Genomic DNA, 144,179 nt, shown 5'->3' on the forward strand with positions numbered 1-144,179 from the left:
CCAGCTGCTCTGCGGCATGTGGGATCTTCCTGGACCGGGGCACAAACCCGTGTCCCCTGCATCGGCAGGCGGACTCTCAACCACTGTGCCACCAGGGAAGCCCGGACGAACACTCTTTGACATAAATCACAGCAAGATCTTTTTTGATCCACTTCCTGGAGTAATGGAAATAAAAACAAAAATAAACAAATGGGACCTTATGAAACTTCAAAGCTTTTGCACAGCAAAGGAAACCATAAACAAGACGAAAAGACAGCCCTCAGAATGGGAGAAACTATTTGCAAACGAATCAATGGACAAAGGATTAATCTCCAAAATATATAAACAGCTCATGCAGCTCAATATTAAAGAAACAAACAACCCAATCCAAAAACGGGCAGAAGACCTAAGTAGACATTTCTGCAAAGAGGACATACAGATGGCCAAGAAGCACATGAAAAGCTGCTCAACATCACTTATTATTAGAGAAATGCAAATCAAAACTACAATGAGGTATCACCTCACACCAGTTAGAATGGGCATCATCAGAAAATCTACAAACAACAAATGCTGGAGAGTGTGTGGAGAAAAGGGAACCCTCTCGCACTGTTGGTGGGAATGTAAATTGATACAGCCACTATGGAGAACAGTACGGAGGTTCCTTAAAAAACTAAAAATAGAATTACCATACGACCCAGCAATCCCACTACTGGGCATATACCCAGAGAAAACCATAATTCCAAAAGACACATGCACCCCAATGTTCATTGCAGCACTATTTACAATAGCCAGGTCATGGAAGCAACCTGAATGCCCATCGACTGATGAATGGATAAAGAAGTGGTGGTACATATATATGATGGAATATTACTCAGCCATGAAAAGGAACGAAATTGAGTCATTTGTTGAGACGTGGATGGATCTAGAGACTGTCATACAGAGTGAAGTAAGTCAGAAAGAGAAAAACAAATGTTGTATATTAACGCATGTATGTGGAACCTAGAAAAATGGTACAGATGAACTGGTTTGCAGGGCAGAATTTGAGATACAGATGTAGAGAAGAAACGTATGGACACCAAGGGGGGAAAACCATGGTGGGGTAGGGATGGTGGTATGCCGAATTGGGCGATTGGGACTGACATGTATACACTGATGTGTATAAAATTGATGACTAATAAGAACCTGCAGTATAAAAAAGCATACAAACAAACCAAAAAAACAACTAATACTAAATTTTTTGGGTTATTTGTATGGAAATATGTTAATATAAATTTTTCAGACATTACATGAAATTTCTAAAAATCTTATATGATCTGGTATAATGTTAGAAGTCATAATTCTAGTTATTACTTTAAAATGTATATCTCAGAAATAACTAAATTTCCTTGTCAATTGCATTATTATGAACTTTCATGAAATCGTTAACAGTGGTCATTTTTAAGTTTTTTGTCATTTTCAGACAGTTCTGGGTGTACTCTGATGCTTTTGCAAAAATGTTCCTATAAAAGGGTTTCATCTTCAAGGAATTCATGGAAAAGACTCTGACAAGTACAGGTTTCTGGTAACTGACTATACTGCTGAACTGAATGAATAAGCATTTTCAGAACTCTAATGGAAAACTGATGAATTCATAGAAGTGCTAACAAAAGATCAAGACGAAAAAAAATTAATTCGATGGGACTGAGTGAACTGATGAGGATGACTATAATTTTGGTGACTTTCTGTTTGAATAAAAAGAAAAATCTCACAAGGACTCAGAGGCAAAAAATATACAAATCAATTTTCACTGCAAAGTAAAGGAACTGTTACAGTGGAGGATTACTGCACTGAATGTCACTATTATGACATCGTATGAGTGTGTTTCGTGTTTGGTAATTGCAATCATTGTTGCTTTTGTTGTGGTCATCCATTTACAATGCTTGCTGTCAGTTTATTTATCTCTTGTGAAAATAAAATACAGTGTGTGTGTGTGAAAAAAATAAAAAATAATAAAAATGGGGAAAAAAGAAGGGAGGAATGATTTAGAAAATATTAGAACAACATAAGAAGTTTATAGAAATTTTTGTATCTGAAATGTACTGTCACCTTATTATCATAATCATTGATTAAAGGAATAAAGACGAAAAATGTGAATTAAAAAATAAATAAATAAAATAATAACAGTGGTTAAGGTGTAGTTTGCAGATTCTGTGTAAGATCCCACCATCTCCCCAAAATGGCTCAGAGAATGAACTAGAGTTATAAACAGCTTATTCAGTAAGCTATTTCCAACATAGGTTAAAAGTATGTTCTTTAAGATAACGTTGTCTTACTTGCCTAAATGCCTGCCACCTTCTGGAAGCTAGGAGCACTTCATTAAAAGACTCCTAATAGTAGCACTTCGTAATAGGGTTGAAACTGGAATTGTTTATGGAAAAAAAATTTTTTAATTTGACATTTAATCTTGAGCCTTGTGAATCACAATTAAGTTTGTTAGACCAGAAGAGGGGCTAATTCAATATAATTGGAGATGGCAGGTTATAGGCTTGTCCTCAATAAATTGGCCACAGAAAAAACTATTTTTAAAGTAGTGAAAGGCCATCCAAAAGTAGGCCTTAAGAAAATGGAAAAAACAAACAAAAATAAATAAATACAGCAACTTCAAATGCTCAAAAATGATGAAAATTTTCACTCTTGTTTGCTTTCCCTCTAAAGCAGAGTTAAAATGAAACGTTGAAATGATGTGTTTATTTTCAAGCAACGTCTATATCTAGAAACAGGAACTCAACTGGATCTTTGAATCGATATTGATATGCCTAAAAAAGTACCCAAGAAAAAGAATAAAATAATGTTGCAGACTTACATTTATAGTGTGATAATGTACCCATGTACACACAGACATAAAGTAACAGGGTGCCTAGAAATATGTACATAAAAATATAAAAAGCTCTGCAAGAGTGGCTAGATGGATTACTCTTGGGGAAGCAGAAGAAAAGACCGAAGTTGGACAGCAATCAAGGGAACTTCATCTGTAGTCTGTTTTTTAAAAAATAGAATGAGCTTCTAACTTGTGTAATTTATCACTAATTAGAAATCCAAGTAAACAAATCCCTGTTATATATATCAGTATTTTATGATATAGCAAATGCAATATATATTTCATCGAAATAAATAAATAACAGCAGCAATGTACCATATAGTCTTTCTGCATTGCAATCTTGTGTGTGTGTGTGTGTGTGTGTGTGTGTGTGTGTGTTGCCAAACAAAGAGTAAAACATCCAGGAAATGCACAACTCTACTTTGTAAAGTGCTTTCAAACAGACTTTCCTCATGCATCGCTTTTAATAATTTAAAAATACTAATGCTTGTGACCTCCAGGAAGGAGGTCCCATGGTAAGTGCAAAGATTCTTTTTAGAGAAGCTAATTTGGAATGATCCAGCCAAAGGTCTATCTCAAGGGACCTTTTGAGAGCTTTACTATTTCCAAGTTTGTATCAATTTATTTTCATTATTGAGTGCCTATTATTTATAAGGCCCAATATGTTCTAAAGCAGCGAGACTTGTGCTTACAATGGGAAAAAAGTTGGGTATGTGGTAATATTAAAGGGAGTCAGCTCTATAGTATTTTAGAGCTTGGGCTCAGTAATCAGACTCACTTGGGTTTCAATTTCCATTGCACCACTCACTAGCTGTGTAATCCTGTGCAAACCATGGGGATATATAAAGCCTAGTTCACGGAGCTGTCAGAATGGGGAAATGAGATCATTATAAAGGATACTGTGCAGTGCTGGCACACAGTGAGTATTCAGTCAATTCAATTAATTCCTCTGCCACCCAAGGAATGGATGAATGGTAAAGAGTGCTCTTTAAACTGTTTTACACGTAACCTCTTTGTCTTTATCAAAACTCCTAGATTTAAGCTGAATGATTTTTATTTTGAATTTTTTATTTTATTTACTCCTGTTAATATGCTTTAATGAGTCTTAATTAATTTTCAAGACTCATAAAAAATTGGAGGTTGAAAAGGCTTTTGAGGTTATCTGGTCCACTGTCCCCAGAGATGACTTTCACCCATCTTCCACTGATATTTAAACCCAGGAAATAAAAACATTTCCTGGACTATTCTAGTTACTGGTGGAATAACAGGAAATAAAATGAGAGGGAAGGAAGGCCAAGGGAATATGCACGGGAGGAGGGAGACTAGTGAGAGAGGCATTGGGAGAGTATGACCAGCATAGAGTAAAAAGGGGAAATACAAGGAAGAGAAGGAAAAAAGACAGAAAAGAGGACCTCGATTGAGTGTAAGGAGAAAAGTGAGAAAATGAAAGAGGGGAAAGTACAGAGGCATTGCAATTCGTCAATTGCAGGCACTAACAGTGTTTAAGAGTCAGACATTCTGGGTTTTGGTAATTGTAAAATGCATGATCATAAGACATATTGCTTAATCTCTGTGAGTCGTGTTCTTCGGAGTTCGTGGTGTAGATTAAACGAGCTAAGTGGGATGGACGCTCTCTAAACAAGAAAATTCTGTTTAAATAGGAGCTAGGAAGAGGAGAGAAAGTGGCAGAAAAAGATACAGGGAGAGGGACGTGTAGGGCGAGAAGGAGGAGATAGAAATCGGTAGAGACAGAGGGAGAGGGAGAGGGAGAAAGGGGAATTGTTGACAAAGCAGGTGAGAACTAAGGAAAACCACAGTAACGATGCTTCTGTGGCTACTGCGGTGACGGCTCCAACACACCGAACACTGACAACTGGCCAGGTATGTTGTTAGAGCTTTACATGCATAATTCCATGCTGTACTCACATCATCTCTACGAGTCTATGTTCCAGCCTCATTTTATAGAAGAGATATCTGAAGTACAGAGAGGTTTTGTAACTTCTCCAAGGTCTTACAGCTGCGAATTGGAGAGAAGGGATTCAAACGCGGGTCTCTCTGCCTGCAAAGCCAATGTTCAAATCATCTCTAAGAACCTCCAAAGAGGCTTGGTGGGTCCAAGGCGGACTCTAGCCCAGGTTCTTCCAAGTTATGCCCTGGGTTCAATTTCTGCGCCCAAAGGCTCATTCACCACGTTCCTTCTCCACCTCCCCACGAACAGCGTCCCGTCTCCACGGAGATCGCCGTGGGGCGGGACTTCCTTTCTCACGCACGAGCACTTCCGCCTCGAGCCGGAAGCGCCGTGTCTAACAGAAGGGGCACCGGAGCGTGGGGACTTCTTGCAGAGTTTGAGCGGCAGGACTGCGACTGCTGCGAGAGTGACCGACTTGGGCCCCAGAGTCCGGCGTGGTGATGCTGACCCCGGCGTTCGACCTTAGCCAGGACCCCGACTTCCTGACTGTCGCTATCCGCGTGCCCTACGCCCGGGTCTCCGAGTTCGACGTCTACTTCGAGGGGGTCGACTTCAGGTTCTACGCCAAGCCGTACTTTCTCAGGCGAGTTCCGGGTGCCTGGCTCCGGGAAAAGCGTGTTTTGGGGATTCATTTATACATTTATTCACTCATTAAATAACTGCTTATCGAGGGAGGATGAAAGAACAAGAGAGCACTTCTCAGCATCACGACTACGTTTTCCCGAGGTCCCTGCAGCACGTGCTGAGGAAGCGAACTCTTCCAGGCGTGCGTTCTGGATGTTGCAGAAGCTCATCCTTTCTTTTTTTTTTTACATCTTTATTGGAGTATAATTGCTTTACAATGGTGTGTTAGTTTCTGCTTTATAACAAAGTGAATCAGTTATACATATACATATGTTCCCATATCTCTTCTCTCTTGAATCTCCCTCCCTCCCTCCCACCCTCCCTATCCCACCCCTCTAGGTGGTCACAAAGCACCGAGCTGATCTCCCTGTGCTCTGCGGCTGCTTCCCACTAGCTATTTGGTTTACGTTTGGTAGTGTATATATGTCCATGCCACTCTCTTGCTTTGTCACAGCTTACCCTTCCCTCTCCCCATATCCTCAAGTCCATTCTCTAGTAGGTCTGTGTCTTTATTCCTGTTTTACCCCTAGGTTCTTCATGACATTTTTTTTCTTAAATTCCATAAATATGTGTTAGCATACGGTATTTCTCTTTCTCTTTCTGACTTACTTCACTCTGTATGACAGACTCTGGGTCCATCCACCTCATTACAAATAGCTCAATTTCGTTTCTTTTTATGGCTGAGTAATATTCCATTGTATATGTGCCACATCTTCTTTATCCATTCATCCAATGATGGACACTTAAGTTGTTTCCATCTCCGGGCTATTGTAAATAGAGCTGCAGTGAACATTTTGGTACATGACTCTTTTTGAATTATGGTTTTCTCAGGGTATATGCCCAGTAGTGGGATTGCTGGGTCATATGGTAGTTCTATTTTTAGTTTTTTAAGGAAACTCCATACTGTTCTCCATAGTGGCTGTATCAATCCACATTCCCACCAGCAGTGCAAGAGTGTTCCCTTTTCACCACACCCTCTCCAGCATTTATTGTTTCTAGATTTTTTGATGATGGCCATTCTGACTGGTGTGAGATGATATCTCATTGTAGTTTTGATTTGCATTTCTCTAATGATTAATGATGTTGAGCATTCTTTCATGTGTTTGTTGGCAGTCTGTATATCTTGTTTGGAGAAATGTCTGTTTAGGTCTTCTGCCCATTTTTGGATTGGGTTGTTTGTTTTTTTGTTATTGAGCTGCATGAGCTGCTTATAAATTTTGGAGATTAATCCTTTGTCAGTTGCTTCATTTGCAAATATTTTCTCCCATTCTGAGGTCATCCTTTCTTAAACCTTCTTACATCCCCGCCTGGAAGAGATTCCGGAGCCACTGTAAAACATGGAGTTTGGGACCATATCGCCTTTCCATTTTCTGTCCTGTTGCCCTAGTTCTTGTCCCTTTTTCTGTTTCCTTTTCGCTCTGCGTTAGTCATCCTTGCCCTGGGACAGCGCGCGCTGACTTCCCAGCTGACCCGTCCATTTGACTTTTCTCAGTCCACGTTCTGTTCCCCGACCTCTTGGCTGACTGCTCCCTATTCCCTAAAATTTTCGCCTTCTTTGGCCCCGCCGACGCCAAAATCCTCTCGTTCTCCTACCTCCTCGTTGTCTGCTTCTCTGTTTGGTTTTTGCCCCCTCGTTGTGGTTGTCGCCCCCCAAGCCTCAGGGAGGGACCTTCAGCACTTGTCTGTTTGCATTTTTCTCCTTGAAGAACCGTAACAGCAGTGGTAACAGCTAACCCCTTCTCCTCCCCTTTCGTGTGGCGGGCAAGCAGCGCGTGTAAGTGGCGGGTTAAGTACTTGTGTGCATTGTCTTATTTTACCTGGACAGCGATCCTTAGAGATAGGCATTATTATTAGCCCCATTTTAGAGAGGACACAGCCAGATTATTCTTACTTAACGTTGTCAATACCTTGTTCTCTCCTTTCCGCCAAGGGAAAATCCATTCTCCTCATCTTTCTCATTCCAGCGTACCTTTCCTGCCCAACTAAGTACTTTCCCAGCACAGACATTGCTCTTGAGTTGAGCTGGTTCCTTCACTGGGCCTGAACCAGTTTTGCTCAGGTATCTATTAGGCCTTAACTTAATCCATCTATCTGAATATATTGCATTTCCGTACTTCTTCACTCTTTCGTTCTTTCGCTTGATTTATCGAGCTCATGGTATATTCCAGACTCTGTTTTTGGTATTGGGGATGTGGTGGTGTCTTACGTAGTTTTCATTCTAGTGGGGAGAGAAAAACAATAAACAAGTAAACATATAACTACAAATTGTGGTAATTTCTCTGAAGGAAAGTAAAGTGCACTGATAGAGAATAAAAAGGAGCCTGGGTTTATTCAAAGTGGCCAGGGAAAGCCTTTCTGAAGAGGTGACATTTAAGCCAGAACATGAAGAATGGGTAGAAGACGATGATGGTGTTAAGAAACATTTATTGACTTTTTACTTCAGGTTACTGCTTTATGTAAATTATCTCACTTGATTTTAGGACAGTCCTACAAAGTAGGTTCTGTTATTTACCCATGTTACAGATGAGAGCGCAGAGGCTCAGAGAAAAGATATTAAATGAGAGAGGATTGTAAAATAAATGCAATACAATAAAAATTTCAAAATAAAAGCCACTTGCTTAAGTTTGGGAGTTTTGATGAAGACCAAGTAAGAGGACGTGTGAAGCAATTTAAAGAGTAGTTTTAATACAAATTCATCCATTCCTTGGGTAGCAGAGGCTCGGGAGTTGTGGGTCTGAGCACACTTAAAGTTCTGTGACTTTTGGCAAGTTATTTAGTCTCAGTTTCCTAATCTGTAAAATGGAACTAATATTAGTAATCTTAAAGAGTTGATGTGAGGATTGAGATAATACATGCATGATGCTTATTACTGTGCCTGGTAATTATGTGTTCAGTAAATGGTGGGTATTATTATTTATTAAGAGCATCTTACTGTTGCAGTTATCTGCTGCTAAATAACCAGTCAAGCCTAATGGTGTAAAACAACAATCATTTAACTCCCTCTCTTGGTTTTTGTGCCTTAGGGATTTGGTAAGGTGTTGGCTGAGCTGTTCTGGCTTGAGGTCTTTAATTTAGTTGTAGTCACACGGTGACTAGACCTGGGACAGGAAGGGCTGAAGCAACTGGGGGCTGATAGGGTGGGTGGAGGAGGGAATCTCTTCTCGAGTGGTCTCAGGACCTCCCTGTGTGGTCTGTTTTCATGGTCTAGTTTGTTATTCCTTCAGGGAGTTGGACCACTTCCATGATACCTGAAGGTTTTAAGGGCAGATATTCCAGGGAGCAAGGCAGAATCCATGTCATCTTTTATAACCTAACCTCAGAAATCACAATGTCACTTCTGCTATATTACATGGGTTAAAACAGTTCCAGAAGCCCACTCACTTTTAAGGGGAGGGGACATAGATTGCACTGTTGGGAGGAGTGATGTGAGATGGACCATCTTTGGAAATACAGTTTGCTACAGTATACCAGAGATGGATAAAACCTCACCCCTGTCCTTGAGGAATTGAGAGTCTAGTGGGGAAGGCAGATCTGTGAGCAAATATGATTTCACCATCATGCATTACGAATTTAACTCTATAGTTACAAAGGGTTTAGGAGAAGGGAGATGATAATAATAGTTTACAGTTTCTGAATGCTTGCCTACTGTACTAGCCACTAAGCTTTTTACATTATCCTTTCTTCCTCAGAGTAACCCTAGGATAGATTCTGTTATTTTTCCCTTTTTATAAATGATGAATATGAGCCTTGAAGTTAATGAACTTGTACCAAGAAAGTTACAGAGCTAGTAAATGGCACAACTTAGACTTAAGTCCACAAATGGACTCCATTCAGATTCTGAGAGTAAAGTTAGTGTTTGTGTGCATGATAACAAACTAATTTATTCGTAACTGAATCTTTAGGCTGAGTTTAGAAGAGATTTTTGTTTGGAAAATGTGTTGTAGCTTCAGGAAACATTGGGATCAAAGGTAGGTAGGTTGGAAAGCCCCGGACCTCTTGGGGTCTGCCAAGTTTGATGATGATGATGATGATGATGATGGTGATGATGTTAGAATAGGTAGCATGGAGGAGGGGGGTGTGGGAGGAAAGGAGGTTCATATTTTAAGTTTGGAGTGGAATGGAGCTGGCCTCATGTAGTACTGGTGAGTTTAAATTATCTAGTCAGTATCAAGGCAGCGATAGAAGCTTTTTTAATAGAAAAGTGACAATCAAATTTCTGTTTTAGAAGAATTCTTCTGGGGCCTAAGTGGAAGACTGACTGACCCAGAGTGAAACTGCAAACAGGGAAATCAGTTCATGTCCTTTAGTAGGAAAGAGGGGGAAATCCCCATGTAGTATTAATGAGATATGAGAAAAACACTTTTGCTTTCTGCCTTTTTTTGTACTACTTAAAAGCAGTAATTTTCCCAATATAAACAGTTGGTTTTGTTGGTTCTTTATTCTTTCTCATTTCTTGATTCTTTTTTTTTTAGAAGCTAATTAGTACACTTTTATTGAGCCCATGCTGTATCAGGCACCAGGTATATAAATAACTCTCACTAGTAAGGGAAAAAACTGTAACAGTAATGATATCTAATATTTATTGTGGCTTTTCTTTTTAAGTGTTTTATCAGTGACAGCGCCTATTCAAACAGAAAGATGAGTCACCTCTGATTTCTTTCTTCTTAGCTAGAAAAGAAATGTAAGTTATTTAGTTTGTAAAATTTAAATGCTAGGATTATCCTTCTAAAATTGTTGATGTTTAATATCACGGATGGTCCCTTATGATGCTTTGTAATTTAAGGACTTCATGAGACCTTTTATTACATCTGCAGATTAACCCTTCCTGGAAGAATTGTAGAAAATGGAAGCGAGCAGGGATCCTATGCTGCAGATAAAGGTATTGCCTTTGGATATTTTGTTAGTTTTTTTCCTTTGGATTCTTCCTGTTGGAGTAGTTAAATAATAATCTCATGTACTATGGGGACCTTTAGGTGTATGGCAAGTGCAATCTGCCCCTGTCACTCTGTATCGTTTCTTAATGTCCAGTGCCTGTTATTCATGGATTTTTAACAATTACATTTCCTCAGTCCTTTAAAGTACTTCACAATATTCTTTAAAGTAAAGTTCAATTAGTCATATACTCTGGCTTTGCTGTCTAGAAGTTTTATTTCCTACTTCTCCCTCCATTTAGTAAGTTAGATTGTTGGAGGTGACTGATTAGAAAAGATGTCGATGATTTTTGTAAGTTGTGAGTCGAATGTTTCTTTTTCTTTTTAAAAATTTTTTTAATTTATTAATTAAAAAATTACAGTTTTCTTTTTAAAATTTTATTTTTTAATTGAAGTATAATTGATTTATAATATTGTGTTAGTTTCAGGTGTACAGCAAAGTGATTCAGTATATATATATATTCATGTTTATATATATATATGTATTTGTATATATATTCTTTTTTCTTGTGCAATTTTCAGTCTTAAAATTTAATTACATGTAGGTGAGAGAGAAACTGTCCATAGGGGGCATTTAAAGGCTGATTGAATTTTCTACTTCTAATTGATAAGCCCTTCATTTCAACTCGTCTTGAAACCCTTTATTTTCCTTCTGTAGAAACCACTGGATTTTCCTTTGTCACTGGATGTGGAGTAAGAATAAACTTGTGTACTGTTGTGTGATTTATTCAGTGACTATTTATTGACCTCAGTGAACTAGGGTAAGGGAGGAAAGATGGGATGAAAGAGTTAAATGACAAAGTTCTAACCCATAGCACAATATAACTAATGTGGTAATAAAGTATAATGAAACTGCCTTTCTAGGTAGTAAATCTGCTTTTAATTGCAGTAAGTTGCATACAGGAGTAAAGTTATTAAATCTTGAAAGTACATGGGGGTTTAAGAAGGTTGTATATGTGGAAATATTTGGGTTTAGTTGTAGCTGATACATTAGAATATGGGTTAAGTGCACTGAAAGAGGTAAACTGTTTTAAAATGTAAGAGTAGTGAATAATGTAATCCATTCATAGGCAAGCCTAGATGAAGCTGATAAACCCAGTCAAGGAAAGAAAAGGAGTACACAGATGGAATCTGTGTCTGCGTTAGACAGACTTTAGGGATATATTTCTTGAGATATCAAGAACTTTATCAAGCCGTCATTGCCTTATTTAAGATTTCATGTGTATTTGAAACTGCTGCTCTTCTTCATTGGATTAAATATCCTGATTTCCCCCCCCAGTCCAGAAATAAATTTTATGAGTAGCTACGGGTAACCCTAAGCTATTGCCTTCTCAGGCCATTGCATTTTTGACTTGAACCTTTAATATTATAAATAGGTGAAGGTGATATTGGGTAGGATTTAAGTATTCTGTGGCTTTAACAGATTAATTTCTCATAGAGGTGACAGCTGAAACAGTGGTTCTGAAAAGTCTTGTTTGAGCCTTTTTCACTAACTATGTAATAAGGGTGTAATTTTGGAGCTCTATGTAATAGAATTACAGTTTACCAAGATACCTGTTTCTTAACTGTATTTGTGAAGTCTTTGTAGTTTTAAATCTAGCTAAGCATAAAACAAATTTATCTTTAAGGAATTTTTACCATTCGATTGCCCAAAGAAACTCCTGGCCAGCATTTTGAAGGGCTGAACATGTTAACTGCTCTACTGGCACCAAGAAAATCCAGGACTGCAAAACCACTTGTGGAAGAAATAGGTATGTTTATTGCCTTTGGGAGGAAATACAGGTAAACGAATATTTGGAATGCTGTGTGTTTCTAGGGGAAAAGGGATATAGCAAATAGGAAATTGGAGAAAATACTTCAGGTGACAAGATAAGGAAGTCATGTGACACCATGTGAAAATAGTTCATTTGCTGACACATAAGTTAAAGACAGAAACAACTCTGTTGAACCTGTAGGTCAGTCATGTTTTGGGACGAATTGAAATAGCATCTCTGTGTTTGGCGAAATATTGGCCTCTTGAGCTAAAATCAGAAGGTTACAATTCAGTGTAGTAAATATAAAGTGGACGCTGCCTAGGTCAAGAAATGGAACGTTTCCCACATCCTGGAATCCTACCCTGGTTATTTCACCCTCCTTACTCTCCAAGGTAACCACTGCCCTCAGTGTAGCCTGGTTTTGAATTGTATATATAATTCATACAGCAGGCGTTGTTTGCTATCTGGCTTCTTTCACGTAACATTTTTGTGAGATTTATCCACATATAGCTGAGATATGTTTTGCTTTCATTGCATTTATTATTTATGCATCCTGCTACTGATGGAACTTTGGGTTGGCTCTATTTTTTTTTTTTTTCCGCTAATAAGATTAGTGAGACTAGGGGTGGGCGAAATAGGTAAAGGGGATTAAGACGTACAAACCGCCAGTGACATAATAAGCAAGCCACAGTGATGTAATATACAGTGTAAGGAATATGGTCAATAGTAGTGTAATAACTTTGTAAGGAGACAGATGGTGATCATTTCATAACGTTTGCCAATGTCAAATCATTATGTAGTACACCTGTAATGAACCTAGTATGGTACATTAACTGTATTTCAATTAAAGAAAGAAAAAGAATAGCGGGGCTATTCATATCCGTATACATGTCTTTTGGGGTACATGGGCAGGCATTTTTTTCCTATACTTTTTCTTCCCCAGATTGTACCTAGGAAATCCAATGCTTTAACAAATTAGTATTTCACACATTTAGGTGCTTCTGAGGTTTCTGAGGAAGGAGTAGAAGATGACGATGAAGAGTTTGATTGGGAAATTGAACAGTCTCCCTATGAAGAGGTACCAGAAAGTACTTTGAATCCGGAGTGCCGCTATGGGTTTGGAAACTTACGCTCAGGGGTGTTTCAGCGGTTACAGGTATGTCTTTCTAAAAGACTTTGGTATATACCAAGGGTTTTACTATTTGCGTATTTTAATTTCAGTTCTGCTTATACCTGGAGGTTTTTTATGAAGATTGTAGGAGGTGACGTATTTAGAGCACAAACCACAGCTCCTTGTACGTAGTCGTTTACTCGGACGTTCACTCCCTTCCGTTGCACTGGCTGTGCTGCCCAGTCTCACTGCGCTTACACATGGAAGGTGCCCTGGTCTCCTTTTTTTTCCACTTCATTTGCTATTGTGGACATGAAGTTTCCAAAATACAGAACAGAACCCCTCTCTCATCATACTTCCTGAAAAGCTTTATGTTTTATACCTCTAAAAAATGAAAATCGTATACTTGTGGCTTGATGTCTCTTCTGTTTTATATGTAAATGAGACAGAATATTCCTGGTGAGAATGGGTTTGTGGCTTTTGTGAAATTGTTTAGTTCTTGATATACAAGTAGGCACTTTTGTTTATTTACTCTTGATGGGGGTTGAATGTAATCTCTTGTTAAAATCTGATCGTTTGTCAGTTAGGCTGAAAAGGAATGACATTACTCTTTCTGTTCCTCAAACATTGTAGTAAATTCTACTTCATGAATGAAATGGAGATTCTGGATTATTTTCTATTTGTACTACAGAAAACAACATAATGGGGTCTGAATTTTTTTAAATGAAAGAAATGGTGGCGAACAGTTTTTTACTTTAACTTCATCCCTGTCTGGGTAGAGGATGTTAAACCTGCTTAGCATGTGGTTTATTATAGTAAGACATATTTGAGTCTGCTAAGGAAAGTTAAAGGACCTATGTTTTAGTCCCACTTGTACCTCTGTTTAGATTTCGGATGCAGGCCGGTTATTTGACCACAAATAAGTTTTGTCTGCTTTTAGTAAAATAGGGATAACTTTGCTCACCTACTTTATAAGGCCATTTGGAAAATTTAAGGAGATGCTACATTGTGAATACCCTTTGACAAAAAGAATAGGATGCTAGAAAGACCTCTGCCCTTGAGAAATATAAAATGCTCTCAAGACTCCTTAAAGGGAACAAAATTGGGAGTTACTTAAGAGCAAATATTGCTGATGAGATACTTCGTTCAGAACCTTATGTTTTTCTGCTGAGTTATCGTTTCTCTGTATTCTCTCTCCCTAATCACATTCCCAGGTCATCTCTGAGGTGGTAAGAGTAGAGTCAGTTTTTTCTACAGCAGAAACTACAGCAAATGGATCTTAATTGTTTGGCTGAGAGTAGTATTAGTCTATTTGGGGATTACCCATCTACAGCTATAAAGGAATGAGAGAGAGAGAAAAAAAAAATATATATATATATATATTCTTTTTCAGTTTCTTTTCCCTTATAGGTTATTACAAAATATTGAGTATAGTTCCCTGTGCTATACAGTAGGTCCTTGTAGGTTATCTATTATATATAGTAGTGTATATATGTTAATCCCAAACTCCTAGTTTATTCCCCCACCCAAGACCTTTCTCTGTTAGTAAACCACCTAGAGGAAACTGAGACCACTATTGCATAAATAAGAGCTTTGAGAACATCTATTTTAAAATGATGTGTTTAAGAAACCACTGTTTTCTCAACTAGTGAGAAAATGTTTTCTCCCAAGTTTATAGTTTCTCTGGTGCTGCCTTTGGATGAGAAAATATCCATAGAGTTTTGCTGACTACTCATACTTTACTAGTATTTTTAGTCTCTTGCCACCACCACCCCTTTAAATGAAATATAGCTTCATTTTTCTCTGATGATAAAAGTGATACGTATTCATTTTGAAAGTACAGTATAACAAAGTAAAACATCCTCCATATTCCAATACCCGGGTGTCTTCTCTGAATTCAATAATTTAACCCTTTATTGGGGGAGAGGGTATAGTCCTTCATATTTTTTTTCCCACCAGCCATTTACACAGGGTTGGCTTGTGAGCATCGGTATTTTATGCTGATACTGAGATGGAAATAAAAATGTGTGTGCTGAAACAAAATCTGTCACCCCCCTCCCCATACAGACACGTGCGCGTGCGTGCTCTCTCTCTCTCTCTCTCTCTCTCTCTCTCTCTCTCTCTCTCTCTCTCTCTCTCTCTCTCTCTCTCTCTCTCTCGCCCCCTGTCTGTCTGTCTCCTTTTTGAAGTTGCTGCCAGCCACAGGGAGCCTTTGGAAAGCTGCTCTGGCTGCTCCAAGTCAGGGCTTCACAGCAGGCTCCTGGTGACAGTGGCCGCCAGCAGCAACAATCCTAGAGTCTCTGGTCTTTAAATAGCTCTCCTAGCAGTGACCTTAGCAATGCTTTCAAAACAGAAAGAGAATCACTTTCACCCTGCTGTAGTGTGTCATTTCTCATCCTCTTTTCTTCCTTCCCTTTGGTTGACAGATGCCTTAGACTGATTTCACTACCCCCAGCTAACTTCACTTTTTAGTTCCAGTTTCTCTTGAGGGTCCAGTGGGCACAGGGCCGCTGCGGATGATCGTGCGAAGGACAGGCCTGGGCGGGGCTTGCACTGCTGTGGACGTTCACGTTCTGCGGGGCACGAGCTGCGCAGCTGTGTGGACGCCCTGAGTCTGGAGGCTGGGGGAGGAGGGGGAGAATTCTCTTCTGGCTGTTGAATTCTCACTCCCACGGGAGCAGGGGCCTTGTCTGTATGTTTATTTCCAGGTCTCCAGCGCCCAGAGCAGCGTCTAGCTCAGAGCAGACCCTCACACGCTGTTTGCTGAATGAGCAATTTGAAAGTGAACACCAGGCAGGGTGCTGAGGGTACAGTAAGCAAGAAGACAGACCAGATCTCTGCCCTCATGGAAGATTCTAGTGGAGAGACAGATAGTAATCGTCTAAAGGGCAAATCAACAAGATAATTTCAGATACAAGTGAAGGAGAAGGGGGTGATGTGAGAGCCAGGGCGGGTGGTGCTGTTTTGCCCAGGAGGCCCCGAGAAGGCCTCTTGGAGGAGGTGACATTTGCTGAGTCCTGAATGACGAGAAGGGTGCTGTAAGCGCAGAGACTCAGTGTTCCAGAGATGGCAAGAAGTCTGGTGTGTGGCTCCTGTGTATTTGAGCCAGAAGGGGAAGGTAGGAGATGAGGTTGAAGTACAAGACGCAGCTAGATTCTGCAGCGCTTTCAGCCATGGTAAGAGTCTGGGTTTATTCTTGGTGCAGTTAAGGTTTTGAAATGCCTGGGGTTACTTCGGTCCAGTTATCCTCTGAAATGTGAGTCTGAAAGATTATACCCCGTTGTTGACCTTGTATCTGGTCCAGATGAAATAATGAAGCAGGACATTATAATCCTCCCTGGCTCCCCAATTTTTTTTTTTTTTCTCACTACTTGCAAGTGAGGCAGCTGAAGAGGAGGGAGGGTATATGCTCTCAATAGGAAGTCAGCGCCTGAGCCACAGGGAACAGCAGTGGAGCCGGGAGTCAGAGAGAAAGAAACTGACGTTCTTGAATGATCACACCCTGTACTTAGGCCTTGCTCATATTAGTTCATTTAACCCTTCTTACAGCCTATGGGAGACAGAATGCTGTCCCTCACCCCTGCCCCTGATGTCCCCGTACTGACCCCACATACTAAGTACATGGCGAAAGGGACCGCGCACATGTGAAGAGGCTGAGGATCTTGCGATGGGACGATTATCCTGGATTATCCAGGTGGGCCCTGTCTAAGCACAGGGTCTTTACGAGAGGGAGGTCAGAGAGTCAAAGTGAAAACAGAGAAGCAAGCGCATGATGACGGAAGCTGAGGGAGAAGGAGCCTTGTGGTGAGGGGCTCCTAGGCCAGGAGTGAGGACAGCCAGCCTCTAAGCTGGAAAGGGCAGAAAAGCACACGGTCCCGCGGAACGTCCGAAAGGGAACCAACCCTGCCTTCGCCTTCGTTTTAGCCCAGTGAGACTGACCTTGGACCTGTGACCTCTAGACCTCTACGTTTGTGTTGTGTTAAGCCACATTTGTGGCATTTCGTTACAGCAGCAAGAGGAAAGTAGTCCCAGCCTTGTGACGGAGGCGTGTCTAGTTTGTTCACAGTGAGGGTGCTGAGGCCAGAGAGGTTGCACAGTTAGACTGGACCTGGCTTCTAAATTCAGAGTTTGTCTAACTCCAGAGTCACGGTTCTTCTACCTCAAAAGGCTGTTTTCAGAAATGTGTGTGTGTCGTGGTGGGCAGGAGGCAGGGAACTCCTTGGGGCTCGAAGGAGGAAACAAATCCGGGGACTGGAGGCTGCTGGGGAGAGGGACTTGGGGTCCCCGGGCAGGAAGCGGCTCTGAGTACTCATCCAGCGGAGGGGAGTCCTGCGGACACAGCACCGTCCTTGTCTCCCGCAGGGCCCGCTTCACCGCCCCTCCTGGCTCTGTGGCTGAGGAGCTGATGCCAGGCAGGTAAGGAGGCAGAGAAGCGAGGAAGAGTCCAGGCTGTCCTGCTCAGGGGAGAGGTGCTTCTGATGGGTGAAACTAGAGCTCTGAAAGCGTTTTCCCATGGAAGCATTGCTGCACACTTGTGAACTTTGTATTGTGAGTGCTCTATTTACAGTTTATTTTGACTTGAATAAACTTGCGGGCTGCCCCGAGATTCTCTGTTATTTATCATAGTATGTCTATAGGAAAATACATTCTGAGTCTTCCAAAAGTAAATTGTAAAAGAACTTTTGGAATGCAAATTTTCCTAAGCTTGGGGACAGCCAGTGATCTGATTTTTGCCCAGAATGTTTGTACTTAAAAGTATTAAGATGTTCTGGATGTGACTTCCAGAAAGTTCCCCGGGCCCCTTCACTGTACTAGAATGTGCTTATATTAAATGTTGTTGATGTTACTTGAGCTCAGTGGATTGTGATAGGGATGAGAGACTTTTTTTTTTAAGGGCAGAAATTATGATTGTGTGGGGAGTTCTGTATCCTAGTCTTTCCCTGGCGGATTCTGTGTAGCTGGTTTCATTGTAGTGATTTTGCTGTGCTATAGCTGTCGACTTTAAGCTTGGGTATTAGGCATTAACCTACCACTCAATTTACGAGTCTGTTCTAATGGTTTGCGTCCACGACTGTCTACCAACTTATTTCCCTTGACTTCTTTTCAGCTAATAGTGTTCAAGCTGCTTCCCGTTTGCCTACTATCCCTTGCGGTTGGTAGTATGAAAGGGCAGACTGAAGAAAGAAAAAAAAAGAGCTTTAGGAGTATTTTGCATTGTACAAAGTTTCTTTCCTTCATAATTCTGATCACAAGAAAGAAGACCATGTGGCATTGTAGGTGGTTTTAGTAATACACCTGTTTTCTGTAGGGTTGGGCTTAGGAAACAAGCCATACAGCAGTATGTACTCATCCAGGTGAAGATGATTACAGTAAGGTTGAATATTACTTGGGATTGGATTTGTAAATTTTCAAGTGGAAAGTCATATCTATCAAAATTGCCCTTAACAATTCTCGTTAGGGGTGAGAAGGGACAAGGAAATAAGGACAGAGCCCAGAGTTGGCTTGGCCTTGGCGGGGGGGGGGGGTGGTCGACTGGATAGCCTGCATTTCTGTTCAAGGCGAGTATTTACAGGGACACGGAAGTTACCAAGGTTTGGTTTGCTGACGTGGCACCCCTGGCAGCAGCAGCTCTGTCTTGGGTCTAGAAATTCATTTCAACTTGCCTTTCCTAACTTTCAAATCTCTGGGAGTAAATGGGGGAATGAGTGCAGAATTAAATGTTCCTGTTTGCTTGCAGAGGATTACTCTGTTTTTCATGTTAAACTTTTATAGCCTTAATCTATGTTAATCAGTTTGTTTATTTTAAGGATTAGATGACATAATTGATGTGAAAGCTTCTAACAGGGCCTGGCAGGTAGTAGGTGTCTAACAAACATTTGCTGGATTTGAATCTAAATGTCACACGTGGTATCACGGCTTACCGATCAATTAGATTCTTCCTGTGTTTGGGCATTTTGTACAAAATGAGATTTTTCATTGCTAAAATAGGAGATAGCAATTACTCTTTCTTTCCTGGGTGTTCTTAGGATGAATTGAGTGATGTTATCGATCTTAAGGATCCAGATTCCACCCCTGCAGCCGAACGAAGGCAGAAACGCCTGGCTGCTGAGCTGGCGAAGTTTGATCCTGATCATTACCTGTGAGTATTGAGGGGTTTTTTTTTGTTTTGCTTTTTGGTTTTTTTGAGAATTGAATAATTTACTTGACATTGAGTATTTAAAATTTTTTTGAGTATCTTTTTAACTGTTAGGTATGTGCTTTTTTGGACTCTAGAATTTAGTGATGGCTCACAACCTTAGTTGACATTTGAATTAGCCTACAACTGTTATATCTCTGTGATCTTTGTAAGATACTGTTTTTCGTTACCTCATTGCAGCACCAGAGAAGTCTTTTAGTGTACTTTGAGTTTTTTCCTCGCCAAACTTAAAAATAGAACATTGCATTCGTGAGAATAGTAGGCACCATTCTTTTCAGGAGACGCTTTGTTGTGATTAATGGTGTATATAATTGAAAACATGTTTCAATTTCTTTTAAGAATTTGAATCTACATGTCCCACGTTTCTTGGCTGATCCAGGGTTTTCCCAACACTTTCATCCACTGGCACCTGTAATCGAGGATCTGTTTCAAATGAACAAATAACTGTTCATTGGGGTAGGGTATAAACAAAATCTACTTTTAAGTTTTGCGGTATTTCCCACCTGCATTAATTGTGTCTTGAGCCATCATGTGTCTCTGTCAGGCTTATATTTGTCTAAGGAACAGATCTAATTAATGGGTAGGTAAATAATCACTTGCCTCGGAAAGATTGTGATGTTTCTCATTGGCCTCGATAGCAGCACTTCTTTCAAAGAAGTGGTTGTCCCCGGGCCTCTGTGGGTACTCGGTGGCTTTCCTAGGATGTGAGTCGTGTTTTGATGTAGACCTCAATTATTATTCTTCCCAAGTTCCGGGCCCACGATTTTTAAACTGTTACATATGCAGCTATCATCGTCATATTCCCTTATACTTGTATAGTGCTCTCAGCTTGTCAAGTGCTCTCATGTGATTATTTAATTCAGTTTTCACAACAGCTGAGGAAAGGAGGTTAAGGGACTCATCCAAGGTCACACCACTACTAAGTGGCTCGGCCAGGACTTGAAAAGAGTCTTTCCATTTGTCATTTTGTGTTTCCTTTTCATGTACACTCTCAGTTTAACTGCTGTTGCTCTTGTGATTAGCATTCTATCTCCTGTGACACAGTGGGTGACTAATTGGAATGGCAGAAATATATCCTGTGATGTGCAAATGGGCTGAGTGATGTGTAGTGATGAATGGGGGAACTCTTGGACATCCTGAGGGAAGCTGAGTAAGAGCAAGCTGGGTTATATTTTGGAGGACGTCTGGGAGAGTCAGCTCCATTTACATTGCCATTTCTAATTACCTTTATGTCTCCAATTGTGATTTGAAAGGTCCACTGAAGAATAATTTGAAGAAACGCATTTAAAATCATGCTGAATATTTAAAGCAGAAAGATTTCATTGTCACCAAATTTCCCAGGCAAGCGTGAGAACAGATTGAGCCTTACAAGACAGAAATTTCGAGTGGGAGGGAGCTTAATTAGCAGAACTGCCTATCTCTTCTCTTCTAAAACTCGAAGTATAGCGATATGGCCTGAGAAAATCAAGAAACTGGAATTTATACTTAGCAGTGTGATATTAGAGGCAGCCCTTATTTTTCTCCATCTTCTGGTTCTTTATCCAGAAAACCACATTTTCTTTAATAGTATGCATGAAATGTTCTTTGCATTTCTCCAGGAAGAGTTTTTTTTACACGAGTGGCTTAAGTTTAGTCACAGGCAAGTTGGAGAGTGGGTGTCAGGAGATAAAGGTTCTTTGTGACTTTTCTGGTAGGAATAAGACTTCGGCAAATTGTCATTTTTGCGTTACTCGTTATTTATATTAGGTGACTGACTCACCCAAATGTATTATATTAAATGAAGTGCAAGCAAAATTCTTTTAAATTTTCAGTTAAATTTTTTTAGCTCAGTGCTTTTTTTTGTTGTTCTTAATGGTTAGTACAGTGGAAGAAAAAGTTTATTGTAAATTCTTATCTACCATGCAGACAGTACATTGCACGCATTGTATTAGACATTTATATCAATATACGTAAATGGGTAATACGTAATACATATATATGCCAGTGTAATACATAATATAAAATATATTACATTAGCATAATATATGACATTTTCAAGTTGTTTGACTTGTCCTTGCAAGTCATGATGTCTCTTCATGTTGTCGGAGTTTTTAGGAGCTTAAGGAAAACTAATTTTAATTTCATCCTAAAGAGGAAAGGTAAATTGACTATATACAAAAATGTACACGTTTCAAAGGCACATATAAATGACTTCAGATTATTATTGTTTTTAAAATCCTCTCTTGTAAAGTATGGGTACCAGTGTGTGATTTTTTTTTTTGCCCCCTATGTTTTGCAGCCCAGCAGAATGCTGGGCCTATAGATGATCCATAAACAATTATTTTTTTTTTACTATCCATTTCTTGCCATTTATAATTCCTTTTGAGTAGTATTTTTACCGTAAAATATGTTGAAGGCATCTTGAAACATTCCTTCATAGTCCTTTCCCTTTTGCTTATTATAGCTAAGTTTTCATATTTCTCTTGCTGAGAGTGGTGTTTTCTTTTCCTTCCCAGGCAAAGTGTTTTTTAATTGTTGGCATATTTTTTACTTCAACCAGTTCATAAAATCTCATTTATTTCCTTCTTTGGGAGAAAGTAAAAGAATTTAGTCAACATTCAAAATATCTATGAGATAAGAAAAGGGACAAAAATGATCGTATAGCATTTGGGGTGCCTTTTTTTGGAACAAGAGAAGGCCCTCTTTATTGTTTGTTTATTTTTTATTGAGATATATTTGATTTACAATATTATATTTGTTTCAGGTGTACAACATAGTGATTCAAAATTGTTATAGATTATACTCCATTTAAAGTTATTAAAAAATATTGGTTATATTCCCTGTGCTGTACAGTATATCTTTGTAGCCTGTTTATTTTATACATAGTAGTTTGTACCTCCTAATCCGGGGTGTTAAGTAAAATTGTAATGTACGGTGCTACACATTTGTTAAAGAAGATGACAGACTGATCAGGGTTCTGGATTTACTGAGGAAATCTCAAAATGACAAGTAGTAATTAGAAGGCTGAGAAGAGGATCATCTGCTTCCAAGGTGGCTCTTTATTCAAAACAGCAACCTTAGGAAAAAGCACTGGGATAAACATGTCACTTATTCATCCTTTCACGTACGCACTTATTTGTTCAACAAATATTTGTTTGAATGACTTCCATGCCAGGCAGTGTTGTAGGCAGCAGGGAGAGTGTGGTGAATACAAGGTAGCTGCCCTCATGCGGCTTACACTCTAGTGGGGAAGTGGATAGTATTTGGACTGTGATAAGTGCTATGAAGAAAAGCCAGGTTAAGGGTTTATAGAGCCACTGGGCATCTCACTGACTCCTTTGTTTCAACATATTCAAAATAGAACTCATCATGTTACCTGTAAAGTCTTCCTGAATTTTCTGCTTGGTGGAATGCCCTTTTTTTCATCCCAGTCACCCAGGTTAGATACCTGGGGTTCATCTTTGACTTCATTCTTATCCCACCCTTTCAATCAATCCTGAAATTGTACCGTTTATCTCCTTGCTCTGTCCTTCACTCCGTCTCTTCCTGGCCCTCGTCTGTGGTCTGTGTCTGGCTTGTTGCAGCTGTCCCCTAACACCCAGTTGGCATCTCTCATTCCAGCCTGCACTTCTGCAGATCCATCAACCATAAGACTACCAGCAAGATGTCTTAGGTACTGAGAGTAAAAATCTGCTTAAACCCTTACTGGGTTCTCCTTTGCCTACAGCATAAGCTCCTAACTCCTTAGCATGTATAGAAAGTTCTCTGTGATCTGGACGCCACCTGCCTCTGTAGCATCTCTCTTGCCACCCCCTGCCCACATTTCATACTGTGGCGGTGACGAATGTTTGCATCTCCCCGCCTGTACTATACCGCTTCTCACACACTTTCTACTCCTGGTTTCTCTTTGCTGACTATTTCCCCACCCCATCCCGCTTTCCCTGAAAAACTTTGACTTGCCCTTTAAGGCTGGGCTCAGTTGTCACCCCCTGGCACCCTCCCTTCCAAGTTGGCATAGGAGCTGCTCGTGTGTTATAGCTCATCTTGTTTTTACTGCATGGTTTTGTAACATTCTGGGTTTGTGTCTGTGGTTCCTGTTAAACTGTGGTGCCCTGAAGGACAGGGACTGAGTCTTACTGATCTTCATCTGCCCGACCCCGCATATAGAGGGCCCTCAGTGAATGCTCGTTGAATTAATGGCATTTAAAAAGTTGAAAATAATTTATTCGGGAAAGTAGAACATCAGTTGACCTCAGATCTTGGGCATCATAAAGAATAAGCCATCCCAATTTAGATGAGGGACTGTATTAGTGAGATTTTACTCAAAACACTTTGAAAGTTTTTTGGGGGCAGGGCATGAAGATGGCAGAGATACTGTTCTACAGAAGCAATTTTCCCCAGTATTTTTCTCCTGGGGAGAAAACAGCGTCTTTTCAGATGGGCTCTTCTTCTACCCTTGACTTAAATGTCCTTGGTACCCCAGCTTTCGACACCCTTTCCTCACAATGTGCCACTTCTTTCTCCCTGGGCATTCTGTCCTCTTCTCTGGCCTCAGTAACTGAATGCTCAGGACTCCTAGGTGTCTCTCTTGAGCATCAGATTTGCATGTCTGACCGCCTGTTGGACAGGTCTTTGTTTGTATGTCCTGCAAGGACACCTCAAGCAGCCCATCCCAAAGCAGAAGCCATTCCCTCTCCAGTCGTGTCTGCTAACATCCCAAGTTAGCAAAGGGCACTGCAGTCCACCGAACTGTCAAGGCCAGTGTCCTGGACAGCAGCCTGATCCTGCCAGGAATTGATATTGAGAATTACTATTTCAAGATAATTGCTGTTCAGTTTTGTCCAATATGTGCCTTATGTCCTCAGTCATAAAAATGGAATGTTTGTATTGGTTAATAGCTTGGGTTTCAGACTGAGACTTCAGTGGATCCAAATTGTGGCCACACTTCTTACTGGTTCTTTGACCTTAACCATGATACACAATTTTTCCAACCCTCAGTTTCTACTCATGTAAAAGGGGAGTATTAATAGCACCCCTTGCCTGTGGGGGTGGTGTGAGGATTCAAGGAAATAATTGATGAAGAGTACTTAGTGCAGTGCTTGGCACATCCAAAGAACTCAGTGAGTTATCTGTGATCCTTTTAATTTTAAAAATATTTCAGGGACTTCCCTGGTGGCACAGTGGTTAAGAATCCACCTGCCAACGCAGGGGACATGGGTTCGAGCCCTGGTCCGGGAAGATCCCACATGCTGCGGAGCAGCTAAGCCTGTGCGCCACAACTGCTGAGCCTGCGCTCTAGAGCTCACGAGCCACAACTACTGAGCCTGTGTGCCACAACTAGTGAAGCCCGCGTGCCTAAAGCCTGTGCTCCACAGCAAGAGAAACCACTGCAATGAGAAGCCCGCGCACCACAATGAAGATTAGCCCCCGCTCGCCACAGCTAGAGAAAGCCTGTGCGCAGCAACGAAGACCCAACGCAGCTAAAAATAAATAAATGAAAAAAATTTTGCAGTATCTCAGTTGAAAGAAAAAATATTTAAGGTCACAAAACTGTGAGCTAGGAAATCCAGTTTACCAAAACAGCCAGTGTCTTGAGGTTCTAATTACCTGAAATATAAATGAATTTTCCACCATGAGTTATATACTTTTTGTCATTCTTTTCCCAAGAATATCAGTTTCCCACTTTGAGTGCAAGACCGTATAGTTTCTGAATAAGTGACCTCCAAGAGTATATTTTGAATGTAGCAGTTATTTTCCTAGTTAAAACTGAGAAAGTAAAGTGTGGGAAAATTAATTTTCTGTTCTCTACAAAGGTTGCTTTTATCTTTTGCAGTAGTTTTAAATTAAGGAACTATTAAGATTAGCATAGCTAAATAAAATAGATTGCATCATGGAAGGAACCATGAGTGCACGTGCTAAAAAATAAGGGGTGTGTGTGTGTGTGTGTGTGTGTGACACATCTGTGGATATGTAGTATCCTAAATCTTCTCATGTGTTTATTTATTTTTTGTTGGTGGAGTTAAAAGATGCTTTCCTTTAACTATATAACCTTACAAAAATCTGTGATATTTGCAAACCTCGCACAAGCCCTAGGCTTCAGTCCATTGTGTGTTCAGATTCACTTCATCCCACATGGCTGTGGTACAGGGCATGGGACTTCAGAAGGGGACTGGTCTTCTCTGTACTTTCTGTCTAAAGAGATCACAGATGTCAAATATCCCTTTAGTCCAGTGTTTACTTTTTACTTATGACTATTAGTAACCACAACAAAAGTAATAGCAGTGCTCAGTCTTTCCTTGAAATGTACTTTTAGTCTGTATTTCTAGTGCAGATGTGATGAGTTAAGGTAAAATTTTAAAAAGTGAAAACCAGCCTAACTCTGTGTAACAAGCCCCTTCATATTTTTTTTTTCCCCAGAGCTGACTTTTTTGAAGATGAGGCAGTTAAACAGGTTTTGGAATATAATCCGTGGTGGATTGATCTGTATTCAAAAATGATGGCTTCTTTGGGAAAGAGTCAGGAACAAGAAGATCTTGATGCGTTAGGTAAGAAACTCAAAATGAGGTCATTTGTTTACTGCCTTTCCTAAGCACACAATTATAATTGCCTCATAGAGTGAAGATGTTATTTTGATTTGTTAATTTTGGAAATGGGTCTTCATCCCAGACTGGGAAATGCCACTCAATAATTACACTTACTTGTCTTGGAAAATTCTTTTGGAATATGTTTTACTTTTGAATCATTGGGGTCTTTTACATTTTTAAAAAATTTTTTATATTTTTATCAAATTTAGGGACACTAACAGAATATTTGTAGCTGTTGAATAATCTGCTTGAGAGATCTGACCATTCCTCTGTGGCAAGGGCATTTGAGTATTAGAAATGGTGAGAAGAGACCCAGTTTTCAATCCCTTTGCTGAATGAATTTGTTAAGTTCTTCCTAGTTTTTTCACATGTGGTTTCATGTGGAAGCAGAACTAATTATCTTCCCTTCTGTACCTTACAGAGAGCAGGTGAGCCAGTTTTTACCAGCGAAGGCTGAGCTGGGGGGTTTTATGAGCCACAAGAGACTGCTGTGCCATATTTAATATTAAGCTAAATGTTATGCACAGAGTCATTTCTTAGATGGGCCTTGTATTAACACCTTCTCTGAGTGGGAGGTTGGTGTGTTAAGTCCGTAAATTAGAATTAAAACAGTTTCTAGTAGGTCAGTGTTTTCTGTTATACTGATTTAGTTACACTGTTACACTGATTAAAAATACTACACCTAGACTTGTGGTGTGGTAGTATATACAAATGCTGAATTTGTATATACAAATCAGTATTTGTATATACAAATCACTTTGTAGTATATACAAATGCTGAATTTTAATGCTGTATACTTGAAAATTATATAATAAAAAGTATATGTATTAAAATTTTAAAAGTCTGTTCTATGCAGTATTTGAGAATGAACAATTTTACTACCCCCCCGCAAAATTTAGTGTTTAAATGAAAGGAATACACACACACACAAACACACACACACACGCAAATACGTTAAATGGAATATAGAATTTCCCCACTCCAAATTCCTCTTCTTGAAAGTAATCACTACAAACAATTTGGGTTTTTTTTTTTTTTTTTTTGCGGTACGCGGGCCTCTCACTGTTGTGGCCTCTCCCGTTGCGGAGCACAGGCTCCGGATGCGCAGGCTCAGCGGCCATGGCTCACGGGCCCAGCCGCTCTGCGGCATGTGGGATCCTCCCGGACCGGGTCACGAACCCGCATCCCCTGCATCGGCAGGCGGACGCTCAACCACTGCGCCACCAGGGAAGCCCAATTTGGGGTATTTTTAATGCATATCCTGACATCTAAATATTTGCTTTAAGAAATGTATACACATAGATTCATATACACTCTCTTCTCACTGCTTTCTCCAGTTTGCAGTGTATGTTGTACCTCTTTCTTCAGCACTTACAGTCCTACCTGAGGCTTTTAATGCCTGCCTAGTGTTCTGTTGTGTATTTGTGTCATGATTAGTGGCCACGTGGTCTGTTTACCACTGGTGGGCATTCGGGTTGTTTACAGGGTTCTGCAGTGGCCTTTTTTGACCATCATTCTGAAGTAGCTGTTGCAGCACAATGTTTTGATCCTCCGCATAGCAATGCAATATCCTGCTATTTGCTCTATTTCTAGAGCCTAGAAAGAACCTGTTATGTAATAGGTACTCAATAAATATTTGTAGAATAAATAAATATTGCAGTGAATATTTTTGTAGTTAGGTTTCATTAGAGTTTAGGTGATCTCTACCAGGTTGAAAAATTGCCACTGTAATTTTCTGGAATGGACTCTATATTGCACAACGGAAACTCTTTTATAAATAATCACTCTTGTTTACATTGTTTTCAACAAATCCTTGGTTTTATATTTGATTTGAGTTTAAGAATCTTTCAGAGACCTCCCATATCATGTAGGCGAATTTTCAGGTACAAGATTGCTAACACAATTTAGATAGTTAACTGTATATGCCATGTGGATCTGCTCAGAAAGTTTGCTCAAACTTAAATCATCAGTGCTCTCTAGTGAATCATTTGGGTTCAGTATTTTACTGAAGTGGTCTGGGGAGGAATTGGTGGTTGTGTAGTTAAGTTTTCTGTCCACAAGGGTGCGCTAGTTGCCCTAAAAATCGAGAGACGGCATTACCTTTGATTTGAATTTTCACTTGCTCTGCTTTGATCAGTTGCAGCTTGTTCTAGGTCCTGCTTTCTGTGTCAGCCGTGCTTTGAGTTAGTTCTCTATGTGTAATTTTAACAGAAGGTTAAGCCAGTCGGTGCCTTTAACCATTGGCCTTCCTGACCCTTTATCTCTGTCTGACCCGTGGCACGCATCCAGACTGGTGCTTCAGGCACACTCATATTCTGCTCGCTGTTACGGTGGTTCATCCTAAGAATCACCTTTAAAAGCGGCAAGGGCATGTGATAAAGGTAGAACAACTTGAATTCTGTGTTGTACAGAAAGTACCTCTTGTAAATGTGCCAAGTATCAGGTTATGCATAGAAGGTAAATGTGGGTTTCTGGGTTTAATGCCTTGCTCCTCCACAGGCTGGCTGTGTGACTTTGCAACTTCTCTGGGTTGCTGTGGAAATCCTGAACCTACCTCATAGACTTGTCATGAGGATTGAACTAGACAATGTACTTAAAATCCTTAGCATACTGTAAGTGTTGGAAATTGTCATCACAGAGTAAATCAGTGGCAGGAGAGCCAGGAATTACCTGGCCTCCTTTTGAAATCATAATTTTTATACATTTACACAGCTTTAAGGGGAACTTCTTTAACATGATTCCTCTTTCAGTTTCTTTTTCTTGTTCAAATATTTGAGACACCCAGAATTGGAGGCGTGAATTGAAGTGTGTCGAGCCAGGCTCAAATAGGAGAAAAAAGAAATAAACCAAAAAATAAACCTTAAAGTTCTCAGCTCACTCAAGCAGCGTGATGCTGCTGTAGTTTTCCCCTGCCTCCTCTTCCTCTTTTTTCTTCTTTGCCTCCCAGGCCTTCCTTTCTGTCCCTGCAGTGGCACGTTGCCAGGCATATATAATGGTGCAGGTGAGGGGTGCACCTTTGATTCCTCCTCATAAACTATTAAGCTGGATTGTCTCGATTTGCAGATAAGCCTTAGGTGGTGAACTTTGCCCCCCGCCTTTGCCTTGCCAAAGACGAGGTTATGGCTCTTGTCATTTTCATCGTCGCCCTGAGTTACAACATGGAGACTTTCATTGCCATCTTCAGTTTTGTAATGATCCGGATCTTCCTCCCCAAAGGCTTGTAAATGGAAGTGTTAAATGCTGTACTCGCACTGAGCTCTGGTTTCACGAGGATGGACTTCCCGCATTTCCCATGTTGTCTCTCAGTGGTTAATCTCAGCCCAGGAATCTTGGCACACGATTGCTTGTTATGACACCACATAACATTTATAGTCAATGAACTTCCTACCAGGGACATCCTGTTTGGCACCAGTGTTTGCAGAGCTGTCAGCATCAGCCCTGAAAGCTGCAGCACTGTGGAGCTGCCCATGTGGGCCAAGGGTTTGAATGAGCACATTTTCTTCTGATTCCCTTGATCTGTTTCCAGAAAGTGGACAATGTGATGCATTTGCATTCCTCTGAGAGGAGCCAGATCATGGTTGATTTAATTGTTGACCCATGGAAGACAGGGATGTTTGGGAGGGGAATTAGGCAGAGGAGAAGATTTAAAAGTAACAAAACGAGGTGATGTTCGAAGTGAAGTGACAAGGTCACTTTCCACTTTGATGGGAGCCCCTGGGTAGTCCTCAAATGTTTTGATGGGGTTTTTCATGTTGGGAGTTGGTCCTGGGCCCTTTGCTTCAGTGTTAGGGCGCCAGTTTCTTCCCCAAATGAACTGAGCTTTAAGCTGGCTTTTGTTTGACTGTAGATTATGTGTAGAAGTATAATTGACCGAAATGTTGTGAACTGTCAATATATAGCAAAGTTGCTCTGTCGTGTAGCTAAGTCATACGAACGCTTGACAAATGTTACTTGTGGTGGCAAATCATCCAGGTATTGCTGGCACCGTGTCTGTACTTATTTCTAGCGTTGCTGCTTGGTTAGACCTGATTGTGTGCAAACCTCCCCAAGATCCCCTTTGGGTGATATTATTTACAGCTCTAAAAAAAAGGCCTGGGGGAGCTCAGACTTTTGGTTTCTCTAGTGATTTCCCAGGCTGTTGTTATTTATGATCTCTGGTTTCTTTGAATTTCAGAATTTAAATACTTCTGTGTATTATTAATGAAGTACTTAGGCCAAAATGGAACTCAAAACCACTCAGAAAAAGATGGTGGTGTTTCATTTTTAAAAATTTAAATATTTTACTTTACATATATATTTTTTTATTTTATTTATTTTTTTTGGCTGCGTTGAGTCTTCGTTGCTGCACGCGGGCTTTCTCTAGCTGCGGCGAGCGGGGGCTACTCTTCGTTGTGGTGCACGGGCTTCTTATTGCGGTGGTTTCTCTTGTTGTGGAGCCCAGGCCCTAGGCGTGTGGGCTTAGTTGCTCCGTGGCATGTGGGACCTTCCCAGACCAGGGATCGAACCCATGTCCCCTACGTTGGCAGGCGGATTCTCAACCACTGAATCACCAGGGAAGTCCCAGTGGTGGTGTTTTGAAGGAAAGTTAGGGGCACCCAGCATTCAGGAATTCAGAAGAGTACATTCAAGTCGGCCTTCCTTGTGTGTACGGTTGTGGGAAGTGACCCGTGATATGTGGAAGCACTTAACTTGTGGGTCATGTAACATCAGAACACGCAGTTCCCAGGTCATCCTTTACAGATCACTGAGCACATACAGGTGTGATGACCAAAGAGTAAGGAGTAAACATGTGGATGAGTTGATGTGTCGTTCAGCGGTTCTGGGCACGCTTACCTATGGATTCAGACTTCCATGGAAGCAGAAGTCTTTATTAACCAACTAGGATCTAAAGGCTTTCCCTCTAGTGAGATACTGTGGTCACGGACACCTGGCACTTTGCTATTAGCTAAACTAATGAACGTCTCCAAAACTGTACCTAAGGGAGGGAATACTGTCTCAGCCCTTCTAGGGGTCTTCAAATACTTTGTGAGATAATACGTTCTTCATGTAGTGAAAAAATGTTCCTCCTTACAGGTTCCTTACATCAGACCACTTTAAGTGAACCGAGAGATTCTCTTTAAATTGAGAAATCTTCATACGAGCCCCATAATGGAACACTCAACACCCAGTTGATCTGTCACATGAATTTCTTTTTTGAATGTCAGTCTTTAAAGAATGCTTCATTTGACACTCGCCTGCATTAAGTTTAAAAATATACACATTTCTTTATATTGCTGGCCAGCAAATTAAATAAATACATTCGCATAGTTATTTGTTGTTTATGTAAGCAGTGCTTGTACAAATACATTTAAAACTTCTTTTTAATCATAGGGTTTTTAACATGGTTGGAAAAAATACATATTTTATGTCAAAACCTTGTTGTTGTTGTTGTTTTTTTGGCACTAAATATATTTTAGTGAGTAAAGGAATATTGCTTCTCGTAATATCAAGTAAGTGTATTTAAGATTTTTTTCCCCCAGAGGACAGGCTGCTAAAAAGTGCTGGAAGGAAGCCTTACAGCAAAAAGAAACCATGTTAAACTTAAGGCTCCTAAGAGAGTACAGAAGTGAGTTTGGAAAACGATAGGTGAAAAGGGACCATTATGTGGGAGTAATCAGTCATATTCTTTTCCTTCTGGCTTTTGCCCAGTTGTGATGAACAGAAGGGCAGTCTTTTGTTGAGCAGAGACAGAAAGGGACTGGGACTTGACTAGGTATCAAGAGAGTGCTCTGGGAATATTAAAAAAGGCAGTTTAATAATTTTTGGTCTCTGAGAAGGTGTCAGAGACACGTGTCTTTTATTAACCCTTCTAAAAAGAGGCTTCTTGAGTTAGAGCTGGGCTCACGCCCACTTGGCTAGCAACCGAGTTTCTTTCCTTCCTTGCCCCTGGGTGTGGTCATGAGACTAAGTCTTCGATGATGGGAAGTGAGTGGCAGTGCTGTGTGCACTTTCTGGATCAAGTCTTTAGAAAGGAGGTGTTTGTCCTCCTCTTCTGCTTTCCCATTGGTTGGAAAATTTTAGCACCTGGAACAGCATCTTGGACCATAAATGGAAGTCATACGGTGGAGGCTCTGATGCCCACCCATCCTGGATCGTTCACTCCGATTAGCAGCATGAGAGAAAAACTTCTGTCTTACTGAAACCACCGTATTTTGGGTCTGTTTGATACAGCCGTTTAGCCTGTCCTGACCTGCATATAATGGACAGTTCTAAAACCTGGAGAAAAAGGCTTCAAAGTTATTTTAGCATTACTTTGATATGCACTGGCACTAGAAGCTGAATGCCCCTCTTGACTGGGTTGGACAGCTTTTAAAGTGAATTTGAAAGTGGTTGTCTGATAGGACATGGAAGGAAAATTAAGGATTACTTTGCAAGGGAAGAGATCGATAACGCTCTGATTTAGAGGTAGCAATATATCTAGATGCTTAAGTTTCTTTAAAAATTGTTCTAAGGAACTAGTAGGCTGTGTTTTATTCTTTACTTTAACTAGGAACTCAGCACATCTATGTGATTAGCTGTTACTCTCTCTGTAAATCTTGCTCTAAGACAAGACGTATTTTACTTTCTATGTATAGTAATGAGGAACTGATAATGCTCATGTTTTCTTAACTTGAGAAGATATATATTTTATGATAGCTTACCTAAATTGTAGACATTAAAGGCAACTTGGAAGGAACTACAGTCTTAGACTTGCTTGCCTTCCCAATGTAGACATAAAGGTGTTTTTTTAAATCATTAGCTTTTATTAAATATCTTAGTTTTTTGGTTCGGGTAGCCAACATTTGGTAAGGTGACTGATACATAAAAAGAAATAGCTTCTCACTCTTCTGTCAGGAATTTATTGGGAATGGGGAAAAATATTATATTTGCAGGTGACAAAACCTGAAAGTGCTTGGAAGTAGCTTTTAGCAAGAAAAGCAGCAGATTTATTTGCTAAAATCGGTGGCTCAATACAGTGGAGAGATGGATTAGTGAACAGACTGCTGGCACGGCTCACTCTTCATCTGGAATTAACGAAAATCCTAAAACTTGAAAAAATAACTTTCAGATGGATTAAAGACTTAAATTTTTTCAATTTTATTGATGTATTTTTAATAGATCTTTATTGGAGTATAATTGCTCCACAATACTCTGTTAGTTTCTGTTGTACACCAAAGTGAATCAGCCCTATGCATATTCATGTCCCGATATCCCCTCCCTCTTGAGCCTCCCTATCCCACCCCTCTAGATCATCCAAAGCACCGAGCTGATCTCCCTGGGCTATGCTGCTGCTTCCCACTAGCTTTCTGTTTTACATTCGGTAGTGTACATATGTCGATGCTACTCTCACTTCGCCCAGCTTCCCCCTCCCACCCTTTGTCCTCAGGTCCATTCTGTATGTCTACGTCTTTATTCCTGCCCTGCAACTAGGTTCATCAGTACCATTTTTTTTTTTTTTTAGATTCCATATATATGCGTTAGCATACAGTATTTGTTTTTCTCTTTCTGACTTACTTCAGTCTGTATGACAGACTCTAGGTCCATCCACCTCCCTACAAATAACTCAATTTCATTTTAAAGACTTAAATTTAAAAGAGAAAACAAGTAAATCTTAAAGAAAAGCTGAGAGACTCCATGTACAATTTCAGGGATTGGGGAAACCTTATCAAAGGCTATAAATTCATAGTCTGGTGAAGAAAAAAAGATAGATATACTGGACTACACACAAACATAAATAATTCAATGGCAGAAGATCCCTTAAGCAAAGTCAGTAGAGATGCCGTAGATTTGGAGAGATGACTGGGGTTGATGTCCATAATAGCCGAGTTCTTAAATATTTGACAAGCCATCCAGAAAAAACCGGGCAAGACATAGTCTCATGGGTAATTTACAAGAGAGCAAATCCAAATTGCCAACAAACCTGTGAAATAATGTTCAAAGTTTAGCAGTTAGAGAAATACTAACTGAAGTAACAATGATATGTCACTGTATTAGTTTCCTCCTGCTGCATGACACGTTACCACGAAACAGAAACACAGTTCTAATCTGAGTCAGTTTCCACGTGTCAGGAGTAAGGCATGGCTTAGCTGGGTCCTCTGCTCAGGGTCTTGGAAGGATATAAACAACTGTGGCCATCTTTTCTTTTTCTTTTTTTTAAAAATAGGTGTTGGCAACCATGATCCTTTCTGGAGTTCAGGGTCCTTTTCCAGGCTCACATGATGGTGGGCAGAATTTGATTCCTGCGGCTGTAGAACTGAGGCCCTCCATGTTCTTGCTGGCTTTCAGCCGGGGTCGCTCTCAGATCTTAGAGGAACCCACAGCTCCAGGCCACGTGGCCCCCTCACGACATGGCATCTTAGTCCTTTAAAATCAGCACGCGAGTCTGGCTCCAGTCTGCTGATAATGGAACATAATCATCATAATTATAACACCGTTGGCATATTTTTTGAAATAGAAGCAAGTTGCAGGTCCTGCCCACACTCAAATGATGTGACTCATTGGGGGTCATTTTAGAATTTTTCTTGCCACAATCACTTCGCATCCATTAAACTGGAAATGATTTTGATTTTTTAAATTTCTTTTGATTTTTATTTATTTGGCTGTGTCAGGTCTTAGTTGCGGCATGCAGGATCTTCATTGAGGCATGTGGGATCTTTTGTTGCGGCGTGTGGTCTCTTTGTTGCAGCACATGGGCTTCTCTCTAGCTGTGGCGCGCGGGCTCCAGAGCACATGGGCTCGGTAGTTTGCAGCACGCAGGCTCTCTGGTTGAGGCGCGTGAGCTCAGTAGTTGTGGCCCACGAGCTTAGTTGCCACGTGACATGTGGGATCTTAGTTCCCCGACCAGGATCGAACCCGCGTCCCCTGCATTGGAAGGCGGATTCTTAACCACCGGACCACCAGGGAAGTCCCCTGGAAATGATTTTTAAAAAAGCATTTATTGCTGGGAGTGGGCAAGAGATATGTGTAGGAAAGGGAACTTCTATCCATGACCATTAGAAAGGAGAGTTGTAGCCCTTAAATAAAGTATCTCTTAAAAACAGATAAACTTTTTGACCCAGTAAATCTAAAGCCTCCAGTATCCAGTGACATATGATATAACATTTATTGCAGCATTATTAGCAGTGACATAAAGCTGGAAGCAGAGTGAATGCCCATCAGTAGGGGGAGTGGTTGGATAGAGCATGCTACACCATGGAGTATTCTACTCCTTTACAAAATTAGCTAAGTACCAAGTGGCTTGGGGGGATTTCCTAGAGGTATTGTTGAGTGAGATAGGCTAGATGGAAAAAAAAAAATCTAATTCTCTGGGTGGGGGGGGACAGTATCAACTCGCTTGTATACACATTTTTGTGTCTGGTTGTAAAGAAAAATATGAAGTGATATATACTAGATATTTTTAACATGGGGGAGGCAGTTGTTAAGGATGGAAACAGGGTGCCAAGCAAAAGGAGAAAAGGAAACTTCCTCTTCCCACAAGTCTGATATGTGTGGTCACATTTGCATATTTATGTAAAACTTTGTTTCTCTGTGTAACTGATATTTAAAAAATACGATGCCCTTAAAATTGACTAATACATGGGAATATTTCCGTTTCTTTGTATAGAACTTTCACAGTAGATAATGAATATTTACAGAGTGTTTCATTTAGCTTTTATATGTTTTCCGTTGTCAAAATGTAATTATCTTAAAGTCAATAACTGTCATTTAGCTGCCTTGAGTACAGAACAGTGTAGCGGGAAAAGATCAGGGGCTGGGGGGGTCTGGAAATAAGGAATAGATATTGTTTAGACATTTTTTTCTGTTTTTTTTAGCTCTACTAGGATTTAAGCAAATACATAGCTCTTAATAAAACTGTGACGTCTAGTTAAAAAGTTGTTTCTATGTCCAGAGTTAAATAACTTTTTATTTCAGCTTCTGTAATCCAAGTTATAATTTTGACGAATCTTCTGCAATGGGGGTTTTACAGCACGTAATGGAACTAATTTTTAAATGCATTTTATTCTAGTGTGTTTTTCTGAAGAAGAGAAATATCAGCTGCGGAAATTTGTCAATAAATCTTACCTGCTGGACAAGAGAGCCTGTCGTCAAGTGTACTACAGTTTGATTGATATCCTTCTGGCATATTGCTATGAAACTCGTGTCACCGAAGGAGAGAAGAATGTAAGTGCATGTGTGTCTGTGCAGGTTGGTATAGACTGTTCTATGGAGTAAACTGCATTAATGTCATGAGTGAGACCAGTCGTGATTAGTTACTTAGTGATGCTCTGGGCGGAGGTGCACAGGTGTGTTGGTGATGGGTACCAATAATGTTTTTATTTGGTCTTTTTTTCCTTCTCTCTTGGCTTTAGTCTCTGCCAAATAGCAGAGTATGGAAGTAAAGCTGAGGGTAGAGAAAAAGGATATCCTGAGCCCTCATCTCTTTTAGGAGATGAACTGACCAAATGAGAGGGCTGTTGCTACATGACACTTGACATTGGCAAGGGGTAAACTTTACTATAACCATTTCTAGTCTTTCTCCAACCTGTCCGTTAACAGACGTAAGGTATAGTATTTTATAAAGAAAGGAATGTGAAGCGTTTATCTGCAGGTGTTCCTCAATTGTTTTTTTTTTTTTGCGGTACGTGGGCCTCTCACTATTGTGGCCTCTCCCGTTGCGGAGCACAGGCTCCGGACACACAGGCTCAGTGGCCATGGCTCACGGGCCCAGCCGCTCTGCGGCATGTGGGATCTTCCCGGACCGGGGCACAAACCCGCGTCCCCTGCATCGACAGGCGGACTCTCAACCTACTGCGCCACCAAGGAAGCCCTCAATTTAAATAGTGTGTGTACTTCTGAAAAATTGTATATAAATCAGATTTTAAAAACGTGGATTGTATCTTTTTGGTATTCGGTGAAATCCTATTGTAAAAGTAAATCCTTTTGTAAAGTATGTTGTTTCTTAAATGATCTTTTTTTAAAAATATAGACTATACTGTATCTCTTCTTAAACCACACTTGATTTTGTAAATGAAGAGCTAAACTTTCTCACCTGTGTCACTGATGGCATATATTTAAAACAAGGCTGGAAAACAAAACAAAAAAACTTTGCAGTTAATGTGTCCCTGCATCTGTGTATAGTAGTCTTTGCTCAAGGGATTATTTTTGAGCTGTGCATATGCTTCCCTGTTTTTCATTTATTTATTTTATTAAAAAATTTTTTCAGTTGGAGTAAAAGTTGATTTACAGTGTTTCAGGTTTACAACATACTGATTCAGTATTTTTATACATTTTAGTCCATTTAAAGTTATAAAATATTGGCCATATTTCCCTGTGCTGTACACTATCTTTTTGTATTTATTTTATACATTGTAGTTTGTACCTGTTAATCTCCTACCCCATCATGCCCCTCCCCCTCCCTCTTTTTAAATTACACAAATAATTCATATCATTGTAAAGAAAAATACACATAGGAAGAAAGTAATTAAGATTTCCTGTCATCTCAGCCATCGGAGGTAGCCACACTTACAAGGTGATGTTTCTCTCCTAGGCTTCTTTCGTTGTGTATGTGTATTTACATTGGGTTATAACGTATATACTATTATTTAACCTGCTTTTCTCACTCACCATCATAGCATGAGCATAGTGTTAGGATAAGGATTTGATATGGGCCAAACGTTTTGCTGCTGGGATTCTGAAAATTTCAAAGGTGACTTTTGAGATTTGGATTTGTCTCCAAAATGAATATTAATGAGCGTAACAAGGGCATACTATAACTGAAAATGGGTTTTGTTTCCGCTCATCTTTTTAGAATACCATAATCAGCGAAAATGTTTTCGTTGACAAAAAAGTGCTTCATATTGCTTGAGAAGATGAGTGAGAGTGTTTAGTTATGCTCGATATAACTTCGCATTTTTGATTTGATTCTTGGATTCACATATTTGAAATCATGAAGTCTTGCAACTTCAGAATCTTCTCTAGAATGCACTTATTCTCACAGGCATTCTCTGAAAGGCCAGATTCTTGAGCAGCTATCTAAGTGCCAGAAAGAGCACTTCAACATTATCTTTGAGTCTTTTGGTAGATTATTTATAGCATATTTGGGAGGCAGGTAACCTAGTTGAGAAGGACAGAAAGTGAGCACGCATTGCTTTGCTTTAGTTTCAAAGTCCTTGCTTATGTGTTCTTGTGTTCTGGTACTCTTACCAGTGCAACAGCTTTCCTTTATAAATTTCCAAGGAAAGTAGCCCGAAACTTGCCTTTGATCTCCTTGACATCAGTAAAGCCATTATTTTCCTGCAGTCATAGATGCTTCTTAGGTTTTACATATGTCAATACTATTTATATACTAGTTGAATAAGTGGATATATTTGCTTTAGTTTTGAATGACTTTACCTCTAACGTGACACTATCCTTTTCTTCAAAACAAATAAAGGTTGAATCCGCGTGGAATATCAGAAAACTAAGTCCAACACTCTGCTGGTTTGAGGTATGATTGTCAGTTGCAGTTGTTTAGATTTTGTTTGTTCAGAGTTATTTTTTTGTTGTTATTAGCTCATTTGGGGTAATTCAAGCAATTCCTTAACTTTTTAAAAGTGATAGCTTTATTGTACAAAGTTTTTTTCCATCTTTTTAATAAAACTGATTTTATTTGTTACTTGTACTTTAATCATAGTACACTAATAAGGCCAGCTGTAGGGTATCTTGGAAGTTTGGAGAAGGAATGGGTATACTGTCCATTGCAGGAAGATGTTAGGTTGAGTTTGAGGCATGTATGTAAGTCGGCATATATTGGGGTTCAGAGCTCAAAGATGGGCAGAAAACCTAGGTGATACTACTATTAAGTGTCACTTACCACCAGAAGCTGTGCTAATAAGGCTTTTGTGTATATTACTTCATCTATTCCTTTCTATTGAAGTGTGTGAGATAGAATTATTGGTATTTTACAGATGAGGAAACATAGATCATATAGCTTAAATAACTTATCCTGGGTCCTACAGTTAGTATGTTTAGATCTGATAACTCTTATAATAGAGTAATAATTGCTTTTATATCTGTTTTGTAGAAAATAGTTGTGTAGAGCTCACCAAATATAGCAAAGAATGTTATCTTTAAATTTACTAGTTTTGGGACTTCCCTGGTGGTCCAGTGGGTAAGACTCCGCGCTCCCAATGCAGGGGGCCCGGGTTCAATCCCTGGTCGGGGAACTAGATCCTGCGTGCATGCCACAACTAAGAGTTTGTATGCCGCAACTACGAAGTCCGCATACCACAGCTAAGAGTCTGCATGCTGCAACTAAGACCCGGTGCAGCCTAAATAAATATTTTAAAAAATAAAATAAATTTACTAATTTTGAACACACTGTTGTCCATCAAAGCAGAAGCTTTAAAACAGTGTTTATTTAAACAGTTGATCATTGCATCATCTATTAAGGCAACTAGTTTTGTTTCTGTTTTTTTTTCCAGTTTGAATCCTAGACAGTGTACAGTTTAAGTTGGAAAATCAAAGTTGTTTCATGGCATCACTTTATTCAAATAATAGATAACATGTAAACAGGAACTGAAGCACTTAACTTTAGCAAAGAATCTTGCTATTCGTGAATGTCCATGAACCAACAGCTTGACCAGTGTCCTCTGCTGGGAGCTTGATGGAGAGTCAGGATCCCATTCCAGACCCTCTGAGTTAGAATCTTTAGCAAGATCTCCAGGAGTTCATATGCATGTTTAAGATGGAGAAGTGCTGTTCTCCAGACTTCCCTTGAGTTCTACATATTTCCATAATCAGCATATAATGGAGAAGCTGGCTTTCGTAATAATTGCATTGATTATTCCAATATTGAAAACAAAGTAGTTGGGGACTAGATAATTTCATAGTTTAGTTATAAAAGTCTGCATGAAGAGATCCACCTATTTATGATTTTATTTTGACATTTTTATTGTTTTTGAGATAACTTAGAATTGCCAGGCATGTAACTAGCTCTGTCAAACTTCTATAAATGTTTAGTTTTTTGCCAGAATATTTTAGAAATTCATCATTCCTTTTTAGATATAAAGTATCCTCTGTTGGGTACTCAGTATTCATAATCAGATCACTCATTTGTTAAGGATGAAAATACATGGAAGTGATGTATACTCCCTTACTTTTAATTTTATATTTTAATTTTTATATGTGGGTTACATTTTCAATGCATTTTTAATCAAAACCGAATTAAAAAACAATTTTGTAGAAAATTGCCTTTGTTTAGTGTTTTTGGTAAGTTTTGCATTGTTAATGGTATCATTACCATTAACCATTACCATTCAGGATAAAGCCTTTTTTCCAGAAATGAGTAGTTTTCTCTTTGAAAAGTGAAAGCAAATTACTGAAGTAAATACCATGTATTACTCATGCCTAAAGCAAAAAAACGCAAAAAAAAGCAAAAAATCAAAAGAGGGGGAAGGGGGAACTGAGAACACACTTCACTAAAGAGTTCTATATTTTTCATCTGCATTATCTCGAATGGTCCTAAAAGACAAAAACATGAAACATATATCATTTAGAAATGTCTTTTATGTGCATCTGTATTTTGTTAGTGCCATGTGTTTTACATTCATATTGGTAATTCTTAAAAGACTTTTTAAAACTTTCCTGCTACGTATGTGATTTCTAAGGAGCATTTGTGATACGTTGATAAAGTATGAGAAATTACAAAGACTGAGATAAAAATTTTATTGTAAGGTTTACAGAAAGAGTCTCACTTCATGGCTTTGTATTTGTCTTCCACTTGGCTTCATGTTGATCCAAACTTAGTTTTTAATTGAGAATAGTTTTACATTTCATTGTGTGCTTTTGTTTTGTGTAATATGGAAACGATTACTCATTTAAATGATACTTCACAGACTTGGACTAATGTTCATGAAATCCTGGTGTCTTTTGGAAGAAGAGTTTTGTGCTATCCACTTTACCGCCATTTCAAGCTGGTGATGCAAGCCTACAGAGACACTATAAAGATGTTGCAGCTAGGTAAGATGTTATTATGCTTGCAAATTTGAGAGTGAAAAGTTAAAGACTTTTAGTCTGTGAGGCTATAATCATGATTTTTGCTTTTTTTTTTTCCCATACAAAAAGAAGTAATGAAAATCATCCCATCCAACCCCTTTTCCTCCCAGGTATTGTATAAAGTAATAGTCCCTCCATATAGGTGTATAATCACACAGAGAAGTATGGTACTCTTTTCAGAGAGGAGTAGGAAGGGTAAATAGAGACAGTTTTCCAAACCATCTTGTGTTATAGTAGATTGTAACGTGCAGTATTTCTGTGTCATTCAGATGCCTATAATTTTCTAGGCATTATTCTAGGATTGTGGGTATAATAATAAATAAGTTCCCTGCTCCTATGAAGTTTATGGTTTTGCCAGGGTGACGGATGGTAAGTAAGTAAGCAATTCCAACATTGAGTGAAAAGTTCTCTGCTGGGGCAAGGAGAGTGATCATAGGAGGGGGCATGGAACCTGGACTTGGGAGATCAGGAAAGGCTTTGCAAAGAAAGCACAGCTACTCTGAGGACTTTTGACTATTGCTATATCAAACCCGAAAAGACAGATATTTGCTATTTTTAAGGCTGTGGCAAATTCTAAGCTCTGAAACAAATTCCGAAGTGCCTATAACAGCATCATTGGATTAAGTATATAGTTTCCAAGGTGATGACTTTGAAGGGGCGACATCCACTTGCATGTCTTAATTCTGGCACATTTATTCAGAAGTCACTTGCTGTACTTTATGGTCGTTTCTTGTATTTTCCTCCGAGAGTCTTATTTCTTTGTCCTTAGATAAAAATGCTTCTGGGGGTTTAGTTTTCAGACTTGAGGATAAGAAGGAGAAAGAAAGGAAGAAGTTCTTTCCTTTATATCTAGGTGACTTCATTGGCCTAACGGGAAGAATCGCATCTCTAATGTTTTGTCCCTCCTAGAGGTTTATCTCGGTTTTTCTTTGACTTCTGTGTAACCTATAGTCTTCTTGCTCTGGGGGAAAAAGTCATGTTTGAAGTAGATTCTTTCAAAGTAGATAATAATTGTAAAAGTGAATCATAGTTAAATGGAAGATACTTTTTTATTAATCCTGTTGGTTCAGACTGGCCGTATTTTATTTTAAAGGATTGTTGATTATAGGACAGCAGAGCTACTACCTTTGAGGAATCTGTCTTCTTTAACAGTGGGAAACAAACTGCTTTTTTTTTTTTTTTGCATGTTCTTTCTTCTTGCCTTCTGTCCAGGATATTTTTTGAACTGCAAAAATTACCTTGAAAAATTAATCTACTGTAAATGACTGATTGTTGAACTTGAGTTACATCACAGTTAATTTCTTGTTTAGGTCATGCTAGATTATCCGCGCATTATTCATAGATTTAAACAGTGAGAATGCAGTTGGTGATTATCTTGTTATATCGTGGCTTCGAGATGGAAAACTGGCAAAACCCCCATGTGCATGTGCGTGCACACACACGCGTGCACACACACCCTCTTACTTGTTACTTTTCATTCTGGGAAATAATCTAGTTCTCTGCATTTTTATTTGAAAAGGAAGCAGTTCTGTGATTCATAACCAAAAATAAATTTGATTGCCTTGACTTACACTGTAGTCAATTACTCAGAGTTTTAGTAGGTTGAAATTGAAAATTTAGACTTAACTTTCCATCATTATCTATCTGACAAAAAATAGGCTTATCAGCTGTGTTGTAATAGCAACAGAAAACCTGAGGTAGCGCACTGAAAATGAATACCAACCCTCTATAAATCATGCACAGTATGTTCTGTGGCTAATTTAGGTTGTGGCTCGTTAGTGCTGAAACAGAGAGCTGGATTGTCTAGAGTTCACACCATAAGCTAAGGGGATGGCAAGTTCTGGATGAGGATTGAAACCTTTGTTCATACAGGTGGGTGACACTGGGATGCCTTTAATGCCATGGAAGAGTCTCAGTTGTTTAGACACCTTATAATTTAAGTGCAGGTAGCTCTGGTTTGGCATTTAATGTTTTCCGAGAATGAATTCGTGCCTACTTATAATTCAAAAGAGTGATCACACTTTTATTATAAAGGTCAGTATAGTGCTTCCATAGTTGAAAGTAATAAATAAGTCTTGCCCCAGAAGAAATACCAACCTCAAGTGAAACACGCTTCCAGAACCAATGAAGGAAGGCTGGTGTCAGAATCCACAGAAGATTGACTGAGAGCTAAGTTTTTAAACAGCCATGACTTTGCTTTACGTGACTTCACAGAGGCCTTTACAAAGATTCTTTACTGGGCCTTTGGCTATTTTCAATTTTCCATTCTCTCTGCTGTACCTTCCCCACCCCGGAAGACTGTACATTCATCTCACTGTTACCGTATGTCTCGCTCAAATTCCTGCAAGGCCAGATAACCTACTTTGTCCCTGTAAGTGTTATTTTAGTGCTTAACATAGGGCCTTGCATGTGGAATTGCTCTCCCTGAATTGATATTCTTGGGGCACATGATCACCCCCATTTTTTCTATCTGTTCCTGTCTCTTTAGCAATTTTCACTTCCTCCTCCTTGTTCCATTCTTTGGGGAAGAGTGGGAAGAATCCTTCATGGAAGCATCACTTAGGTGCTGTTACTCACTGAAAAATCAATGAACAAAAGGAATCAAAAGAGAGCAGCTTTTCTAATATGTTTTAAGAAATTTTATTCTCTTTAGAAGTGACATAGTTTAGTATTTGATTATACATTGTTTATACAACTTACCGTTTGTACTCCGGTCTACGTTTCATTCAGCTTTCTAAAGGGATTCTTTACTCTTCTTTTATACTCTTGTGCCGCTGTTGAACATGTAATGTAACTGTTAGATTGAAAGGGCTAAACTTCAAGGGGTAAAAGGGGAAAAACTTAATTTTTTCCCTCCGTTCCCCCCTTTGAGCTCATTCTGTGGAGTCTTTCTTTGATTGTTTCTGGATGGAATATGTATCCTATAAATATCACATCACACACGTATATCCTATAATATATGATATTCTGTAACTTTTTCTATTGCTTTAGATTATAAGAGGAGTCTGATTTCAGTACTCAAAGTGTTTCCTTTGAACTTGATTTAAAAAATAAATCTTGCCTTCCCCAGCTCGGGCCTGCGTCAGGTTGGGAAGCCAGCAGTGGCGAGGGGCCCGTTGCCCTGCTGCAGAGCACTGCTTGCTTCCAGAGCTGCCCTCCACTCGGCCGCGGGCTGTTCCTTCATGCTTCTCCCTGGGGGCCTGTGATCAGGTTCGGGTCAGACACCAGGCTTTATATCCCCACAGCTTCCGGGCCAGGTAGGTTACGTTCTCCAGGGTTCCCCCACAAAACCCCCTTTCTCTTGGGGGTTTAAGGTGGTAAGAAAGTACCTTCTCCTCTCCCTCCTGAGTGGTGGTAGAAACCCCATAGCGCTCCAGCGACCTTATCCGAAGAGACTTTCTGGACCTTTTTACACTTAAATTCCCAGTGGTGAATATTGTTCTAAGGGGTCATAAATCAGTTTTTGGTTAGTGTCTCTACAAGCTTAGCCCAGAGGGTTTTAGCATGTCTTGTTACTATATGGGAACACTCGATATCTCTTTTGTCCTTTGTGAGCCTTATTGGAAGTGAGTCAGAGAGAGCCCTGCCTTAACGTGCTAGCACAGTAGGCATTCTAGCTGCAGCGCCCTGTTGGCTCCTTTCTGTGTGTCAGCGTTAGGCTCAGTTCCTCATTGCATCCACACTGTCTCCCTGAGAAGTCGGGATGTCTGTCTCCATTTTGCAGATAGAAGACAAGCTCAAGGAAGTTCACTCTACTTGCCCAGGGTTACCCAGCTAGGAGTTGGCGGAGCCTGGACTGGACGCCTGGTCTGTCTGACTCAAAGTCTGTGCCCTTTGAAGTGTTGAAATAGTTATAGTAAAGGAAATTATATGAAGCCAGGATTCACTTCACAATAATCCACAGTGGGTCGGGGGAAAGTGGGCAGGGTGTGGAGGAAACAAAGCGGGCCACGAGTTGGTACTTGCTGAAGCTGGGTGATGAGTACTTGGGGGTTCACCGTCCTGTGGTCTCTCTTTGTACATGTTGTGATCTTTGTTTATTTATTTAAGTCTGGACTCTTAACCCCTATTCACCATTTTGTAGAAAATATTATACTTTTTTTTTTTTTTTGAAAATATTATACTTTTTGTTCAGACAGTTGTATAAATTTTTTTGGCTAATGAAAACACACATTTGAAGGTATTATTATTATTATTTCTGGTTCTGTTTTGTTTTTAGGACTGACCAGAAACCTGCCTTTCTATGAACATTTGGGGTCTGATGCCTAGTGGCTGCATGGCAGACCATAACCTAAGAAACAGGCTTCTGGAGATCAGTTATTGTTACCAAGTAAAAACTGGCATTACTTCATACAATTAATAACCCTTACATATTAGTCTCACTGGGCTCAATAATCAATTTTTCAGAAATGACTGCTTTACTAACCTCCTCTGTAGATAGTTGTAATAACACAATCAATGTGAAAGAAAAGAACCACAGCACAGGACTTGGGGGCTGATCTTTTCCTTTAAGGAAAATGATAGTTCAAGAAACTGAGCTATGGCCAGTATGTTGTGTGAGCTCTGAGTCCTCACGCAACCTGGAAGATGAGTTTGTTTTTAGTGTTTGAATTCTATTTAGTCAAAAGTCCAAATGCTGCTTTTTAATTGAATTGTAAAGATTACTCTAACTTGAAAACTAGAAGATGAAATCGCTAGGAGTTTTCAGTGTTGACATTCATCTGTATTTCATTTTTGTGGCTTCTCTATTAGGGACATTTTAAGGAACCATTAGACCTTTTAGTCTTTCCTCAAGTGCATTATGTAAAATGCTTTTGAGGGTTATTCAACAAGTGTTGGTTGAGCACTTGCTATGTGAAGGTGCTGAGCTGGGTCTGAAGATCCAGGAGCGAGCAGGAAGGATGCGACTCGCACTCAGAGAACTTAAAATTCTAATGGGGGCCCTGGAATAACACAGCTACCAGGTTTAAAAAAAAATTACATTCGTAATAAGTAGCTCAAAGCAGAAATACAGCGGGCGAAAACATAAAGCCAGGAAAATTGGCTGAGCTTTAAGTCACGTAAGACATTTCACCTCCTACAGAGGGGAGCTTCTGCCTTATTTGACTTCAGATTATCGGCTCCTCAATTTCCTGTTGCTCTGAAGTACTTGTACATTGGTTGATGCGTCCATCTGTTTATTCATTCAGTAGGTATTTTGTCAGTACCTACTAAAAAGCTATTTATTACGTACAAAGCGCCCTGTACATACGAAGAGCAGCAGAAAGCTGAATTAGATTCCTGTACTGTGTTTGGGAGCACCTGCGTGAGTAGGGGAGCTAAGATGTCCATCACAAATGTAAAATACAGGGTAGGCAGCGGTGAGCACCTTACACGAAATGCCAGCTAAGTAGTTCAAAACAGGGAGAGGTGACATTTCATTGGGGATCAGAGGAAGCTTCATTTGGGACATGAGATTTGAATTGGCACTTGAAGGGTGGGTAGTACTGGCCATAGGAGTAGGAGAAGTGTTCTAAATATTGTGAGTGCGGGACATGAGGCAGTTCATAGAGGAGCATGATTTCATCAGTGAAACTTGGGAGTTATAGGCTCTCTGACCCTGAGATTTGCTCTGCAGCCTCTAAAACTAGTTGACAGTTCCTTTCCTACCTGAGTCAGCTGGTCTCCAGAATTGATTTCTCTGCTTCCCTAATATGATCACTTAATTCCCTGCTCCCCAGCCAGGAGATGATAATTCTTTCTGTGTTCTTCTTCATTCTAAATTGTGCTTGAACTTTTCATTTCCTAGTCAATTCCCCATCACAAAATGTCTCCAAGAATGGAACAACCGTAGTGCTTTCAGGAAATTTCAGTAGCGTGGAATTCAGATCAAATATTGAAGTACTTTTGGTACCTGCTTTTGCTGACTGCTTACTTGCATACCAGCTAACCTGAGAAAGGAGGGGCTTCTGAGCCCTGGTGCGTGGGAGCTGCAGCTGGAACGTGTGTGGGAAAGAGGAGGACTCTGCTGGGAGGTCCCCATGTGCCAGTCTTTGGCCTCACTCTCCTGGGTTTCTTCCACCAGGCAAAGCAGATTTCTTTTACTCACACCTCTTCATCAGAGCCTAAATCTGGGTTCCCAGTCTTAAATTGGCACCTTCTTGGTATCTATCTGTATTATTTACCCTCAGAGCATTTGTGGGTTGATACATACACTTTTGTATGGAAGGATGCTGTGTATGTGCATAAACATTAAAGGGAGCAAAATCAAATTCCGATCAACTCCATAGACACTTGTTTCCTCTAAGGAGCCTGTTAATCATTGAATATTGTTAATCTCTGAAATTTTTTGATTGCTCACGTCGTAATCTCTGGGTTATTACATTTGTATAAAACATTCTTTGTTCCCTTAAACTACTCTCTAGGGGCAGCATTTCCTGTATGGTTTACAAATGCCTTTTAATTGCCACAGATGATTAAGATCTTATGGTTATTCTGCTCCAAAAAAATCACTTGAAGTATCTTACGGGTGGGTGATGGCTCAAAATCCACTGCTGATCTCTTAAATATTTACATATATGTGTGTGCGTGTATAGATATAGATATATACACATATATATATATACATATATCCAATTTAAATCTACGTTGTATTTCCTGTACTATTTATATAAGATTTTTTGTTAATTTCTGCAGTTTCTGAGCTGAGTGGTGTAAAAGAACCCCCAGGAGGTTAGTTACATGGTTTGATATTATGGCTTTTAAAAAAACTTCTCTGGTTAGTGCCTCTTTTAATAAATCTAAAGTCAGTTTAGAGATATTTTTTATTGATCTATTTTTTTTTAAGGAAGTAACTGTAAGTTTACGTTCTTTAAGTAAGCAGATAAAGGCAGGAAAATGTATAGATTTAAGACAAATTTGGGAGAACAAAGAGAAAATATTTTATTTACCCTAATGAGTGAAAGTCCTGTTGCATGGTGATACTGAGACCTAGATGAAGTAAGTTGAATAATACTTTATATGTTAAATGGAAATCATGGAAGAATCCTATTTTTGCAAGTTAGGGTTTCTTTCAATAGGAATTAATACTGAAAAGTAACAAGCAAGCAGATATTTATTCAACAGACGCAGATCAAATCCCTTCTCAGTGCAAGGCATTAAAGGAGAATCATCAAAGAGTTATGAGACTATGTATGACTTGACCTTGGCTCTTGAGTTTATTGTGTAACAGGAATGATAAGACAAAAGATAGTATACAAAATATAAGGATTTGTAATATACAAAGGAGAAAAATCCCTTAAGAAAATACCTTAACTACCACCCACAGGCCAAATCCGTGCTGTATGACTTGTGAGTTAAAAATGCTTTTTACATCTTCAAATGTTGAAAAAAATCAAAAGGAAAATAGTATTTCATGACACATTTAAATTATATGAACTTCAAATTTTGGTGCCCAGAAAAAAAGCTTTATTGGAACACAGTCATCCTCCTTCACTTGGGTATTGTTTATAGCTGCTTTTGTGATACAGTGGCAGAGTCGAGTAGTTGCAACAGATTATGTGGCCTGCAAAGGCAAAATATTTACTCTCTGGCTCTTCAGAGAAAAAATGTGCCTCCCCTTGCTATAGGTATACCTGAAGTTGGCCCTCGAACAACGTGGGTTTGATCACGGGCAGGTCCACTCCTAGGTGGATTTTTTTCCGTAGGAAATACTGTAGTGCTACAGTGTCTGTGGTTGGTTGAATCTGTGGATGGGGTGGAACTGCAGATACAGAGGCTGCCTATAAGTTACATGCGGATTAATCCCTTCGTTGTTCAAGGGTCAGCTGTGTACGGGATTGGAGGGGAGCCCTCTCCAAGTGAGCCAAAGTCTTTGGCTGCCTTCCGTTCCGGGTAGTAGCCAGTGTTGAAGGGGATCCTGTCAGCTGTTTCTGTCCTCCCCACAGGATGAGACAGACCTGAACTAGTTCGTTCCTGTTAGAGTAGGTCCTTCAATATTAGGAGAAACAGAGATGCCTGCTTGGCCAAGCAGGCGAATGAATGAGGGTGGCAGAGTTGAAGAAACATGGGAGCAATGAGGCCTGTGTGAACTGGAGACATACATGCTCCATCGGTAGCCTGTTGTTGACATGTGGATATGTAGAGTTGCCACCTTTAGGGACTTAAAAAGAAGTGGAAAGTCATGATCTTTAATATAAAATTGCTCAAACGTTTGAATGTGAACAATGATGTCAAGATTTAATGTGATACTATAAGAGCCATGGCATGTCTGGGCACCCAGGTCAGCCTGTGTGGGCCATCAGTTTATGATTTCGACTCTAGAGCCAGCTAAGTGCCAGCCTGATTTCTCACACCCTCTTGATCCTGCCCGTTTCCAGCTGCAGTGAGGCCTTGTACCGGGTCTCTGCTCCTTCCGTCACAGCTTGAGACCCAGTCTCCCCCTGGTGTGGGCTCCAAGATGAGGTGGGGAAGGAGGTAGAGGTCCTGCATTCTCTTAAGTGACTATGACCAGGAACCTTAAAAAAGCAGAACAGAACAAAACCCAGACCCCTTACCTCTCTTTCTACTTGCTTTTGTATTGCTACCCTCCTCAGCTTAGCCTGGTCCGGGTGGAGGGGATGAGTCCCCGGATTCCAGTACCATGCCTCCTCACTCGGACTCCAAAGGGTGCTTTTGATACGGGGGAGGGGAGGGGCTAGACAGGGCAGAAGCAAACAGCCTGATGCGTGAGGTGCACGGCCCTTATTACTTCAAGAATGTGTAGGATTTAGAAAAGAAGTGGAGGAAGGTATTTCCTGAGAAAGCAGAAAGTAAAGAAAATCAGGGAGAGGAAAAGAAAAGAGTTACACGTTAAGAAATGACAAATATTCTGCTTTGTCTGGAGGCCTGGGCTGTGAGGGGAGTTGAAGGAAGAGGCGGGAGTGGTGTGTTGGGGAGCACAGTGGAGAGCCTGCAGTGCTTCCTAAGGAGACTGGCTCTGATTTTTTTTTTTTATAATTTTTAAAGGTTACGTTCCATTTACAGTTATTACAAAATATTGGCCATATTCCCCGTGTTGTACAATATATCCTTGTAGCTTATTTGATACCTAATAGTTTGTACTTCTTGCTCCCCTACCCCATCTTGCCCCTCCCCCTTCCCTCTCCCCACTGGTAACCACTAGTTTGTTCTCTCTGTCTGCGAGTGTGTGTCTTTTGTTTGTTGTATTGTTTAGATGTCACATATAAGTGATACCATACAGGATTTGTCTTCCTCTGAGGAGACTAGGTCTTATTCAGTGAGGGACCACTGCAGAGTCTGGCGTTGGGGTCTGTGACAGGCCCATGGCGTCACATTGATCTGGCAGAAACACCAAGTCATTGCAGGGGGTGAGATTCGAGGTGTGGAGAATAGAGGAGACCACCATTCTCACCTGAAGCCGAGTAGTTTGGGGATAGGTACTGGGTCTGGTCTGGTCTGGGGTGCCAGCAGTGGTGCGGAGGAGGAAGGAGTATGTGGGCACGTGCTTTGCAGGTAGAAGGGTAGGAGCTAGTCAGGGGAGTCCCGGGACCCTTGATCCCATATGACCTGATGTCCTCCTTCCCTTGTCATCTGTAAAGTGCTTACATGTCCTTGTCTCGCTCAATTCCCACAGCAATTCTGAAGAATTTCCCCTCTCCATCTACAGACCTGGAAACAGATTCAGATTAAGTGCCAAACAGCTAAGAAATGACACCAAGGCAAGCAGATTCTGGGCTGTACAACTGTTCCACAGTGCAAGAGTTACCATTGTTATTTTTACTTTGTAAAGAAATTAGCTAAGAACCGCACAAGATTATTTATGTGTAGCTTTTTAATGATCTTTCTTTAGCCTTTTAGAATTTTGAGACTAGAATTCTAAGACCTTAATTTCATAATCAAAGTTTTTATGTAACTTTTTAATATAAATTAAACTTACATGTAGATAGAGATATGTAACCATCTTTACTAGATTCTGTTTCCAGTACACTGATTAAAATGTGAAGAAGCATAACTCAGTTCTCCCAGTATGTAAACCGTTCAGCCATCATAGACATTCTCAACTGTGATACAGTGAGGGTGTTGAAAGGCTTTGGTTTTTTTCCTTTTACCTTGACCTGGTCAGTATTTCCCATCACCAAAAGGGACTCGTAAGTCTGGTCGGACTGGGTTTGTTTTTCCCCTTTGTGAGCCATTTAAGGAGTCCAGTTGTCTTTCTTCCTGTATGTTTCTTCTCTCTGACTGCATGTACAGTCTTAGTTTTCCCAACTGGAAACTAAGCTAATTCCCAAAAAAAAAAGTCAGAACTTTTCATATTAAGTAATAGCTCCTGGGAAAATGAAGTATAATAGTCTTAATTAAAGGAGCAATGCAAAAAATTTATTTTAAATTGAGCTACCAGGCATTGAGATACATGCTGTATTCATAAGGTGGAATAGTTGAAATAAAATTTTATCCACAGAATTAAGAAGTTTTAGGTGCTTATGGATTTTTTTGTTTTTAATTCAGGTCTACATTGCAACTGTTCCAAGAGCTTTTTTCCGTGCATGTTCAACTTCTTAACCTTTCTACTTTTATACGTACTGTATAGATGGGATTTTCTTTTTTAATGTTCTACCTTGAACTTGGATGCCTCACTCTTAACTGTCTGAAGAAAAATTAGTCATGCTGCCATTATGTAATTTTGATGACATCCGGCCATGTATTTCTAAACTGACGCAACCACTGCTTTGACAGGTGACTTAAGGAGGAGGATAGAGTGAATGTCCAAGCTGTCCTTTCAAACCAGCAAATCTGGCAGGGATTGTTAGAGCAGAAAAGGCAGAAAGCAGCCTTGGGTTAAATTCATTATTTGAACTTCTGATGGTGTGGTGATAGAAGAAAGTTGGCACAGCTACATCCTTTTCTTGTCAGGGAATAGAAATAAAAAGGGGAGGCAAACCCATTGTATAGCCCACATCTGTCATGACATCATGGCTTAAGTGTACAGATCACAAAGGTGTTACAACTAGTACGTGTTAACTGAGCGATTTGACCAGGTGCTTTTAAACTTAGGTTCTGTGTGAGCCAGGCTACATTAACAGCCAGTCTCTACTGAACAGGATCCTACAGTTTGCCAGACATTGTTCTAGACCCGGGAAGACAGATGAGAAGCCGTGTTCTTTCCTGTCAAGGAGGTTGCCACACAATGTGACAAATAGTGACGCTATATATTACGCAGTGGCTGGGAGGCAGATGTACCTGTTTTCATCCTGACTTGCTTCCCAGCTGTGATCTTGGCCAACTCTTTCATTACATTGAGTCTCAGTTTCCTCATGTATGAAATGAGCAAGAGGTCACCGACCTTAGTAGGGTTAAATGATGCAGTGTATGGAGAGTCCTTGGTGCAGCGGAAGTGGGTAGCTGTTAACTACCGTAAGGGACAGTGTGGCAGGCGTTATGGAGCAACTCAAACCGGCTTGGGTCGGGGTAGGGGTTGGCTGAGTGGGAAGCCAGTTCCTAGGGAAGTATATGCTCCTTTTGAGACTTGATGGTAAGTTAGGTTTGGGTTGAGGTTTGTGCATTGCAGGCAGAGGGAACACTTACAGAGTGTATGTTTGCTTTGTGTTGATTTTGTTTGTGGCTATACAGACAGTATATGTAATTTTAATAACAAAAAAGAATCTAAAAATTTATTTAGGGCTGTGAATTTGTGCTCAAAATAACAACTGTCATGGCTTCCAGTATTTGTTTCTTATTACAGCCCCAAAATGTAAGAGCTTAAATGGCATCTGAGGAAGTTGAGGATAAAAATACTAAACAGACTGAGAAGCTTTCATAAAGTTAAATTTAACGCATGTTTGTGTTAATTGTTAGGGACTGGACTTTATGCTACTTCCTAACAGGGCCCGATATTGAAGCAAATTACCACACTTCGATTCTCTTAACTTGGATTAATTTGACACAGTTCTTCTGTCATCTCTTTTTATGGTCAGATGATCTCTGAAAATTAATGTTAAGAATAATTCATGAATTATCCCTCCTGATAATGTGGTCTCATCAAAAATCCCAGAATTCTAGCCAGATATCTACTGAGTTATGCATTTTAGGATGATAGCCCTGTTGGCTTTCATTTTGAGATGATTTTACAAATGAAGACCAAGGAGTGCTTTCCTCCAGCTGTTTTGAATAACCACCTCTTCTTCCTTTACTCTTTTTGGCTTCTTGTCTTGTATGGCTCAGACTTTCAAGGACAGAAATAGCTACCCTGAAAACCACAGCCATATCATTGCTATAATGTACCAAGAGTTGAAAAGAAATTCAGCTCTTGCTATATAGAGTTAGCAGTTTTTATTATTTTTTTTCTATGCTGGCTTTTAGCCAGTGGAAACATCCACTATCCTTTTAATCTCCTAGAGATGGGAGCCATTTCTTAAGAGCCTTCAACCATGAGCTTGGTCTGTCAGTGAGCGATTATGGCCAAACCTCATCGGCTAATAGGAAGATTTCAAATAGCCAGTGGATTCTACTTTAGAACAGCTCAATCTCATCTCTGGTTTAAGATATATTAACCTGAGATGCCGCATCTGTCCAGAACAGGAAAGCGCATTGTTCTTAGTTTACGTTCCCTTTAAAGAAAAGCTGGAGAATGCGTAGCCAGAGACTGTGTTAGATAACTGTTTACTGCCTACCTGCTTGTTACTATCATCCTTTTTTTTTAATGTTGTTACTGTGTTTCTCTGTTGTCATTAGACAGTCATTTTCCCTGAGGTAAAACGTTCATGGCACTTGTCATTTATAGGCCAGGTTACTGGTTTTAAACTGCCTTCACTGGTTTTCGACTCTCTTGGAGAGATCTTGGTGTCAGAAGTCTTTGCTCCATGGATAGGGTTGGCTTCAATGAGGACGAGGTTGAGCATAGAGAATCCCTAACTCTTTGGACAGGCCTGTTATTGCATCTCTGTGGTGAAAATAGTTACCATGGTTACTGTGCAAGGTACCTGCTTTTTCCTGCTCTGGACCAGGCAGTGAGCTGGCAAAAAACGGTCACTTTCCTGCAGTGCCTTTGAGCAGAAATGAATCTCTTAGATTTAGGCCTGAGCAGTTTTTCAGGCGCATGGGATGTGTGACGAGCCCATGGCTGGATACAGCCCCACAGGAGGCAGGTACACTGAGTCCCCTTCTAACCACTGGCTGTGTGACAGCCTGGAGGAGGGCCAGCGCTTTCCTTCGCTGATAGCTGTTGGATAAGTAGTTGGCAACCTGAGAGAAGGAGCAGTCAGTGCAAGAGAGATGTTATAAAAAAAAAAAAAAAAAGCTGCATGCTTCCTGAGCTTCCTGGCTGTAATATAATCATCTATTGATGCTGTAGTCACCTCTGGTGATTCAGTGGGAACACACGAGGTCAAGTATGGCCTTGGGGTAACAGTATACAATGTTGGGGGCAGGATGGTTTTAATGTACTTTTTGTTCTAGAGTGTCAGCTGCCGGGAGCCTACTTTTCTTTTACCTTACTTGTCACATAGCACACTGAAAATAGTTTGAGAATGAAAACACAAGCTTTTGAAGAATGCGTAACTTTCTCTTTCAAAAGTGCCTCGCGTGTGATTTTCTAGAATCACCTGATCTAAATATTGCTTCTCAGTTGTGCAAAAATACAAGGTAAAGAAAATTGAAATAGGAATTTAAAAATTTTAACATTCTTTGTCAGTATTTCAAGGGTTAGCTATGTAGTAAGGAATGTCTGACTTTTTGTTAAATAGATAAATGTTTATTGTGCAGAATTTTGAAAATAGGGGAAAGTTTAAAGAAGAATAACTGTAATCCCATGTGTGGTGTTTATGTTTAAGAGTTTTTTCCATGTGTATTTGTCTTTTTTTTTTTTTTAAGAAAATAGGGATCAAAACATGTAAGTACAATGCAGCTTCACTTTAAATTTGATTACTTTGGGTGTTGCTATTATTATTATTGTTATTTTGTGATAACTGGAAGATTTCAACTTGCCTGTGGCCCTTAGCAAGGGACAACCTCACTTTAGGCATGTCTGCAAAACGAAACTAGGAATTTTTTTTTTTAATTTGAAGATTTAATTGGCTTTATTCAGTGATTCATGAATCGGGCAGCATCCCATCTAGCAAGTATCAATGGAAGAGAGCTCCTCTAATTTCATTAGGTAACGGTTGCAATGGGTTCTCATTAAATATGTGACCTTAATTCCACACTGCTTTTCAGAAAACTCTCTGGTGTGTAGGGTCTTCTGTCGCTGCCGTGCACACCTGCCTTTAGGTGTTGTCCCCACCGTCCTGCCTGACTGCGTTCATCTCCTGCTCTCTGTCACAGCCTGGCTTCTCCCAGGCTCGCCCGTGTACTCCCTTTGTTCTTCTCCTGGAACCATCTGCTCCACCTAAATGGTCTTTTTCTGTTGTGCCCCAAACCTACCCTGTTTTAAGTCCCACTCTGCTCCTTTTCACACCGCCCTCCAAGCTGGCATACCTACCCCTTTTCTTCACTTGCTGAATTATTTGCTCTGAGGCCCAGCTCCAAGTCCTGGATTTTCTATTAACCCACTTCTGTTAGTAAGGCATGTCCTCGAGAGGCAGTATTCAGGGGCATCACGCTATAGAGGAGCTTATACAAGCTTCAAGTGAATGGTTTATTTTTTGGGTAAAGACCTATGGCTGACTTTTAAAACTTTAAGTTAGTAGTTTTCATAAACCCCCCTGTCCCCCTTCCCACAAACAAGCGAGAGAGAGAGAGAGAGAGAGAGAGAGAGAGAGAGAGAGAGAAAGAAATTGGCATACCCTTGCCCTGACATTTTTTCTCTGTTGCAATTTAAACTGTTCCAAAAATTCTCACAGTTTTAGTTAGTTCTCCCTTGATTTTTTTCTGTTTGGATAACACGGCTAACTTGGTTTCATAGTTTTGTGAGTTTTGATTGTATTCTCTCCTCCTGTCATCAGACTCTGCCTTCTAGGCCTGGGGCGTGGGGGGATCCCCACTCTTCATTACACGTAGTTGCCCTGGGCCACTTTGATAAGACACAAAGACCTTGACTTAACCAAGTGTAGTTTTAGGCCTTCTAAGTATTTCTTTTAACCCATTGAGCAGTGGAGCGTTTATTGACATTCCTCCCCTCTGCGTATGAGGAAGCCACATAGTGAAAATTTTTGAAAAAAACATGGCCCCTGTTTTGAACTTACTACCTGCTTAACTCAAATAATAAAAACGTGATGTAGACCGAATGGCCCAAGAGCACATGGGTAGCATAGCGGGTAGCTTCGGGAGTCAGTAAATTAAGAATTTGGATCCTGGGCCCTCCACTCAATGTCACTGTATCTTAACGGTCCTTGAGCCTCAGTTTCTCCTTCTGTGAAGTGAGCAAAGGAGGTTATGAGGAGAATCAGCCGAGTTTCCTTTCCGTTTCTCTCCTTTGCAGGGTTTAGTAAGAGCTCTGACGATTAGGGAAGTCAGTCCGGGCTTCCTGCAGGATGAAGGCTTGAGCTGGGCTGTGAAGGCAGGCTAGAATCCCTCCAGGTGGAACAGAGAGGAAAAGGCCTTCCAGGTGTGGGGAAGCAGTTGAGCAATGGGCCACGGACAAGTCCACAGAGCCTTGAAAGCAAGCGCAGGGAGGGCCCTGATGAAAGCAGTGCATCAAAATGCAATGTCAGAGGGCTCAGCGGGAGAGAGTCCGAGGGATGTGGAAGGATTTATAATCTCCGCATGAGTGAGGATGGGTGGTCGGGGAGTGGTGGGGAAAGGGCAGCTACAAGAGGCATTTCCAGAGAAAAATCGTCAGGGCTTGGTGTGTGAGGCTAGGGGATGCAAGACATTGTGAGCCTTTAAGCCGGTGATTACTGTGTCATTCATTCATCCTTAAAATACTTCAATTGAAAATGTACTGCTACAAGGTTCTGTTCTAGGTATTGGGGATTAATGACTAAATAAAACAGAAGTCCCTGCTCTTATGAAGCTCACTTTCTAGTGTTAATTGTGTTAAAAATTTAGTGGCAGCAATTTTGGCATCTTGTGATGTCATTAGGTAGCTCACGATCCTTTTATCATATCTAAAAGCCAAGTGGGAAATGTCGATGAGAGCACATCCAGTGTCTTCACGAAATCAGTGTACAGTATTTTCACGTTTTAGGACTATAAAGATAAGAATAAAACAGTGAAACTGAAAATGCCGTATTTCACAGATCTAAGGAAGTGGTACTACTGTAGATTTAGTAATTTGCCTTATGGTTAATAAATTTCAGGGACCGTCTTGAAGTTTGGAACACCTAGGGAATTGTTGTCAAGTTGTGCGATTCCTTTTGTAGGCTTGGGTTTGGATTAAAATTAGGTTCATTTAACAACCAGGAGGAAGTAATTAGATTGAAGAAGACTTCAGTATTTGATGGCTTTTTTTCCAAGTGATTTTGTCAGCTTGTTTTTGAAGTAGGGCTATGATATTTTAGTTTTCAGTCTGCGTTTTCTTCAGTTCTTCAAGGTGAAAAAATTTAAGTTTGTACTAGATAATTCCTTGACAAAAAATGTTGATGTAAGAAATAGAGACATTTGAAAACTAAAATATAATTTTCCATGGTATTTTGAAAGCTTGAAATAGAAGAACATTATCTAAAGTTATGATGCATTTAAATACTCATTTACTTAGGAAGCTTCTCTCCCTGTCATTTAATGTACCTACTCATGTTTTATGTTATTTTTAAGGTAACCACAATTAATCAGCTATAACAATAGAGTATGAAGATTTTTTCATAATTCTTAAGGAAAGAAATAAAGAGGTTTGGACTTAGTACTGATATGATTTCTTGCAATAAAAGAATATGAAAAATATTCAAATAATGATTAAAACTCTGAGCTGCCATAAATATATTACCCCTCAGTGTGTGAATTTCTCAGTTAAAAAAAATCAGATGTTTTTCCTTGAGGATGATTTGATTTTTTTTCAATTTCCTTCAGGTAAAAGTGCAGTTTTAAAGGGTCTACTGGACATTCACAAAATTTTCCAGGAAAATGACCCAGCTTACATTCTGAACGATCTCTACATCTCAGACTACTGTGTGTGGATTCAGAAAGCCAAGTAAGTTTTCAGTTACGAATTTTACATGCTCCCATTTCCGGAACACCTACTTACCTGGGAGGAAGAAAATGAAATAACCTGGAGGATAAGTTTTAATCAGGGACAAACCCGTACAGGTACCAAACATTTGAGAAGTCCTGTGTCAGCACAGGGAACTTGGTGAAGTTGCTTAGGGAGGAGGTGCAGATGACAAAAAGGTTAATTTTCCTAGAAAAAAATTGGTAGCGCCTGGAAAATATGTGTTAAAACTGACAGTTGTGACTCTTCACTGTTACGCTATTGACTGTCCTCAGTGAAATCTCAAGACTGGTCTATCTGAACCTGTGTCTGTGGTTTAATTACAGTGGGGTGTGAATGTGAGTGTGTGTGCAGGCATATGTGTAAACATCACAGGATACAAACCTGATCAAATGTAATCACAACGAGAGCTGTGCCCTCTTTGGTTAATCTCTGGCTTACAGAATCCTTTATTCAGAGTAGAAGAACGAAAGTCTTCAGGGCCTAATAAAATGTATCTAAGGGTCTGAACATTTACAAATGGCCTCCTTGAACTTGGTATGTAAAAAATTTTTTAATTGTTTGCCATTGCCTCACTCAAGGAAGCATATCAAGTTTAAAAATGCAATGAATTTTCATTTTGTAAAGGGTGTTCTATAGACCTGATTCTTATCAGACGTGCCCAAAATATCCATTTTAGTAGCAAGAGACTGTTAACAGAGAACATACAAAGAGAGCCTTTGATTGGAATAATTCTTAGGTGCTAGAGAAAAAGATGGCACAACATCATTTGTGACTTAGAAGAAAAATGATCATGATATTTTTACTATCAGTGTGATTGGTAAATGAATCCTTTAGGATGGCGTTTAATGCCTGTTTTGAGTGAACCATTATATAGAATTTAGTTTTGATTTCTGTTCATGGGGAAGCAATTGTATTGCAGAGTGAAATAAGAAAAAAACTTGAGGCCCTACCTGTTGTAAGCAAAATGCTTAGGGACTGCTCAAGATATCGCCAATAACATACAGCAGGTGGTGTCAGCATTCGAGTTGGAAATCTAGATTTCGCCAGATGGAAAATTGCATCTTTAACCCCTGAGGTCATGATGGTATGTCATCACTTCATTTGATCCTCCTGCTAATTGAGCTTATCGAATACCCTGCTGCCATTTCCAGTTGTTTTCATAATAAAATTAAATTGAAATAGCCTATTTGTGAGGGTTTAGGTTTTTCTTTTTTTCTTTCAGGGTGAGGATTTTATAAGCATGTAATGAGCATCGACGTTTGTGCTAGGATCCCATTTCTGTGAATGCCTCCTTCCTCTGTTTGTGGCATTCTTTATTGACTAGAGAGAAGATCGTATTTCATTGAACTAGAAGGGTATACACCCTCAAGTTGATGTGGGGATTAATAGGACTTTTTTTCACTTAAAAAAATTTTTTTCCCTGGGTTTCAAGTTGCAGGAAATAAAACGACATTCTTAGGTTTCTAGTCATTGTTATGATAATAGTAATTTAAAAAAAGATGTTAATGTATTGCGAGCCAGGTAGAAGAGAGAAACCAGCAGGAACTCTTCAAATTACTTTGGAAAAAAAATTTTCACCTTTACCAATTTGACTGTAACTTTTCTATCCCTAAATAAGCTGTGTCGTTTTCACTTTGTGTGTTACGTTTTAACTCTAGTCTAACCCAGCTGTTTTCCCCTCCCCCTTGAAGTAAGAGAACCTAATTTTAATCAAATTTTCTAATTTTATTCTTAATTTTTCAAGCACAGCATAATTGAACTTTCCAGTATCATCTTCACTGTGAACTTTCTTGGCTCTGAATTAATAATACTGTGGTGAATGTCCATAATTTCCATAATTAATTTCTTCCTTACTTTTCACCTTCTATTTTATTTCTTTCCCATACAGTTTATTAGTGAAATCTAGCACCTTATTTTTATGTATTAAAATAGTTTTGCATTTTTCTTAGTCTCTATTTGAAGTTTTTGATTATAATAATAATGACTGTGTGAAATTTTATTTGAAATACCAGGCAAGTGCTAAATTCTGACTAGCACTCCATTTTTACAGTCAGACATTTACTTTGGCAAAAACTTACTGGAATATGGGTAGCAAAGTCATTCTTACACTGAGTTAATGAAGTTAGGGCAACAACTGTGGTAAGTTTTGCTTTAGTGCTTCGTAGTTAGTTTTCCTCGTGATATGTGTCTTGTAGAGCACATTTGCAGAGCTTAAAAACTGAAGCTCCTGCGTTTTTGAGTTATAGACTCTGCACATAATTTTTCTGAAAAGGAGCGCTTCCTGCCATCCTTTGCTGTAAGCTTCATTGGAAGTTTCGAGTGTGGTGGCCCCTGCAGCAAATACACCCTGGGTGGCAGCATGCAGAGTGGTTTGCTTGAGGTCATATAGCTTATAAGAGACAGGTCTGTGATAGTCTCAGGTCCTCTGGCTCCACATTTCATGTTTTTGCAGATACACCACCTAGACAAGCCGTTGTCTTTGCCCATGGTATGGGGGGCGGGGGGAGGCGGTGTGCGGGGAGCCCTCCCTGTAGAGCGCTTTTCCTATAGGAAGAGGGATTAAAGATTTATCTGTCTTCCTCTGGGATATTCCCATAGCACTTGGTTTAGAGATCACTTAGGCACATGTCCTGTCTGCCTCACATTGGGCATACCTCTTTCTCCTTCTAAAATTTTGAAGTCCACGTGAATGAGCACCTATCTGGGCCCATTACAGTTCCTTGTGAGCACAGTAAATTTTAGTTGAATTGAATGGTATCTAGTAGAGCCAGTTGAAGGAGCATTTCATTTTTTTCTTTTTGAACCAAACTGTAAATTAGCTCTAACTTATTTTTATTGTCATTTTTAGCTACATTCAATAAAAGACTTCGCCCTTCCCCTCATTTCTTTTCCAGTCGGCTGCACTCACCAGTAGCACTGGTAGTTCTGACGTACTGAAAGTTTAGCATTTTACACCCTTTGGTTTAAGCTGGGGTGGAAAAGCTTGTCCTGTAAAATATGTTCCAGCCCTGCCTCTCATGGACAGTAAGACCGTAGCAAGTCACTCCATCACTTCTTCTAATGCACCAGTGTTAGTATTTTCTCTATTTTCCAGTGCATTTTTAAACCTGTGGAAATAATACTGCACATATCATTTTGTAACGTGTTTAATACTTATAATAGTACCCTATAAATCATTTTCCTTTATAGCATAATATCCATAGCATAGTATTTTAAAAATAAACTAATTGGTTCCTCATTATACAAGAAGTGCACACCCACTGAAGAAAACTTGATACTTTATGGTTTTAATGCATGGTGTAATTTGAAATGACATGGGATAGAATATGGTGTTATTTTGTTTTTCTGCGTGGAAAATTTTTGATTGTCTATTTTTGTTTAAAAGAAATTAAGATCTAAAATCCCAGCTAACTTTAGTACAAGTCTGAGCTTGTCATGAAGGTTCTGTATCTTTGTGTTCTCTAGTGTAGTTTTTTAAGGTAGGTGCTTAAGGGGGAAAAAGAAAATGTATGTCTTTGAAACACTGAACCTTTTTACATTGAACTGATAGATGGTTTACTGTGATTAATACTCTCCATGCATTTGTTTTTTCACTGCTTTTTCGCATTCTTCCCCCCACCCCCCAAAATGAAATCTTACTTTGCAACCCTTTGGACACTAATGTGCACAGTTTGTAGAGGGAAACAACTCCATCACCTAATAGTTTTGTTTTATTTGATAAATCCTGGACCTCAGCTTCCTCACTTGTGAATAAACCCGAGCCATTTCTGCACTGAAATCTTAAAATTTTAAAAAACTTAGGACCATATCGTTGCTTCATACTGCTTTGCTTCCTCTGTGTATGTGCTTTGGTAGGGGGTAGGGTTATGTTCCTGAGAACAGTGTAGCTCTCTTCCTTTTGGCTTTCTCTTGTTCCTGGTTTATCTGCCAAAAGCCGTGGGAGTGGGGGTCACGCATATGCAGAGGTAAAACATCGGCACTGAATGTAGAAACGGAATTATTTATTTTTTTCAACCACTAATTACTGAGCCCTACTCTATGCCAGGTACTGAGATAGGTGGTGGGGATACTCCGGTGAACAAGGGACACAACACTTTGAAGCTGATCTTCTAGTGGGGAACATAGACAGAAGGAAAATGTTATGCCGTAGCCTGATAGCAGCAGCAGCTACAGTGGGGAAGTATGGGTGCTATAGGAGCACCTAGGAGGCCACATGCTTAGTCTTGGGGTATAGGAAACCACTTCCGGAAGGAAGAGTTGAAGCTGAGAGCCGAAAGGTCAGGAAGGGGTGGTCAGATGCAGATGGGGAAGCAGGGGTGGAGGGCATTTCAGACAACAGGGACGGAGGAATGTGGCCCTTTTAAAGAGCTCAGAACGGTTGGATCTTGGTACAGGAATGAGAGAAAGGAAGTGAGGCTGGAGAGTTCTTGTAGATCATTGGCCACATGAAGATGTTTGAGGTTTGTCCTGGGAGAGTGTGGAGCAGCTGAAGAGTTTAAGCGATGGAGTGTCTGTGTGAGCGACACAGTAAGATTTAGATTCTGGGAAGATCCATCAGGTTACATTGTGGGGAATGAATTGGGGTGAGGGCAGAGCTCAGACTCAAGGCTGAAAGGCTAGTTAGGAGGTGAGTGATCCAGGCAAAAGGCAGCTGTAGCCTGAGCCAGGGCAGTGAGAGTGGGGAAGGAGACTAGTGGTCAGGTTTAAGGGGTAGATGAGACAGGACTGAATAAGGATTGGATCTCAGGGGAGAGTGAGAATGGGGCCAGTCAAAGGTGAGGTCTGGATTTTGACTTGGGCCAGTTAACGGGGCCGTCGGAGGTGCCTTTGCTGAAATTAAATCATACTGGGGGGGGGGTAGGTTGGAAGAGAAGTGAGAGGGTGGAAAGACGAGGAGTTCAGTTTCAGAAATGTTGATTTGAGGTCTCTAAGGAGTATCCATAAAGAAAGAGTCGGGAACATTTGGATCACAGCTGGAAAAGATGTATAGAGAAGAGTTGGACAAAGAAGGGATGTGAATTAATAGGAAAACATAAAAAATGGTATCTGGTTGTACAGTACTGTTACACATATGAGTATAATGATAATCAGGAGTGGATGCATTCCAGGCTGGGAAAATAGCATCATGCAGAGGAGTCGACAAGTCGAACGTGTAAGCAACGTGGAGAACAGATTTCCTGGTTGTAGCTTTGGTGGCTTAGAAGGGCAAGAATGGACGTGAGGCGTGTTTGCATTTGGATCACAGTTTTATCTGTCCTTTAGTTTCCCTTTGTTATTAAATAAGAGAGTCTGCAGTTAGCCTGAGGTCATAATGTTTCAGTAACAGGGCCAGATCAGAAACACTTATTTCTCCCTTCGGTGTGCTGGAGACTGTCACGGTATTTTTGACTTAGAAATCACTTGGTGGTCTTCCCTGGTGGCACAGTGGTTAAGAGTCCGCCTGCCAATGCAGGGGACGTGGATTCGAGCCCTGGTCCAGGAGGATCCCACATGCTGCGGAGCAACTAAGCCCGTGCGCCACAGCTACTGAGCCTGCGCCCTGGCGCCCATGAGCCACAACTACTGAACCCACGTGCCACAACTACTGAAGCCCGCACACCTAGAGTCCATGCTTCGCGGCAAGAGAAGCCACCGCAATGAGAAGCCGGTGCACCGCAACGAAGAGTAGCCCCCTCTCACTGCAACTAGAGAAACAAAGACCTGACGCAGCCAAAAATAAATTAAAAAAAAAAATCACTTGGTTACATATGAGAAAACCAGTCGGACTTTTATAGTAAAAATGGGGACTTTATTAGGAGGCTACAGGTTATCTTCTGGGACCCAGGTGCTGAGTACAGCTGGGCCCCGTGAGCTCAAGGCACGAAGTGTGGGGTTGGCTTACTTTCTGGTGACGTGTGGTCCCTCGAGTTGCTTATTTCTGCAGGTCCCTGCTGCTCTTCTCCCTTTGGTGCATATGGAGGAGAATGGCTCTTCTACAGCTCTGAGTTTCCATGTGCCTAGTTTCAGTAGAGATGGACTAGAGTCCCTTGTTTATGATTCCAAGGGAGGGAGAATGTGGTTGGCCCAGCATGGGTCCGTGTTTTTTCCTGGTCTTGTTGCCTTGGTCACAGAGGGCGTGGAGTGGGGGTGCCCTCTAACGTGGTACACACATGGTCCCAGGGCCCACTTTGTCACCAGTGAGTGGCCTTTTTCAGAGCAGGGTGCTTGTGGGGCATGCGGACCCCTTAAGAGGATGCTGCTGGAATTCCATGACAGCATTCTGAGCCATAGCTAAGGGCGAGCCCTGACACCTACCACTGCCTGTGTCACTGATACTCATAATAAAATACAGTGCTGAGGCTGATTTCAGAGGGCTGTTCAGTTCAGGCTGATCATCAGGTACTCTAGGTGGTTCCACTTCTGCAGGGGAAGTTACTTCTCTGACAATGATACAACATTAAGGGTTAGCTGCTAATGGTTAGCATGTAGAAATTTCAAGAAACAATTGTGCAGAATTTCAAGCAAGTTAAACCTCCCTTGAATTGAAATCATTCTTGGGAAGGTGCTTATTGAGGCCTGTCAGGTTGCTCCTCAGTTTTACTGTTTAATTAAATCCACCAATTCGTCCTGGACGGGAGTGGGTTTTATCTCCATAAGAAAAGATTAGTACATGCCAATATCCATTCACTGTAGCCCTTCAGTGCAGTTTCATATAGAAAGGATTTACTTAATGGTTCTTCACCTTATCACCGGTAGTTCAGCAATGCCCACTGGGGACTGCTGCTCTTCATTAGACTTCTCTAACAAGAAATGTGCCAATAAATCATGAGATTACGAATGTTCCTAAAGATTTCAGGACAAAATAAGCCTTTGTAAAGATATGAATGCTCCATGTAACTGTACACATTGAGAAAACTAGCCAAAGAATTCTATATCTGAATGTTCAGGTTTTGTGGAGCTTTTTGTTGTTGTTTTACTTGTTGTTTCTTTGTTTTTTTTAATGTGTAATATCCTTTTTTTTTTTTTAAGGTGACCTTTTTTATTTTAGAATAGTTGTAGATTTACAGAAAAATTGTGAAGATGGTACAGAGAGTTCCCAGATACCCCACATTCAGTTTCCCCTGTTATTAACTTCTTACATTGGTATGGTAACTTGTTACAATTAATGAACCATTATTGATACATTATTATTAGCTCAAGTCCATAGATTCATTTAGCTTTTCCTAGTTTTTACCTAATGTCCTTTTCCTATTTTAGGATACCACATTTTGTTTCGTTGTTTACTAAGAACTGGAACTCAAATCAGTAAAGCTCCGTTTCTTGCACATTTCGTTTTTCCAAGAGCTTAAATGCTATTGAAAGGCAATGAAATATTATTGAGATATATTAAGATGCCTGAGGGGCTTACTACATACAAACATTCTAATCTAGACCTTGAAAAAACTAGGTTTGGCAGATGGGAAAATGTTTAGAAATTCGGAAACATAATTCATTTATCATTTTTACTTCTACCTGTACTGTGGGCATTGTGATTTTGCTATTTTAATAAAAATTGAGGTTTGTAAAAGTAAAGTGAGCAAGGCTTTATATTTTCATATTAATTTTCTAAAGGCGGTAGACATTAGAAGATAAAGTGTGAATACAAGTTCTTATAAAAAAGATACAGACTTGCAGGGGTGAGTGGGCAGCTCCCAGACTGGAAAGTGAGGGCATTTATCTGTACAGGGAGGCTTGTACGTGTCAGGCCATTCGAGGACTACGGCTGCGTGGCTGTGTTTGGTTTTTGTCTCTGTCCTTACTCGTTTTGTTCCCAGATACTTGGCTCCAGACTTCTTAAATCCTTGGTTTTGGCTTGCTGGGGCCCTGGCTTTTCACAGAGTATAATTAGCTACTATGTGAGCAAATTGGTATTTTCCTTCACCTCCCTGTTCTAATGTACTTTTGCACGTCATAGGTCTTGGGAGGATTCTCGGTGGAGGAGACTGGCAGGATCAAGTGAGTTCCGGTGGGAATTGATGTAGTCAGGTTTTGTGAACCCGTATTCTCTGCTTCAGATAGAATTTTCCTTGTGCTCGGATGCTCTTCACGTCTCACTCAGAGAAGAGGCTTACATTGATTAATGTGGCATATGTGTGGTTATCTTACTTAGAAAGTGCTCTGTTTAAGGAGAGCTTTGTCAAGAGCGTCCTTTGAATGGAGTCACCAGAAAGCTTTTTAAAAAAACTGACAACTTCAAGTACAATTTCCTTTTTCTTCTGCCAAATATGACTGAAACCCAATCCTTGTTATAACATAATTATCTCAACTGAAGCCAACTGGGAGTTGCTGCCTTAATGTAAGGGGTGTGAAGTCCCCTAAACAAATAGAAGATTAATTACATTCACAGCATGTTATGAAGGTGATGAGATTGATCGTGATCATTTGACTGGTCCCATTTCCTGCTCTGACTACTTTCCTGAATAAATAGAAGCTGGGAAAATTATAAATAGAGCTTTAGAGAGTACCGTTGTGCCATGGGTGGGAAAAGGGCGTCCCTGAGGTATATTCGTAGATTGTAAGTGATATATGATGTTAATTGTAGATAATTTTATCATTGATTATTTGTTGTTCTCAGTTTAAACAGCTTTCCAAGGATAGTTTTTATCTTTCAAAATATAGATATTAACAGAGCATTGGAGGAATTTGCCAGAGTGTATTTTAAGTGTATAGATTTCAGCAATTTTTTAAAAATTTTATTTATTTATTTTTGGCTGCGTTGTGTCTTCATTGCTGCCTGCGAACTTTCTCTAGTTGCGGCGAGCGGGGGCTACTCTTCGTTGCAGTGTGCGGGCTTCTCATTGCGGTGGCTTCTCTTGTTGCGGAGCATAGGCTCTAGGCGCGTGGGCTTCAGTAGTTGTGGCATGCGGGCGCTTAGTAGTTGTGGCTCATGCGCTGTAGAGCACAAGCTCAGTAGTTGTGGTGCACGGGCTTAGTTGCTCCGCGGCATGTGGGATCTTCCCAGACCAGGGCTCGAACCCATGTAGCCTGCATTGGCAGGCGGATTCTTAACCAGTGCCACCAGGGAAGCCCAATTTCAGCAAATTTCTGATCCAGTTTTAGATGTTTTTACTTAGTGTGGCCTTTTGGAAGGTTTAAACTAAAGAAAATGTCAACTCTTAGATGCTTATGTTGTTTTTTCCTCATAGAAGCTTCTGCTTTTGTTAAAATGATAAATTAGTATTTTCATGAGGCACTGTTTTCTATTTTTATTATATGTTTGTCTTACCTCTTTTTCCTGGATAGTTTTCTGATATTGTAACATTGTGATTTTGATTTAGACGTTTATTCTCCAAATCTTCTATTATAGTGGCCTCTAGAGTGAGCTTCACTTAAGGCCATGGAGTGCGTAGAACAATCTTTCTAGAGTGCAGGGAAACTATAATAGCTCAGTGTTTATTGATTAAGAAGAATCTTAAGCTTCACTAATATTTAATGTATGGATCAGTGGCAAAAGTCATGTTTTGTGGGTCCCAAACTTTTTTAATGATGGGCTACTTGATCCAAAGTTTAGAGGAATAACCATCTTTATTTCCAAACGGAAGCACTTAGTACATTTATTCTCAAAGCCTGAATTATGGCCGGGGAGGGGTTGTCTCGCCTAAGAAACTGGAGTTGGGGTTCAGGGACTCCAGTCAGCCTCTGCTAGTTGCTTGAACGTAGTTGAAGACAGAGAAACTCAACTTGCAGAGCTTGAGAGTTGTGCCAGATGTAAAATGGTCCCTTCGTGCTTCAGTTTTATGTTCTGTTTGATGAGTGGAGAGAAAGAAGCCTAACTCGGGAATGCAGAGCCTTTGTCATGATGATAACATGTATTTCTTGTGCCCAGACACCTTGTCTTTTGCTTTCGGGATTCTTACGTATTAACTTAAAACGTGAAAGAACAAAAAGCCGACTGTCCTTATGAGAAAAAAAGAATGAAATGTGAAATGGATGCTCATATAGGTTTGGGAGTGGAGTGTAATGGAGGTTCAGTCTCAAGGTGTTATGATTCCGTGAGGAGTGATTTTGTGATTTCATTGTTAATTACTGATCCAAAGAAAAGGAGCCAAAGAAGTCTGGACTGTGACTGTCCTAAAGGGCAAAGGACTTATTCAACTTGGTACCCTGGCACCTAGCAGAATGCCGGTCACTTATTAGTAAATGCTCATGGAACTGAAAATTTTCTTTCTAATTCAGTAAAAAGCTTCAATGAAAAGTAGCAATTTTACCCTCTCTTTACACGATACTAAACCTCTGTCTCTAGGACCTTCAGTGCATGTCCTCTTCTTCTTGTCCTAATCACAAGATAAGGATACATGCACTTACCTACACAGATGTTACGTGTCCAGATGGATGTCAAAGGAAACAGAGCTTTTTGCGGGTGCTTATCTACTCAGATCTGAGAAAGTCAAAATGGGCTGGAGGTGTAGGAGAGAGAGCAGTGTGTGGAGGTTCGGATGGTTGGATGGATGGATGTTTAGATCACTTCCATGTCCCCTGCTTACTGTTGAGCAGTATTGGCCCAGAGGTTGGTGTGGGGACTGCCCTGCAACCTCCCCGAGGAGTCAGACTTAAGAATCGACCATCAAGGGACCAGCAGCCACACACTGTCCGCAAGTCCCGAGACAGAGAACATGAGCCAGTTGAGGAGGAGGAAGGTACTCTGGCCTTCAATTCCAGGACATTCCCCAGGTCATCTCCAAGTTACACACCCGAGCAGGAGACAGACAGGCGATCCACTGTGTAACTGAAGGATGTCATGGATAGCTATTCAATTTAATTCTCTTTCCAAAAGGGAGATATCTATGTGCAATAGTGTCTTAGATCACATCTTGTTTATCTAAAATATTTATAGATGTAATTGCTTGTTAATTATTAATAGTGTATTAATTATAATTATTTAATTATTAAACTCAATTACTTGTAATTATAACTATTTCTTTTCTTTGTGGTTCATTTGTGTAAATGAATTCAGAGTCTGATTGAGTCCAAAATTTATTGAATATCTACTATGACCAGCGTTGTACTCAGTGCTGGAGGTTAGATCAAGGTCAAAATTTCCACATCAAGGAACCCACTGTCTGGGAAGGTTAAAGACACTACACTATTGTGAAAAATCATAACTGGAAAATTAAATGGCAAAAGCCACGTGTATAGAGCTGTATATGCTGAGATGGCTCAATCACATTAAGAAATATGTATTGGGCTTCCCTGGTGGCACAGTGGTTAAGAATCCGCCTGCCAATGCAGGGGGCATGGGTTCGAGCCCTGGTCTGGGAAGATCCCACATGCTGCGGAGCAACTCAGCCTGTGCGCCACAACTACTGAGCCCGTGTGCCACAACTACTGAAGGCCGTGTGCCTAGAGCCCGTGTTCTGCAACAAGAGCAGCCACCGCAATGAGAAGCCTGCGTGCCACAACGAAGAGTAGCCCTCGCTCGCCACAACTAGAGAAGCCAGTGCGCAGCAACAAAGGCCCAACGCAGCCAAAAATAAATGAATAAAATAAATAAATAAATAATTTAAAAAATAAAATAAAAGTCTGGCCAACATGGCTGTTCATTCTAAAGTGATGTTACTGTTAAAAAAAAAAAAAAAAGACGTATTCACAGAACAAAAACCCTAGAAGGAAGCACATTAATGTTGATAAAAGTAATCTCTGGCTTGTGGATTTACGGGTGGCTTTTCTACTTTATACTTACTTTTTGGGTGTGTTTACAGTGAACATGTATTTTATTTTTTCCCTGATGGGCATTTTAGGAAATTACAAGGGTGATATCAGTGCTTGTTTTTTTTTTTCCTTATGTGTAAGAGAATATTACAGAACTGAATGAAGTAAAAAGTGTGATGATCTGCACTTAAGGCCCAACTAAATCAGTAAACGAATGAAAAAAGAAAGCCCTTATGTCCTGAATGAAATGAAGTAGACATAAATAGATAATCTATCAGTACTTGCTTGAGCTTTCTCAAATATGAACCTAGCATTTAAGTAGCAATTTGACATTATCTTCAGATGTGGAGTTTCTCTCCTTGCTGGGTGCACCATTTTATTATTTATTCAATATAAAATTATATAGAGCAGAAAAAAGACACCAGACCATTAGACGTCTCCTGTGTATCTGTTCTCAGATTTACAATACATCAAGTGGCAGAATATACTCTGACATCATGGCATACTTGTCCTTTGTGTAGGTGAACTGCTGTTAGCCTTGTGATGGATGAAATATCACTTTACATCACAGATTTATAATTACGTGGTGTGCCTTAAATGATGGTGAAATGTGAAAAGTGATGTCTGTTCTGATGATCTTGTTTTCTTCAGGCTCTTTCTTGCCCTGTAACCTCAAGCCGCATACACACCCAAAGTTGTTCTTCGGCGATCTCATTTTTGATACCTTCCTAGAACTCAAAGACACTTTGAGCAAAGAATAAAACACCATCTCACATCTAGTATTAAGTACCCTAGGCCGTTCCAAGTAAGCTTGCCAGCCAGTTTAGATTTTCTATCCGTAGAATATCCTGAAGCTTCAAGAAAATAAGGGTTTAGTTCTTACTGCAAGAAATTCACTTCATTTCTAACTTGATGTTTAAAATTACAGTTGTCAGCACACGTCCTATGTACCTGTTTTAACAGATAAAACAGTTAAAAGGATTTCACTTCAGCTGGGTAAGCTAAAGCCATCTGAATGAATAAAACTATTGGCAAAGGGTCTCCACTTGACTAAATACTAGATTAATAAAATACAAGCTTTCAAAACTCAGGAAGTTGTGAAGCTTTTATTCTGAACACATCTATACTATACATACTTATGCTTCAGAAGCGTTATCGTAACCCATGATTTCAGATGGAAATTTCAAATCTAGAATGTTCAGGAGGTACGTACTAGGTTTATGTTACCTTTTTATCAGAAAGATCCAGTCTTGCTCCAGGTTTATGGGAAAACATTTTTGTTTTTGGTTAACACAAGCTTACACAGATCTTCCATCATGTTTCCATTGATCATACTTTTTCAAAGGTCACCTGCCAGTCAAAGATGGGCTCTCCCCTTGAGGCTTGGGAGTGAGAGGTGAGGCCACACACCTACTCTGTTTCACATCTTTGGGGGTCTTGTTACCAAGTGGCGGTGATAGTGGTTTGTAAGTTGTGACTGCTATAGGCTAGAGTATCTGTTCTCCCAACCATCTGTTCATTCTATGAGTTCTTACTATGGGCAGCATTCCATGCTAAGGTTCTGAGCCTCCAGTGGTAAGCAAAAACCAGACATGCTCCCACGCCCCATGGAATTTATGGTCTAATGGAAGAGAGATGTTAATCAAGGAATCGCATACACAAAACGTAAAAGCAAAAGCTTGGAAAGTGCTCCAAGAAAAAAGATTCATGCTCCTGTGACAGCACATTATATCCAGCCTGGTCTGGTGGGGGGATACGAGGAGGAGGCAGGTAATGACCCGGGAAGCTTTCCTTGGGGAAATACTTGCTTTGAGTACCAAAGTACAAGCAGGAGTTAAATTAAGTGAGGTGATGGATTTCACAGAATGTAGGAGGCCCACTACTTGCAGAGGTCATGTGGCAGGAGGGAATTTTGTATGTGTTCAAGAAATTGAAAGAACATTAGGATGTTCAGCCAGGGTGGCTGAAACATAAAAGGTATATGTGTGTGTGGATGGATCAAGATGCGGCTGGTGATTCAGGCAGGGCCCAGACTGTACAGTAGCTTCTGCATGTTAAGAATTTTTATCTCGGTCTTGAGAACTGTGGGAAGCTGGAGAAGGATCTTAGGCACACGATGGGAGAAGATCACTGGGGTAGTAGTGTGAATTGCATGTTACATCAGCTAGAAAGCTCCTTGTGAGGGCTGACCAGGGAAGTAGGATTTAGGGACTAAAATGGATTTGGGGAGAGAGGGAGAAGCCATCACGGAGGACAGCGCCTGAGTCTGTGGCTTGCGCAGCTGAACAAGTGATGAGACCTCATTTGGGAAGAATAATTCTCAGGCAGTTGGCTTTTGTTAGAGAAGTTCTTCTGTTCACAGACCTTAGCCTCTTTTGTGGTGATCTGCACTATAGTTCATAATTCTGGGTAATGGCTAGTTTTCTTTCTTTGCCTCTGTGGGTTTTTTTTAAATTAATTTATTTTTGGCTACATTGGGTCTTTGTTGCTGCACACAGGCTTTCTCTAGTTGCGGCAAGCGGGGGCTGCTCTTTGTTGCGGTGTGCGGGCTTCTCATCGCGGTGGCTTCTCTTGTTGCGGAGCACGGGCTCTAGGCATGCAGGCTTCAGTAGTTGTGGCACGTGGCCTCAGTTGTTGTGGCTCGTGGGCTCTAGAGTGCAGGCTCAGTAGTTGTGGCACAAGGGCTTAGTTGCTCCATGGCATGTGGGATCTTCCCAGACCAGGGCTCGAACCCATGTGCCCTACGTTGGCAGGCAGACTCTTAACCACTGCGCCACCAGGGAAGTCCCTTTTTTCTTTTAAATGGAACTATTGGGTTCAATTATCGTTACCTCTTATTTGCCTTTTTTGTATGTGTATAGAGTTTGGTTATTTTCTTAAAATATTTTCTTATGAAATATAAAATATTAAGATAATATAAAATATGTGTACAGTTTAAAGAATAATAAAAAAGTGAACATGCATGTACTTACCAGCAATCTTAAGAAATAGAGCATTACCAGTTTCCTAGAGGTACCCCATGAGACCAGTCCCAGTCATATTTCCCTCCTCCCTCTGGTAACCACCATCCTGAATTTTGTACTAATCATTACCTTGCTTTTCCTTATGGTTTTGCCATCTGTGTATTTATCCCAAGTTTAGTTTTAGTTTTAGTTTTACTTGCTTCTGAACTGTATGTAAATGGAATCATACTGTATGTGTTCTTCTGTTACTTGCATTTTTCACGTAATGCTTTTTCTTTTTGGGGGGATTTAACCATGATGATGCACAGAGGTGTAGTTTATTTATTTTCCTGCTATCTGAATCGACTGCAGTTTGTTCATGTATTGTAATGTAGATTGGATTGTTGATAAATGGTTCCCATTTTGGGTTATTAGGAAAATCCTGTTCTGAACATCTTTGTTCACGCTTCATGGTACACTTGTGCAACTTTTTGAGTAAGCCCTATACCCAGGAATGGAATTGCTGGGATTTAGGGGGTGGTTGGAGGCCAGTTAGACTTTACTGGATAATGCCAAAGGGTTTTCCAAAGTGGCTGTACCAATTTATTTCAACTTATACTCCCAGCAATGAGAATTTCACTGGCTCAACCTTCACGCCAACACTTGTATTGTTCAGATTTAAAAATTTTGCATTCTCCATGGGTGTGAAAGAGTTTCTTTTGTCATTTTCATTTTCATGTTCTTGGTAACTAATGAAGCTAAGCATCCTTTCATGTATTTGTGAGCCATTCATGTCCCTTCTTCTGTGAATGTCTGTCTGTTGTGTTGCCTACTTTTTATTAGGGCTATCTTTTTCTTTTTGATTTTTAGGTTTCCCTGGTATTCTAGATACTAGTCCTTTATTGATTAAATATGTTGCAAACATTTTTCCCCAGTTTGTAGTTTATCTTCCAGTCTCCTTGTAGTGTCTATATAAACAGAAGTTTTTAATTTTAATGTTGTAGAATTTATCGATATGTTCCTTTATGGGTATGCTTTTTGTTTCTTGTTTAAGAAAGTTTTTTGATTTGCTTGTCATAAAGATATTCTCATATAGTATCTTCTAAAATTTTTATTCTTTTGGGTTTAGCATCTAAGTCTTTAGTCCACCTGGAACTAATTTCTGTGTATTTTATGAGATAGGGGATCCATTTTCATTTTTTCCCCATATGGATAACCTTATCCCGGCTTCATTTATTAAATAGTCCATCCTTTCCCCATGCATCCTGCAGTGCTCACTCTGTCATACATCGTTTACATATACACATGGATCTGTTTCTAGGTTGTCTCTTCAGTTTCACCGATTTACTTGTCTATCATGTGCCAATACCATACTTTCTTAATTACCGCAGCTTTGTATCTTAGAATCAGCTTGTCAAGTTCCATGAATAACGCTTTAATTGGAATTGCTTTGAATCTATTAATCAGTTTTGGGGGAGACTAAAACATTTAGTCTCTTTGCGATAACATGGTGTGACTCTCTAAGTTTTCTTTAATGTCTTTTAATAAAATTTTATAATATGCTCCATAAAAACTTTATACGTCTTTGCTAGATTTATTGCTTTATTTTTTGAGTTGCTATTGTAAATGGTATTTAAACAGTTTTTTATTTTCAAACTCCTTGTTTAAAGTATATAGAAATGTAATTCACTTTTTTATATTGATTTCTGTATACAGCTACCTTGCTAAACTCTATTATTAACTTATGTACAGATTCTCCCCAGTTTTCAATATAGGCAATAATAGCAGTGCAAATAATAAAAGTTAGGTTTCTTCTTTTCCAATCTTCATATCTTTCATTTCTTTTTTATTATTCTTCTTCATCATATTGTACTGACTAGATCCTCTAGTAAAATACTGAATAGATATGGTGGTAACGTACTTCCCTATCTTACTCTTTATTTTTTAGAAAATGCTTTCAACAATTCGCCATTAAATGTGATGTTTGCTGCAGGTTTTTGTAGATAGCCTGTATCAAGTTAAGAAAGGTTCACGTTATTCGTAGTTTGCCAAGAGTTTTGATCCCAAATGGTCATCAAATTTTATTGCATATTTTCCTCATCTTTTGAGAAAACCCTAAGTGTTTTCTCCTTTAACTTTTTAGCATAATGAATGGCATTTATAAAATTTCTAACTTAAATTAGCCCTTGCACTCGTGGGATAAACCTATCTTGATTATGATGCATTATTTAAATAATGATGCTGAATTTGGTTTGCTAACTGTGTGTGTGTGTGTGTGTGTGTGTGTGTGTGTGTGTGTGTGTGTGTGTGTGTGTGTGTGTGTGTGTGTGTGTGTGTGTGTGTGTGTGTGTGTGTGTGTGTGTGTGTGAGTTGCATGTGCAAGAGAGGGAAACAGAAGACCAAGAGAGAAAGACAGGGAGGGAAGGGAGAGGGAAGGGAAGGGAAGGAGTTTGGCCTATGATTTTCCATTCTCGTACTATCTTTATCTACATTTATTATCAAGGTTATGCCAGCCTGATAAAGTGTATTGGGGGTTGTTGCCTTTTCTGTTCTCTGAAATAGCTTATGTAAGACTGAAACAATCTCATCCATGAATTTTCAGTTAAGTTCACCCCAAAAGCCATCTTGACTTTTTTCTTTTTGAAATTTTTAACTATTCATTCAGATTTTCCAATTGCTATACAAGTATTCTAGTTCTCTGTTTCTCCTTGAGTCAGTTTTAATAGATTATATTTTTTTAGAAGTTTGTCCCTTTCGTCTAAATTTTTGAAACTTTCTAACATAAAGTTGTTCTTATTTCCTCTTATCTGTTTTCTTCTCTACAGCATCTATAGTTTTCTTACTTTACATTCCTGTGTATTTGTGCTTTCTTGTTTTTGTTTCTTCTTTTTTGATCAATCTTGCAAGAAAGTGTATTTGATTCGTTTATCAAAGAACCAATATTTTACTCTCTTGATCCTCTCTCTTTGTCTTCTATTTCATTACTTTTTGCTTTTATCTATGTCATTTTATTCGTTCTGTTTTGGGAAATTTGTTATGCAGTTTTTTCTGACTTCTTATATAGATGCTTAACTGGTTAACTCTGGACCTTTCTTCATTTAAGTCTATAAACTTTCTCCAAATACCTGCTTTGTATGCATCTTCAAGGTTGTGAAATATACTGAATTTTCATTATTATTCTATTCTAAAATTTTCTGATTTTACTCATGAAATGTTTAGAAGTGTGTTTCTCCAAGTGTATGGGGTTTTTATGTAATGTCTTTATTACTGATTTCTAACTTCATTGCATTTCTGTCAGAGAATTTAATTTGTTGAGGTTAATTTTATGCCTAGCATGATCATTTTCTTAAATTTTGAAGCTTGAAAGTAAGGTTTATGCTCTGATTGTTAGCTGCTAATTTGTATGTCTGTCTATTGTTGAAACTTGTCAGTTGGGCTGTTTACGTTTTCATATCCTTAATGATTTATTTTGTCTGTTTAATCTATCAATTTTTGGATTGAAAGGTGTGTGAAAGTCTCTTACTGTATTAGTGAACTTGTCAATTTCTTCCTGTCGACCTGTGGTCAGTTTTTACTTTATGATTTGAGGCATGTTATTTGGTGCTAGTAGTTTACAATAACTGATATTTTGTCTCCCAGTTATAGCTCCCTGGAGAACTGCAGTGTTTATTAAGTAGTGGTCTTCTTTTATCACTGATAATGCTTTTTTGCCTTACAATCTATTTTGTCTGATACCAGTATGGAGATCCTAGCTTTCTTTTGGTTAATATTTGCCTGGCATATTTTCTTTCTGTCCTTGGAGGAGTTAATTTTTGTGAACATTGTTTCAATAAACTTTCGATGACTGGTTTCAGATTCAAAGATAACTACAAAATCTTATATTTTTTTGTATACTGAGCATTTGATATAAAGCTGTGATGGATCAGTAATTTAGGAACCAGTTTAGATGTTTGGGGGGTTTCTGGTCTTACTGTTAGGTACGTTGTCCTGTCTGGGTTCCCTGATTCAAGTGTGTCTGTCTCTGACGCCCCACTCCAGACTGGATCAATCCAGCAGGTCTTTTTAATTTGTCCTATATAACTTCTTTCACTTAAATTCCTCTTTTTGGTGTCACTGCCTTTCCTTTAATTCAGGCCTGTATTTTCTCATTTCCTGCCAGAGTGTCCCCTATGTTTTTCTTGCCCCCAGAGTCTCACTCCCTGTCTTGTTTTCTTCCAACAACAATGCCAATCCTGTCATCCTGAAATGCCATTTTGCTCATGGCTGTCCTGCTCAGCAGTTCTCCACAATTCCTCCTGCCAAGGTTAAGAGCCTAAGTGATGCCTGAGCTGGGTTCAAGACCCTTTGGGTCCTCTTCCTCATCTTTTCTACTTCTTCCCTCACTCCTGCTGATTGGGCACCCTCCCTCTCTCCTTCCAGATACACTCAGCATTTCCCAAATTTGCCAAGAGCTTCAGCCCTTCGTTGCCTTTGTACATTCCATTTTCTCTACCAGAAATGTTACATTTTGCCTGAAGCTTTCTCTAATGACACCAACAAAGTCATCTCTCCATTGTAAGGCTTGAAGCTAATGCTGGCATCACTTGTCTTGGTGATGATCATTGTAATCCAGTCAGTCATAGAGTTGAGATGTCTGGCAAAATCCCCTCCTTTGCCAGCCTTTACTTTGTGGGGCAGTTCCCTGTGCACTGTCGACACTACGTGATTTCTAGTTCTTGGCATGAGGCACTTGGCATGTCTGGAGACTGACTGATGGAGGAGGGGACTGGTTCTACTCTGAAGCACCTTAGATTGTTTGAAAGTTCTCCTTTGAATTGGACTGAAGTCTACTTTTTTTTCATTAGTTTTAATTCTGGACCCACATGGAATAATTCCTTTCTCTTTTCAAATACCTGTTTTTATCTGTCTAGGGGATTGCTATCGCGTTCCTTCTGAGTCTTCTCGATCAGCCTCTTCTGCCTTTAAATGATTCTTACAGGTCCAAAATTTCTACTTCTTTGCCCTTCCTGGTCTCTCTCTCTCTCTTTGTTTAATATTTACTTAGTTATTGATTATTTATTTATTTTGGCTTCACTGGGTCTTAGTTGCGGCATGCAAACTCTTAATTGCGGCATGCGAACTCTTAGTCGCGGCATACATGCGAGATCTAGTTCCCCGACCAGGGATTGAACCCGGGCCCCCTGCATTGGGAGTGCAGAGTCTTACCCACTGGACCACCAGGGACGTCCCCCTTCCTGATCTCTTTTTAAAAGGCAAATTGTACTTTTTCAGTGCCTCCCCTCTCCATTTTGGGGTCAGTACCCTTTTAAAGTATCCTCCAGGTTTGGCCAGAAAGTAGAAAGGAGCTGTCACTCTCATTTTTTATCACCATTTCCGTATTAATGTGGTCTGGGAGCTCATCTACTTGTAGTTGGAAACCTCAGCACACTCCTTATTCCTAGTTTGCCATTAACCAAAACCCTTAAGATTTTTGTCTCAGATGTTGTTGAATTAATTATAATTTGTCTCAGATGTTATTTAATTATTTACAGTTATAATTTCTCATGTATCAGCTATTGAGAACTTTGTATCTGTTCCCTGGTTTTTACCCTGTTGAATTTGGTTTTGTCCCATGCACCTGCTTTAACTTTTTTGAAACTAGAATCTGTCATCCCAGCTATTTCCTGATCTCTTCCTGATCTTTTTACTTTTGTAACACTCTTTGTAAACTTGACTCCTGAAATCCAATAAGTAATCATTTTTGGAGCTTCTTCTGTATGCGAAGCACAAGATGAGGGACCCGGGAACTGAAGAGGAATTAGTAAGGCTTATGCCCTTAAGGAATTAGAATGAATGTTCTATGTTTTCACCTAAGACAGTGAATACACGTTGAATGAAGAAGTCTGGTGTCAAAACTTTTTACTCTTCCACTAGGTCCCTTCCTTCAGGTTGAAATTAATCTTACCTGTAAGGTCAAATGTGAATCCAGTCAGCTTTATAACCATACACCCCATGTTCTGTATTTCACCCATAAGGAAGCCACAGGAGACTGTCATATGCCTTCCTAAAACCCAGGCACAATCTTTGCCCAGGGCTCACAGGCTGAGGCCAGTCCAAGGGATGGCATCCATTTTTGTGAACCCATGCCAGCTCCTGGGGACACCACTTCATCTCTGAATGCGCACAGTTCATGGGTCTTGAGTTCACGGTCTGCAGGTTCATCACTTTCCTTCTTCACCGTCTGAAAGATAAGCAAGATGCATTTGCCTCTTTCCTGTCTTCTGTGTGGATGTTGGAGGCTAGAAACATTGTTCTTATCCCCTCTCCAGTTTTTTCTGTGATCAGCAAAATGCCTTTTCTGTTAGTATTAATCTGTGTCACAGTTTTTGCCTTCCATAATGATAGCTGTAATTTTATGGTACTTCCTGGGCCTTTTTCTCTTTTCTTCATCATTCTCATTTTATTGAACAGACAGCCCTTGGCCAAATTGACAGAAAAGCAAACTCCTTCTTCTTGGGACTTCTGAGATATAGTCTGGTCCAAATGAAGCCCTGATCAGTCTGTCATCTTAAGCCATGGTCCACAAAGCCAAATCCTGTTTTTGACTTGAAAAGGTTGAGGTCGAAAACTTGTCCCTTGCCATTAGAAATGTAGAGAGGCCATCGAGTATCATGGTTAAGGTTATGGGAGCCAGTGGGCCACTTGGCTGGCTTCAGATCTGTATGGCCTTGGACAGGTCATTTAAACTTTCTGTGCCTCAGCTATCCACAAAATTGGTAGAATTAGGCAAATTAGATGAGCTGACACACGCAGTATGCCTAGAGCACATTAGCACAGACTAAGTAGTCAATTAATGGCTTGCAAACAACACAGTTCCTCCATTGATGCATTGCTTGCTTAACAATGCCATTGGCTGAATCAGGCAATCGGTCCATGATAATAATAGTAGCTTACTGCATGCCAGGCATTGTGTTGAGTACTTTATATTCATCATGTCTCTTAATCTCATAGGTTTTATATGATTTGGGTTATGTCCCCATTTTATTATGGCCCCAGGTTACAGGTATGGAAACGGAGGCTCAAAGAGATGAAGAAACCCAGGCCTGCTTGTCAGAACCTGAGCTCCTAACCACCTTGCTGTGGTCAGTCATTACCCTGTCATCTTCCAGAACATTAACCCACCCTCTCTGTTAACACTGCATGCTCTGTCTCTGTTGACGAAGATCCAGTGTGGTTTCTATTAATGAGCATTTAGTCTTGCTGGGGAGAAAACATATGTAAATGGCAGAATTAGTGGATTACGGAGAGAATCCGCCTCATTGCCAGTGATACAGCGGGTGATACAGCCGTAAGAAAGATTGATTCAAGGACTTCCCTGGTGGTCCAGTGTTTGAGAATCCGCCTTCCAGTGCAGGGGACGTGGGTTTGATCCCTAGTCAGGGAACTAAGATTCCACATGCCACAGGGCAACTAAGCCTGCACACCACAACTAGAGAGCCCGTGTGCCGCAACTAAGATCCAATGCAGCCAAAAATAAATTAATAAAATAAAATAAAAGGTATTGATTAAGAGAAGAGGGAACTTGGCGTGGTCTACAGGGCTGAGTGGAGTACGGGGCTTGACCTGGGAACTAAAGATGGGTGGGGTCTGACCAGGCACAGAGAGAAAGGAGGGAGGTGTGCAAGGCAGGGACACAACTTGAGGCAAATCCGCGAAGTTAAAACAGTTGTGCTGGGAGTGAGAGCAGTGGTGAACTGGTCGCGCTGGTGGAGCGGGAATGTGCTGGGGTATATAGAATATGTTAGAGCATTGGGGAGATGCAGTTATGTCTGCAGCATGTACGAGTTGCAAGCTGGTGGCCCTTGGGTCACTATTGGTTCTCGGTGAGTTTTCTAAAACTTCGAATTGGTTGTCAGCACTTAAAAATTGGAAGATTTTATGTCAAAGTCTGGATTTACAGCTGCTCTGGAACTAACGGAGAAGTTCTGGCAGTTGCTGAGCCCACGTCCCCGCTTGGTGACAACTGGCCAGAGCTGAGGCCAGCTGTCTCCCCTGTACGGGACAAGGGTGCCCCATTCTGCACAGACCCCCGCCCCTTCCATGTGACTCCATCTGCCTGACTGGTGAGGGCAACAGAGTTTGTGACCTTGGCCTCTTGGATACGGGCTCTGAGACTGGCTCAGAGGACCCTGTCCTTTCTTCCTTTCAAACTGCAGGCTCCATGAGAGCAGGATCCAGACTTTGCTTGGGCACTGCTGTGCTGCTCGGGCTAGAGAAACGCCCTGCAGATCTCGGGCCCTCAATCAATGTGGCACACGGGTGGCAGCAGTGACCACGTTACAGTGGGCTCGGTTTCTGAAGCTGAACACAGACGGATGAGGTGCACAGCAGTCAACCGGGTGGCTCATTTTAAGCCCTGTTTTTAAAAAGGCAAACTGTGGATGACCCTTAAGCAGCAAATAGGCCACTTATGAAGTCGAGACTGGTCTGCGTGTGTGTCAAGGAGAAAACTGCTGGTTGTGCTTTGCTCTGTTTCCAGCCCCATTCCCGGACCCGGGGAGGTACGCTCTTGTTCTCTTCTTCGGACACACACTAAACAATAGGAGTGGAAAATGCATCAGGAAGACCTAAGGCACATACTTACTGGCTTCATTCAGCAGGAACAGCAGCACGACCGAGAGCACAGCCAGAGTTCCCTGCTCTGTGCGATTTCACAAATCCTGTAAAACCCTAGTTGCTTTTCACTAGGGATGTGATCGTTCCTCCTGGCTGTGGATGGCAGCTCTCTGCCACAGCTCAGTTTAGCCCGGGTTCTTGTTCTGTTTCTTTCTTTCTTTCCCTTTCTTCTGCACGTGGTGTGCCTCTGGGTTCCGTCTGCACTCACCTTGCCATGGGAGCCCCGGAAAAGAATAAAGTCCACCCGCCTCTCCCCCCCGGGCTTGGCTCCAGAAAATCAAAGCCGAGCAGAGGCAGCTCTTCTCCGCCTGCAGCAGGGTCAGCGATTTGTGTAATGTTTTCCATGGCAGCTTATCTCTGCCGATTTCTTGTGTTTGTGAGCAAGGGGAGGAAGTGCCGCATCGCCATGGCTGCCTTTTTCAACAGGTGGGAGCCGCAGCTGCGATCAAAGCCCAGCCCCGCGCTCCCCGCCGACAGCCGTCCCTGCTTTTTTGTCAAGTGTTCCTGGTGGGGCTGGATTCATCCCTTTGGAGTGAGGTGGCTGCAAGAAAAAGCTTACCCGATGCCCCCACGAGGAACGAAAGGAGAAAAGCCCTTACGTCTCTCGCCCCACGTGGGAAGTTTTTTGATCACATCGTTTGAATCTAACCATAATTAGGCTTTTGCATCCAGTTCTCGTAGGAACACGAAATGCTGTTCAGCCAGCAGGTTTGGTACTCACAGCCCTCTAACTGGGGGTTTCGGTTGTGCCGTGTATTCCTGTATTTAGTCACACGGTATTTTGGAGCCACTTTTTCATTCTTATTTTTAGTAATCAGTAATTTTCGTAGATAGTAATTTGGGTCTGATTGGACATCTTGGCAACTCTTCAGTTCTCATTATAGCAGAGTTTTCGCCTGTATGTCTTGATGCTAAAGTGAACATAGAATTCTTAAGCGATGTCCAACAAACTAATTTTTGAGAGTCATGGTCACTACCTTAAAATAGAGAATAAATTTTAGTTCCCATCCTGATACAAGTATCCTAGAAGGCTTAATTTGCGTAAATGTTTTGCCAAGGGTTGGATCCCCCAACATAGGAAAGGTTCTTCAGGCTTAATTTGCGTAAATGTTTTGCCAAGGGTTGGATCCCCCAACATAGGAAAGGTCCTTCAGGCTTAATTTGCGTAAATGTTTTGCCAAGGGTTGGATCCCCCAACACAGGAAAGGTTCTTCAGTGATTGTCCTGGCTAGTGTGGTCTTCCAGCCTCTTGTTTCACGTAGGTAATAAGCCCTACCCAGCTGAGTACACCATCTGAGTACCCAGATGGTGTCACTGCTTCGGTGGGACCTAGCACACAGCAGGTTGCGTGTTAGAAGCCCTGGCCATCCCCCGGATTTACCCTCTGGCATCAGGCCCATGTTGGCCTGTGAGCACTGGTGAAGTGTAGAGAGTCATTCATACCTGCTTAGCCCATGTGACTGAGGAAAGGATCACACGGGCTCACGCATACGAAAGCAGTTCAGAACCCTCCAGTCTGGTGCCTGTGCGGAATATTAGTGCTCCAGGCTGTGGTAGCCCTGTACTCTTAGCTTTGTCTAGACCTCGTCTTTGTCACAGGAAATTAGGGCTTTCGATTCGATCTTGTTAGTCGAATTTTGTATGCATAGCCACGTGAGGCTATTTTAGTGTAGATTAATTAAAATAAAATAAGATTTAGGATTCAGCTCCTCAGTCACGCTGGACGTTTCAAGTGCTCAGTTGCCACGTGTGTCTCGTGGCTACCACGTTAGATACCACAGATCTAAAGCATTTCCATCTTCACGCAAAGCTCTGCCAGACGACCCTGGGCTCAGTTATCTATCAGGTTCCCTCCAGCCCGCGTTTGTGTAGACTTCAACAGAGTGGCTTCCTCAGTCCTTAAAGGAGAATTAATTGTGCCGTTAATGCCCCATCCTCCACCCGTACCAGGGGCGTGGATCTGCTGTAATCTCTGCCCTTGTTTCCCTGGTGGCTGAGCATGAGGCCTTCCTATGGCATCTTTCACAGTTTCTTAGCAGAGAAAAGTTAGCCGTAGAAAGATACATTCTTGAGCCCGTAAGTAATTTTATCTAGCTTATATTTATAGTATGAAATACTATAAAATTCTGGCTTGGCCAGAATTTTTCTCCTCTTTTACTAAACCTCTGGGTCTTCCTTTTTAGAAATAAGATAGCCCGTTGTCATTTTCCTTGAACGTGGGACAGCACAGATTGGGTATCAGGCTCAGGTGAGTGGAAGGTAGGAGAAGCAGTTTTCTAGGCATGGATACATGATCTGGAGATTAGAGACAGCTACGTGGGAATTGACATCCACATGGCTTTTAGGCTGGGAGCAGGGGTTGGATGTGAGTATTGTACCAAGTTCAGTGGGCTGGAGGTTCAAGCCAGGAAGAAATGGACTAAGTAAAAAGCAAGAATAAAGCCAGGTCTCACACTTTAGGCTATTCAATGTATTTGGTCCCTTATGTCACCTTTCAGTGAGGTCTTCTCTAAACACGTAAAAAATTGAATCCCCTCTGTCCTTAGCACTCCTGGGCCACTTTTCAGCTGTGTTTTTTCCATAGCAGTTATGCCATCTAGCACACTCTGTATTTACTTAGTTTCTGTTCGTTGTCTATCTTTTCCTAGACAAGAGTATAAGCTCCATGAGCATGGGGGTCCTTGTCTGTTTTGCTCAGTGCTTAGGCACATAGTACTTTCAGTAGATATTGAATGAATGAATGAATGAATGAGAAATGCGTCTGCCGCGTTGTTTCAGTGAGACCTGGAGGTAGAGGTTACTTGTGGGAGAGGCCCATACTGGAGGTAAGGAAGCAATCGGAGGAGGGCAGGGCGGGGCTAGGGCAGGCCTGGGTGGGGTCTAACCGGGCTGGAGAGGGAGTGGGGGAGGAGCAGGCTTCTGGAGCCTGGCCTTGGGAGAGATCTCTGCAGAGGTTGAAGATTTTGGGCAAGAAAGCAGCTGATCCCAGCTTTGTAGAATCGGTGCTGGGAGATGAGATGTTTCTGAGAACGAGCCTCAGGATCAAGCGGGCCTAGAAGAATGGCCACGGAGAGAACTCTTGAGCCAAAGGGCCATTAGAGAAGGGCTCCTCGCACCTTGACCTGGAGCCCAGGTGGCTGAGTGGCTGCAGGCTGAAGCTTCAGAGCTGACCCAGGAGCGGGGGAGAGCCTCGTGCCAGTCCCATCCTGCCAGCTGTTTGGTCAGATTGAGTCAGCGATGCTGAGAGCTGTAAAGCGTAAGGTGGTCATAATCATCACTCCGACACGGTCACGTCTGTCTGAAGCAGTGCTTCTCAGACGTCACTGAGCATACAGGTCCCCTGGGAGCTTGTTAAAATTGCAGATTCTGATTCAGGGGTCTGGGATAGGCCCTGGGGTTTTGCAGTTCTCACAAGTTCTGAGATGATACTGCTGCTGCTGTCCAGGGACTCCACTTTAAGTAGCAGGGCTTTATTAAGGAGAGGAACGAAATATACGTCATTGATATCAGTTACCTTTATTAAGACTATTTGAAAATTCTCCTTGGATAGGCTAGGGACTGTCACTTAAGGATGTTCCGATAGACAAATGCTTTTCACTGTAGTTGAACTAAAGTAGTTTTTGAGAGAACATAAGCAACCATTAAGAAAATTGGCCTTCCCTGATTTTGATTTTCTGTAGATGAACGCTTGTCAGCACTGTTGTCCAGTGTGGCTTTCAAATCCAAGGCTTCCTAAGGCAGTTCTTGAAAGTCCAAGCCTGAGCAGACTTTTACGTCCATTGCCTACATGCGAGAGGTGGTTGTACCCAGCAGGGTGTGGTGTGTGTGCTGAGCTGCTGACCAGCTGGTCTTGACAGGCGCCTGGATCGGGGTTAGAAGTCTGCTCTTGTGCGTAGCAAATGGACTTGAGGACATGGGGAAGGGGAAGGGGAAGCTGGGACGAAGTGAGAGAGTGGCATGGACGTATAGGACATATATACACCACCAAATGTAAAACAGACAGCTAGTGGGAGGCAGCCGCATAGCACAGGGAGATCAGCTCGGTGCTTTGGGACCACCTAGAGGGGTGGGATAGGGAGGGGGGGAGGGAGACGCATGAGGGAGGGGATATGGGGATATGTGTATATGTATAGTTGATTCACTTTGTTGTACAGCGGCAGCTAACACAACAATGTAAAGTAATTATACTCCAAAAAAGATGTTTTAAAAAAAAAACTAAGGGAATTTGACCTGTGCGTTGTGAACTTGCTTTGCAGTGGTAACTCCTTTATCCTTTCCATTTTCTCCCTTCTGCAATGAGGATGTCTTTTCTACACCTGTCCAACCATTATATTTTGCAACAGATAACTTGTTTTTTAGTTTCACAGGTCTGTGGACAGAGAGGAATTTACCCCAGGATGGAACATACCCAGAGACTCACCTAAACCTGATTGAGATGAGGTTTAGATGAGATTTTGGACCTAGAATTGATGTTGGAATGGATTGAGACCTTGGGGATGTTGAGACGGGTGAATGTATATTGCATGTGGGACAGCCATGAATTGGGGGGGCTAGAAGACAGGCTGTCCTGGCTTGGATAGTGCCCCCCCAATTCATATCCTTCTCAGAACCCTAGAATGTGACTTCATCTGGAAGTAGGGTTGTCGTAGATATAAATTATTGTTAAGATGGGGTCATATTGGTGTAGGATGGACCCTTAATCCAATATGACTGGTATTCTTATGAGGAGAAGAGACACAGAGACACATCCAGAGGGAAGACAGACAGCCACACAGAGAGAATGGCAGGTGGTGACAGAAGCAGAGTTTAAGAGTGATGTGTCTATAAGCCACGGATTCCTGGCAACACCTGATGCTAAGAGATAGGCATGGAAGAGATTCTCCCCTCTGAGCCCTCAGAAGGAAGCAGCCCTCCTGATACCTTGATTTTGGACTTCTAGCCTCTAGAGCTGTAAGAGGATAAATTTCTGCTGTTTGAAGCCACCCAGTTTGTGGTAGTTTGTTATGACAGTCACTGGAAACTAATACAGGGAGTTTTTGGAAAATTATTCTAATGGTCTAATGGACTAGGTATTGTTTTTCATAATCCAGCCCCAAAGAATGGTATTAAGTCAAGTCGAAAATAGGATGAAAAATTATTTCATTGGCCCAAACTCAATATGGCATAAATGACTCTTTTTTTTAACATTTTTATTGGAGTATAATTGCTTTACAATGGTGTGTTAGTTTCTGTTTTATAACAAAGTGAATCAGTTATACATATACATATATCCCCATATCCCCTCCCTCTTGCGTCTCCCTCCTACCCTCCCTATCCCACCCCTCTAGGTGGTCACAAAGCACCGAGCTGATCTCCCTGTGCTATGCAGCTGCTTCCCACTAGCTGTCTGTTTTACATTTGGTGGTGTATATATGTCCTATATGTCCATGCTACTCTCACACTTCGTCCCAGCTTCCCCTTCCCCTTCCCCTTCCCCGTGTCCTCAAGTCCATTCTCTACGTCTGCGTCTTTATTCCTGTCCTGCCCGTAGGTTCAGAACCATTTTTTTTTTTTTTTTTAGATTCCGTATATATGTGTTAGCATACGGTATTTTCTTTCTGACTTACCTCACTCTTTATGACAGACTCTAGGTCCATCCACCTCACTACAAATAACTCAATTTTGTTTCTTTTTATGGCTGAGTAATAGTCCCTTGTATATATGTGCCACATCTTCTTTATCCTTTCATCTGTCGATGGACACTTAGGTTGCTTCCATGAATGACTCTTATCTTGCAGTATTTTCTGTATGTCAGATGACATACAGAATCGGTAATTTCTTGTTCAAAGAGATCAGTTGTTTCTGTTAATGACTGAGATGGAAACGTTTTTTACTCTTAGAGAGTAAGGACAGGCTGTATTCATCTGTGCATCAGGTGCTGTTTGTCTTTCATGGCACTTTTCAGAGTAGAGTTTCACCAGCAACTTCTACCTAAAGCTAATGCATTACCTTTTATTTAGATCAGGTTGCATAAATGTATTTTGGGCAGAGGAGTTTGAAGTTTGGAACTGGTTCTTTTCAGTAGAGAAGAATTATGATTATATGTCATTATCATCATTGCCTTTTAAAAAGAAAGTTGATATACCGTTTGTTCCCAGAAAGAACCCGAGTGTGTGTTTGTGTGTCTGCACTTTGAAATTAGAAGGCCAAGTCAGCGTATTCCATCATCATCCAGTATGAAATGTGTCTGGAGTGGCCTCACTGGAGTCGTGTCCTACGTTATCAGTTGCTGGCTCTAGTGTCAGTATGTCATGCCTGGCAGGTTAGCAGGGTTTGGCGGAGGAAATGAAACCTAGTCAGTTACTACAAGATTTATAGTAGGCCTGCTATTGCAGGAAGTGGTGAAAAGTTGATTGATAGTTGGAGACAAAACTCTACAGCCAGAAACAGGATGTATGCTTTCTATTTATACCTAGTTTTCTTTTTCCTGCATTTCAGGGCTCCTTTTGCACTTTGTTTTGGCTGTTTCATAAGGCTACAGTTCCCTTTATTTTTTTCCCCCTAAATTCAGTTGCCAAATATAAAATAATTGAGGAAATTTTATATCAGCTTAGCCACAGTAAAGGCATATACCCTCAGCTGTTACTGTTACTCTTTCATGGCAGTTGGATTTACTGTAACTTGTCAGAAGGCAGTCTTTAATTAAAAAAAAAATTCCTCCAGATAGGATATTATTTCACATCTATAAACAGAATGGCAGGGTTTTGGGTTTTTTTAAAGCTACATGGCAGGATTACATTTCCAAAACTTTTCTAAGAAAAACCTGTGTTGAGTATAATTCTATTAAAATACGACATTGGTACGATCTATCATGTGTCTTTTAAATGCTGAATCTCTTCACTCTGTAATTAATACATCTTAACAGGTAGGAGTTCTTCACTTAGATATAAAATATATACTATAAGTACAACTAGTAACTCAGTGTATGTGTTCATTGAGTATATCCACATGTACCTGGTTTTTGTAAGCATTCTAGTTAACTAATAATGTCACTTGACAAGGCTTTTTGACACAACCTAGCCTGGTCTGTTTTGAGTGTGACAGTGAGAAACCACTAACTGCGTTAAATGAGGTGTTTTCTGAAATGGAAAGGCCATTACAGAGTTAGATTCTAGAATTTAGAAGTGGCAGAGTTAGAATTTAGGAGTGGCAGAGTTAGAACCAACTCCAATTGTGCCCGTGCTTGAAAGAACAAAGAGGCTACTCTTTCATGGCTTAATTTTTTTCTCCAAAGGAATAATTTCCTTTTCTGTGAACAGTGACTGCTACGTTATCTGTGTAAAATGATTGAATAGAAACAAACCCAACTTTCATTCCTCAGGCTGTTGGGTCATATTCTACACCAATGATATTTTGAACATTTTAATTAGTTTTTTATCCCAGCATTCTTTGAGAGGTCAAAATGCTTCTTCTGTAAAGTTTCTATAAGAAGTTTAATATCAACTTGGGAAACTAGACAGCTTGAGGTAGTAAAAGTGGGATAATAAGAAATAGAGGGACTTCCCTGGTGGTCCAGTGGTTAAGAATCCGCCTGCCAATGCAGGGGATACGGATTCGAGCCCTGGTCTGGGAAGATCCCACATGCCGCGGAGCAACTAAGCCCGTGCGCCACAACTACTGAAGCCCGCGTGCCTAGAGCCCATGCTCCGCAACAAGAGAAGCCACCGCAATGAGAAGCCCGCGCACCACAGCAGAGAGTAGCACAGCAGAGAGTAGACCCCACTCACCGCAACTAGAGAAAGCCCATGCACAGCAGCAAAGACCCAACGCAGCCAAAAATAAAATAAATAAATAAATTTATTTTAAAAAAAAAGAGAGAGATGAATCAGGGTGGCAAGAAATAAAAAACAGAAACATATAATCCGTTTTTTACACGCATTATATAAATGGGTCATCTTAAACATAATACAGTGCTAAAAGTGAGAAACTTTTCTCGGAAGCATAAAAAGTCATCTCAGCTGGTAAGAGGCACGAGTTTCTGTTTGGGTCCTGGGCCTCATCCTTGCCACCTTCCTGCCTGTTAGAGTTGACACTTTTTAGTCCCAGCATTGTGAGGGATGCTTTCTGAAAAGAGCCAAGATGACAGGTAGGGAGCTTTGAAATTCCAAATTCATGCACTTATAAGTGATAGATGTAATATTTTTATAGTAGACAATAACAAATATATACATAGTTTTAACTTGAGTAGATATATCTACTGTATTCAGGAATATCCACAAAAACAATTCACATTTTTTCCCCCTGGGATTCTACAACCCCTGTAGGTAAAGCTTAAATGTATACTCCATTTAAGATTGCTGAGCCAAAGGGACCAGTCCTAGTTTCTCTGGAGAATTCTGGGCCTTAGGCAAGTCAGAACTTGCTCCTTTGAGGTGTTGAGTGGTATCACGTTGGGAAGGAATCAAGAATGTGGGCTTAAGAAGGGAAGCTTTTCAGAGCCTGAGAATTCCTGGGAGCCCCTGTGGTGGGGAAGAGAGAGTGCGGGAGCTCAGAGGCCTGGGCTTCCCGTCCTGACTGCCCCTCATGAGCGGGGTGAACTTCAGCTGGTCTCAACCTCTCCAAGCTTCTGTTTCACCATGTGTCACGTGGGGATAAAAATGAAGCCGATTCATAGGCCTGTGGTTAGGAGCCAGCGCAAGGAGACGTTTGTGGAGCGCCGTCCTTCACGTATTGTTGAAAGTGTTTAGCGTGGCTCTTAAACATGTGAGGTGTGTGCTTACTGAAGTGTGAAGGCTTTTAGTTCAGATTTTTATTTTGCATATGATAATTTAATGTGAGGCATTGTCTCCTTGCCCAAGTTCATGGCTCTTTATCTCTTGAAGCTGTGTGTCATTACCCAGAGAGGACCTTTTTCAGTGAGAAAGATGGCAGTGAACTAGTCCTTAGGCTGGCAGGGCCTTGCAGTAAGGAGGGTTTAAACTGGTCCACTGGCTCTCACCAGATCCGTGGCCACTGGTAGCCAAGGTTTCAAAATATACGGTGGGCATCATCTACAGCTGTCTTGGACGTGGATGTAGATTATACTGCAATCATCTTATTTCATAACTGTGTTTTTAAAGATGTCTCAAACCCACCAGGGTTCACTCAGAGTTATAGCCCTTTGGGAATCATTCACCAACTCTAGTGGATCTCATCCCAGTTTTCCTCTCTACCCCGGACCATCTTTCCTTTTCTAAGCTCTGGCAATCCCAGCACCGATACATGGGGTTTTCCTCATTTAAGAGAAAGTTGTGCATCCATGACGGCCATTGTCCTTGTCCTACCCTCCCTTGGACACTGACTGCAGTGGAAGCTTCGGGTCCTGGTTACACTTGTGGAGGGCCGGGGGCGGGGCGCGGAAGCTCATTGTTAACGTTAAGTATTTTGAGACAAAGGGGTCTCAGGTACATCCAGGCACTTAGATGAAAGTCCCCAAGTCCCCATCTATCACTTAAGCTCTATTGAAATGAAGCCTCATTTCCCCAGTATTATGGGATGGACTTCGCTTTGACAAATGAATTTATCCTGTGAACTCACCTCATCCAGTTTGTCTCAAGCCACTCATTTAATCTTTGGAGCTAGGGAAACCCAGAAGACATGTCACTCATTGCCACTTTTTTTCACTTGTCACACCAGATTTTCCTCTATGAACAGCAAAGATACCGTTTTTGGAGAACTGCAGTATGCTTTACACGTTGCTTCAGAAACAGAACTACTAAAATGAATCCAGGTTAATGAAAAAGTTTATCTGTTCAGTATAATGTAATGTTATAAATGTAGCAAAAATATCCTCTGAAATAGCATGAGATGGTTTTCTGCTAAAAATGAAAAGCACTCCATGTCGCTCTCTGACTGCTTTTTTTCTTTCTTTCTTAGTTAAAAAATTTGAATAGGTATTCCATTCACATAGGTTTAAAAATGAACAATAGTGTTTGGTTCAGCAGCACAGATACTAAAATTGGAACAATACAGAGAAGATTAGCATGGCCCCTGTGCAAGGATGACACGTAAATTTGTGAAGTGTTCCATATTTTTATATTGTGTGATATTGCTTATATGTGGAATCTAAAAAAAGGGTACAAATGAACTTATTTACAAAACAGAAATAGAGTCACAGATGTAGAAAACAAAGTTATGATTAACAAGGGGGAAGCGGGGGGAGGGATAAATTGGGAGATTGGGATTGACATATACACACTATCATATATAAAATAGATAACTAATAAGGACCTGCTGTATAGCACAGGGAACTCTACTCAATACTCTCTAACGACCTATATGGGAAAAGAATCTAAAAAAGAGTGGATATATGTATATGTATAACTGATTCACTGTGCTGTACAGCAGAAACTAACACAGCGTTGTAAATCAACTATACTCTAATGAAAATTTTAAAAATAAGACCCAATATGTGGTGACAAGTCTCCCTCTCACCATCATCTTCCATCTTTCCAGCTCCTGCAGTGCCCCCTCCACATAAATACAAGTGTTTTCTGTAGCTCTCCAGAGTTCATGGATAAGTGTACAAGCAAATGAAGTATGTTTTTATGTCTTTCCTTTGCTGTGTGTGTTTAACATAGAAGGCAGCGTATACATGTGGCAGGCCTTTTGTTGTTACACGATATATCTGGGTTAGCCCCTGGAGAACCTCATCTGTTACATAGCTGTAGACTTTTCCTTCGTGGGATATGCCATAGCCGTATGCCACGTTGATGGACATTTGGGTGTTTCTTATTTTGGAGTATTAGAAACAATGCCACAGTAAATAGTACCTTGGGCCTGTGTCGTGTAGCCTACGTGTTTAATTTCCAGATGCGGGTTTGCTTGGGTCAAGGGTATGTTACGTTTTCAGTTTTGAAAGGTATTGCCAGGTTCTCCTTCATCGGGACTGAAGCTTTTAACTCTCTCACCAGCAGTGTATGAAAGCGCCTTTCCTCCACAGCCTTGCTGGCAGTATTACCAAACGTTTGGATTTTTGCCAATCTGATAAATGAAAAATATATCTCAGCACGACTTTAATTTGTATTTCTCTTATTTGACTGAAGTTGTTGAACATCTTTTCGTATATTTAAGAGCCATTTGTGTTCCTTTGTATGAGAATTGTCTGCTTGTGTCTTTTGCCCATTTTCCTGATGGATTATTATCTGCATTTTTAAGAACTCTGTTAGGGGAACTAGGCCTTGTTTTGTGATATGAATTGCAAATATTTTTCTCAATTTTGCATTAGCCTTTTGACTTTTCTTGTAATCTTTTTTTCTTTTTGCCCTACAGAACTTGTTGATTTTTATTAGTTTTTGTAGATTTTTATTAGAATTTATCAATCTTTGCCTTTCTTTTGTGGCTTCTGGATTTTGAGTCCTAGTTAGAAAGGCCTTCCTCATTCTAGGCTCATGAGGGAAATCTCCTGCGTGTCCTTGTAGTACTTGGTTCCTTTTTTCCATCCATATCATTGATCTGTTTGGGGATTCATCCTGTGTGCCGTATGAAGTATGGATCCAGCTTTATTTTGTTATCTCTTTAAGCTGTGGGCCCTGTTATCCCCAGACCAATTAATGAATAGTCCTAACATTTCTTCTTAAAATGGTCTTCAAGGTCCAGAAAGTTGGCAGCTCTTGCGGAAGCCTTAAAGAAAGCATCCCCGACCAAGGCCCAGCTGGGGTTGGAACTGCAGGAACTGGAAGCAGCGGCACTCTTGGTCCAGGAGGAAGAAGCTGCATCGAACGCAGGAGCCCGATGCATTTCCGGGCAGCAGACGCCTTCCTCCAGCTCTGAGACAAGCGATTCGGAGGAATCAGAGAGCAGCACATCGTCTGAGACCGAGGACTCAGGCTCGGAACACGAGGAGCCCAGCGGTGGTGAACGTGAGGCAGGGCCTTCCTTGCTCGGTCCCTTTGTTGAGGAAAGCAGCTCGGCCCTGCTTCCTGACCATGGTGGGATGTGCAGAAGCGTGGTCCTCCCAGGGTCTGATGATGGTCAGGGACAGCCGCTCGCCTCTCCCCGGGCTCCTGGGGCATCTGAGCCTCTAATCCAGGAGCTTGGAGAACAACTGGAGACTTCGGTTCAGATTTCTGAGCCCAAGGGCTCTGCTGCTGGACAGCGTGCTGAAGAGAGACAGCCGGCAGACACCCAAGAATTGACTCCGAGTGGTCTCATTCGTTATTGAGAATTACGTCAGATTTGGTTTTGTTGACCGAATGAGAATTCTTCATTTTCACTTTGTACTTTTCCTTAGTGTATACAACATTGTTTGTCAGTGAGCTAATGTTGACACCAGTCGGTTTTCTTGTTGCACCTTTAAAAATAAAGTTCTAAAGTTTTTCTTAAAGTGTAATTAATATTTGGAGATAAGAATAGTAGTTCTGCCAGAATCTCTAGAAGGTAGAGCCCTAAAATACTTTGAGTAGCTTTACAGAGATACGCAGGACATACAGTAAGCCGCAAACATCTTAAGCAGATAGTGTGACAAGTGGTGACAGATACATACACCGAATAAAACCAGTACTGCAGTTGAGATGCTGTACTTACCCACCATCTCCAAGTGTCCTCCTGCCCCTTCGTCACCCCTCTCCCCCCCGCGCCTCTGCATGCCACCCACCCCCATTCCCCAGGCAAGCCTCCGTCTGCTCCGTCGCTGTACGTTAGGTTGTATTTCCTAGAATTTAATATAAATTGAATCGTATAACATGTACTCTTCTTTGTCAGGCTTATTTCATTCAGTATAATTATTTTGAGATACATTGATGTAGCGTGTATCGAGGTTTGGCGGTGTTTTCTTTTCCATATCTGAGTAGTAGTTCATTAAATGGACATTTGGGTTGTTTCCAGCTTTCAGCTGTTCCAAATAAAGCTGTTATGAACATTTGTGTGCAAGTCTTTGTGTGGACATATGCTCTTATTTCTCTTAGGTAAATATCTAGGAGTGGAATGACAGAGCCGTATGGTAGGTGTATGTTTAACAGTTGAAGAAACCACCAAACTGTTTTCCAAAGTGGCTGTACCATTTAACACGCCCACCAGCAGCCTGTGAGAGCTCCGCTTCTCTCTCATTCCTGTCATCACTTGGTGTGGTCCATTTTTAACATTTTTACCATTTTAATAGGTGTGAAGTGGTATCTCCTTTTATTTTGCGTTTTTAAGACTTCTTATGTTGAGCGTCTTTTCACATGTGTATTTGTCATCTTTGGTGAAGTGTCTGTTTAGATCTCTTGTCAATTTTTTTAAGTTGGGTTGCTTTTCTTAGTTTTGAGTTTGGAGGGTTCTTTATAAATCCTAGATACAAATCCCCAGAGGAGTCATCCTTGCATGCCTGATAATCTTTGATTGGATAAACATTGTGAATTCTACCTCATTGGGTACTGGGTATGTGTTCTTATAAATATTCTTTAGCTTTGTTTTGGGATGCAGTTAAGTTACTTGGAAATAGTTTGATCCTTGTGGGTCTTGGTTTTGTAATTTGTTAGCAGGTCTGGAACAGTGCTCTGTCTAGGACACACTGTTTCCCCGTCGTAAGGAACGATTTTCCCGTGCCCCAGGGATTATGAGTGTTCCAGTCCGGCTGATGGAAGTAGACACCTGTGTGAGTGCTGAGCACTGGTCCCTCTAATCCTTTCATGTGGTTCTTGCCTGGCCTCATTTATAGGCTCTCCTCTGAGTCCTCGACCCTCTCTAGGTATCTGGGGTTCTCTACAGCTCTCCCCTCTCCCGTACTCTGTCTTGCAGACTCGGGCTGCCTTGGACTCCCCAAGCCCCCAGCTCTGTCTCCTGAACTCCGGAGTCCACTGGGTTCTGCCTGGGTCGCCCCTCCCTGGGCAGCCTAGACATTCTTCCAGGGCAGTAGGCGAGGCCCTCGTACTGCTCCTGGGGTTTGTTTTCCATCCCTTGGGATCACTGTCTTTCATTGCCTGATGTCCAGTGTCTTGAAAACCATGGTTTCATGTATTATTTCTGTTTTTCTTGTTTGGTTATGTCAGGAGGGAAAATTCATCTGGTCCGTATTACTCCATCTTGATTGGAAACGTAAGCCTCCATTAATAATTTAAATGTGAATTTTCCTACTTGAGTGTAAGCTCCTAGGGAGTGATGTCTGTGTCGTGTCTTGTTACCACTGAATCATCAGTGCCCATATTCTCAGAGCTCCATAAATATTTGCTGAATGAATGAACAAATGAAATAAACCAATTTGCTTTAGGGAGGAAATGAAATGAAATCTGATATGTGTTAATCTCAGTAGCATTTTTATTTCAGGAAAGGGTATGATCCCTTTTACTCTGGGTCTGTATAGGTTGCAAGTATTTGTATTTCCACTATAAATACCAGTTTGTATTAACAGGATAGTTGGGGTGACTGTGCTATTTGACACACATGTTAACTCCTGAACACCATAACAGCTCTTTTAGAATGTGTTCAAGACTTTTCTCAGGCTCCCCAGAGACCTTCAGAATCCCTGTGACCATTGAAAATGCATTTCTCCTCAGTAGCACATGACCTGAGGCCAGTTTGAAAATGCATTATCTGTTATTCCCCTCATTTACTTCTACTGACGTCAAGTTGAGCAAATCCACTCTTGTCTAAAAGTTTAAAGCCGTGGAAATTTCTCCTTCCATCACCTTCTGTCCTTACTTAGGAATCTAAACAGGATCTACTTTGGTGAGAATTGTCTTGGGTAGAAAAATCTGTTGCTCTCTTCCTCAAAGGATGGGCAAACATGATCCTTCCCGGACATCCTCAAAGCAGAGGAACTCGCTGAACGACTCTCATGAGTTTTAAAAACAATGTGAGTGAGCGCCTTAATTTTAGATTCCGCGTCTGCCGCGTTACTTTTACCCTTTCTTTGTTCTCAGAGGGTTAAAGCTTTGTAATATCGCATTACCCTGTCTTTGTTTAAGATGAGTTAAGAACACTATACCATGTCTCTAACCCAAAACACATCCAAGGGTGCTGCCTTTAATATATTTTTTAACTAGATGACCTGCCAGGCAACTCGAGGGATTTCCTATAACCATATGCATTTCCCAAGAACCCTGGGTGATGGAAGAAAAAATAAAAAGTTAGGGAAAGCACAGAGAGGAGACCTCAGCACTGCCTAGCTGCAGCTCAGTGGCAAGAACCAGGGCCTCGGGGCTGAGGAGACAAGGCACTGAGTCCCAGAGCCATGGTTCGGAGGTACGCCAACCTCTGAGCCTCTCCCTTCCTCTTGGAAATGGGAATACAACGACTTTTTTTGCTTATCTTACAGGATGATGAGACTGCATGTTCAAAACATCATTTTATCAGCTGGAAAGTCTTAAACCAGCATAAGAGTTTATTATTATTGTCCCACTCCCCAGTGCTGCACAGGGCTCTTTTCAGCTACCTGACAACAGGTTTCTGGGGGAGCCAGCCCTTGGAAAATGAGAGCCCTGTCAGTCGCTTCTGAGGCATGCTCGTGGTAAAAGTCTACACAGTTCAGCAGATTAGACAGAAATATTAATTACGTCAGTGAATCACAGCACTGCCTCATCTTCTGGGCGGGCATGATCATTGACCTGTGTTCTGTGTTCTGTCTCTCCTCCCATCATCCTTGAAGAATGACACGGGGCCTCGCCGTGGACATGATCGGTTTTAGGTGCCAGGGACTACACTGATACCATCTTTCACTGGCACGGGATTAATTTACAGATGACACAGGGCTACTCCCTACCACATTCTAAATTGGTTGAACAGCTGGGGGGTGGTTTTCACACCTGCTAGTGAAAAATCCATTTGGGTTGCATGGATCAAATTCTATTACCAAGAATTGGGCATATGAGAGAAAGGATCAAGTTTTCTCAGCCATAAGACTTTATAAAATTCTTCTAAATCAAAGGGAACTCCTGGATATCTATTTTGTTATAAGGAGATTGTTATTTTCTATCTTGTAACTAGAAATTGACCCATATAGTCAATGGTGACAAAAGATACATCTAAAAGAAATGGAAATGAATGAAAGACAATATAGGAAGGAAACTCTAGGCAGCTTTAGAGTTGCCGCTGTATTAAAAATATACCAACTCTTCAGAATATATTAATTATAAAATCTTGGAAGATGTAGACATCCTCTTCCTCTTGTATAAAATGATCTGTCATGTAATGTCATTGCCTGTCTGGTAGATTGAAGTTAAAGCTTCATAAACACAAACCTCTGTGACTGTTTGGTCAGGCGTCTCCATGAAAGCAAATCAGAGATTGCAAATCTTTCCTTAACATCATTCCATCTAAATCCCCGATGGAGTTTTTGTTCATGATCGGCTGCTCCCTTTCCCGCCCATTTTCTAAGTGCGTCATGTATAGTTTCAATCCATAGCAAATGAAGGAAGCATTGATTAGACTTGATTTAAGGCAGCAAGTGATAAATGCAGCTGGAAATTGATTCATGCCTCTCCAGTGACTGGGGCTCAGCCATCCACAGTTGACACAACTCTTGTCTCAAGGCTGGAGAAAACAAACAGGGAAACACATGTCAAACAGATAAATGACTCGGCTGTTTTGAACTCTCTGCAGAGACCATTTGTTTCCTAGATAAGGAAGACTGCTCTCCAAAGTCTTGAAAAGATAAGCTGGAGGAAAAGGATGGATGTGGGAGCAGATGCCTTAGCACTTGGAAAAAAAACAAACAGAAAGGATGGACCTCCCAGAAGAGTCTTGCTACGTGGATCCGCTTTCCTTTCCCCCCAGAAAATGCTGGAAGCAGCGATTTGGCCACGCGAGCCTCGGTCCTGGCTGGGACCACATGCTGAAGGCTCTGCCTCTGGTTACTTTAGGTATTCCAAGTGGTAGGCCATCGTCTCTTATGCTCTTTCCAGGGGGACATTCCCCACCTCTTGCTGGAGTGAGCATTCAGGGGAAGGAGTAGCTGAGCGACTGGAGAGCCCTGTCTATAGTCCCATCTAGCCTGAGGCCCCAGCAGTTTCACCACCAGCCCAGAGACCCCCCGGAAAACAGGAGCCCTACTGCAACCCAGGGCCTCCCGTGGAGCCTCACCTACAGCACAGAGTTCCATATTTACTGTCTTTGTTTCCGTACATGCTGTGTTTTCCCACCTCCACCTGTTTGCTCGTGCACTGCTTTCTCTTCTCCCTGTGAGTTTGCCCAGATTGGCCCATGCAAATGCCACCTCCTCCAGGAGGTCACCCTTCATTCTTCCTGGCTGGAAATAATTTCCCTCCTCTGAACTCCCACTGAATCAGGGCCAGGTCCTGCTGGAAGAGCCTGGAATCCAAGGAAAGACGAAGGGATTGGAGCAGGGAAGAGAGATTCCTACCAGGCTGTCCCCTAGGGCAGTGGGTTCCAGAGTTCTGTATTCAGACTTCCGTAAAATTAAAATTAGAAACAAGAAAACGAGGGTGCGGGGCAGGGAGGAGTACAAGGCTGCCAGTGGTTAATTTTGTTCATGGATGTACACAGGCCGTATTCTACTGAAACCATGCTTCCACACAAACGTGTTAGCATCAAAAATGTAAAAGGACCTTTCAGAATAATAGTCCTCTAAATCCAACACACTTACCTCCAAGAAAAACCCTCCCACCTGAGAATCACAGTTAACTGCTTGGCATCTGTAGTTCCAGTCTTTTTTCTGTGTATTTGTATACAGATATATATATATATATATATACTCACATTAAAAAAAAATTAGAATCATGCACTACATAAATTGTAAATCCATTTTTTTCTCTTAACAAGAGGTCATGACTATTTTCATAAGTCATTGAATAACCTCCCAAAATGAGGCTTTTCCTAGCTGCACTGATGTAGTCTTATTGAAATAGAAGAGATTACTCTCAAATGTAAATTGTATTAATCAGAGTTTTCCTGCTGTGTAGTGTATTAGCCAGATTCTCTAGGTACTTCCTTTTCCTCAGTTGCATTACTGCAGCCTGGTGTATTTTATAGAAAGAATACCCTTGAATTAGAGAAGAGACAGGATTTTCATAACATCCGTCACTGTGGAGCCACTGCATGGTACCAAGCTCTGTGCTAGGCTCGTCTTGTCCTAAGCATGTCACGCAGGGCCTGTCTCCCCGTCAATCCTTCTATAGGCATAGACCCGCCGATGGGGGCAGCTCTGGGTATGTTGAGACCAGGTAGCTCTGTTCTTAGCTGACTGGATCGGGCTTGAACTTGACCCAGGGTGGGATCTGCTAGTCCGGAATGCTTTATTAAAACCAGGGATTCTCGATTTTCGCAACACCCTTGGATCATCTGAGAAACTTTAGAGAAATACTGATACCCAGTCTTCTCTGAAGACAATGGAATCAGAGTCTCTGGGGATGTCTAAACAGGCAAAAAGTGGAATAATAAGATTCCTGTGCGATTTCGGCTTTCGGCTCAGAGGAGGTCAAGGTGTGACTTTCTTCGGTCCTCCCAAATCCGGGTTCATCTGACACCAGCCACCTCTACCATGCCGCCTAAGTTCCACCCCAACGAGGTCAAAGTCGTGTACCTGAGGTGCACTGGTAGGGAAGTCAGTGCGACATCTGCCCTGGCCCCCAAGATCGGCCCCCTGGGTATGTCTCCAAAAAACACTGGTGATGACATTACCAAGGCAACTGGTGATTGGAAGACTCTGAGGATTACAGTGAAACTGACCATTCAGAACAGACAGGCCCAGACTGAGGTGGTACCTTCTGTTTCTGCCCTGATCATCAAAGCCATCAAGGAACCACCAAGAGACAGAAAGAAGCAGAAAAACATTAAGCACAGTGGAAACATCACTTTTGATGAGATTGTCAGCATTGCCCTACAGATGCTGCATCGGTTTTTAGCTAGGGAATTCTCTGGAACCATTAAAAAGATCCTGGGGACTGCCCAGTCTGTGGGCTGCAGTGTTAATGACCATCACTCTCATGACATCATAGATGAAATCAACAGTTGTGTGGTGGAATGCCCAGCTGGTTAAGAACTGCAAAGAAAAATAACTTAACTGTTATTTGACAAAAAAAAAAAAAATTCATGCTCTCAGAAATCTGCACTGGGAAGTGCAGAGGGCATCAGGCCCTTGGCAACAGATGCTGAGGGTGAGAGATGCGCTGAACGGGATCTAGAGCTGGTCTTGCAAGCTCAGAGAGGAGGGCAAAGAAATATGTATGAGTTTAGGAGGATCTATGCAGTGGAGAAAAGATAACAGCAGAGAGGGCTGAAGACACCAGCTGGTCATGGAAAGGAGAGTGGCTGGATGGAGAAGGATGGATGCAGACACCTGAAGCTGTTAAGAGGACCCAAGAGCAGCGCTGGATCCCTACACCACCCTCTCACCAATTCCAGTTCCATTAGGCTTGACTGTATGCCTGTGCTTACTCTTTGAGATCAGAGAGCATCCGTTTCCCTTATTGCTGGTCAAATCAGAGGTCTTTCTTAAAGTAACAGGAAACCTGAGACAGCTGCTTCAAACTGTAACGAGGGTTTATTAGTTCATGATGAAAGTCCGGTAATAGCGTAGATTTCAGGAGAGGCTTAACCCAGCTGCTGACTTTGTGACCAAAGCCCTGTTTCTTGTTTGTCTGTTCTACCATCCTCAGTGTTGGCTTCATCCCAGTTTGGACACCTCTCACATCCCAAGGCGGCTGCCAGCAGCCCCTGCAACTACCTACTTTCTTCTTAACATCCATCCAGAAAAGAGAGTATTTGTGTTCCAGCATCCGCAGCACGTGTCTTCAGGTTCACTCTGATTGGATCAGTTTAGGGACACACTCAGTCATTCACGGTTGGCCAATGAAATGTGCTGGCTGGCTTTTTCTCAGTCAGGTGGCCAGCCCTGGAGCAGGATAGGCAGAGGAGTGTCAGCTCAGCCCGCAGTCCAGGGAAAACCTGCTGGGGAATGTGGCGAGCCGACAGCTACAGGCCGCCACAGCTTCATTTCCTGATACAGCACGGCGTTCATGTGGGGGCCACATGTTCCCCAGGCTGTTCCCAGGTGCTAGTGCTGGGCCGTTGCTACCCACCGTGGGACTTCCTTCACAGCTCTGAGACTTTGTCAGGCTGAGGACCCTGTGGGGCTCTCCACCGGATCTTCCTTGCCTCCTTTCTTTCACACATGTCAGTCGTCTTTCTGCTTGAGGCCCTCTCCTCCTACTCTTGTCTCCTCTCCTCTTTATCCTTCACAGAGGTTGCACCTGTAATTCTCTCTTGGCTTCTGCTTCCCACAGGACCCCCTTGACATACCCTGGTTTCCCAAGTGAACCTCTAATTTCACAAAGGAGCTCAGCTCAAACGTACTGAGTCCCACAGTGCTTGAGGGGCAGAGACGATCCCCAACACTATACAGACGAGGAGACCAGGGTTCCAGGCTGAGTAGATTGCCTGATGTCACCCAGGCAGCAAGGGGCAAGCCTTGGATTCCAAATCGTATCTTCACCTCTCTGCAGCCCTTTACAACCTTAGATGCTGTCCTCGAGGAGCCTGGTGAGGTGGCCTGAGTCTCTCAAGGTCACCCAGCTCCTCGTGGGAGGAGAGGCTGAGTCCCAGCCTGTGTCCACTGCAGAGGGCTTTTCTAGACTTCTTCACACCTCGGGGACGAGGGCTGTCGGTGGAGATCGTCACTGTCTACCGCGCAGGCTGCGGGACCCACTGACCCGCGGAGCTTGGGGACTTGACAGGTGAGCCGTCAACATGCCTGTCATCCTTTGCGCATAACTCGTCCTGGCACAGTGTTTTAAAAGAAAAGTCAGACGTCGCTGAAGAGGGCCGGGAATTCAAAGCGCGGGAGCAGGCGGGAGGTCCGCCACCCGGGATGCGCTCGCTTGGCCCCTGCTCCCTCCGGGCTGGGCGGGGGTGTGAGGGCCGCACATCAATGAGGACGCCTGTCCTCCGTGACGCGAGCCCCACCCCCTCTAATCCGCCGCATTGTCCATTGAAGTGTCTAATTATGTGTCTTACAACCGCAGAACTCCCCCCAGAGCAACGGGGCCCTTCTGGCAGAATGAAGGGGATGATCGCTCCATCTGTTCCTCCGGCGCCATCGGGAGGCGGGCGAGGGGGCGCGGGCGGGGCTGCGCGACTGCGCGTGCGTGAGGGCGGGGGCGGGGCAGGAGGGCGGTGGAGCGCAGGTGCCGGGAGAAAGGGGATCCCAGCGGCAGGTGCAGATGCCAAGCTCGCCGCGGCTGAGTATATGCTTAATTACAGTCGACGAAGGGGGCTGTTTTAGTTAAGAATTATAGGAGGCAGGTTCAAATGGAGCTCGGAACCGAGCTCGAGAAGGTAGCAGGCTGGGAGCTGCCGGGGAGGGCAGACATCTGCGTCTTTAATTGGGGGTGGGCGCGCTCAGAATTTCCTGATATGTAAAAATAATCACCTGGAACACCGGGAGTCTGTAATGGAGAAGTCAGAGCGCCCGCGCCCGCCCCCAAAGCCGACTACATTGTTTGGCCTGAAGCAGATCCTTAAATTACAAGCGTATTTCATTCCCCTCCCAATAACGTTATTTCTCCGTGTGTGGAGACCTGGCTCCAGGGGCCCATGGAAGTACCACCTGGGGTGGAAGGCACAGAGGGGACGATCGGAAGTAGGCTGTCTTTGGAACCAAACGCCAATATGAGCTTTACAGTTTTCTTCTCCGTTGCCTGGTTTTCAACAGGGGTGGGCCCATTTCAAAGCGAGGAAGCGGAGAGGCGCTCAGGCTTTCCCGGGGGAGGACACCGCGCAGCGGGAGCCGAGGACTCAGTAGGAGTCAAGGAACATTGCGGAAGAAAGGATAAACGGGAGTTGGTTAAGCAGGCGGAGGGTGGGGTGGGAAGAGCGTGTCCCAGGTGGAGGGACGGTGATGGGTGAGGGAGCCAGATTGCTCTAATGGCTGGGACAGAGAGGGGGGGTGAGTTAGCTACCCCAGCGGACTGGAAAAGCAACCCATAGAAATTACATGCCCCTGTGGGCCCAGACTTGGGGGCGGGGGGAGGAGGGAGGGAGAGAGAGAGAGAGAGAGAGAGAGAGAGAGAGAGAGAGGGAGAGAGCAAGAAAACCCTGTACACACAGTAAGTGAAAAGCAATTGAATATTATAGTCCCTGGTGAATTTCATTGTAAGGCGCAGCAAATATTGTAAATCCGTCCCCCTCCCTCTCTCTGTTTCTTACTCTCTTGTTTTCTATCGCTCTTTTATCATAGTCTCTGCCTGCCCCCAAATGAAGAGTCACCTTTCCCCTCCAAACCTCTCTGACTCTCTCTTTCACTCTCTGTCCCCACAGTTACCTTCCCTTCTTCCTCCTTCCCCCTCTGTGGCTGTGATTTTGATCCTAGAGCACCCCCTTCCCTTCACTATAAGTTCTGCTCACTTATGGCTCCTTCCCCCTTGGATGGTTTAGGGCAGGAGTCCACAAAGCAGACCTCGCTCTGGCCAAATGCATCCCATCACCTATTTCTGTACAGCCCATAAACTGAGAATTTATATATATATATATATATATATATATGTTTTTAAATGATTGAAAAGAACTTGTAGAAATTTTTTTCTCTTGTCTTATGTTACATCTCATTGTGTGTTTCCCTGTGTAATAGCCTTGAATTTGCCTCTTGGCCCGCAAAGCCTAGACTCTTTTACCAATTGGCCCTTTTCAGAAAAAGTTTGCTGACCCCTGGTTTAGAATTGGGATATGGGTACTTATGCAGTAGCATTTGGGGTGCGGGCCCGGGGCTTCTGGGGTTTTCCAGGCCCTCCTAGGGGGAGGGTCTGAGAGAGGCTGGGGTGAGAGGGGTGAGGCTTCTGTGGCTAGTCTGGGAGGGCAATTAAGGGGAAGGGGATGGAGGCTGCTTTCAAAAACAAAACAAAACAAAAAAAACCCATTGGTAGTTGTCAGAGGGGCCAGCCAGGGTCATACTTGTTTTCCTAGGATGGGAAGTGACTTAGAACTACCTTATCATTCCTGAGATTAGGAATGGTGGAGTCCTGCTTCAGGATCGTCTTTCCAAAAGCTGTGGCCCTTTTCTAATCCTTTTTGGAGTCCTTCTCCCATCTTTTCTGAACATTTTTAAAAGCTTGTCAGACGAAGCATCTTCCCATAATCACCTGAGCCCCTGGGCGATAGTAGACATGTCGTTTGGTCTGTGTGACATCCTGCCGGGGAAACCATTCCTGTCCCACTCTGTAATAATGGTGCTCTGTCCCTGACTGTCTGAAGGGCTGACACTACACTCTGGTCCCACCACAGGGGTGGACCCATGGCAGTAAAGCAAATCACAATAAAATGAGGTATATCTGTACTAAGCATGGAGCCCCTGACACTTACTGAATTGTGAGAGGGGCCACCCAGGTAGGCACCGTGCCTGGCCCTGCCCCTTGACAGCCATTCTGGGCAGTGTTCATTGCAGTTTTCACAGCCAGCACAGGTCTGTCTTTAGGATGGAGTGGTCAGATACACATCTCACAATTTCGAATTTTTCTTAGTTGTGTCCTAAAGCTGTGACCGTCAGAGTGAAAAGGTTGCAGTGTATTGAACACCTGCTGTATTCATAATGCGCCCCAGCACATGTTCTTCTAGGCCTGACAGTATGCTTTTACTTTTAGTATAAAAGTCTCTCTGACTTAGTTTTTCTTCTTTTATTAGGGGTGATTTGCTAGGTGTAATTTCTAATTCTCTCCCTATATGAGATTGTTCATATCATGTACAAAAATACTACTACTAGTATTAGTGACAGCTCACACTTATTGAACACTTACCAAGTGCCAGTCTCTGGACAAAGGGCTTTACTGGCCTGATCTCCTCTAATCCTTACTACAACTCAGGGATACGGGCGCCATGAGTCCGATTTTACAGATGACAAAACCAAGTCTCTTGCCCAAGCTCACAAAGATATGAAATATTGGCATTAGCAACTAAACTTGGTTTTATTTTAAAGAAAGACTAATAATGGGCTAGAGAAATGGGGAGCTTTCATGAAGGACACCCATCACCTGCTTTGAAGACAGGTCAGGATTTACCACCCGTTAGCTCTGTGACCTGGAGCATCTTACCAAACTTCCTTGGGCCTCGATTTTGTCTCTAGAGGAGGGGTGATAATTTCATCTTGAGGGAGAGAATCAAATGAGAAATATAAAGTTCCTGACACATCGTTAAGGCCACAGTTGGAGCTCAATCCCTTTTACTTTTTTATTTTTATTTTTTTGTTTTGTTTTTGTTTTTGCGGTACGCGGGCCTCTCACTGCTGTGGTCTCTCCCGTTGCGGAGCACAGGCTCCAGACGCGCAGGCTCAGTGGCCATGGCTCACGGGCCCAGCTGCTCCGCGGCATGTGGGATCTTTGCGGACCAGGGCACGAACCCGTGCCCCCTGCATCGGCAGGCGGACTCTCAACCACTGCGCCACCAGGGAAGCCCCCTTTTACTTTTTATTCCACCAGAGTAGACTGAATCATACTGGTTTCCAGAGAGTCCATGCAGTGCAATTTAAGCTCCCTGAGAAGTTGGTTTTTGGTCATTTTGTTTGTGCCGTATCCCCTGCACCAGAACGGTGCCTGGCACATCACAGGCACTCCATACGTGTTTGTTGAATTGAATTCTCTCTTTCTGTGAGTCTGCAGTTCTGTCACATGTGATTAACAGTGGCTTCCCAACAGTGGTTGGGACCAGGGGGCGGAGGGGGATCCAGGAGCAAAGCTTTGCATGGAGGAGGGGAAAGATCCATGCTCATCTCACTCAACAGCCGTCCAGGAGCCAGATCTAGTGGCCTGCAGTGTTGTTAAGAGCTCAGCCCTGGCCGCCCTGCCTGGGAGAGCAGCTTGGGAGTTAGCTGCTGGAGATGCCTGACGCGTGTCCTGAAGCAGTCAGTGGATGCAGCTCCAGCCGTGCCTCTTTCTTCCTTCTCCCAGACTTGTCCGGTCCTCCGCCTACGAGAACCCCCCCGCATCTGCACAGCGGCCGGGCTCAGAAAGAATCCTTCTTCAACGCCAAGTATCGGCAGGGCTCTCAGGGTGTGAATTATTCATCGACAAGCCCAGCACCCATCTGTCTCCAGTCAGCTCTGCTGACACCTCTCCGCACCCAGAGCTGCGCAGGGCACCCCCGTGGTTTCCTCAGAGTGAAGACGAGCCCCTGAGCCTTTTGCCTTAATTGGAGAGATGATGGGGCGAACAAGAGGCTCTAAAGTGTGTATTTGAAATCAATTTGCTCCTTGAAGCGGCATGAAAACAAAAGGCTGAGAGACGCCCACTGTGAGGGGATCGCCCTGGCGCCGCGTCAGCTCAGGCTCCGCTAATGACCTGTGGCCAACAGCCCCCTCACACCTTTGCTCTGAAGAGGCTGGCAGAAGCCGGGCGGGGGTTGGGGGCACGTGGCTTTCTAGTCTCAGAGGTTTCACAGGGCACAGCCTCTGAGAATCACGGACAGAAGATGGGGGGCCTGATCTCTTGCACATTTGCGGTGGCCGCCCTGGGAGGACTGGTGCACCCCGCTGGCTCCTGGGGTGGAGCAGGGGTGGGGGAAAGGCAGTAAGATTTCAGAGGTTTAAAGAAGAGGTTCAGTTGCCTGTGAACGCAACCAGCTTCTAGAAATCTCTGGAGGTAACGGATGTGGCAGCAAATCTGTCAAATGGACAAGAGGCAGAGGAAGGCATATATATGGGTTGCTGGTTAATTCTAAGGGACAAAATGGCCATTTTCCTATGTTGAAATAATAGGCAGGAATTATTCGTGTGCATCTTTCATGACCAGTGACTGAGAGTCTCCAGGGGAAAAAAAATAGGGGTTTCCTCAGGAGGGAGTTATACTCTAGTAAAGAGTTCCCCAAGAATAAGTAACGATTGTGACTTTTGCCTCATAGCAGGCCATTCAAAGATGCTACTGGCTCTGCTTCCCCTTTTAGAGCCACACACCCTACATTATATGTTGTATCAAACATTACATCGCACCACATCATAAGTATATATATATTATGTATAATATATATTACACATATATTATATATAATACCTATATTATATATAATATATATTATACATATATATTATATATAATACCTATCTTATATATAATATATATACAGTATATACTATATAATACCTATATTATATAATATATATACAGTATATACTATATATAATACCTATATTTTATATAATATATATGCAATATATATTATATATAATACCTATGTTATATATACCACATACATATTATAACGTACTCCTATCATATGTACATATGTAGATATATTTATTTTTATACGTTATCTCTATTGTAAAGAAGTTTTAGAAGTTCACTTTTGAACTTACTCGGCTATGAATAGTCACTCATTTAATTTGCTATTGGCTCTGCTTTCTAAGTAATCATCACGCATAATCAAGAGCTCTTGCAAAGCAAGGTAACCAACTCACAGATTGTCTTCGTATGTAATACAATCTTTATGAAAACTAAACTTGACAGTGAACAAAGTGGACCTAATGTTTGTAAACATTGAATTAGACATTTATTCATTCTGATTTTGCATATCTTTCTTTAAATGTTTCAAGCCAGTGCCTTTTATTTTTTCCTCTTCTCTGACATGTTTGTGAGACCTGGAAGGTGGCGTGTGCGTGTGTGCCTCTGTGTGTGTGTGTGTGTGTGTGTCCACGTGCGTGTGTCCACGTGCGTGTGTCTATGCATGTGTCCTAATGGATAAAACAGGCTTGCTTGGCTGGGGGTGGGTCGATGGGGAGCCTGGAGGAGGTGCTGTCAGGGTCTTCAGGCTTCCAGAATCTTATTTCTGCAGGTCCTCCTGGCTCTTTCCCTTGAGTGAAACAATAAGCTTGGCAAGGTTTGTGCTTAGGTAAAGAGGCCCAGGACTCATGGTCAGTCAGCACCTCCAGGTGAGGAAAACCTTAGACGGTGCCAAACCCAGGAGGACCTGCTAAGAAATCCAGTGACAACCATGGCCCTTACACTCACAGCACAAAAGTCAAGAAATACAGAGAGAAGGCGGGTACCCTCTCCTGGCGTGGGGTCTCCTGAGGGGGGTGTGTTTGTGCATCACTTCACCCAGCAGAGGAGTAGTGGAGGAGTTGTTTTCATGCCAGCCCGAAAAGGAGGGAGGGGAAGAACAGATGGGACGGGCGCTTTGTCACCATCACCTGATCGGTGGCCTCCTTTCATTAACATTTTATAGCCTGGCACTAACAGCGGGATCATTCAACACTAGCATGGGGTTGACCCGGTTCTGAGTATCAGGGGGCCTCGGAGACGCATGCGCATGCATTCCAGTCTGGCCCTGACCACTCGGCGAGCCCCACTGGCTATTTGGGGAGAGGGGCGCAGGAGGAATGAGGAGGGACCAGTACTGAAAGGGCACCTTCTGACTGCCAGGCACTGCACCCATGATTTACTTCCTAACTTTATGCCTCAAGCCACATGTGTCCTTTCTCAACTGAGGCAGTGGAAGCTACGGAGCATTAAAATGATGAACCCAAAGTGACACAGCTAGGATGTGGCAGTGGCGGGATTTGAATTCAGAGCAGTCACACTCAAACCCTGCACTGTTTCTTTCATACTCTGCTGCTGCCCGGAATTCCTTGGCTCTCAAGAGTATGTTGGTGGGATTTCTGCTATGCCTCTAAAAAGATGAGCGTCCCTTCCAGTAAATTGTTCCTTCCCTGAAACTGAGAAGAGAGAAGAGGTAGATGCCACGGTGCCTCTGTGTCGGGCAAAGATGCCCAGCAGAGGAATCGGGGCTGAAGTCTAGCCCGCATGTCACCTGCTGGTCGGTACACTGGCGTTGGGCTTCATCAGGCCAGAGAGGGTTGCCTGTCAAGTCCTATGCCCCTGAGACCACATCTACCCAGACAGGTGCCTCTTAATAAGTTGTACAAAGACACTGTCTTAGTTTGGGTTTTCCTGGGAGCAGACCCGGAGACCAATATTGTAGTGCAAGTCTTTTGTCTGGGAGGGGATCCCAGGAAGCACTAGCAGGGAGGAGGGAAGTAAGACAGGGAAGGGGGAGGCAGAATTATCCAGGTATGTATCAAGGTGGTTATCACTGTGGACAACCAGAGCCCCAGGTCGCCGCGGGGAGCTCTGGGGAACAGCAGAGAACATTGCCCTGAAGTCATCCCAGTGCCTCATCGGCCATCACTCAGGGCTGCTTCTGGGGGGCTGTTCCTCTTACCCCACACGCAGATTGTGCTCTTGGGGCGGCAGACAGCCCTCCTGCCTGATGAGCTGCCCTGGTTGCAGGTGTGTGCAGAGGACGTCTGGGCAGGGTAGAGCCAGTGTCTACCCAGGCGCCCTTTACGTGAACCTGATGCCGGGTCCAAGACTTCTATTCTGCTGGATCTAATCGACCCAAGTGATTATCTATACTCCCCCTCTCCAAGCCCATTCATCAACTGCAGGGTGAGCATAGACACCCATCTGTGACATTGTCTGGAGAAAAAGCCCATGGCCGCTAAAGCATCATCATGACATAAAGCCTCCTGACTTTATAATGAAGTCTGGGCTCTGTTCCTGGCTCTGATGTACCCTTTCTTCGTTTTCTGCCTCTTTCCCTTCCCGCCCCCCACCTTCGGAAGCCAATAAGGATATCCAGGTTTCCTGGCTTCCTGCCTTCCTGTTTTTATCCTCTGGACCTCCGGCAGGGCTGGCAGGAGCAGGAGGCGGCTGCCTGGAGTGACTGCACGAAGCTCTGGAGTGGGGCTTGCGCAGTGCTGGGGTGATCTGGAAGCTGTGTGTGCCACTTTCTCTGACGTTGTTTGTTTAATGAGGGTGGTGGCCAGTGGAAACTTGGAGGAGGCTCAGTTGACCCTTGGCATCTCCCCCAACAAAGCTGAATCCTCGCCTCGGCTGAACCCCCAAACCTCAGAACCCTCTGCGCCTTCCAGCACTCTCCCCGGACCACCTGGGGCTGCAGTTTTGCTTGTTCTCAGGCTAAATGGCCAACTGCAGAAGAGCTGAAGCAGGAGTTTGGCAGAAGTGTAAAGAGTTGCTTCAAATCAGAAACGCCCAAACGCAAAATTGCGACTACTTTAGTTTCTGTTTCCTCCAGTTCTGTTGCCGTCGTTCCCTGGAGGGTTATGATCCTACTTTCCAGCTCCCCTTGACGATTCTTGCCCAGCACAGACACAGCTCCGGAGGAGGGGATGGCCCAACCCTGTTGCTTCGTTTGGCACTGCTGATCTAATGAGGTGTAAATCCCACAGATGCCGCTCGGGGCGGCCAACATAGTAATTTATACCAATTGGTGTGATTAGACGAAGCCCTCAATCATCCTGCAGTGTCGCGCTGCAATCTGTCACAGTCCTCACCAGACGTGCTTCACCCTGGCTTTGTGCTGGGACGAGTACATGCTTTCCTGGGTCCTGCTCAAGAGCCCAAATATAAGAGTGAGAAAAGGGCCCAAGGACTCATGACCACCTACCAGGAGTGAGGACGCTTCCTCCCCTTCACCCGGGAGGGGACTGGCCGAAAGGTCACAGACGTGGGCTCAAAGCCTGACTCCTTGGCATGAATCCCCGCTCCACCCCTAATAGGCTGCTTTCCTTGGGAAAGTGACTCCACCCCTGTCGCCTCAGTCTGTTCATTTGTAACATGGGGTGATAATAATGCTACAATCCTCATAGAGTTGTTAGGAGGGTTAAATGAGTTAATATGGGTAAAGTGCTTAGAAACATACCTGGCACAAAGTATTTGTCAAATAAGTAAATTCTCTTACTTTTTTTCTGTCCACTCCAGAAAGGCTCTGAGGAATCCACCAGTGAAGGTACACAAAGACCAGTAAAATGACTGAGGAACTCAAGAACCACCTAAGGAAAGGGGTAAGGAGAGGGGGTTGTCGTCTGTTGTATTAAGGAGGGCTCTTTGGGCTCCAAGGAACACTTACTCATCCAATGACCATGTACTGATCACTTAACCGCGTACCAGCCAGCATGCTCGTTGCTGGTCTTAACAGCAGTGACCTCGTGGAGCTTGCATTTGAGTGTTACTTGTACAAAGCCCAAGTAAACAACCAAATAAATGAGACGATTGCAGAGTGACAGAGACATGAGGAAAGTAAACAGGATGGAGTGAAAGGGCGGAGTGGGGTGGAGGGCAAATACATGTTGGGTGATCAGGAAAGGCCTCTCTGACAAGGTGACGTGACAAGAAAGAACCAGCCATGTGACACTCTGGGAGGAGAACTTTCCATACAGAGGGAGCAGCACGTGCAAAGGCCCCGGGGTAGGTGGGAGCTGGGAGAGCTGGAGGAATAGCAAGAAAGCTGTTGTGGCTGGAGCAAAATGAAGGAAGGAGAGCAGTGCGCAGAGGTTGGGTGGGGCCAGATCGCGCAGGGCCTTATCGGGGAAAGTGTTCGACTTTCATTTTAAGGACTTCGGGTGCTCGAAGCAGACAAATGGCATAGTCTCCGTTACCATTTTAAATCTTTTCTTTTTAGTATTTTGCATTCTTCTCTTTTTTTTAAGTCTTTATTGAATTTGTTACAATACCTCTTCTGTTTTATGTTTTTTGGCCGTGAGGCATGTGGGATCTTAGCTCCCCAAGCAGGGATCAAACACGCACCCCCTGTATTGGAAGGCGAAGTCTTAACCACTGGACCACCAGGGAAGTCCCCTCCTTCACCATTTTAAAACGTTTAGAAATCCAACTCTAGGTAGCTTTAACAAAAGGGAAGATTTCTTAAAAGACTGTGGGAATGTCTCAGAGAAGCTATGGGCAAAAACAGATCTGGGCTTGAACACTGGAGGATGAGTTCTCCACCCCCGTGTTGGGTTTTCTCTGCGCTCTCTACACCCCAATCCACATGGAGCCAACAGCTCCTTTGTTATATGAACTTGACTTCCACAGTCCAGCGTCTCAAGAGCAATGCATCTCTCAGTTCCAGCATGCCTCAGCTAAGGACTTAGGGGCTGGCTGGAGCCCGGAGTCCATTCCTGGACCCATCAGCTATGGCCAGAGTGGGGGTGGGGTCACGCTTGACATCCTGATTGCTTCTGAGTAAGGATGGGGGTCTGGGCAGGAGGAATAACTCTCCAAAAGGGAAGTGAGGGTATAGGGCAGAGTAAGCAAAGTGTCCAAGTTGCCAGAAAACCAGAAACTAAAGAATGTAGCTGTAAGCAAGCTCAGAATTTAACCCTGAGTTTCCTGGCAGCCGAAGCTCAGAAAGAAACATGAGTGGGTTTCAGAGTTCTCATCTGCTAATAAAACAAGGCAGAGCAGATCACTAAAAGAGAAAAGCGTTTTCTTCCGCTAAAGCTAAGGGGACATTCTTGAGAGGTTCTCTGTGGAAGGGGAACTGAGAAATACGATGGAAGGTTCTCAGCAACTTTTTAATTTAAATTTCTCAGATGATTTAGTTTTTCTGAATGTGTGGAGATTCCCTTCTGGGGAGTTCTGAAAGTAGAGGGAGGGGACATCACGGAATCTCAGCAGTGGGCTGGGCGGGATATATTTGTGGGAGCCAGAGTAATGTGTCTCTTTCTGATGACCTCATTGGTTCGTAGGGACTTCAGCGCAAGGCTTAAAAACTCAAATGCCCTCGTACTAGGGAGATGCATGTGACATGGGCTGGGTGCCTACACCATGGTCGACGCAGCTGGTGATCCAGCTCGGTCAGCAAAGAGACCATAGGAAATCGCTGCTGTTCAGCCCCCGCCAAGTGTGGCCTCTTGGGCCTAATGATTTTCCAAGAGGAACTGGAAATTCTGGACTCCAAACCTTGAGTGTTGACAACGAATTGAAATCTGTCTGAAAACTTTCCAAGAGCCCAGCAAAATGGGGGTGAGGGGTGAAGGCGGCTGCAGCCAGGGGGGTGCAGCTTCTGTGTCCCCATGACCAGTTAGCCGGCCTCACGGGAGCTTCCTGGAACGCGAAGGGCTCAGTTGGGATTTTGTCCAGATCTGGGCACAAGAGCCCCGGGTGTGGAGACTCTGGGTCCTAAGGAGAGATGCTGCCCTCCCCCATTCTCCCGTTTCAGGCTATGTGCTTGGCCCCAGGTATCCGGTGATGAGTGAAACAGGCCCACCCCTGCTCTCAGGGGGTTTATAGTCCAGTCAGGGAGCCAGACTTTGGACAGCTAACTGCACAATGAGGTCATTGACCGGAGTTGTACGAAGTGCCGGAGGGAGGCCCACCGAAGGCTGCCTTAGGTGTTCATGGGGGTGTGACCTAGTCCAGGGGGTTAGGAAAGTTCCCTTGAGGACAGACTTCAGCTGAAGACTTGAGCAGAGGAGTAGGAAAGGGGAGGAGTAAGGAGGTTTGTGCTTCCAGACAAAGGAAGCGACCGTGGTCTTGCAGGCTGGGGAAGCTGTCTCAGGAGGGCAGCATTACGGATGGGCTGGGCCGGGGGAGGAGCTGATGTTGTCCGCCACGTTGAAAACTTAGAACTTGTGAGAAAAACGATCCAAAACTTAGAAAGAGGGCAAAAAGGAAGACCACAGATGCTTTGATGTCAGACCAGAGCATTATTTACTCAGCCCACCCAAGGATGACTTAATTCTCTATGAGCTTGTACCTTTGTTTGATTTTACTCTTTACTGTTTGGGCCTGATCTCTCTGAAGTTACATGTATATCTGCAGAGAGCTGCCCTTCTGCAGAGAAGTCAGTGCTTTTGGTCTGGTAGAGAAGACCACCCCAAAGGTTCTCGCTTTATTGCCTTGAAGGACTTTAGTCAGTTTTGTTTCTAACTTACAAAAATGAACAAGTAGGGAATTCCCTTGGTGGTCCAGTGGTTAGAACTCCACACTTTCACTGCTGTGGGCCCGGGTTCGATCCCTGGTCGGGGAACTAAGATCCCGCAAGTCGCACAGCGTGGCCAAAAAAAAAAGGAACAAGTAAATAAAACTTGACTTCCATACATCTTTCCTGAGGGACTGTTTAACCCCCTGTCATCAAATGCTTTTTGAACCAGCTCTACTATATCACTGGTTCTCTCATTAATGAGTTAAATAAACATCTGACACATTTTTATCCCATATCAATAAGAGTTGTGTTTTCAGAAAACAGTATCTCAAAGAGATATCTGCACCACCGTGTTCACTGAAGCATTATTCACAGCGGCCAAGACATGGAAACAGCCTAAGAGTCTAATGACAGATGAACGGATAAGGAGAATGTGGTATACATATAAATGGAATATTATTCAGTCATAAAGGAGAAGGAAATACTGCCATTTGTGAGAGCATGGATGAACCTTGAGGGCGTTATGCTAAGTAAAATGAGTCAGACAGACAAAGACAAACACCATGTGATCTCATTTATACGTGGGACCTAAAAAACCGGAACTCAAAAATATACAGCAAATAGACTGGTGGTTGCCAGAGATGGTGTAGGGAGTGGGCGAAATGGATATAGGGGGTCAAAAGGTACAAGCGTCCAGTTACAAAATAAGTTCTGGGGATGTAATGTACAGCACGGTGACTACAGTTGACAGTACCGTTGTATTTGAAGGTTGCTGAGAGTATGTCTTAAAGATTCTCATCCTAAGAAAAAAAAAGTTGTAGCTATGTGAGGTGACAGATGTTAACTAGATTTACTGTGGTGATCATTTCATAATACATACAAATATCAAATCATTATGTTGTACACCTTAAACTCATACAATGTTATATGTCAGTTATATCTCAATGAAACTGGGGAAAAAAGAGTTGGGTTTTTATTTTCTGAACATTATTTTTTGACTGAACTTTCTCCTAAGCATGATGAGAAACCATGGAGGGTTTTAAGCCAACACCTGCCATGATTGGATTTGCGTGTGGATCAGTGTTAATGTTCTGAGTGTAAGCAAACCAGGCTTCTATTTTGATTGTCAGATGGGGGGATTTCCCTCTTGGGACAAATAACCGATTTGGTTGAGGACCAATCTGCTGCCGTTATCATCAAGTGTAGGTTTATTATAGGGTCTTTCTACAAACATAGGAGACTCTAATCATGGCGGCGTCCATTTTTGTTAAGATTGAAAGCAGCGGCTAATAATTTATTGTAAAGGAATCTGAACTAATGAGCTCCACTTACAATTAGAATGTTTGAGAAAGCTCTCTTCTCCTGGGTCTCCCCAGGAGGCCCAGCTCCGACAAAGGTGGCACCGCTCAGCCGTCGGGCAGATTGCTCATCGACTGCGTCTAGTGTCAGAAATTGGGCGATCTCTTTAAAAAAAAGAAAAAAGGGAGGGGAAGATACCAGCATCCATTTCCATAAATTACTGAATGTGAATTTAACATCTTCTCGTTGGAGAAGTGTTGAAATTGCACAAGCTAATTGGCGAGTCGGGGAAGCAGTGTTGGGACTGCAGACAGCAGACGAGTCATTGTTGTTCCCTGGCGGGCAGAGTGAGGGGGCCCTGCTCCCTGGGGCAGCCACGCCCATCCAAGTGGGTCTCAGCCAAGAAGGGCACCAGGAATTATGCCAGAACCTTCCTCCGTTATCTCCTTTAACCCTCACAGCGCTTTGGGGGGCCCCTATCACCTTCCCTCAGGTAGGAAACTAAGGGTCCGAGAGGTTGAGTGACCTGCCAGAGGTCATGTGGCTAATAGGTGGCTGTGCTGACGTTTCGGTCTAGGTGTTTCGAATTCCTGACGCCAGTGTGCCTTCCTGTGACTTGTGAACATTCTTCACTTTAGTTGTCATTTCCTCAGTGTTTATACTCCAGCAAAATCATTCCAACTGATACGGTAGAAAGAGTGTGATTCCCCCCACCACCACTTGGTAGAATTAATACACAGCTTTAGACAACTGATAGATTATTGAATTGGGAAATAATGATTCCTCCCTCCCTTCCTCCCTGCCTCTGTTCTTTCCTTTTTCTCATCAGTATGCATCCTTCAGGTTTTTGCTGAAACATCGTCTACTCACTAAAACGTCTCGTGGCTGTTTTACTTCAAATTGCGATCTGTGTGAGCCCTGAATGCTCGTTCTGTCACCTTATTCTACTTTTTCTTTTTTCCCCCCCCATAGCGCTTGTCGTCTTCTAACATACCTATATAATATTGTGTATAACATATATAAGTTATTTGTATTATCTTTACTATTTAGTATTTGTCTTCCCCAAACAGAATTTTAAATCTCAAGAAGGAAAGAATCTTTGGTGTGTTTCATTTGCTTGGAACAAGGTCTGGAATGTAGGAGGTGCTTACTAAATACTTGTTGCTTGAATGAATGAATGAATGAATACCCGTTATATGGCCTCTTATAGTTTAATGAAAATCAACAAGGAAAGCAAACCAAGCTTATTGTACGCATCCAAATTCTCAGTGTTTGCAATATTCTCTCCTTTAATTTTCATGACATAGCAACTGTTATTATCATCATTTTACAGATGAGGAAACTAAGGCCCAGAAAAGTAGAATAGCTTGCCCAAGGTTACACTTCTAAAGCTACGTTAAAAATGAATTTTGTTGAGGTATAAATTTCATATAATACAGACATCCATGTTCAATGTGCAGTTGAGAAGTGGATACACCCATGTGACTATCACCCAAGCGAGATGCAGAGCCTCTCTGTCACCCCCAACAATTCACTTGTGCTACTTTGCAGTCGATATCCTTCAGCCCCTGGTAACCCCTAATTTGTGTTCTGCCCTTATACTTTTGCCTTTTCTGGAACGTGTTATACAATGGCATCATATAGCGAACGCTCATTTATGCCTGGCTCTTTGGCCCAGCATAATTATTGGAGATTCATCCATGTTGCTCTGTGTACAACCGTTCATTCCTTTTTCAGCACTGGGGCTGTTCTATTATATGGGTAGACCATAACTTCTTTATCCGTTTCCCTGTTGCTGGATGTTTGGATTGTTTCTGGTTTGGGTCTATTAGAGATAAAGCCACTGTGAACATTCATGTACAAGCTTTGTGTGGACATCTATTATCATTTCTCCTGGGTAGATGACTAGGAGTGGGCTTGTTGCACTGTATCGTCACTCTGTGTTTAACTTTAGAAGAAATGGCTAAACTCTTTTCCAAAGTGTTTCTAGCGCTTTGCGTTCCCACCAGCAGCATGTGAGAGTTCCAACGGGCTGACATCCTCCCCAACCTTTAGTGTGGTCAGTCTTTTTAACTTTCAGCATTGAATTGGGTGTCCAGCACTACTTCCTTATGGCTTACATTTTCGTTTCCCAAAGGACTAATAACGTTGATCGTTTTTCATGTGCTTATTGGCCAGTAATGTTTCCTCTTTGGTGAAGTATTTCTTCAGATCGTTTGCCCATTTTTAATTGGATTGTTTGTCGTATTATTACTGAGGTTAAATGACGCTTTATATATACTATTTTTATGCATTTGTACATTTATACATTGTGAACACATTTACACATTTACATTATATAATATGATTTTCCCCCCCAGTATGTGGCCAGCCTTTTCATCTCCTTAATGGTGTCTCAGAACCACCTTTTTTTTTTTTTTTTTTTTTTTTTTTTGCGGTACGCGGGCCTCTCACTGTCGTGGCCTCTCCCGTTGCGGAGCACAGACTCCGGACGCTCAGGCTCAGCAGCCATGGCTCACGGGCCCAGCAGCTCCGCGGCATGTGGGATCTTCCCAGACCAGGGCACGAACCCGCATCCGCTGCACCGGCAGGTGGACTCTCAACCACTGTGCCACCAGGGAAGCCCTCAGAACCACTTTTGAACCAAGATCTGTCTGCCCTTCATTCCTTTCCACTTTCCCAAGTAAGGTCCATCTCGAGGAATTAGACCCTCAAGGGGTAAGAAAATAATCGTGAAAAATAACTAAAATACCCAGAGGAAAAACACAATCCTGGCCTGTGTTTGTTCAGTGGGTTCAGAAGCAAGTTTCCCTAATGTGAGGCTGAGGGAGGTGGAGAGAGAGTTAATCACTAGCCCCGGCTCAGTGTTATTTTAATTAAGCATAATAAGAGTAATGAAGTTATGCACCTCTTAGGATTTATGGCTTAGCTATTGGTATGGCACGGAGAGGATTTCAGGAACAAATATAAGTGATGGAACCCCAGGGACTTTTCCTGTCTTGCTGGGTTGTCCTGTAACCCCACAGGGTGGGAGGTGGTGCTGTGATGCAGTGGAAACAGCAGAACAGGGCAGGGGTGGGGCTGTCAGGAGACCTGGATGTGTTACTTGGAGCAGGTGCTCTCCCCTCTGGACCCCAACCTCCTCACGTGGGGAGGATTTGATGCAGCAATGTGTTGGTGAACGTTTAACGCTTAATAAATGCTTCTCAAAAAAAAAGGTACATGTATGTGTATACATGTATATATATGTACTATGTGTATATACACATGTATATATGTATTTGCATATATATACCATGTGCTTATAAAGTTACTGATATTAGTGACGTATAAGATACAATTTAAAATAATAAAACATAGAATATTATACATTCCACATAGCCAAATAATTTTCACAAAATGCTTTTGTTGATTTTTGCCCAACTCTCCTATCAGAATCCAACCAGCAGTTACAACTGACAAGTGAATGCGGTTCTGACATGAATATTGGTTGATATTTTTGTTTATTTTAAAGAGGAAGATGAAAGTGAAACAACAAAGACATATGTCAGGACGTTATGCATTCATCAGTGGCATGAGTGACTTCTTTGCTGAATTGGATAACAGCGTTTGAATACTGAAGACTGTTTCCTTGATTTTTGCTCTATTCACAGTGTAGCAGCTGTATATACGATGCGCTTAATTGTTGACATTTTCGCCACTATTCTCTTAAGTCTAGACAATCAACAAAACAATAGATTGAGCTCTGATGTGTAGTGTTGGCCAATGTCTATGGTGTAAAGACTCCTACTTTGACCTGTGTTAAGCTACCCACGTGATGTCAGTGAAACTGGGTTTCAGAAGAGCTGTGTGGTTGTATGCCCTTATGTGGTATACCCACTTTACAGATACAGGAGATATAAATAACCTCGGAAGTACACATAATAGTAAAACATAGTAAAATACTTAGGAAGAGGTGGTTTGAGTATTTATGACCTTTATTTTTAATATAATTTATTTAATAGAAATTTATATAATTTAATTTTTAATTATGGCTGTGTTTTAATAACCAGCTTGGAAAATTCCTAAAAATGTTAGAGCCAGCTCTCGGGAGGGTATGAGCTGGTGACAGCACGACAGTGGTTTGATGAGATTCAACCCAGTGTCCATAGCCAGGTGAGACTTCCAAGAAGGGCCAGCACTTCAGAACTTCGCGTCCCATGTCACTCTCCCCTCCCAGCCAGGGCCAGGCCACTTCCTCTCTGAGAGAAGCAGGTGCAGAGAAGTATATTAATCCGCTTGGGCTGTCATAACAAATACCACAGATTGGGTGGCTTAAACAGCACACGTTTATTTCTCACAGTTCTGGAGGCCGGAAGTGCATGATCAAGGTGCCAGCAGCATTGTTCGGGCAAGGCCTCTCTTCCTGGCTTGTAGACGGCCACCTTCTTGCTGTGTCCTCACATGGCCTTTTCTCTGTGCACCACGCTCGTGGCGTCTCTTCCTCCTCTTGTAAGGACACCAGTCCTATTAGATCAGGACCCCATCCTTATGACCTCATTGAACCTGAATCACCTCCATAAGGTCCCTATCTCCCAATGCAGTCACATTGGAGGCCAGGACATCAACAGATGGATTTGGGGGGGACACCATTCAGTCCATAACAAGCAGTGTGGTGTTTCTGCTCTGCCACAGGAAAGGAAGAGAAACAGACAGGTGACTTGATGCCAGAGGCAGGGCTGGGGATCCTTTCCTGCGGTCTCCAGAGTGTGTCTGGGCCAGACGCCGGCCAGGCAGAGCGAGGAGGGTGCGGGGGGAAAGTGTAAAGACAGATTTCGCAGGGCTGATAACCCAAGCCCAAGGGTGGGGGGGATGTGACAGTGCCCTTGGCTCTCACATCACTGGCATGGTTAGGACCCTCGCCGTTGGAACAGTGTCACCCTGCATGGGCAGTGGAGCACAGGAGTCAAGGCCGTGGGCATAGAGCCAGGCTTTCTGGGCTGCAAGTCCGAGCTGACCATTTACTAGCTGAGGGACCTTAAGCAAGTTACTGACCCTCTCTGTGCATCCGTGTTCCCATCTAAAGACTACAAATAATGCTGGTACCTTCCTCAAGGGTTGCTATGAAGATTAAATGAAAAAACATATTTGTACTTATATTTATAATTAGAATATAAGTGCCTGGCTCATTGTAAGTGATGTGTCAGTGTTATCTTTCGCAGCTGCGTTTACAATCTGTTTCCCTTTCTCTAGTGTGTGTCTTTGAGAAGATGGATCCCGTGTCTCCTCTGTCTTTGAACCCCCAGCCCCTAGCACCATATCTGGCACTTAATAAATGTCCAATAAGCCTGTTGAATTACAGATAAATGTCGAAGTGCTTTGGAATGATTCAACAGCCGAGGAAACAAAATTCCTTCATACGTGGACTCATCCAATTATTAAATCATACATTCATTTAACAAATAATTTTTAACAGCTTGATTGAAAAATAATTCACATGACATACAATCCATCCATTTAATGTATATAATTCAATGGTTTTTAGCGTATTCACAGAGCTGTGAAACCATCACCATAGTCAATTTTAGAACATTTCATTACCCTGAAAAGAAACACCATACCCGTTACCAGTCATGCTCTGTTTCCCCCTAAACCCCGCATCCCTAGGAAATCCCTGGTCTACTTTCTGTCTCTATGGGTTTGCCTCTTCTGGACATCTCGTTTGTGTTGTATCATATGATATGTTTTCCTGTGACCGGCTTCTTTCACTTAGCTTAATGTTTTCAAGGCTCGTCCATGTCATAGCATGTGTTGGTACAACACAATTTTTTTTTTTCAATTTTTAAACATCTGCTGAACTCTGTGAGATAAACCAGAGAACGTGCCATAAAAACCGTATCGTCTGGAAAATACATGTTCACGTAAAGAGCTGCACATGATTGTTTTAGCAGCTAAGGGCAGCTCTGGGCTAAGCATTTCACAGTCTCGTGTTTATTCCTCTTACCTTCTCAATGACGTAGGTATTACTGTTTACCTATTTCACAGATAAGAAAACTGAGGCTCGGAGAGGTTAGTAGCTTGCTCAGAGTCCTCACACGGCAAGGAAATAATCAAGCTAGGATTGAGACACTTGTTTTCACGTGCTGGCTATGCCATCTCCCTTCTGCAAACGAAACACTCACAAAAACATTCCCCAGATCCATAGGGAACCTGGCCTATCGCAGCTGCACCGTCGCCGGTGTTCTCAGGTTGATCCACGGGGCCGAGTGTCGGTTTTAATTTATGAAAAATACAAAAAAAGGAAGATGTTGGCTCTGCCTGCCTGTCTAGCCCGCCTGCGGGAACAGGGCCCGGGTGGACAGAATTAGCTTTATTAATGTCTCGTTTCCCGGGATCAATATTTGGCAGTCCTTCCTGTCTTTACACGGCTGGATGGGAATTAAAAACGAACATGTGTGATGCAGTGAATCCAATGGCAGAACCAGGGATGGCTTTGGAGCCGACCTCCTCCTGGAGCCCACTGACATCGTGATCCGGGACCTGGGAAGTGAGTGTCCGGGTGTGTGTTTTCAAGAGTGATTTCGATCAGGGAAAACGCTCCAGCTTTTACGCCTCAGCGTTGTGGACCCTCTAAGGCCAAACCCACAGTGCTTCATTCCAACGTGCGGACACTGGAAAGGAGAACGTCTCAAGGTCAGGCCACCCCCAGGAGAGGACAGCAGCCTGACAAGGTCACGGCCAGGAGATATTTACCTTGTGAGTCAGCTATCAGGTCCCACACGGGCTCAGACACTGCCTGCTGCAGCATCCCTGGGAGGCAGACATCAGCTAGGAAAGCAAAGTGCTGTCATCTCCTGGATGCCTGCTGCACCCTCGGCCCTTTGAGGCCATCCTCTGACCTTCACAGCTCAGCAGTCCTTGTGATGCCCACTTTCCAGATGAGGAAACCAAGGCATGAGAGGAGAAGTGAGCTGTGCAAGCTTCTGCAGGAGTAAGCAGTGGAGCTGGGATTCTTAACCCAGGTTGATCTGGCTCCCAAGTCAACACCAAGTGATTCACTGACAACAAGAAACAGAAATGTCCGGCGGATGGGAACCTGGTAGCTCCCTGTAAGGAAGAAATACAGCTGGAGGCCGCAAACGATGGACGCAAGTCTAATCCTGTTGGCAGCGTTGTTTTGTTTGGCCTGAAGAGTGTTTCTTTAAGAACGTTTGAATTTATTACCAGCTCTTAAAAATAGGGAGTTTTCACATAGAATGCAGATTTCTGGCTCCTCTTGGGAAACCAGAAGATCTGGGAACAGTCAGTTGGAGCCGAGGATGACTGCCCTTTCTAGAAGAATAGGAACCATCTGGAGTGCCATGGCCCCCGCTCAGCCAGGGGCCTGCTCTATGGGAAATTACATGATCCCACAGCTGCACAGGGAGGCTGGGGCCAGCCAGGGACGTTCCTGGATACCAACGTGGAAGGGTACCAGCCTGACGGAACTTCCTCAGTGTATTGGTTTGCTAGGGCTGCCCTAACAAAGTACCACGCACTGGGTGGCTTAAACAACAGAAATTTATTTCCTCACAGTTCTGGAGGCTAGAAGTCCAAGGTCAACGTGTCAGCAGGGTTGGTGTCTTCTGAGGCCTCTGCTTGGCTTGCAGATGGCTGTCTTCTCCCTGTGTCTTCACTCTGAGGGCGTCTCTGCCCTAATCTGCTCTTCTTATAAGAACACCAGCTGTACTGGATTACGACCCACCCTAATGACCTCATTTTAACTTGGTCGCCTCTTTAAAGGCCCTCTCTCCAAATATAGTCACATTCTGAGGTGTAGGAGGGTAGGACTTCAATATACGAATTTGAGTTGGGCCACAATTCAGCCCCTAACGATCAGGTATTGATTGTCTCTCCATAGGGGCAGACCCCGTTTTGTAGAGTCTGAAGCTTATACAATGTTGGAAGCCTTCTTGATTAAAAAAAAAAAAAAAAAAGAATATACAACCGTGAATGTAGAATTTGGTGCAGGGAGCAGAGCCCTTGGTGCCCTGCCCATGTCCCACAGGCTCTGGCACTCAGTGTCAGGACCCCCAGCTTTCTCCAAGTGCCCTTGGCCACCAACAGTGCTGGGGAAATAACTCCCACCAGAAGCCCTCAGCCAGTGGCTCCCTCTCTCCGGGGTGGGACTGCTCTGAGGTGTGTGTTCTACCCTGGGCATTAACTGTGTCTTTATTTTCTGTAAGGCTGTTGTTTTGACCTCTGAGGCCTTGCTGACCCTGAGGGAATACTCCCTCCCAGGGTTAGTGGATTCAAAAATGCGCCCTCGGATGTATCTTTCAAATGCAAACCAACCAATCCAGCCCCTTCTTTGTCTATCAGGCTCTCACACGCCAAGTCACCATCCCCTTTCCCTAACCATTCCAGGGCCAGGTACCAGCCAACTAGGAACAGCCCTGTGCCCAGAGCCCACAGAAATGAGTCAAGTTAGCCAATGTTAAGCATCCTTACCCTGCCTCACCTGTTCCTTCCTGCAGAAACCACAGTAAAGGCTCTTCATGGCCCCCCGCCCCCGTCCCTCTGCCTCTCGACCAACGCCTGTGCTTCTCTGTGTGGCTTCCCATGTGCTGTGCCCCCTCCTCTTGGGAACTATGAGTAACAAGCTACCCTTTCTATGGCAGTCGCCCCCTGATCTGTTGGCCTTGCCTTAGCTAAATAGTGAGAAATCTGCTATTTTAAAACATTCTGTTCCCCAAAGGCCTCCATGGGGTTAAGCTCCAGATCCCCACAGTGGGAGCTGCCTTGATAATGTGGCCTTTGTTGGCTGCGTGCCCTTCCAGGTCTCATTTCCCCACAGGCCTGCCAATACACCTCCCAAATAAACCAGCCGTATTCCCATCCTTGTCCCAGGGGCTGCGTCCAGGGGAACCAAACGAAGTCAGCACAGAATTGAATATTTATTTTAAATACAGAGAGGAAATAAAAGTGGAGACAGTGGCCTTAACTGACGGCCACTGAAGGATCTTACACTGACAAATTTTACAAAAACGTGTGACCACATGAACACACTGTTAGGGCTCTTGGAAGGGGCCCAGGCAGGTGAGGGCCCCAATGCTCAGACTTCATTAGTTCATGTACATCACCCTCTGTCTAGGATGTAGGTTCCGTGAGTGCGGGGACAGTGCCCGGCACAGTGGCTGGCGCATAGCAGGTGCTCTGTACGTGATAGTTTAATGAATGCGCAGCCTAACAGAGTGGACTAGGTGTGCCCACCTCTCTCCTGGGTGGTGCTTGATGGGCATCCTTTAAGTCCCCTTTTTGACGGTGTCTACTGGTAGTAGCCCAGCCTCCTATAGAGGGACAATGATTTTCTTTAAATATGCTAACGTCTTCATTCTTAGAAACCTGGGAGCCAGACTATCTCTTTAAAACCACCTTGCAGTTTGCTGATTGGATCCACTGTGGGCTGACTATATGGTTTAACTCCAAAATGGCAATTCTGTCTTCGTTATTTCTGAGTTCTCTGGTGGTGCAGGATGGATAGGTGGGACACCTGGCAACAAGCAAGGAGCAATGTATTATATTGACTAACGTATGATGTGGAGCTGCACACACCAGCCAGAGGCTCCTCAGCTCCCTAGCAGAGTGATTTTTTGGGCAAGTTACTTAGACTTCCTGAGCCTCAGTTTTCTTATCTACAGAATGGAGCAATGATGATACCAGCTTCCAGAAGAGCAGGAAGATCCCTTGAGATAATGCATGCAGAGCTCAGTCAGGGGAGGCTGTTTATGGGAAACGTAATACTAAACCCAAAGACTGTTGACCCCTTGAGGCTATTGCAATGCTATCCACAGGCCTCGGGCCAGCGTGGAGTTGTTCTCCAAGTGACATTTTACCAGTCTCCAGGAGCTTGTGAAGCAATCAGCGGATGCTGTGATGTGAACAAGGCATCATAAATGATGTGCTTTGTTTCCTGTGGAGGTGGATTCCTGGTGACTCTCTCAGAGGTCAGGCCTCTCCTGACCGAACAGTGGGGCTTCCTGAGGGAAACAGCCCTCTCCTGTGGTCAGTCCAGCAAGAGTGAATCACTGTTTGCCTGTGAGAGCTTCTGGTAACACAGAAAGGAGAAACTGAGTGAACGATCGGTAGGAGCGGAGAGGCAGAGAAAGAAAGATCAAGGGACAAGAGAGAGTGCAACAGTGAGCTTTCTCGGCAAGCTTAACACAATGGGGGTGTGGTCTGTAGGAAACAAGATTTACAGAGGTGTGAAATGTGTGTGAAGTGCAGAAAGAAAAAAGAAGGAAAAAGTGAACTGGGAGAGTATAAGGAAGAAGAAAGGAGCAAAAGAAATCAGAAGTACAGGAAAATGGCACATGAATCCACAAGGTTCTGCCCTAAGGCCAGCCAAAGCCTGGAAATTGAGTAAATAACAGAATCTATAAGTACACATGCCACTATTTGCCATTCCTATGTCAGTGGCAGACATCACTAATCAATCATAGCACTCTTTCAACTGAGCTTAAATGTAACCTCAGAATCCTTCTCAATCAGAGATCCAGGTTATAATCCACTAGAGTAAGTGTTTGCATTGAAACCCTCTTCCTGTCCGGGTTGTAAGCTGTTGCCACGCATTATGGAGAAGGCTTGGACCAGAAGAGCAGACTAAGGCACAGAGGACCCAAGAGCAGTAAGGAGGGGGCATTAGGACTGGAACATTCCTGGCCAAGGGGCAGAAAGAATGGGCCCTTCATAGTCTCAGAGGCTGAAGCCCTGTCTCCCGCGCTGTTGCACTTATCAGACAGTTCTATTTCTCTGACAGTAAAGTTGAGAGATAAAGCTGCCAGACTGAAATGAGATTGTGTTCTAGACATCTCCAACAGTGCTGGAAAACAGTGGCAGCTCAATAAAAAAAATTGTTGAAAGAATTGAACAAGGAATGCTCAGGGATGGTAAATATAGGGAAAAGAAATATTCATTCGCCACTGCGGGGAGTGATGCGCCCTTCCTGGAGGGTGCTACGGTCCTATATATAACCTTAAAATGTGCAGAACTTTTGACCTGGGAATTCTGTTTCTAGGAATTTTTCCTATGGGAACAGACCTTGGAAGTGCACGGTAGTTTATTTCCGAGACTTCATTTCAGTGTTGTTTTTAATATTGTAAAAATATTGGACGCAACCTAAATGTCCAACAGTAGGGGATCAGTTCAATGAATAGTGATATATTCAGGAGATGGAAGGCTACACAGCTGTTTATTATGATGCTGTCTAGGAATATTTAATGACACGTGGCTATATTTATGATATGTGATTGGTGAAGAGAGCACGTTATAAAAAAGCAAGTACAAACCTGTCTCCTCAGCACAATAGGAAAGGCATCAGTCTCATAAAAAGGCAAGTACCTTGAAAAAAAAATTAAATATAGGTATGCACACTGAAAGGAACTGGAAGGACATAGGCCAAAATGTTTTAAAAAAATGTTTATCTGCAGGTAGTTGGATAATAGGTGGTGATTATTTTTTCTTTCCACTTTTCTATGTTCAAAACATTTTCCACAGTAAACAAATTACTTTTATAATAATTCACATGTTTAGAAGTGACTGACAAGAGGCATGTATACTTGGTCATTTTACACTGAGACTCACGTATCCACGTGGCGTATGTGACTTTAGATATTTGAACTCTCTGGACTACCTGATAATAATGACATGGAAATAGCTGATATGTAATAAACACGAACACTTAGTACGCAAGTGCCAGGGACTGTGTGAGGTTCTTCTCATATTTGTCTCCTTTGACCTCGCAGCAAGGCTGGGAGGCAGGTTCTCTTGGTCTCTCCATTTCAGACGTGAGGAAACTGAGGCTTGGGCATGAGGTGCCGAGGCCCCATGGGTGCTGAGGGGTAGGGGAAGAATTCGAAGGCAGGAAGGCTGTCTCTAGAACCCACACCTTCAACCTCCTTGCTCCATTGCCCTCAGCCACAGATAATCTGAGCCAGAAATTTTTGAAATTCTACCATTGAACCAACGGGTATTAAGATATCACAGTAGCAGTGATTCTGAGAGCCCCAGATTAAGGTAGGTTCACATTTTTGTGTCCGTGTGTGAGTTCTTGTCAGGAAAAAAAAAAAAAGAGGGAATTAACGTGTCTTGAAAAGATTCCTTTTTATAATTAAGCCTTCCTTGCCTGCTTTCTGTTACCTGCACTATCACATCACAGCGATAAATAGTGCGGGAAAGGCAGCAGCTCCTGTGTTATGTCAGGGCGTGAAGATGAGAAATCTAGCGCAGAAACCTCTTTCGCTTTGTTGGTCGTTTTCTGGGTGCTCTGTGTACATCCTCAAAGCTGCCCCTGCACTGGACATCCACTAGGATAGATATATCTTTTGTCCCTGAATGGCACGTGTAGTTTCAATATGTGTCTCCACAGAGCATTTTTGGGGGAAGTGGGGCCTGAAAGGGAGCGAGACGGAGTTCTCTGCTGTCAGAGGTGATCCCCGTAATCACTCTTCTACCTTTGAACAAATCAGAGCTTCTGCTCAGGGAAGGAAACTCTTGGGAGAGGCCGTTCTGGAAACTGGGGATTCTTTAAGCGAGGGTGAAGGGTCAAAAGATACCCTTAACTCTTACAGGTAGAGCGGTATTTGGGACCTGGCAAAAGTACGGCTGCAGACTCGCCAGGGCAAAGGGCTCATGGACCCAGAAGGAAGGAAGCGTGGAGGATGGAAAGAACAGAGGCTTCACATCCTGACTCACTAGCCCTGTGACCTTGGACAAGGGGCTTCCCTTCTCCGAATTGCAGTTTCTTCATCTATAAAATGAGGAAAATGTTGGGCTCCTTCCTCCCTTCCCCTCCCCCTCCCCCTCCCCCTCCCCCTCCCCCTTCCCCTTCCTCTTCCTTTTTCTCCTCTTCCTTTTTCTCCTTCTTCTTCCCCACCCCTTTTCCATTCTTTTATGACTAAGTGAAACAAGATATATAAATGCATGAAATGCCTGGCACAGAGGAGAAAGTCAGCAATAGCCAGTGAGGCAGTGTAAATTCATGGTTGTGGCCGAGGGCTCTGGAATCCAACAAAGACAAAATGTGGTGACTCAAGACGGCTGCAGACTCTGACACTCCTCCCACTGAGAAGTGGAGTCTGTGTCCCCTCCCCTGGGTCTGGCTGGACTCTGACAGCACTGGAGAGACGCTCTCCCAGGCCTCAGGCAGCTTCCACTGGCTCCCTCAGAACTCTCTGAGAGCCCTGAGCTGCCATGTCAAAGTGCAGTTGCTGTGAGACAGCTGTGCTGGAGAGATCATACCTGTTTTCTCCAGGTGACAGTCCCAGCTGAGTTACCCAGCCTCCCAGCCAAGGCACCAGTCACGTAAGGGAAGCTGTCTCGTACTCTCCCGATGAGCCCCTCCACCAGCTGAATACGACCAGGTGACCCCAGTCAATGCCACATGCAGTGGATCCCTGCCCTAATGGCTGTCTTTTTAAGTCGTCAAATATCGGGGTGATTTGCTACCCGTGGTACATAACTGGAGCGCCAGGGTCCGAGGCCCGCCTTGACCACTTGCTAACCAGCTATCTGATCTTTAGCTATTACCTCTGCAAGCTTCCGTCTCCTACCTTTAAATGGGGATGGGACCAGTCCTTGCCTGGCAGGATCTTAGTGAAGATGACATGAAGTGACTCTGTCAAAGCGCTCGGGGCAGTGCCTAGTACATAGTAAGCGCTCCAGAATGCTGTTACTGTTATTATTCCCTTCTCAGACTTTGCTGGCAGGATGACGAAGAAGACGCAAAAGGAGGAAAGCTCTCAGACCCTGTGTGTTTGAGGGCAAGAGGCCCTGGGCAGCCGTCTGCTTTTCCCAATGAATAGAATTGTCTTAATCATACTTAATCCTGTTCTCAGGAGGGCATTTAAAATTGGAACAGTCATCTATTTGATTTCCTCTGAAAGGTTGCCCTAATGAAGCCGTGTAGTTTGCAAGGGAATTAAGAGCCTCTTCTCCATCCTGAGGTCACTCTCCTCTGCTGTGCGATGTGTTAGTGCACGCACGCGGGGCTGTTGGCACAGCTGTCTTCTTGTTTTTCTCCCTCCTTTTGCTCCAGTGACTTTTCTTTGAGGGGAACAGTCTCTACTGACTTCTAGTCCCAGGTGGACACCGGGGATGTTTGCCTTGGTCTGCAGCCCAGGACCACGCCGCCCACGGCTGTGCCTTGGCTTCCTTTTGCTACTGATTCCCAGTCTTAGAGACTGAAGGTGTAACCTCAAGCTGGTTTGCCTGATGTGTGAAACCGTGTGGTTTCAGAGGAGAAGTTGGGAGCTGTAACATGCAGGAGTCCGGGACTGAGGGAGCGGCAACAAACAGAGTGCTGTAGAAAAAACGCTGTGAGCATCAGGGCCCTTCATTCGTCCATTCAACCAGTATCCCGTGAGCACGCCAAGTGCTGCCAGACACCAGGCTAGACCCTGTCCTAGAAATGCGTGTCCTAGATCTGATGCTCGACCCCTCTACCCAAAGTTTATCTGACCCCAGCAGAATGGCTAGAACAAAAGTGAGAGGCAATCCCAAATCTTAATGAGGCAATAAAGCAACTGGAACTCTCCTATGCCACTGGTGAGAGTGTAGCTGGGAACGAACACTTAGGAAAACAGACTCTACTAAAGCCAAACCTTTCCCTCTGAAGTCCATGCTGACAGAAGCACACCTATGTGCAGCAGAGGATACCTTCAAGAATGGGCGTGGCCACACCATTTGTAAGAGGCACCCACGGGCAACAACCCGGAAGCTGGTCAGTTACTGACCACACCATTCCGTCTCCACACCATTCCAGGACGTCGCAGGAAACTGTGGACAAGAGTGACTACTGCACGATTGCATTTCTGTGCCTTTTCGAACGGGCAAAATTAGTTTATGGTGTAAGTCAGGGCAGCGTTTGCCCTCGGGGGTTAGTAGGCGGGAGGAACAGAAGGGGCTCCTGGGGGGCTGGTAATGATCTGCTGCTTTTTGACTGAGATGCTGGTAATGTTCACTTCACATGGAAATGTTCACCTCATGAAATCCACTTCCCTGGCTACTTATAATGTGTATATTTTTCTGATGTGTATTTGAATAAAAGGTTACAAACACGCTAGCCAACTTTGATCAAATGGTTTTGCCTCTGTAAGCTTAGTTTCCTTACCATAAAAAAATGGATAATATAGCCTTCTTCTTCAGGGCTATTGTTATACTGAGATTCAGTGGATGTGAGCATTATACTGAAAACCTTAAACACGTTAAAGTGCTTCATAAATTATGATTCTTGTTATTGTTTTTTTACTAATTTCTTTTTCTTAGATTTCTCTGAATGCCTAATTAAAAGAAAAAAAAATCTGGGGAAAATGTCCCCAGATTCTTCAAGTGAGAAAGAAATTGAAAAAACAGCCCTACAAAAGGCTTTTTTTTTTTTTTTGCGGTATGCGGGCCTCTCACTGTTGTGGCCTCTCCCGTTGCGGAGCACAGGCTCCGGACACGCAGGCTCAGCGGCCATGGCTCACGGGCCCAGCTGCTCCGCGGCATGTGGGATCCTCCCGGACCGGGGCACAAACCCGCGTCCCCTGCATCGGCAGGCGGACTCTCAACCACTGCGCCACCAGGGAAGCCCTATAAAAGGCTTTTCTGTGGGTTGAAGTTATTTTGTGGTAGGTGTCAAGTCACCGCAGAAGATGAGAGAGAGCTCCGTTTTGAAAATGTTCCTTTTCGTTCTATGATCCTCAAAACCCCTTTCCTAATTGCGCTCTGAGTGTGAAACTTTGGAGTGAGGATGTCGGAGCACCTGGAAGAAATCTCCCCTCGCCCCCCCGCCCCGACCTTTTCCCACACATTTTGGAGAACATGACTCAGAGCAGATTTTTCAATTCCTCCAGAGCTGAAAACATGTTGTGATAAAGTTGATACCTCTGGGCCCGCATTTTCCCTCTGGGTCCCGGGACTGTGTGTCGTGAAAGGGTTTAGCAGCGCAGGCTGTACTCTGCTGTGGTCTGAACGCTATCAGACCCTGGAGAAACGCCCTGGGCTTTGCTGCTGGGAGCAAGTCCACAGTTTTTACACTCTGGATATTACATTTCATCAACTTACAAAGTGTAATCCTGGAATTAGCCATTGGCGGCTGGAAACAGCCCCAGCTGGTCACAGCTGGGAGAGGAGAAGGGGCTTGGAGGGAGGCCTAGGTTCCGGGTGGCTGGGAGAGCCAGAGAACCGTCCGCGCCGGTCCCTAGTCCTCGCTGTGAAGGGGTGGCGCTGGTTCCAGACGTTTCCCTCGCCCACTAGAGACAGGCCAGGTTGGGGGCCGGAGTCCAGGATAGAGAGGCCTGAGTGTTCCACTGTTACATGTTGGCAGACCTGACTCCAAGGTCCAGGCACGTCTAATGTGATTTAGTCACAGTGAGGGAGGGTGAATGCTTCTTTGCCCTCGGGGGATACTGGCCATTTCGCTGTTTCTTACAGGCACTCGACTCAGGAGTCCTCACCTCTACAGCCTCGAGAAACTGCTATGCCGGCTCCAGGCCCTCCCTCCCAGCACAAAAGGAAGACTTATTAACCCAGCACATACCTAATTGTGTTTGTGAGGGTTGAAGAGAAACCAGGATTCTTATTTGATAGTATCAGTTAAGTCTTTAAAAAGTGTAGCCCTGGGCTTCCCTGGTGGCGCAGTGGTTGAGAGTCCGCCTGCCGATGCAGGGGACACGGGTTCGTGCCCCGGTCCGGGAAGATCCCACATGCCGCGGAGCGGCTAGGCCCGTGAGCCATGGCCGCTGAGCCTGTGCATCCGGAGCCTGTGCTCTGCAACGGGAGAGGCCACAACAGTGAGAGGCCCGCGTACCACAAAAAAAAAAAAAAAAAAATTTAGCAACTTATCCTAAGGAGTTTTGACTAAAGTGCAAAGCTCTTTAGTGATATTTCAGTACACTAAGATTTGGTAAGTGACCGAGACTTAACCGGTTCCAGGTGCCCTGCTAAGACCTCACACGCGTGATCGCATAGACTGCTCAGGACGAGCCCCTGAGATGCCACCATCCCCATCCTCATTTCATAGCCAGGAAACCGAGGCCTGTGGAGGTTCACTGGCTGCCCAAAGTCACAGAGCTGACCGGCATTGGAGCTGGGTTTGACTCGAGAGTGTCAGCTTATAACCATTTCATGTTAGAGCTTTCAACATCCCAGGTGAGGCCGACATTGGGCCAAACCTAGACATGTTCACTGTTACTGAAGGAAAAGTGCAGGGCGCCGTGGGAACCTGTGCCTCGGACATCCCTTCGTGGTCGATCATCAGCCTGGCCACAAAGGAAATAACCTAAATGTCTGACAATTAGGGTTTGGCTAAATTATGTTATGTCCATACCTAGGAATACTGGGCAGCATTGAAATGAATGTTACAGGACTATGTTACAGGACTATGTTTACTGACATAGCAAGATGTTTCCATCACATTATTAAAGGGAAAAGAATGGTTATGGTAAAAGTAAAAAAAATTCTTTCCCTGTGTGTGCGTGCGTGCGTGCGTGTGTGTGTGTGTGTGTGTGTGTGTGTGTGTAGGCATAGAAACAACACATTACTTACTAGTTGGTTTCTCTGGGTTTTGGGATTACTTATAGATAGATGTTTTTTCTTTCCGTCTCTCTGACCTTTCTGATTTTGGCGGGTAATTAGCATGTGTTACACGTCTAATTGGAATAACAAGCTATTTCCATTTGAGGGCAGAATAGCTGCTGCCTCTTCAGACGCACAGATGGCTTGGTGGTCCCAAAGCACCTTACTCCTTATTTTTTTACAAAAGAGAAAGGAGTCGCCTGCAGGTGGTGAAGGCTGCTCTGTGTACCTGTGGAGCTGAGGTCCCTGAATTGGGGCCCGGGTGTCTTCTGAAGCCGAGTCGCCCGGGGCTGCTTGTTAAATGACAACTTCCTAGATTGTAACCTGATAGTAATAATAACTCACATTTATTGAACATGTCTTATGTGCTGGCCCTTGTCCTAAGTGCCTTTTTCACTTACTAACTCATTTTAGCCTCGCAAACCCTAGGATGCGTACATGATCACACCCACTTCCCTGACGAGAAAGCAGAGGCACAGAGCAGGTTACTGACATGCTCCAAGTGACAGAGCTGCTGGGGGTGGAGGGGACTCCAGGCCCCCGGTCTTGGCTCTGAACCCAAACTTGCATTCACTACCCTTGGAGTGTGGAGCTCAGGAATCCGGATTTTTAACAAGCTCCCAGGGGATCCGTGAGCACATCAAGAGAAGTAATGCTGCTCTAAAGAATCTTTTATCTCAGAGCCACTTGCGTTGTTTTGGATTAAGAAACAGCTGATCCATTGACTCCACATCAGCCGTGAACGGACTTCATCTCCTTGAAGTCATTAGAACGAAAATGTCGATCAGAGATTCTTAGCTGTAGGCGAGTCATCAAATGGGAAAAGTAGACGAGCTTTGACAACCCACTAGTCTAATTGTCAGCCCCCCTTCCTTCCTGTTTTCCCTTCTTTCAAACACATTCTTATTCAGAGCCCAGGAGCTGCTCTCTCGGAAGTTGGGATACGGGAGTGCTGTATATGCAGGGTGCAGAGAGGCCCCCCCAACAAGGCCCCCTTCCTCTGGGAACTCTGAAACAACCTCGAAACACCATTTGGAAAGCCAGGGATGGTTGAGGAGCGGAGGCCAAGGTTGCCCACAGGCGCCCAGACTGTTGCCTGCCTCCTACCTTTAAAGACTAACCTGGGGCTGTTTCCGAGGTTGTCCTGATGCGTTAAGATGCCTGCGGGCTCCAGTGGTGATTGCAAAGCTGGGCAGAGTTGCTGTGTTCAAGTATCAACCCCAAGCTGAGTGGCACAATTGCAGGGGCCTCATCCCCATTACATGAATGGAGTTGGGCTTCGGGGGTGAGTCCTATACGTTACAAAGGGAATGGTAAAATGCCTAGGACCTGCCCCAGCTCTTCCATTCGGGAATCAGGGTGAGGGGCCTGGTGGCCAAGTTGGACCCCAAAGGAGCCAATGAGACAGCCTCAAGCAGTGCACATGATGGCCCTTAAACGCAAGTCTTCCCATCCCAAGGTGGTGAACCATAAAATGACCCTTCCAACTGGCCACTTTGGTCCAGTGCCTGCTATGGAAGCTGCAGTGCTGAACAGAAGATTGGGCCACTGGTGGTGCGGTCAGCAGAGCAGGGGAACTAGGAAGCTTGTTCCCTCTGCTCGGGGGCTGGGGAAGCAACATATTCACCAGGAAAATCAGCTCTGGCGCCCCCCGAGCCCTCTGAGTGAGGGCTCACAGCTGTGCGGTGTGAGACCACAGAGCTAGGGAGAGGAGGTGGCACCACGGCATCTGAACCTGGAGTTTTTCTCTCTCTGAGTCAGTGACTGATGCCAGAGAACAAACATCCCTGGGCCAGATTAGGAGAGAACAATGAGTGTTTTTTCTGTCTGGGGAGGCATACGTTCCACTTCTCCTGGAGCTGCAGTAACAACCTGTGCTCGGCTGGGAGTTCTTTATATCCCTCTGTTACCTCAAGACCTGACTTGACGGCTCCGATTTCTACAGGGAATGAAGGAATGAAAAAGAAAACACTCTTGACCATGAAAGACACCACAGTCTTTCTCCAGAGTGAAAGGCTTTTCCAGGAGTGCAGAAAAAACACCTGGTCATTCTTGGCCGCTTCTGAACAAACTGGAGTATTGGGAGAATGGCTGAAGGAGTGAGGGAGGGGCGTGTCAGAGAGGGATGGAATCCCTGGGCTACCCAAGTGACAGCCTGCAGTGACTGTGACGTACAGGGGTCATGCTGGAGTTCAACACTGGAAAACACAGCTGTCTCCCCTCCCATCTCAGCTTGGACCACACCTCCCTCCCCAAGGAGCCTTCTCAGACCATAGACCAGCTTGGCTCCTCTGTCTTTATTGGCTGTCAGTCCTCTGCATTTGACCTTTGTTGCCCAGATTACACCTGTAATCTTTGTTCAGCACCTGCCTCTCCCATTTGACCGTGAATTCCATAAGGGCGGAGGCTGGGTCTGCCTTGTTCGCCACTTGTATCACTTGGGAATCTTTTGGTTGCAAGGAACAGAAATCCCAACCCAAGCTGGATTAGGCAAAAAGGGACTTTTTTCTGCCCAGGTTTGGAATTGGCTTTGGACAATCCTGGATTCAGGGATTCTGAATATAAGTCATCCAGATTTGATCTCTCTACCATTCTTGGTTCCATTTCATTTTCCTCCTTGCACTGGCTTTATTTTCAGGCTCCTCATGATGCCAAGTGGCTGCCACAACTCTTGCCTAAGATGCGTTCAGGAAGGAGTAAGTGTCTCTTCCTGGTGACTAAAGCAGAATTCTCAGAATTAACTCTGATTGGTTTAGCTTGAGTAATGTGCCCATCCCTGAACCAATCACTGTAGCCCAGAAAGCATGGTGCTCTCTGATTGGCCAGTGTAGCACATACAGGTCATTGTCCACCCAAAAGCCATTTCCTCTTTTTCCTTGTCGACAAGAACCCATTAGGTATCAAGCAGGTGGGCAAGATGCTCAGGGAAGGTGACCCCTCCTCAATGCAGGAAACCATTCGTGGTAATTGTCACCTTTTGGTGATGATTGGTTTAAAAGTGTGCGCTGGCCCACTTCTGGCCAGTAGGACGTGATGCAAAGTGTGCTGGAGGCTTCTGGGAGAAATTTTGCTTCCTGACAAGTCAGATCTATAGGGGGAACTAGCTCCCTTCTTGCCTTTGGATATTGTTGTGAGAGGATGGGATGTTTGGAGCTGCTGCAGCCGTCTTGCAACCATGAGGTGAGATATTGCTGATATACTGGGGATGGCAGAATGGAACAATGTCTGCCCCTGACCTCTGTGCTGTTTCACTTCTACAAAGTGACTTTCGGAGGCACTTTGCATGTGCAGGGCACAAGAGTACCTAGGATTTATGCTCCTACTGGGCAGCCCTTACCAATGACTGGTGCAGAAGTGTGAAAGCTCAACTCCTTTGCTTTGGATTGGGACAAATGGTGAGGTGTACTTTCCATGCCAGAGCTCCCTGCAGGATCCGGCTGAGGCTTTGGGCTTGCTTGAAATCAACCTTTGCTCCGAGTCTTCTCCTTTCCTCCTTTCCTCCACCTCCCCCCATTCCCCACCAGACGCCCCCGGGAGCACTTCCTTAATCAGTCGCTTGCACACAAATTGTTAGCTCCTTCTGCGGGACCTGTCATTTCACCAGGGCTTGCACATCACAGCTGCACTGTAAATATTTGTTGCCTGAGTGAATGAGTACATGAACGGATGAACAAGCTGGGGAAATCACAGGCAGGTAGAATCCGAACAGGTTATTATACTAATTACGGGCTGTCTACTGTTTTCCCTCTGCCTCTGTGAAGCAGGTTGGCCCATTGGGGACTTTCCCCAAAGCTTTTGAAGGGGACAGGGTGTGTTCTTTTGAGGGGACAGGCTCCTGTGCTTCCTAATTGGGCAGGCCATTAGAAGGTGAGGTCATCTCCCCAGGGAAGGAGGCAGGGCCTTAACACTCAGGAGAGGGGCCCTGGGGTGGGCACAAAACCAGCCTGAACATCTGCAGTGCCTTTCGTTACTGGAGCAGCGTCTGGAGGGGATGACCATTCTGGAATGAATCAACTAAACCTTTGACCTGAACTCCAGTTTAATTCACTCTTCCCCCTCCATTAGCTAGTGTAAGGGAGGGAGGAGGGAGAAGGGGAGGGAAACATATTTTATCTTTACGGCACTTTTATTCCAAATGACCTGCTGGGTCAAACCCACTCTCCTTTCATGAATTATGCATTAGAGGAATCCTTTTGTTTTTCTAATGGCTTTAGTTGAGTTCATCTCCTAGAAAGATTTTTTTTAAATAATCAGGAATTTCAAATCAAAAGCTCACCTCTTGCCATATCAGTTGAGGTGCTTTTGACTGGATTATCCCATAAGTGAGTCTCTGTTGGTAGAATTTTCAGACTTCCTAGGCTCTTAGAAATCAACCAGCCCCATCCCCTTATTTTGTACACGGGAAGACTAAGAACCCGGAGACGGGAAACGACTTGCCCAAGCTCACCCAGCACATGAATATCCGCAGCTGTTAAAAGACGGAGACAGCAGTATATTTCATGCTCTTTCTTTCAAGTCCAGTGCTCTTTTCTGCAAGTAAGCCTGGAGAGGTAATAGGGTTGCCATGGCTGCAGAACAAATTGCTCCAAAATCTAGTGGCATAAAACAACCACTTATGCTCACGGAATCTGTGGATCGGGAATTTGATGGAGAACAATGAAAACGGCTTCTTTCTGTTCCTGGGTGTCTAGGGACTCAGCTGGAAGAGCCAAAGGCTTGGGGCTGGGTTCATTTGAAACCTTGTTCATTCACATGAGTAGAGGTTGTTGCTGTCTGTCGTCTGGGACACTGGCTGGAGTTGTTGGCTGGAATATCCTCATATGGCCTCTCGTGTGGTCTGGGCTTCCTCACAAACATGGTGGACAGAGCTCCAAAGAGGAGAGTTGAGAGGGGGAGATGGAGCGAGAGAAGGAGGGGCGGGGGGAGAGATTGGTGGAAACCATGTTACCTTTATGGAACTGAAAGTCACACAGTGTCACTTCTACAACAATCTGTTGGCCAGAGCAGTTACACAGGCCACTTGGTTTCCAGAGGAGGGAACACAGACCCCGCATCTCAATGGCGAGTGTCACATTTGTGAGAGGGCGTATCAAATGGGATATATGTTGGTGCAGCCATCTTTGGAAAATACACTCTACTACAAGAGGGTTGGGGCTGGTACACATTAAATGTTGCTGAATTATTTGTTTAGTATCTATCTTGTCTGCTAGATTATCATTTCCTAAAGGGTAAGGTATGTATCTGGCTTGTTTGCTGGTATATCTGTGTCCAGCACAGATGCAGCTGACTCAGGGTAAGAACTAAATACATTTTTGTTTGGAAAATGAGTGTCAAAAAGAAAGTCTTTATTGCCTAAAAATATACTCCTAGATTTCCCTTCTCCTCTTATGACCTTTCCTTTTCATCAAGAACTTAAACACTCCCACCATCTTGCCTGGAGAGTGGATTGATTGATTGATTCATTCATTCATTCATTCACACTTGGGGGCACATGGAAGAGGTAGTTAGCTTAGTCTTGGGTGGTCAGAGAAGTTGTCCTGGAGGGAGTGATAGATATAAGAGGAGACCTGGAGGATGAGCAAGAGGAAGCAGGGTGAAGAGGCAGAAGGAAGGGCACCCTAGGCAGAGGAGACAGCCTATGCAAAGATGGAGGCAAGCAGTTCAGGGTGGCAGGCACGTCGATTTTTTTTTGTGTGTGTGGTACGCGGGCCTCTCACTGTTGTGGCCTCTCCCGTTGCGGAGCACAGGCTCCGGATGCGCAGGCTCAGCAGCCATGGCTCACGGGCCCAGCCGCTCCGCGGCATGTGGGATCTTCCTGGACTGGGGCACGAACCCGTGTCCCCTTCATCGGCAGGTGGACTCTCAACCACTGCGCCGCCAGGGAAGCCCAGGCACGTCGATTTTGAGAAGAGAGTGACAAAAGGCTTACCTTTTGTCCCTCTCTTCTCAAAAGATATAAGAGGAGGCTGGAGGAGCAAGCAGGGTCTGGGTTGTCACGGGGCGTTCAATGCCACTTCAAGGAATTTGACTTATTCCTAAGAGCAGTGAGAAGCCAATAATTAAGCAACCTAACCCGTATGTGTTTAGAAGAACCTGACTGCAGAGTAGGTAATGGATTGGAGCGGGACAAGGTGGGAGGCCAGTTGGGACGTTGCTGGCAGAAATATTGATGCGAGACGATGGGGGCCAGAGCCGCAGTGGGAGGAGGTGGGGATGGGGGGGAACAGGTGGGTATTTCCAAGGACTGGATGGAGGTGGGGACGAGACAGAGGCTGGGTCAAGGCTTGCTCTCCGGTTTAGGCGAGTAGGGGCATGGTGGTACCAGACCCTCAGCCAGGGAACCCTAGGGAAGGAGTGGGCTTGGAGTGAGGCTGTGAGGAGGTTATTTTTTGGTCACGTTGAGGCCGAGATGCCAAGGGGATATCCGAGTGGAGGTTCCAGGAGGTGCTTAGATTCACGAAACCGAAGCTCAGCAGAGTGGTCTGGGCTGTGCATATGGACGCGGGACCGATAGAGAGATGGAAACTGAAACCACAGGTGTGTCCGTGCTCACAGGGGAAGGATGAGCGCGATGGGGCAGAGCCATGGAGAAGGCGGGCAGGTTTCAGGAGGGGGGCAGGCAACGGTACCCAATGGTCAGAGACATCAGGGAAGAAGAGGAGCGACATTGTCCAGGGGATTGAACGAAAGAACTCACTGGCAACTTTCACAAGGACAAGCTTCCCTGAGAGATATAGGGAGAAGGCAGATGGCAGAGAGTTGAGGGGTGAAGAGAAGGTGAGAGAGTGATGAATGGATGAATGAATGATTAGGTGGATGGATGAATGAATGATTGAATAGCATCCCAGGAAAGCCTTTACATGCCTCCTCGCAGGTGTGGTAATTCTGGAGATACCAGGATGTACTTGCCAAGTACACTCTGCAAAGAGACCAGTTAGGAGGAATCGTTTCTGCCCAACTCTCTCTGTCCCGGAAAAGTACCAATGTGTGGGCTGTCCTCAGCATCCCTCCCCTAGCAACCAGCATTTGTATTTAAATTCTTGGGGGAGGGATGCTGTCATCTTGTGGCTATCAGCACAGCTCTGTGGTCACATCTGTTGTTTTTGTCTGTGCAATGGCCATTCATCATAATTTGGCTAATGGCATCCCAGTTTGAGTGGGACTGATCCCTCATCCCTTGTTCCAGGGGTGGCACATGTCCCAAGCCTGTCCAATAAGACTCAGGCCTGAGATTTTTGGGAAGCTATTAGGAAAGAGAAGCATTCTTTAGGCAGGAGTGGCTGCCACACGGAAGCAGCCAGCCAGCACAGAGGAAAACAGATCCAGAGACAAAAGGAGAAAAACAGGCTTGATGACAATTCTTGAACTCCTGGATCCAGCCATGCCTGAAGCTACTTAATCCCTGGATTTTTCAGTCACATAAGCCAATACATTCCCCATTTTTGCCTGTCAGAAAGGGCTGTGTCAGTTCTAGTGATGAATGAGTGGTCCCGACAGCAGCAAACTGCCAAGGCGTGGGGGCCTAAGGGTGGGGTTGGCAGGGGAAGTTTACTCGTTTTCCTCTCAGGCATTTCCCTGGACACCTCACTCACCAAGTTGCTTCTGCCTTAGGAATTTCCCCCTCCTTTTCGTAGTCATCCCATTCATTGTTCCCATTTGTATTCCTACCTTTTTGTAAAGCTGTCCTTGCTCAAAAACGTTACCTGAGATGCACAGTGCTGTGCTGGAGGCCCCCTCTCAGCCCCAGAGGCAATGTACGTGCTTATGATTTTTAACAGGAAAGGCTCCCAGAACCCAAGATGGGAGTTGGTGCATTGCAGGGACTCATTCGGTGTCTGTGCCTTCAGTGACTTGCCGACAGACAACCAGCGTCCGATTCCAGTTCCCCACCCTCTGGCCCCGCCTCCCCATGTGTACAGCACCCCTCCAACACTGTAAAGTCTTGTTCATTTGTTCGGAACATGAATTAATCGTGCCAGGGAGACTCCCGGCCACTGGACCACATTTTGCTGTGTTAGCAACAAACGTCCCTTCATCCTGTCGACACAACCAGAGGGGAGAACAGAGGTCCAGAAGCCGCCAAGGTGATGTGAGGACCTGGGGGTCACCCACAGCAGAGGAAGGGAGGGACACATGCCCTATTCTTTCCACCTCACCCCCTCCACACAAACACACACAGCGCTTCAGCCCCGATCTTGGTTTCCTTCCTTTGGCTTCGGAGCACACCTACCTCAAGGCTTCAATTGCACGGATCCTACTTTCCATCCAGCTTCCGGCCTGTCCCTGGCAGGGACCCAGAGCAGGCCATCTCCTGGGTATGGTGGGGCTCACAGGTTTCCGTGATGGGCTTGCCAGAATCGTCCTGCTTTATCTCCTGTCCCTCTTCATTTAGGCTTGGGTGCGTTCCTCCTCCTTTTCTCCTCTCCCTCCCTTCTGTCTTTCCCTCCCTCCCTCCCTCCTTCCTGTCTCCCTCTCCCTCCTCCCTTTCCTTCCCTTCCTCTCTCCCTCCTCTTGTCTTCTGCCCTCATCTCTACCTCCCTTTCTCCACTTCATCTTCCCTCCCTCCCTCCCTTTATTTACCCTTTCCACCTGTCTTTCCTTCACTCTTTCCTTTCTTATTTCTCTTTCCTTTTCCTCCACTCCCCCATCCCCCTGCAGGACTTTCACCCTGTGGTTCCAGAGAAATGAGAATGAAGGGAATAATACTGAAAAGCGGCCAGGCTCAGCCAATAAATCCTCTAATGCTTGTAATAGTTTCATTTTCTTCATGTTCATCCTAGTTTAAGAGTTTAATCAACATCTTCGAAAAACTTGTGATTTACTCCACGGAACCTTAATAAGAGGCAAGGAAAGTCCCTCCCTCCCTTCTTTCCTTCCTTCCATTTATTCAATAAATGTTCTTTGAGGGTCTGTTCTGGGCCAGGCTCTGAGCTAAGTGCTAGACACAGTGAATAGAAACATGGACATGATCCCTGCTCTGATGACCTTACAGTCTAGTGGGAGAGACAGATTTTCACCACAAATCACACATTCATGTATTCTCACGACCTCAATGAAAGCTCTGAATTTCTGTGAGGATCTAAACAGACGAACTGACCCCGTGTGGACGTGGAGACTTCCTTGAGGAGCCGATCTGAAGGACGGGTTTTCTAAATGAGAGAGAAGAGGAATGAGCACGCCAGGCAGAGGGAACAGAATGTGCAAAGGCCCCGGGTTGAGAGGAAGCGAGGCACTTTCACAGAACAGTGTGGCTGGGACAGAGAGTGGAAAAAACAAGGCAGAGGTTGGCAGAGGCCAGATGTTCACGGCTCGCACCCGAGGGAAGACTTTGAGTCTTCACTCCAAAAACAAGGCGATGCCATTGAAGAGTTTCCCTGGGGGCCAGGAGGCAGGGTGGTGGATGGGTGTGATGGTTTGGCTGTTGGTGCCGTCTAGGGCGGGGTGGGAGGTGGGTCCTTTGCGGAGCCTTGCTAGCCTCAGGTGAACTGCCTGGACTGGAAAGAAGCAGATTGGGTTGGATACAGCATTGGTCCCAGGGGCTGGATTGGTACCTGTTCTGGTTTCTTGAAAGGGAGGTATCCTGCCTGCACACCTCCTGTGTGGGTCAGAGGATCCTACGAGTAAGGAAGGTGGAAGGATCGTCACTGACTATGGATAAAAAAGCTTCAGGCCTGAAGTCAGACAGATCTGGATTTGCTGTTTATCAGCTGTGAGATCCCAGGCAGGTTTGCAGCTTCTCTGAGCCTGTTTCCTTATTTGTAGCACGAGGATACTAATAGTAATAAATGTGTTGTTTTTGTCTGCCTATCATCCCCTTTCTGATTAGGAAATTACCACTGCATGTGGTTCTGGTGGGACAGGGGATCCCTCAGCCCCACTTACCTTCCGGGCACATAATCCAGGCCCCTTGGACCCCGCCTCCCTGTCCCCAGGGGTTGGTCTCAGGGACCCAAGCAGGGTCAGTCAGAGTACCTCCGTGGAATCTGATATGGGGCTGTTGGAGGAAAGGGTCTTTCTTGCTTTTAGATTACGAGCTATAAGACCATAGACTTGACCTACTGGTGTCCAATTTTCTCGGGAAAAAAATAAGGGAGATGAGTGGGGTAGGGAGAGGAGGAAAAAAGAGAGGAGTGAAAAAGAGAGAGAGAGAGAAAAAAAACTTTGAGGTGCTGGATGCAACAGTTCCTGAAGCCCAAAGCACCGCTTGCACTTAGTTAGTGAGCCCATCAGTGCCCATTCAGGCTTAAGCCAATTTGAGTTGGGTTTTGTCACTCATAATGGATGTGTTCTGACCAATGAACCACATCATTGGGTTATTGTGAGGGTTAATTTAGGTAAAGAACCAAAAGCAAGTGTGAAGTGCTCACCTTGCAGAGTGCTTAGTAATCACCATCGAGGCTTACTGTTTGGGTCACAGTTCACAGCTGTGGAATACATAACTAGAATGTGTGCTGTTTCTCACCTCCTGTGTGTAGTCTCCTATTACCCCACAAAGCGTTATACACCACCTTCACGATCCGGCATAAAAGCCTCAGGTAGTGACTCAAGCTCCCCTTCCCTCCCTCCCCATCTCCCTCCAAAACTTGTGACTCCTCTGTCCCCTGGGGCTCTCTTGAAGTGACGGTGACAGAAACAGAACGCAATGACCTGAAGGATGTAACTGTGTTTAGATCTAATTTAAGAAGACCAGCTCCCTCCTACTCCACAGCAACTGATTCCCCATTACCTTTTTTACAGAGTGTATTAGTTATCTATTGCTGCATAACAAATGAGCCCCAAACTTAGTAGCTTAAAACAACCAGAGATTTATTATCACCTGGCTTCTGTGGGTCAGGGATGCCACAACAGCTTTCCTGGGTAGCTCTAGCTCAAGGTCTCTGAAGAGGCTGAAGGCAAGACATCAGCCAGAGAGCTACTTTCAGCTGAAGGCTTGACTGGGGCTGGAGGATCCACATCCAAGATGGCACACTCATATGGCTGTTGGAAGGAGACTTTAGGTCCTGGCCACATAAACCTCTCCACAGAGCTGCTGGAGTGTCCTCAGGCTATGACAGCTGGCTTTCCTCAGAGTGAGTGATCCAAGAGAGAGGCAGATGGAAGCTGCAATACCTTTTTTTTTGCTGTACGCGGGCCTCTCACTGTTGTGGCCTCTCCCGTTGCAGAGCACAGGCTCCGGACGCGCAGGCTTAGCAGCCATGGCTCATGGGCCCAGCCGCTCTGTGGCACATGGGATCCTCCCGGACCGGGGCACGAACCCGTGTCCCCTGCATCGGCAGGCGGACTCTCAACCACTGCGCCACCAGGGAAGCCCTGCAATACCTTTTATGACCTAGTCTTGGAAGTCACAAACATCATTTCTGCAATATTCTTC

At 43.2% G+C, this 144,179-nt stretch overlaps 2 protein-coding genes and 1 non-coding gene across 3 annotated transcripts; all 3 read left to right on the forward strand.

Annotated features, from left to right (window-relative positions):
• Positions 1–5,135: 5,135 nt before the first annotated feature.
• On the forward strand, positions 5,136–93,683 carry SHQ1 (SHQ1, H/ACA ribonucleoprotein assembly factor). The gene is given in 12 exon segments (XM_060163888.1): positions 5,136–5,388; positions 10,244–10,308; positions 11,989–12,111; positions 13,110–13,270; positions 19,252–19,364; positions 25,818–25,945; positions 36,009–36,163; positions 38,415–38,468; positions 40,858–40,981; positions 57,935–58,055; positions 92,951–93,454; positions 93,456–93,683. Coding segments are annotated over 12 exon segments (1,731 nt in total). The 5' UTR covers positions 5,136–5,245; the 3' UTR covers positions 93,496–93,683.
• On the forward strand, positions 91,287–91,393 carry LOC132528330 (U6 spliceosomal RNA). Its single transcript, XR_009543202.1, has one exon. It is a non-coding gene; the product is annotated as a U6 spliceosomal RNA (small nuclear RNA).
• A 6,024-nt stretch (positions 93,684–99,707) lies between the features above and the next one.
• On the forward strand, positions 99,708–100,271 carry LOC132527731 (large ribosomal subunit protein uL11-like). Its single transcript, XM_060163728.1, has one exon. The coding sequence runs from the start codon at positions 99,774–99,776 to the stop codon at positions 100,269–100,271; it is 498 nt and encodes a 165-aa protein (XP_060019711.1). The 5' UTR covers positions 99,708–99,773.
• Positions 100,272–144,179: the final 43,908 nt, after the last annotated feature.

The sequence above is a fragment of the Lagenorhynchus albirostris genome, chromosome 10, assembly GCF_949774975.1.
Source record: "Lagenorhynchus albirostris chromosome 10, mLagAlb1.1, whole genome shotgun sequence".
NCBI lineage: Eukaryota > Metazoa > Chordata > Mammalia > Artiodactyla > Delphinidae > Lagenorhynchus > Lagenorhynchus albirostris.

Excerpts from the sequence above, each read along its gene's own strand:
- LOC132527731 (XM_060163728.1), top strand. The coding sequence starts at position 99,774 with ATGCCGCCTAAGTTCCACCCCAACGAGGTCAAAGTCGTGTACCTGAGG.